The sequence below is a fragment of the Coenobita brevimanus genome, chromosome 47, assembly GCF_032717465.1.
Source record: "Coenobita brevimanus isolate Jiangsu-jjx chromosome 47, ASM3271746v2, whole genome shotgun sequence".
NCBI lineage: Eukaryota > Metazoa > Arthropoda > Malacostraca > Decapoda > Coenobitidae > Coenobita > Coenobita brevimanus.
Window position 1 is genome coordinate 1349779 of NC_137000.1, and position 118720 is coordinate 1468498.

The 118720-nt window shown below is 42.2% G+C and overlaps 1 protein-coding gene across 2 annotated transcripts; it reads left to right on the top strand.

The window, feature by feature from the left end:
* Positions 1-11841: 11841 nt before the first annotated feature.
* Positions 11842-111451, top strand: LOC145399037 (uncharacterized protein C05D11.1-like). 2 transcript variants are annotated; one of them, XM_080271767.1, is made up of 21 exons: positions 11842-11905; positions 56490-57031; positions 64414-64602; positions 67122-67262; positions 67824-67924; positions 69022-69231; positions 71190-71312; positions 75758-75912; positions 77999-78098; positions 80232-80501; positions 82938-83192; positions 88765-88956; positions 89702-89941; positions 91575-91755; positions 96089-96195; positions 98240-98376; positions 103057-103243; positions 103645-103788; positions 104730-104890; positions 106887-107039; positions 110610-111451. In XM_080271767.1, the coding sequence occupies exons 2-21, from the start codon at positions 56989-56991 to the stop codon at positions 110662-110664; spliced, it is 3144 nt and encodes a 1047-aa protein (XP_080127893.1). In that variant the 5' UTR covers positions 11842-11905; positions 56490-56988; the 3' UTR covers positions 110665-111451. The 2 variants fall into 2 exon arrangements, with proteins under 2 accessions (XP_080127893.1, XP_080127894.1); XM_080271768.1 differs by having other exon boundaries at positions 64417-64602.
* The last annotated feature ends 7269 nt before the right edge of the window (positions 111452-118720 follow it).

Here is a 118720-nt window from a genome sequence, read left to right on the forward strand (position 1 = left end):
GGTAGAAGCAAGAGCAAAATATAAGTGACGTCCTCGACCTAAAAGAGTTAAGGGAAAAAACAGCAACAGAATAGGGATCCTCAGTGTAATGTCATCCGATATGCAATTATATCAGTTACTCGAATTACGCACTTTTATGTTGTGGTTGAGGTACGTGGTGGCTAATATGTATTAAGGCGAAGTTACTGGTGCGTGGTGGTGGTGGTGGTTGTGGTGTGGTGTGGTGTGGTGGTGGTTCTGGTGTGGTGGTGGTTGTGGTGTGGCGTAGTGGTGGTTGTAGTGTGGTGTGGTAGTTGTGTTGTGGAGTGGTATGGTAGTTGTGTTGTGGAGTGGTATGGTAGTTGTTGTGGTGTGGCGTGGTAGTCGTTGTGGTGTGGTGTGGTGGTGGTGGTGGTCTGGTGAGATGTGGTTGTGCGGTGGTGGTTGTGGTGTGGTGTAGTGGGGCTTGTGGTATAGTGGTGTGTTTGTGGTGTGATACTTGGTAGAGTAGTAGTGTGTGGTAGTGATCATTATCGTGGTAAGAGCAGATGATCATTAGTGTACTGTGAAATTACGGTGGAGGTGGTGTGGTGATGGGGTAGCGTTGGTCAGAACTGAATACTAAAACTCTCCCGACCTCTAGACGGTTTATAGTGACAGCATTAGCATTCGTACATCTTATGATTCACTCTCAGCTCATTAAAATCGTCTGTTGCTAGCTGGAATAAAATACTAGAGAAGACGGTACAATGGCAGGGTTAACGAAGAGTCCTGTGGTCCTTCTCATCTTGGCTAAATCGCCAGGGGTAGTGGGAATAGAGTCATGGTAATGAGGGGGTTAGAATGCTTTATTGCGTCGGGATGTTAGGTAAGGAAGAAATACCCACGGAATACATATGAGCATTCTTAGCTTCGTATTCCCGGTGGCTTACGAGGATTTCTTAGAACCTCTCCCTTAGCGATTGATTTTGTTCATATTATTACTGCTTAATAAACTTGAGTGTTTTTTTAATCACTTTAATACAGCAGCACCCACGGAATATATTCTACACTCTTGGGTTCGAATTCTCGTTGACTTAGCACGTCTTCCTTAGCAAATGATTTTGCAAAGATTATTACAGTTTAATGCTCTTATATGTGATTTACTGAAGGTCACTTTAATAGAGAAACACCCATGGAATATGTATGAGCATCCTTGGGTTTGTACTCTCGTCGTTTTAGAAGGCTTTCTTAGTACCTCTTCCATAGCGACTAATTTCGTATATTACAGATTGATATTCTTCTCTGTGTTGCTTAGGTAATGTAAATATCGACATGTTTTGCATAATATATAACAGTAGACAGCATTAGCCAGGCGCACGCAGAAATGAACTGGTGAGGAAGAGGTACTTGGGAGTCTCCTAGGCCGACGAGAACACAGGTCTTGGAATACCAATCACCTCTCAATCAACAGCTAATCTTAGTACAGGTGTCTTGTTTTTTTTGTTTTTTTTAATAGCTGCATTAAAATCGAGTGAATCGTACCATACAGTATATAATTATAAAGTTCCAGTATTTAACCATTACTGTTTTATATATATTAACTTTACTATCCTATTGTAATCAAAATGTACTAAAATTGAAGGCACTTTACATATGAATATATATGAAAGTTCCAATAACCAGCCAAGCGTACATGAAAGCAGAAATATTCGGCCTCTTGTCACTGGTAATCGACACTGCCTCTTGTCGTGTCGAGGTTGAACTGTGGCGGTCTTGTCTCTTCACTCAGATGGCATACACTGTTTTGTTTTTTTGTGTGTGTATTTTTTTTTTTGCTACCTTCCGATGATTATTATGTAACTCTGGTCTATGACTGGAGGGGACTGATACAGGCAAGGCCCATAAAACCAATACAGCCTTCATTAATTTCTTTACTACAAGACGTCTGGCCTTGGTGTCCAGCCTTATTAGGGGTCCAAGGTGGTTGGTTGCCAGTATGAATATGAACGACGCCTTGAACACCATGTACAGTATGAGGTTCGCCCTTGGTCCTGGGCAAACGCTGCAAAAACCACGTTCACACCCCAGTAATTTGCAGCTAAGGGCTGAATTCTAGGTAGCTCTGATTTTGAAACATTTTCTCTTTGGCGGTTTCCTCTGAACATGACACCTAAATGTCCTCTTGTACTGTATGTTGTTGTTGCTGTTGTTGCTTAACCTCGGTCCCTCTCGTCGAATAGACCCGTCTACCGCAGGGAGGCAGTTGTCCCTAGGGAGCTGTCCCATAGGTCCTTTGCACAGTTGATGTTGTGTCTGTGTCTGAGGCCCATGTTATCGACGCTTAAGGAGACTCCCTATTACCTCTTCGTTACGGATTTAATTTTGGATTTTACCGACTCATATCCTTTTGTACGTTATGTGGAGTATGGCGATATTAGCAGGATTTATATAAAACATAAGGGGCCAGCAATGTTTAATAAACAATAAATCGCATAGGAAGAGGTGTTAGGGAGCTTCCTTAACCTATAAGAATACGATCCTTCAGGTGACTTGTGCTGTAATGTTTTATCGTATGTGTGTGTGTTATGTTGTGTTGACCAATTCTGCCAGCAGGGAACGTGTCATCTGTGAGTAAAGGGATTGTTGGGGGGAGGGAGTGGAGAAAGTAGTGTTTGGTATGACAGAAGTGGCTATGGAGGTGCTTCACCTGTCACATACCCATGTGCAGTGGTGTTGTCTGGCATTTGTACGTGTACTGCATGTGGTATGGATCCATTCCCTGAAAGTATTACACTGAACTGATCCAAGTGTTCGTTTGGTGCTTGTGAATGTTGGAGGCAAACTGGACAAATTTATCGTACTGGGATCCCAGGATTGGTCTGTGTCTACGGCAAGTGTGAGAAGGAAGGAAATAACTGTTGGAGAGTCATTCCCTTTTATGCAAAAAACAAATAAAATAAAGATTAGGGAGCAGCTGCCCCCACGTGGGAGACGACGTCCTGCCAGGTTGACTGAGATCCTCCTCGCAGAAGGCAGGGAAGGTAGTGAGGTTTGGTTCCATACTTGAAGTAGCAGTTGTTCCTCTTCGTGTAGGGGACTGCACGGCGCCATCCCGGGTAGGCTCCCCTCCAGCGCATGTACTGTACGTTCTTAATGCAAACTACTAGGATACAAAAGCGCTAAATAAAACATACATGAGAATGTTTGGGTGTAATATGATAGACAAATCCCTGAGGAAAAAGTGCTACGAAGCCCCCTATGCCGCTTAGAATACGGCCTATTCACTCATTCAGTTTACACAATTGTCTCCATTTTCCTACTTCACTAAGATGCACAACAGCTACAATGCAATGACGCCACTTGCATCCTCTTTGTTAACTATTTCAACATCTTGACGTCTTGCATGCTACTGTATAATCTTGTTATTCTTGTTTTCTTCTTGGTGGTGGTGGTGGTGGTGCCCAAGCCTCATCTGGACGTGAACCAAGTGGATTGCAGGCTCAAGCTTCCCTTATCCTGCAATCCACCATAATCCTTGAGGGAAAGAGGGGAGTTGAAAGACAATTGTATAAAAAGGCAGTGGAGCCACCTGGTCATAAGGCGTGAAAGCGTCCCTCTCTCACCATTATACCCGTATTCATGCTACCGCCATATAATTATGTGTCCCGCAGTGGAGGGGTTTGAAATAATCATAGTTGTTAACACATGGTTTTCAAGATATCCGCATACATATCGCAGGCCTGGGTGTGCAGTTTCCACGTTTTCTTTAAATGCACAGAAATAGGGTGCAAATCTTCTTTATTCCATTCTAGCTTCCTGCAAGCGATATTTCTCAGGATGAGGGTGCACCTCCCATCGTAAAGGGGTACCAGGCCATCTCCACCAACACACTGAACCCGGGGAAGCCATTTTAATCTTATTATTGCCATCTCATACGATTTTATTTACATTAGGATAGACTGTTCGAACGGTAGGGGGTTACATACAGCCTGAATAAATCTCTTCAGTACAAGGAACGTCTTCTAAGCTTAATACAATCGTTTGGTAGCAACGACAATACTGTAAATCAAAAAAAGGAAAAAGTTATCCGGATTTCAAGAGGTTAGTCCCATGAAGACTATGATATTCTCTGCTTTTTATTCTTCCTGTCTCCAGATGATTTTATTCAGCTTAGGAGATTTCTCACAGTGAAGGGGTTTGAAATCGTCTACATATACGGTATTCATTCACTGTGATGGCATCTTTTTTAATACTCAGTCTAGTTTCCTCCAGACGATTTTCTTCAGCTTAGGGGAGACGTCTGGTATTAAGGGAGCTCACGTGGCACTAATTGACCACAGTCACAGATACGATGCCGGGGCATTTCACTGGTGTGTGTGTGTGTGTGTGTGTGTGTATAAGAGCGTATAATTATACTGTGATTTCTACTTGTATTTATTTCTTACCACCTAACTGCAAGACGATTTTATTCTGCATATTACCTTCACTACGATAACACGATTTTACTCGGCTTAGGAGAAACTTTTGCACAGGAGAGGTTGAATCAAGCCTCTATCAACCCCTCTACAGCTATGGAGCCCTAGACAAATAAAATCGTCTGGAGGCAGCAAAAATATAAGAAAGAAAAAAATGAGAGAGAGAGAGAGAGAGAGAATTTCAAAGCCAAGAAAACCCCCTCGCTGTGCAGCTGTTAATTAAGGCCCTTGACGAACCCCGCCAGTTAGAAAAATTGGTCTCCCTAGGGCTGAATAAAATCGTCCGGAGAAAGGAAGAAAGAAGCAGCAGTAGGAGCGTCATGGATCTCGTCGTGAACCTTGAGAATGTGTCTGAGGCGTGGAGGGAAGCTTCAAAAAAATAATGCTGGAAATAATGGTGGTGTTGTGGAGGACGGTGATGGACAGACATGATGCGTGAATACCTTGCCACTGCCATATCAATACCATCATCACCACCACTACCATACCGTCACCGTTTCGCTACCATCATCACAACTGTATCACCCACACAACCATATTATCACCACACCACCACAACCATCACCACCATCATACCGCTACCGTATCATCACCACAACCGCAACCATCACCACCATCATACCTCTGCCTTATCACTACCATCACCACCATCAACACCCACACAACCATACCATCATCACACCACCACCATCATAACACACACACAACCATACCATCATCGCACCACCATCATAACACCCACACAACCATACCATCATCACACCACTATCATCATAACCCCCACACAACCATACCATCATCACACCACCACCATCATAACACCCACACAACCATACCATCATCACACCACCACCATCATAACACCCACACAACCATACCATCATCACACCACTATCATCATAACACCCACACAACCATACCATCATCACACCACCACCATCATAACACCCACACACAACCATACCATCATCACACCACCACCACCACAACCATACTGCCATAATTACTATACTACTACCACACCACAACCACACCACACCCTTACCTCCATCACAGTACAATAGCTAGCCCCTACTCTGACCGCGACAACCACAACATACAGAGGCAATTAAGTCATTTATATTTGTGTATTTATCACTCTGAGGAACCACATTTCCTTTATTTTTTCCTTAGTCTCGTCAGCGCTAGGATGCCATTTTTACTTTATTCCTGCCTATACCTGACGATTATATTTGGCCTAATAGAGTCCATTAGGAGTCATGGGTTTATCGAACGCTGTATCAAACCCCCTTGCATTCCGAAAACACTCCCGTGTGTGTAATAAAATCGTCCTGCATTAGTGAGAACACACGAAAAACGATGTTATGACAGCAATAAAGTGATTCGGCATATCCTCAGTACACATTTCCAGTGAACCGTCCTTAACTAGCAACTCATCCGTCAGATCTCTCTCTCTCTCTCTCTCTCTCTCTCTCTCTCTCTCTCTCTCTCTCTCTCTCTCTCTCTTCTATGATCTAATGGTCTGATACCGACAAACTTGCAGCAGTGACATACAAGGGGATTTCAAGGTGTAATAGGCAAATTTAACCAGGTCATGACTCCATCTTCTGCGTTTCATTCCAGCTAACACTTGACGATATGATTCTGCTTATAAAGTGAGTAAGAAAGCCTGAGAGAGTGTTAATACGAGCGCCATCACTGCCCACGGTAAGGACACGTCTTTAAGCTGATATCAGATTTTTTATTTATTTGTGTATTTGGTTGTTTATCTTTGCTGAGAGTGAATGATACGTGGATGAAAATAATGAAGACGAAATTATGTTGCGAAATACGCTACGCCAACGAGAAACACAGAGAAATACAACGAGAAATAGTGTTACTGTAAGACGGAAAACCAAGGAGACTGTACAGGCTATAGAACCGTATTGTGAAAGGCGTAGTAGGGGTACCTTAACACCTCTTCCTTGGCGATTTCTTTTTCATATTTACATCTTATCATTATCTCTTACTAATATCGTTTAATATCAACCTTGCTTGCACCAATAACATAACGGGATATTGAGGTGTGAAGTGCAAAATAAATCGCACAGGGAGAGGTGTTACGAAATCCACAAAGCCACTTAGAACACGACCCTAAATGGTGTGAGTGGGGATAGCGGAAGTAGTGAAAGCAGTGAGTGTGAAGGTAAATGAGGCAGTGTAGTGTAAAGCAGGACTAACTACCCTTCATCCTCATCTAACCACCAACACAACCCATCCATCCCCCTATTCTCTCTCTCTCTCACACACACACACACACACACACACACACACACACACACACACACACACACACACACACACACACACACACACACACCTACCATCATCCTCTATATAACCTCCAAAACAACCCATCCATCCATATACCATTGTCTCCCCTCCTAACCTCCATCCCTCCCTGCCACCTCTCTCCACCATTTCCCTCCCTACTCCATCTCCTGACAGCCACCCACCATGTAGGTGAGATGTGGTAGGTGGGGGCGCTCACCATCCACTCACTCGATGTAGTGCCACTTTGGGTGTCTACCCTCTCCTCTCTTCCTTCCTTCCTCTTCTGTCTTTCTTTTCTTCATTCTTTCCTCTTCCTTCTGCCTGCGGGTGACTTTACACTCCCTCTTCTGTCTTTCTTTCCTTCATTCTTTCCTCTTCCTTCTGCCTATGGGTGACTCTACACAGAGTGACAAGCCAAATGGTTTCGTGTACACCAGGAAACCATTTACTACGCTGGGTGGTAACCACATAAACAAATTATGGCGCTCCAATCGGATTGAGTCTGTGCAGGTTTACATCTAAGAGGTGGTTGGGGTTTATTGCTCACGTAATGCCACTCAGGGATGAGTGAGGGTGGTCACTTTCATCTTAAATGTGAGGACCAACTTTCCTTGCGCGGACTCCCACGCTCCTTATGAGGCAACAAAGGATTGGATGATGGATGGATGGACTCTCTTCCTTACTGATTTATTTTTCCATATGACACCTTATCATTCTCTTTTTTTCTAATACCGTTTGATACTAACTAAGTTTGCGTGATGAACTGTATTGTGAATGGCGTTGTAGGCATCGTCATACCTCCACCTTGGCAATCTATTATGCATATTCCATTATCTTCTTCCCAGGCTTGAACAAGCCAGCCGCTGTACTACAGTAGGGAGACTTCAATCAATGAGTATCGACTACAGGAGGGGCGTTTAAGTAGACATTCATATTTCTTTTCTTTTTCTTTTTTTAATCCGAGTTTTCCCCCAGACCACGACTCGCAACGTCGAATTCACAATCCCAGTTTCAGACTTAGGTACGACTTCGCCAGAAAGCCTCACGACCGGCCCGAGCACCGAACCCACGACTATTTTCCAGCGGGTCAAGTGTGCTTCTAATTACACCACCGTGAAAATCAAACCCGGGGCCATTTTGCTGCAGGCCGAGTGTCTTCGAATTACATCACCGCGAAAATCGAAACCAGGGAATATTTTGCTGTGGGTCAAGTGCTTCGCATATCACTACCGAAAAAAAAAAAATCAAACATGGGGATATTTTGCTGCGGACCGAGTGTGCTTCGAATTACACCACCGCCACTTTTACGAAGCCTACAATACACACATACCTCCACCCCTGTCTACAGTTCCCCAACCTCTAATCACCCCTGGCATCTTCTCCCCCCACCCCCCACTCGTGTGCTCCAAACGTAGACTCTCGCACACCCCTAACCATCAAGGTGAACCAGTGGTGCTCGGGCCAGCATGTCAAACTCTCAACCGGAAAATTCGAGTTCGATTCTCGGGACGGTCATCACCTTGGAAAGAGTTTGCTTAATCCCTGTCCCTGTTCACTCTCCAGTATGATTTGGGACACAGATGTAAAAGTGACTATTGCTGATTATATTTTAGGGAAATGTTGTAATTTAGCAGAAACCAATTGTCTGCTTTGATGACCCTTGTGCAGTCAATGGACACTAGATTTAACCCCTCCCCAACCCTTTTTTTTTTTTTCAATCTTCTCCTGCCACCTACCACCCATTTTCCTCTGCTGGTTAACATGCTTGGAGCTCAGAGTCTCCAAATGAAAATTTAAAATGAAGTGATTGATTTGGAACCTACTAATTTCTCTAACAAAAGCTTATATTTGTTAGTAAATGAGTGTTATATTAACTTCCAGCAGCTGGACGCACATGTCAGACGCCAGCCGCTACAACACGTACAGTACATAAATGAATAATACATACATACATACATATATACATACATACCTTACATACATATACCTCGTTAGGTGCACCATCAATTGAAAGGTTTATGAGTGACAGACAGTCGTTAGTTTCTAATTTAGGCTCACACTTAGAGCTGTATTCTCGTGGGCTAAGGAGGCTTCCTGTACCACCTTTTCCTGAGCGGCAGTAGATTTCTGCAGTCAGCACTTTGATACTCTTCATTTCCCATGACTCATTCAGACGAAAAACAAAATCGTTTGGCGTTAGCTGGAATAGAATACTAGAGTTGTATCAACCATGAGAGCTAATATTCTCTTTATTGTCATTCATGCGAAGTACATCATTAATATGAATAAATAATATAAAATAGCATGATGAGGAATATGAACCTCGGCAATACGATAATAACATTTATTTTTGTTACCATCAGACGATTCATTTGGCTGAAGGACATTTCTGACTGAAGAAAAAATGTTAACTTCTCACAACGATGGTGACTTTTCTAGTTTGTCTCTGTACAGGAGGTAGAAAGGGGCTCCATGAACCCATCACGTACAATGAATATTTCTTTTTCATGGTGCTACTCTTGGTACTATCAGATTATTTCATTCAGCTCACGAAGGGGTTAACAGACACTCCTTGTATGGCCCCACCTCCCTTTCTGATCATTAGGGACGTGAGAGTCTTGTTAAAGGTGTTGCGTAGAGTGTGCTGTTCTGACGTAAGAGTTACTCTGTTGGCACGGAACGATGATCATGGACATTATGAAACTTGGTAGCAGTTCTTCCTCGGCGATTTGTTTTGCATGTTACATCTTGGTAAGTTTTTTGGGTGCTCATTATATATATTTTTTTTTCCTGCGACATAATGCGACAGTATAACACTTTGTAGAATTTCTTCATTGACTAATTATTTTGCCATCTGCGTCTTATTTATTTCGTTATTTATTTATTTTTTGCGTAGTCGTTATAACTTTTTTCCCCGAAGTAGTTTGCATCAGTGACAAAAGTACACGAAGATTATAAAGGGAGGTGGTGATCAAGTGTGGCCAAGCGGCAGAAGTTTTGAATGCCGTTTGAAAGGACGGAGATCCATCCCAAGATTGGGCGGGAAACAGTCTGGGGATCTGAATAGCGTTACAACACTCCAGTAAGATCTTCCACAAGGCGTGTCAAAAGCGCACCGTGGAGCTAATACCACCATACCCGACACGCATCAGATGGCTTTAGCATGTATTCATTTATGGACTCGGTATTAGTACTCAAATGGTGGCATGATGAGAACTTCATGCTGTTTGCCCCACCGTTAAAATCAACCTAAGACATATGGGCATTATTTAATACCCTATATCTGTCCATCTATCTATTTATCTATTTATCTACCTACATATCTACCTATTTATCTTTTTATCTGTCTATCTGTCTACCAATCTACCTATCTATGTACCTATCTATCTATCTGTTTATTTATCTGTCTATCCATCTATCTTATTATCCAGTCTTTTTTTTTTTCCCCATCAGGAGCGCAGAGGCCCAGGGCAAGGCAATTCAGTCCAAACATTTAAATGCGAGGGTGACCAGCCTCGCCTGCCATGAGTGGCGTTATGATAGCAATAAACCCCAGGCACCACTCAGACGCCTTACGTAAATACCGCTTTGCAGACTGTAATGATTACTAGAAGCAAGCTCATTGTACAGAGGCTATGCTACCCTGGTCCAGGATATTATGTCAAAGAGCAAGTCACTAACGTAAGCCCATGGCGACATGACATGATCAGTAAAACCTCAGTTACCTTTAGGGAATTCATTTCGCTGCGTTTGGAACATGACCTTCATCCCGAACAACAGTAATAACAATGTGCTCGTATATGACACCGGCGCGTGCTATTTTATTGTTGCTCTTATCATGGTTGTTGTCATTATTGCTGTAGTTCTCTTTCTGGTTGGACAAAACTCTGAACTGAATCATTATCAAACCCATGCTGGACAACTTGCAACGGCCTTCACACGGTTTACTCGTATTACCCCTGCCATGGCCTACCACACGTCACCATCCCTGCCCTGCATGCCCAGTCCTCTCCAACCACTCCACACTTTTTCTACTGCCCCCTACCCCCTCACACGCATGGAGTCACGAAGAGAAATTTGCAACACCTCGCCACCAACGTCACTCATTATACAACCCCCGTCTTTACGGAGTTACTCATCTTAACCTATCGTACCACCCATCACCATCTCCACCCACCCACCCATTTTTGCTCCACTACCTTTAACTTTTTAGATTACCTGGCTCCCTGCAGTGCTTATCTTGACAGGGGGATTCAAAGGAAGGGCAAGGGAAGGCAGAGAAGATTGGAGCTGGTAAGGCAGGAGAAAGGGATGCGAGAGGGATGCAGGGGAACTCTGAGAGGTGGAGGGAGGTAAAGATAGGAATGTAGATAGGAGGTAGCGAGAGGAATACCGGGAAGGCAGAATGGGATTAAGGGACGGAGGAAGGCAGAGCTGAATAAGAAGGAGATGCATAGACAGATGAAGGAAGGTCCGGATGTGAGAAGGAGCCAGGGGAAGCAAAGTGAGTTAAAGATTTGGAGAAAAGGAGACACAAGGATGAAATATGGAGGAGAGGAAAGAGGGAGGGAGGCACGGAGGTGAAACCCTCGTATGGAGAGAGGGATGAGAGGAAGGCATGAGACTGAAATATGATGGGAGAGATGTGAAGGTGAACCAGAGTGAAAAAAAGCTATCGGGCGGTGCCATAGAGGGAAGGATGTGAGAGAGAGGCAGGGAAGGCACAATGGTCTGAAGAATGAAAGAGAGGCACGGAAGTGAGGAAAGGAGGGAGGAGTGACGATGGAGGGAGAAGTAGGTGGAAATAAGGAGTGAGGGAGGCAGTGGGAGGTATGGATGGAGAGATGAATGTGAGAGAAAGATATAGATTTAGAGAGATCTACGTAGAAATATAAAGAGAGGGAGGCAGAGAGAGGTATGAATGGAAAGAGTGAGAGATGCAATAGGGAGGCAGGGAGGTGAGATGTGAGAGGGAGGGAGGGAGAGAGAGGTGTGGGAGGGTGTGTGACGGAGGGCCAGAGTGTGTGAGGGCAGGACGGTGGTGTGGCAGTGTGGGTCCCGGCACTGGACTGACTGGTGAGGTGACGGGTGCCGCTCTCACTCTTCGCCTCAGTACACCATCCCAACCCCAACACATACACACGCACCGCAGGAAGGTCCGTCATTCTACACACCTTTATTTATATCCGTAAACTCACATATCCTTATTGCTGTGTTTTATGCTCTCCATTTTGGTTTTTTTTTATTACTAATATTGGCTCAAATACCCATGTAGTTCTCGCTTTATTACTTTCATGTTCAGTACTAATTTGCTCATATAAAATGTTCCCCCAACTTAAATACTCATGTTTCTCACTCAGTTGCCCTTGCAAACAGAACTTAATTAATTCAATATTTTCTCATAATTTATTCATGTCTTTCGTCTGTTTAACTTTATACTCCTGTATGCGTCCTAACTGTACGTCTTTACTCTCAGATACCCGTGTAACTCTTATTCCATGCTGCTGTATCCTGCATTACTCAGTGATGACTTTTCACTCAGATACCCACTTAGTTCTGTTATTATCCTCTCCTTATTGTGTCCTGACAATAAAATTCACTCAAGTACCAATTCAGCTCTAACTTCAGTCTCTCATACAGATACTCGTGTGACTCAAACTTTGTCCTCTCAGTACTAACTCTTAATTTTCACTCATACTGACTATCCTGTTTTCACGTCAACTTGGCCCAGATTTTCGTCCTTATGTAACTTATTCACGTAGCTGATTGGTAGAATAAGGCACGACTATGGCACTACATCGCTTTCAGAGCACTCTTCGTGACTGGCATCATATTCTGATATCAATTCCATTCTTACAACTCAACATTCAAGATGAAGAGCCGAAATTTTAGGCCAAGTTAAAGTGAACAGATACTAGTGAATCATTTATCTGTGCGGGTACATTGCTCTTCGAACTTTCAGAAAACTCTACTAACGGGTAGTTCTCATTCTGAGTTTACGACGAATCACAAAACATCGGCTTTTTCTTTATAAATAGTACTGTACTCTGATTTGATAACACTGGAATTTCAATGGGCATTTTTTTTCTATCGATTTATCTAGAACTTAACAGAAGAAAAGGCGATGTACAGTAAAGGCTTTCTGTAATTTTTATTCAGAAGACGCTGAGCCATGTGTGTGCAGAGATGATTTACTATTTAACTCTCTTGGCCCAAGGATGTATGTTTTGTTTTAAGTCTTGTTACCACCTGAAGATTACCTTTAGCTTTAGGAAGACTTTTCATTGTGGGGAAGTTTAATGGAGGTTGACTTTACACCCTACTCGGTCAAAAATTTCCCTACAGTTCAAGTAAAGTGTCTGCAGGTACCAAGAACACACAATGCGGGAGCTTCAGGGCCTTTATTTGTGGTGTGATGTGGGAGTGTAATTTTGTGCGGTGTGGTGTGGGAGGGTGGTATGGTGTGTTGTGTTGAATGGTGTGGTGTAGTGCGGTGTGGTGTGAGAGGGAGGTATGATGTGATGTGGTGTGTCTGGTGTGGTGTAGTGCAGTATGGTGTGGCTTCGTTAAAGTCGCTGATGGCTACAGGAGTGAATCAACCTTGAGTCCGGAAACCGTTAGTGAGAGGCAGACGGGCAGAGCTGCATCTAAAAATCCATCATGAGAGTGAATTGATTGATATGCAAGCGGCGCCCTCATATTTGTTCACAACTCACATCAGCCCACCACCACCATCATCAGACAGCATATACTCTATAATTATATACTTTGTCCTCCACCACCTCCAAGTATATATAGACATTAGTTTATATACTTTTTCCCATCACTACCCAATGTATACAGACGTTAGTTTATATACTTTGCCTACCACCACCACCACCACCACCACCACCACCACCACCACCACCTTCCAGCGCATGTAGACTTAATTTATATTTTTCCCCGCCACCACCATCACCACCTCTGCATCTCTTCCTTACGGTCTGCATCGTCACCTCTCTAGCCACACATGGAGTATTTATGATTCGACAACTTCTGGGCCCCCCTCTACCCTCCACTGCACACTGACACATTTATACTTGTGTTAACATTAATGTTTCCAATTCCAGGCATAGATTAGACAATTCGTTCCTTGAGATCTATCTGCAGCACACGTTCATATGTCACCGTTTGGGTACTAATGCCCATCGTCCTTACTGAACGCGTGCATGCTATGACTCATTAAGGATGTTTTTATGCCATGGTGGTAGTTCTTGTGAACGTACAGTAAAAACTACTAAGTGGAATGAAGATGCTAAAAATAATGTTCAGTCCTCTATTTTCTATGGAATGGATCTCAAAATTACGAAGGGTTACAATCAAGAAATCTTCCCACAATGGCTCAGGTTACGTTGGGAAGGGGTGTGTTAGGGAAGAGGTTGGCCGCATGTGAGGAAGTTGGTGTTACACGTTTGTTTATGTACGTCACGAGTCTGTAGTTTCTTCCCTCAGAGTAAGAAACGCCAAGTCGATTTACATCCTTGTGCTGTACCTACTTCACATTTAGATGCGAACAGATTTGGGCAATAGCGTCTCTGTTTTAAGATTCCCTGATCGTCCTGGGAATCGAACCCGGAACCTTTTGCTTGGGAGTAGAGTAAGCTTCTGGTTACACTACCACCACCCAAAGTACTTTGACGAAAAACAAATCCCTAAACTATCTTCAACCTCAGCCCGGGAGATAATTTCGTTCCGTGCACCATTTTTGCACTTTTTCTTATCCAGGAAGGTCTAGGATAAGTTTTTTTTTTTTTTAAGTATCAGGTTAGCTGAGTCAGTTAGGTTATTCTGTTACGTTAGGAGAGGTTATGTTAGGTTAAAGAAATATGAGAGATGGAAGAATGATCATCCTTGGAAAAAATCAAACTTAGCACTTGCATCAGGGGACAGTCTTGAGTCACTTATTGTCTGTCATGGTGCTTGAAGCTCTCTCACGTGACTTCAGAAATGAGCTCTCATGAGAGATGATGTATGCTGATGACTTGGTGTTGACTGTAGAAAATGAATGGGAGGCAGAAGAAATATTTAGGAAATGGAGAGACGGATGGGGCACAGGTATGAGAGCAAATGTGGATAAAACAAAAATTATGTCTAGGGCTGATGGCGGTGCTGTCAAAGCAGAGGAAGTAAGGCCATGTGCAGTTTGCCACAATTGTCTGAGAAGTAAATCGATCTTGTGCAGCGTTTGTGATAAGTGGGTGCATATAAGACGCAGTGGTATTTGAAGCAGACTGCGAAATAATGCTGATTTCTTGAGTGCGGTGTGTCGGAGAGAGCATAGAGAGACTGTTAGGCGTGGAATGGCTGATCTTGCTGGATAATCCCTTGAATGTGTGGAGGAGTTTTGTTATTTGGGGGACATGCTATGTGCTGGAAGTGGGTCTGGAGCTAGCTCTGTGGCTAAGGTAAGGAGAGGATGGAAAAAGTTCAGGGAACTGTTGCTTCTCCTAACATCGCGAGGGCTCTCCCTCAGTGTTAAAGGATGTTTGTATGCGGCAAATATTAGGAATGTAATGCTGTTTGGTAATGTGACCTCGGTAGTAAAAAAGGAGGTATTCGTAGGCTTAACCATACAGAAATGAAAGTGATTAGATAGATGTGAGGTGAGTCCTTGAATGCGAGGTCTGGAGGGGGGTGTTAAGACTGCGATTGAAGAAATGGGAGTAAGGATGGACTGGAATATATTGGTGTTGTGATGAGGAAGAGTAGATTGAGACAGTTTGGCCATGTTGAGGGGATGGTGGATGACAATTGGATGCGAGAGATGAGAAATGTGAAAGTCAGGGGTAGTGCTGCGAGAGGTAGACCCTTAAAGACTTGGGACGAGGTCAGAGAGTGTGACCTCAGGGATAAGGGACTGAATAGGGAGGCTGCCAGAGATCGAGCAGTGTGGAAAGTTGCCATAAGATGACCAAGGGCTACGCAGAGAAGCACCCGTAGCGCAAAAATGGTACACAGAACGGAAATCCACAGCCAGAGACCAGTTTCAAGTCCCTTAGGTCGCCGGTCCACTCTGCCATCGACACAGTCATTCCCATGTGTCTTGGTCTGGTTGCAAAAACATGTCTAAGCGCCTACAGGGAACTGATCGTAAAAAGAAAATAAAAAAAGGGGTATTGAATGGATATTGTTCTTATTAATGGAGATTCAGTTAACCCTCTGACTCCCGCAACCCTTCCCAAATGGGTATGCTGCTAAAACACGTCATCTGAATGTAGGGCCATTTTCTCTTCAGGTCAGGAGGGGTTAAGCAGTAAAGGAGTTGAGCAGTAAAGGAGTTGAGCAGTAAAGGAGTTGAGCAGTAAAGGAGTTGAGCAGTAAAGGAGTTGAGCAGTAAACGGGTTGAGCAGTAAACGGGTTGAGTAGTAAAGGGGTTAAGCAGTAAAGGGGTTAAGCAGTAAAGGGGTTGAACAGTAAAGGGATTAAGCAATAAAGTGGTTGAACAGTAAATGGGATAAGCGGTAAAGGAGTTGAACAATAAAGAAGTTAAGCAGTAAAATGGTTAAACAAAATGTAATCAAGTGAAAACATAAAACAAAAAAGTGGAAACATAAGCGTCCAGAAGTAGCAAGCACGAAATAAAAAGGACGTTCTAGTAGTGAAGAGGCTAAGCAGAAATAGATCGCCCGTTGGTATCAAGAGCAGAGTAAGAAGTTCAGATTCTAACTGACAGCGTGAAAACAAACCATGGGTAAACGATTCATACAGTTTATCTTGGCAGAGATTTTCGTCCTTTTTGCAGCCAGTTTCACGTAACTCAGTGTCAGAGGAAAACAATGCTGCGGCTTTATATCCTTGTCATAGGCTTCACCACCATCATATTTTAGCGTTAATCCCTTCTTCATCGGCAGAGATGTACAGGTGGCAGTTTTGTGCCTTGTGTGTGTGAACAGTTCAGAGTACAGATAGCAAAGGTCAAATAAAATACGTCATAGCAGCGAGGCGATTAACCCCTTCATGCTGATAGCGTTTTTTTCTTGCTGTCTCCAGACGATTTTACTCAGTTAAGGCAAACTTTTGAACTGTAGGAGTTTGACATTGCGTTCATTAACCCCTTTAGTACCAAAGGTCTTCCCTATAGCCTATTTGACTAACCTGTTCAGCTGAGATGCATGGACCGAGTAGAGTGTGTTTGAATCGCGGCTGCTGATTGGCCGCCGATGATTTAAATCTACACCGCTTGTTACTTTAACCCATATATATTTGTATTGTTAAACTGCCTTCAATACAAGCTGCCAGATTAAATATGGAATAATTTCCGAAGCTGAAGAGGTCAAAATTAGCTTTAATAGTTTATCAAAGAAAATTAAAGTTAATTATAAAGTTTCATAAAACGATGAGTGACGTTTGAAATAAATTATCCACCCGCGATGTACATCCACGTCCGCATGTTGCACTACATCCACGCACTGTGTACGTCTATGTCCGCATGTTGCGCTATAATATCCCCCCCACGGTGTACACCTACATCCGCATGTTGCACAACAATACATGCCTGCATTTACTTCAATGACATCATCGGCTGCATATGAGTAGCCGCGTATCAAACACACTCTACTTGCCGCATACAGCTCGGCTGCACAGGTCAGTCAAATAAACTATAATTGTATAAGTCGTCTGGATGTAGACAGAATAAAAGATATACAAGACGTCCTTTCAGAGAAGAAGTTGATCAGCATAAAGTCGTTCCGTGGAAGGAAGCATAGAAATAAACTGTTTTCGTACTGAAAGGGTGAGGCTATAGAGGAGGGAATCTTATTGTTGTTGTTGCTGTTCTTATATTCCTATTCCAGGTGCACTGCTGTCTGAAACTGCCTTTCTCCTGCCGTCCACCATCCTCGTTTCAGGGGATTGGGAGGGAGGTAAGGGACGGTTATATGACAGCTTTTGAATAACCGGGCAACGGAATCACTCGGTTATATCCGTACCACCACGGGAAGGGGTCCCTCTCCACCGCCAGGAATGATTCTGAGGCAGAGTCCGAGTACACACATATTACTACCATGTTATATAACCACAGCCAGCTGAAGTCCTGCGACCCTCTTGATAAACTCGACTAAGCTTCTGTTGTGCATAAGATTGTTTGTATATCTGTTTGTCATCACACACACGCACCATACACTTCAAAAAATGGTTAGGACTCTTTATTAACAAGACCACTGGTGCAATATTCACACAAGAAAAGTCTCAGGAAGGACAGTGAGTGTGTAGAATCCTTTCATGTGATCCGTTTTCTTATGGGGGTAGGGCTTAGTCAAGAGAGAAATATTACCGTAATCTTTGTTTTGCAGGACGGGCAAGGAAATGAGAGTCCAGAAGTCCAGAATCAGTTCCGTGTCTCTTGCTCCTTTTGCAGAAAGTGGTCTTACTTACGAAAGGGAATTCATAGTAAGATCGTGTGTGGATCCGAGCACATAGTCCTTCTTCTCGTAAACTTAAGAGGCATTCTATCACTTCCTCCTTTGCGGGTGATTATGACAAGTCGGTGGGGGCGCCCATCATCCACTCAGTGTAGTGGTACTCTATTTTAGGTAACTATACGTTGAGGGACAAGCCAAATGATTTCCTGAAACCAGAAAAACATTTAATATGCTGGGTGGTAACTTTATAACCATCAACACGTGTTCCTTACGTGTCAACAGGTGGGTTGGCAGAGGGTTAGTGCCCCTACCCAGAAAACAACTAACTAAAAATACAAACAAGAAGCCTCGGATCTGAAAATGCAAAGATGGCAGTGCACGCACACACACACACACACACACACACACACACACACACACACACACACACACACACACACAGAAAAAAACAAGGTCGAGGCTGTAGAAGGACAGGTGAACCCAACCCTACATTTTTTCTTTTCCCAAGGGCTTCTTTCCGTGTGTACCTATGCTGCACCATAATAACACGTACTGGAGAAAAAAAATATGGATGGGGACTCACTTCCTTTTACTGCTTCAACCTAGTTCCGATGGTTTTTAGCGCACTGCCATCCCTGCATCTTCAGTTTTATAAAATGTCTTTTTATACTTATTTCATTGATTTTTAAAAGCATCAGTGTAAGAAAGTTCCCAAGCAAGTTATTCAGCTTGAGAACCGGAGTAGTGAAGGGGTTAATGAAAGCTCTGACAAACCTGCTGCCATGAGAAAAACCCTCTTGAGCTAAGTAAAATCTTCTGGAGATGATAACAATGAAGAGCACTGAGAGAGAGCAACACTCGCTCTTTACGATCAGTCTATGGAAGAACTTTTTATCCTGCTTTGTGACCTTGATCTTTGGTTTGTTTTCTCAATTTTTAAATACTTCATCCTTGCATGGATAAAAGATGTTTATGTTGATCTTGCCCTGTGACCTTTGACCTATTCTTCTCAAAGTAGACTACTTTAATTTTTGGCTGACCTTAAATCTTTCCACCAAGTTAAATCCGAACTAAATCAAAACTTTTTTAATTAAAAGGGCAAACAATTTGTCCTTGTCTTGTGATCTTTAATTCTGAGAGACTGTTTTCAAAATTTAACCACTTTACGCTTTGCTCACCCTCTATCCATCTTGTTTTATTTAACTCGGAACAAAACTTGAAAAAGTTGACCTATTTCCGACCTGTAACCGCACATTCCACCTTTTTCGGGCAATATCTACCGTACTTTAGACCAGTGGAGAATAATACCCTCTCTGTGGGGAAAGAAAAAAAAAATCTTGTTTTGTCATTTTAGAGCCAGAAGGATCTAAGAAAGAAGCAGAAAGACGAATGTGGACCAAGGTTTATGGCGATTGTGTTTTAGCATGGTAAGGTTAGGTTTTAGTTACTTTAGATGTTTTAGGTAAAGAAAAGAATAAAGATTAAGGCTAGATGCTTACAAAGATTTTGATATCTTTGTGTCTGGATGTTACGAAGGATCTTTTTGGTAAGGTTTATGGGCGCGTCTTAGCCATCCCTACTTAGAGTGTCTATTGTCACTCTAATATTTCACCTTGGAATTATTTTGTATGCTGTCCGTCGTGTTGATATCGCCAGTCTACCTAAAAAAACATGCATCATCATCGTCATCATCATCATAATCATCATCATCATTATCATCATCATCATGACCTCTTTTCCAACCAAAGGATGGGGTGAGGTAGGATCTAGAAAAGAAGGAAGGATAAACCATGATAAGATAGACGACTATCAACAGTAAGCCCAGTGAAATAAGCCAGACCATAATACCATATTTCACTCATCATTCAAGCCCCCGGAATCCTGGCAGCAATTAACAGGTCAAGTTATCTACAGAAATATTAGTTGGAATTTTTCGCTAACATGCAAGATAATATTGAGGAATTACGTACAAAAAATATATACTTTTCTTACTCTAATTTGGCTTAAAACTGCCAGTTCTCCATCCTAAATTCCGAGTTGTAGCAGTTAACACTAAAAAAATAATGCTAGTCACAAAGAAGTGCTGCAGAACGTATGGAGAGCCGTACCATTGTCTTCTTACGTCATTCAAATGGGTGAGATTAGTTGCAACGTGACCAAAATCTGGGTCAGGTTAGAGTGAAAGAACTATAGCAAGGAGGAGCCATCAGAGAGCCCCAAGCTGACTTAATACGGACCTTGACCTCTTGTGTATCTGTCTCCCTATACTTCATAGACACTGATGGCACTGATTTGTGGCCGTATAACATCATCAGTGTCAGTTCCTGCAGATGCTCCGGACTGAGTGTCAACTATCTCGTGGTCGTGACAGCTGTAGCATTCTGTCCTAGCTAAAGTAGACGATTTTATTTAGCTGAGAGAGTGTCATACGAGAAGGAGCTTAATACTATAGTCGCGGCGTACGACTCTGAGTTTGTCATTATCGTACTCTGGCAACCTATCATTCAAAATGTGCGTCCGATAACGTATTATACACGAATCATTATTATGCATGAATATATTATACACGAATATTATTATGCACGAACACATTATACACCAATCACATGCGTCTCATATTATACAAGAAATAAGAAGCATTTTTGAATGGTAGGTTGCCAGGGCACGATAACAACAACCTCAGAGTCGAGCGCCGCGACTATAGTACTTTTAGTCTTCTTATTCTCTTCCAGCTAACGCTAGGCGATTTTATTCAGCTGATAGAGGGTTACAGGACCCAGAAAGTGTTAAGCCCCTCTCTACAATGACGTCTTGTTATATACGATTTATGAAATCTCCAGACTGATTCATTCGCCATTTGGGATATGTCTTGTAGCCTACTGAGGTGGTCAGATATACTGCACCTCTCACTAATCTCCTAACAGCATGTTCTAAGCTGAGTAACCTCAAGAATACCCTTTTTACTCTAACTTGTCCTAAAATTACGATCTCTCCACCATGAATGCCGAGTTGTAACAATAGATTAACACAAGAATATAATACTAGTCAGGAGGAAGTGCTATGGAAAAGGACGTAGAGTTGTACCCTAGTATTGTCATTTCTGCCACTGGACTCCCTGAAATAAGCTACAAAAATCTGGGCCACGTTAGTGAGCGCAGCATCGCATCAGTTAATTATAAAGTAAAAATGACGTGCTGAAGGGAGAAGTGAAGCAAGAGGAGGGACAGGACTTTTGTTGCTCATTGTACTTTTGTTTGAGCGAAAATTTTCATGTAGTTGAGGGTTAGCTATAGTCTTTATTAACTCCCCTTCACGAACAGGGTGCTTTCCTAAACTGAATATAAGAACAGGAATATTGCAGGAGGAAAAAAAAAGTGGTTGTACTGAATGGATAAGGGTGACGTAAGGGTGACGGGAGGTGGGTGGGCAAGGCGGCACCACTTGTGGCTATGTCCGGTTATCTCTGTACCCCTCACCCCCCCCTCTCCATCTAACACTCCTCACTCCCCCTACCCCTCTCTCTCCCTCTCCATTCTCTTTCCCTCACCTTCCCTCTCTCCTTCCCACCCACCCTTCCTCGTCCCTACAGTTATCTTTACTTTCTATGTAATCCTCCCCTCTCTCTCTCTCTCTCTCTCTCTCTCTCTCTCTCTCTCTCTCTCTCTCTCTCTCTCTCTCCAGTGCGTATAAATCGGGGGATCCGGTAGTGCACTGGTTAACACATAAGTATGGCTCACACCTGGTAGAGCCCGAGTTCCATTCTGATCAGGCTGGTGGACTCAGTTTGTTTCTACTTTCACCCTTTTCAGCCAGCAGTACAGTTAGGGACCTGGATGTAATACTGACTACAGCGGATCATATTCTACTTGAAGATTGGATCCTGTACCATTTTTTGTCTAACTTGGCGTAATATTGCCATCTCTCCATCTTGAATGCTGACTGGGAGAAAAGATAAACACTAGAATATGATGCTAGTCATGAGGAAGTGCTGTGGAAAGGATGTAGAGCCGTAGCACCGTCTTTTTCTGCCACTGAGCTACGTGAAGTCCAAGCTGCGAAAGAACAAAAATCTAGGCCAAACTAAGGTAAAAAGGTTATAGTCAAAAAATTTTGTCGTGCCTTATTAATTCTCGTGAAGTCGATAACTGAAAATTTAACCAGTCTTCATCATATAAATCAACGGCGATTCCGTTTGCCATAGTTACTCCATGAATCTTTTTTTTTTTTTTTTTTTTTTGCAAGAATACTGTTCCCAGATTCATACATATCCCCCAGCTGACGTTTTTACAGGATCTGATTATACAGGGTGGTCCATATATAACACCCCTCTTCCATTCCACCAGACCATTTCTCGTGTGTTGTGGGGATGGGTCAGTCAGCGTTATCAGTGTCTACCCTTCATCATTCATTAATTTCCTGCTTCCACTGCCACACCCACACCAGCAACAAAGCTGCTCCCGCAACACATTAGGTACCACCAGGCGAAGACGCAAGCCTTGCTCGCGAACTCAACATACAACCTCCACAACAGGATACATTATGGGTTGAAATGAGACTCAAGATAAACTAAGTTGACCCCATATGACCTTGACTTTGATCCCGTGACCTTGCCGACCTAATCAGTTCATCGTCCCTTCATCCTGAATCGCTGACGAAAGTTTGGTTGAAACCCATCAAGGAGTTCAGGAGATAACATGCACACAAGGATAAATTAAGTCGACCTCATATGATCTTGACCTTTGACCCCTTAACCTAGCTGACCTTATCAGTTCATCATCTCCTTATACTGCTTCACTGATGAAAGTTTGATGGAAATCCGCCAGTGGGTTCAGGAGATATCGCACACAGAAAAGCGTTTCGGGCTCTCGGACCCATCACGCATGCACGGACAGACCAGTCATTTAATGTCTCCTCCGCCATGGGTGGGCGGAGGTATAATTATTTAATGTAGAGTTATGGTAGGCATAATTATGGAAGCTTGCTTGGCCTTGCATCACATTCTTCCTTTCTCAAATCAGTGACGCAATAACTCAGTGGAAACTTGGAACAAAAGGCAAGGTGGAACCAAGCTATGAGTATGATGAGCGTTCCTCTCTATTTCCCTTGAGGACGTATTCTAGGTGGCATAGGAGGTTTCGCAGCACAACTTCCTTAGCGATTTATTTTGTATATTCCATCTTAACGTTATCTTGCTTATTATATATATCGTTTTTTTATCTTGCACATCTGAAGTCTCGTCCACACGGTGCCTAAAACAATGCCCGAAACAGTGTTAGGAACATGCCAGGAACATGCTAGATACATGCTTCCAAACATGCCACAAACACGTTCGTGAACTTACTGGACTGATTATCCCCAAACCTGTTCCCGGCAGGAAACGTCCTCAGCAGTGATGATAGCATGTCTCGAGACAAGTTTACGAGTTTGAACGTCCAAACGAGATACTTCGAGCATATGCAGACATGTCCGAAGCAGTGTTTCGAACATGCTTCAAAACTTGTTTCAGGCTTGTGTAGACGGAACCTTAGGATGCGGCCACACTTGCTCGAAACATGTGACCGACGAGAAGAAACGAAGCACCGAGTTAGAGCTGCTTCAGGGGCCGAGTGTGAACGTAGGATGGAGCCTGGAGCATTGTTTCCTCTCGTCAGTCACATGTCTGGGGCAAGTGTGGCCGTAGCCTAACATTCATGGGGGTATTGAGGTGTAATCTGAAGAATAAATAACTGAAAATTAGGTGTTACAGTTTCAACAAAGGCACTTAGCAAACGACCCCAAGGATCAAGTCACGGTACGGTAGTGGCTGTGTTTAATAGTCAAACATCCCTACATCAAAGAATATATAAATAAATATGTAAGTGAATAAATAGTCAAACAAATACATGAATGAACAAATGCGAATATAAATAAAAGAACTGTGTGTTGATATTTGCTTAACGAACAAAAGAGATTCGAAGGATAATCATTGCCAACAGGAACGATATACGTTATGTTTAGGGGGCGATGACGTGACCTGCATCATCTAAGTTTTCTAAATATTTGAGGAAAAATAGCCACTCTTAAAATGAATAAAATAACCTGGAAGTAGTCAAAATATAAAGTCAAAATTTATCATGTTACTGAAGACTTTTCAACCACCGTAGGACGAGAAGCCACTCCTGCAGAATTGCCAACGGGTTTCATAAGTATCAGTTTGTGTGTGTGTGTGTGTGTGTGTGTGTGTGTGTGTGTGTGTGTGTGTGCGCGCGCGCGCGCTTTAAATCCTGAAGAAGCTACTACAAACTGTTTTGACCCTCAGAGTACGGAAAGCCACCCATAATCCCTTTAGTATGAGTATGTCATCTTATTCTTACACTCTCCAAATGATCTGACTTTATTCAACGTTGGAGAGACTTTTCGAACTGGAGGTGATGGAGAGACCTATCGAACTGGAGGTGATGGAGAGACCTATCGAACTGGAGGTGATGGAGAGACCTATCGAACTGCAGGGGTTGGGGAGACTTCGACTGGAGGGATTGGAGGACTTTCGGAACTGGATGGGCTGGAGAGATTTTTTAAAGCTGGAGGGGTTGGAGAGAGTTTTCGAACTGGAGGGGTTGAAGAGACATTATTTAACTTTAGACAGGCTTCGAACTGGACGGGTTACATGCAGCCTCTATCAACCACTTCACTAGGTGGGGTGTTTCCCCGGTGTACACTTTCTCACGGTTTGAAGGGTTACTGGGCACAATTACCGAACCCTGGAGAACGGAAAGTTACTCCATAGCTGGGTAAAATAACCTGCAGGTAACCGAAAAATAATCACAAGGCTTTTTGTATCATGTAGGGGATACCAGAGATTAATGGAAAAATTAATGTCTATACACTGCAACAATTTCCTAAACCCTCATACTTGCAGAGGATCCAAGTTGGGCCGAAACAGATGTATCATAAATAAAGGAAAAACAAATGAGCGAAGCAAAGAGAAAAGGAAATCTAATGTATGAGTGGGTATTATTCTTCCACAGCTCCGTGAAATCAAAACACACTACCAGAGACTGTTTCCAACTCGAATAGGAAGCCACTCTTGAGATGAGTCAAAAAATATTCGAAGTAGAGCAGATATTTAACAGTCGAGAGTTCTCACATCCTGAACCCACTAACGGAGCCTGAGAATAAAAAGAGATAATTATACGTATGACACTGCCAGGACGGATGAGCGTTAGGAAAGAAGCTCCACATTCTCCCACACTCTGTCCTATGTTGACGAGCTCACTCAACTCCAGTATGGACCTTGTTTTCGTTGGTATGGGAGGTTTCGTAGCAACTGTTGTTTTGCTGTTTCTTTTATACATTACACCTTAATATCTTGAACGTTTTTATACTCTTTTCAATAGCGATAGAGATTATACGATTAACATAGAAGACATAAAGGCTTGATGAGCCAAGTAAATCGCAAAGGAAGAGGTGTTACGAAATCTCTGACCTCATTGAAAATACAGTAATATATGAAATAATCAAAAAAACTAAAATCTCTCACTTGATCCGACAGTACAACCACACAGTATATTTCAGTGTCTCTCTCTCGCTTAACACTTTTACGGGACAAGGTTTCTCTTAGCCAAATACAATTATCCAGCGTTCGATCATTGCGGTGAAAGCGTTATGGAGGTTTGCCTTGGCTCTGCCCCAGGATGATTAATTTAGTTTTGCGTTAGTACGATTACATGACTGAATTTCTCACGTGCGGTCATCGTTGTGAAGTGACGAAATAATATAGAGAGTGGTCCGTAAATAGGGTTATATTGCGGGGATGGCTGAGTCTGCTGGAGTGGGCGTGGGTGTGGCAGTGGGAGCAGGAAATGAATAAAAATGATGCAAGGTAGACACTGATAACACTGACTGAGGTGTCCCCATATCACACGGAAATGGCCCCGGAGAGGAAGAGGGCGTTATATATGGACCCCCCTGCATAGAATGGCACTATAATTAAGTTTCCAAAGCCGAAATTGCGCCTCAACGAAAGTGTGTGATGAGGGTAAACAAGAAAGCCGATGGGGTGACTGCTACTGTACCCATGCAGAACCTCCTTGGATAAACAGTGTTGGCATGAATCCTGTATGACGTATTGTACATGCAGGATTTCCGCCATTCCACACACACACACACACACACACACACACACACACACACACACACACACACACACACACACACACACACACACACACACACACACACACACACACACACACACACACACTTATGGAGAAAACATACCATTAACCCAGCACGGTACGGCAGGATAACGCAGAGGGCATACGGTACTGGGACCAAAAAAGGAAAGTGAGATATTAGGGCATGCTAGAAACATGTTCACTCCGAGGACGTCCCTGTTATCTTCCTCTTCCTAGTTCTTGGTGACATGATTAGTTCGGGGGAGACTTTACTGAAATGGAGCGATTAGATATAGTTCTTTTCAACACCCCCCCAACCACCACCAAAAATCTCCTACGAACTTAACAAAATCGTCTGTTGATTGCAAGAATAACATAGCAAATACGTCATTGAAGTGAAGTGGTTGGTCCCTTCAACGCAAAGAAATTTAAATTATTATATTCTTGCTGTTCTCATGTTATTTTATTCAGACCAGATCTTTAGAAATACAGGAGTTAGAGACAGCCCTCATGACGCGCTCCACCACCAGGGGTCTCTCTTAGGCTTGATAAAATCGTCCCGTGGCAGTAAGAAATAAATAGCAAGTACCGTATATCATCAGACTGAAAGAGTTGGAAATCCCTGACCTACTCGCACGGATATGAGAGTCGTCATGCTGGTGGAGTACAAATCAGTAAGAGACGTTTGTAGTTAGGGTGGTTCATATGATAGTCAAAGTATGGGATTTACTTTGTGTGTGTGTGTGTGTGTGTGTGTGTGTGTGTGTGTGTGTGAGAGAGAGAGAGAGAGGGGGGGGAGTCAGTTTATGTCGTCGGTATAAAATAAGAGGGTGCAAACACAGCATAACAGAGGCCATACTACCAGCACCCATATTACACCATTCACTCCAGTAACTGAATTTCATTTTGTTCTCGCTACCAGACGTTTGTAATCAGTACAGTGGGGGTTAATATAAGTTAGATATACCACTTATTAACACCTTCCATACAGAAGACCTTTCCTAAGTTGAATAAAATTGTCTGGAGGAGGAGGGAATAAGATAAAAACACGTCATCGGGTTGAGGGAGTTGAACATCCGCCATGTCTGGGTTTAAAGTTATACTCAGCACCGCAGCCTGGGAGACGAACGTGTTAACCCCTTCACACTTTGATGACGCACTTTCGTTTTTTTTCTTACCATAATCTGACGATTTTATTCACCTTAGGAAAGGTCTTTCGTACTGAAGAGGATAATAAAGGCTATATCTAACCTCTCCAGTTCGAAAATTCCCTTCAAGCTGAATTAAATCGTCTGTATATCGGTAGAATAATGTAAAAAAAACAAAAATAAAACGTCATATGGAAGGGATTAACGCTTAGCACCCAAAGGATCTAATATTAACCCCTTGCATGTGAGTGACGTCCTTTTTACTTCACTCGTGTTGCCATTAGGCAACAATATTCAATTTGGGAGTGGACTCTAGTACCGGAGGGGTTTAATAAGGCTATATCTAACTCCTGGAGATCGAAAAGTCTATCCTCAGCCGAATAAAATGATCAGGAGATGGCAAGAATAAAATGAAACAGCCGTCTATAAGTCAAATGGTCAATAGAGTACCCTGTAAACTGAGATATAAATCGGTTTATATCGTCTGTGACGTAAACCTGTTCCATCAGCTATATATCATTCGTTTTTAACTAGGTGGAGATTTTCGCCTTTCTGTAGCCCACTTCTATGACTCAGTGGCAGAACAAAACAGTACTACGTCTCAGCATCCTTTGAACAGAACATCGTGACTGACGCCATATTCTAGTGTTAAAATCTTGCTATAGCCCAACACTCAAGATGGGGATATAGCAGTGTAACATCTGACTAAAATGAACAGAAAATACAGGTTATGGAAAAGCCGAGGGAGTGTTGTGTGCGATGGGAAGAAGGGTCGTTGCTTAGCAGGTAGAGGAGGTCTAGTCGAAGCCACCCCCTCACAGAATGCAGCCACGGGAAACGGATAGACAGCTACAGATAGACAGACATTATAAAAGTAAGACGTGTGATAATAGAAGTATCACCCTTCTTATGTCCAGGCATCAACGAACTTTGGCCGATATTCTCTACGGCATTGTGTCCTGCCTTCCATATGTGTGACATCCCTATTCAAACAACACAGAGCATCTTTCCTTCGCATACTCTTCTGCTGTGTGTTTCTTACCACTGTCACACACAAAAATAGTTAAAGTAATGCCTTCCATTGCCAAAGCCGCCAAAGAAGTGTCGGCTATTGCTCATGGCGGTAAATCTACTCACATTACTCGTATCGTTTGCCACCTCTTCCTCGATTCCCATACCTCGCTATCGGCCACATTCATTCACCGTATTATTCCAAATTGCGCAAATAAAAGGAAGACACAAACAGATGAATATCCACAGACAGGGCATGCACACACAAACACCTACATACAGGAGATGCACACAGATGAAGTTCCACGCAGGAGATGCACACAAACTGAAGATTCACACACAGAAGATGCACACAAACACCCACATACAGGACATGCATTCAGATGAAGATCCACACACAGGAGATGCACAGAGATGAAGTTCCACACACATGAGATGCATTCAGATGAAGTTCCACATGCAGGAGATGCACAGGGAAACACCTACGTACAGGAAATCCACACAGAATATCCGTACACACATCAGATGCACACAGAAACATCTACATACAGAAGATGCACACATATGAAGATCCTAATACAGCAGACGCACACAGAGAGGGCACATGTAGAGGTGCACACAGACGAAAGCCTACGTACACAGATGGGATATGTAGAGAGGAGGATGCATACACAGAAGAAGGTACACACAGAGAGAACACACGTACACTAGGTACACATACAATGAAATTACACACACACACACACACACACACACAGTAAGAAAAAGATATGCTGAGATTAAGCCCCGTACCAGGAAGACACACATACACACACTAAATATGTAAATAGAGAGGTTTACATGAGTGTAGTGTACTGTGGCATGACGCACCCGAGGCCTTGAGAGAGAGAGAGAGAGAGAGAGAGAGAGAGAGAGAGAGAGAGAGAGAAAGAGAGAGAGTGTAAATATCTGAATGGGGATGTTTGTTTGTGTGTGTGTGTGTGTGTGTGTGTGTGTGTGTGTGTGTGTGTGTGTGTGTGTGTGTGTGTGTGTGTGTGTGTGTGTGTTGCTAGCTGTTTCATGGCTTCTCTTACTCTCCCCACCCTCTCTCCCACCCCACTTTACCCCCACCCCTATCATCACGGCTCTCTGCCTTCCTTTGATTACGTGTGGGGGTGAGTGCGTGTGGTGCGTGGAGGGTGTGAGATGGGGAGAAGGGGATGGGGGTGCGTAGGTGTGGGTGTGGGTGGGAGTGTTGGTATGGATATGTACGTGTGTGGGGGGTGATATGGGTGTGGGTGTGTAGGGGTTTAGATATGGATGTGTGTGTGTGTAATTCACCGGGTCGGTCAGGATCACTTGATGGTCGTGATGGTCAGCTTTTACCCTCCCGGAAGGGAGCTGAGAGCTCATATAGTCCGATCTAAGGGCAAGGTTGTGACCTTCACACACGCACACACCCGTCCTCTTGCTCAAGGGGGACAGTAACCACCCACTTCGTCAGTAAAACTTTTCGCAGCTTGAGCAAGGCGCGAACTCCCGTCCACCAGTTGGCAAGCGGGAACGTTACCACTGCACCAGCGAGCGGTGTGTGTGTGTGTGTGTGTGTGTGTGTGTGTGTGTGTGTGTGTGTGTGTGTGTGTGTGTGTGTGTGTGTGTGTGTGTGTGTGTGTGTGTGTGTGTGTGTGTGTGTGTTACTGTTTAGTGCGTGAATGAGAACCTGACTGGAGTGCTTTGGTGTGGGTGTGTGAGCACCTCCCCCCCCTCATATCCCTCTCACAGCCATTTACCCTCCTCTCTTCAGGTGGATGTGGGTTGTGGGTGTCGGTGTCGGTGGGTGTGGGTGTGGATGGGTTAGCGTGTGGGTGTGTGGGTGTGAATGTAGCCATGATGGATGAGTGTGGCCTTGAATGGCGGTATAGTTGTGGATATAAGTGTGGGTGGGTGTGGGTGTGACTGTAGATATGAGTGTGGGTGGGTGTGGGTGTGACCGTAGATGTGAGTGTGGGTGGGTGTGGGTGTGATTGTAGATATGAGTATGGATGGGTGTGGATGTGGATATAGATATGAGTGTGGGTGGGTGTGGGTGTGATTGTAGATATTGGTGGGTGTAGCCTAAAAGAGTATGGGTGTGAGTGTGGGTGTTCGTGTAAATATAGGTATGGCTGGGCGTGCGGATGGGTGTGGGTTGGGTGTGGGCGTGGGTGGGTGAGGATGAGTGTAGCTAAAGTAGGTGTGAGCGTGGGTGTGGGTGTAGGGTGGGTTGAATGTGGCAGTGCGTGTGGGTGAATGGTGTTGATGGGTTTGTGTGGGTGATATGTGGGTGTGGGTTTGTGCCTGGGTGCCGGTGCGGGTGCGTGGTTATGGGTGCGAGTGTGGGTGTAGGTGTGAATTGGTGCGGGTGGGTTCTAGTGAAGGTGTAGGTAGGCGTTGTTGTAGCTGTAGATGTGGATGAGTGAGCCTGTGGGTGTAGGTGTGGGTGGCTGTAAGTGGGTGTGTTTGAGTGGGTGTGGATGGCTGTAGCTGGTTGTGGGTGTGGCTGTGAGTATGACTATAAGTGTGGGTGGGCGCAGGTGTTGGAGTGAGTGTGGCTGTGGGTATGGGGTTGGTGTGAGTGTGGGTATATATGTGAGTGTGGGTGTGGATGTGGTTGGAAGTAGGTGTTTGTGTATATAATATGTGTGTGTATGTGCCGACCTGTGAGTTAGGATGGGAGAGTGTGGTGTTTGAAGTGAATGGTGGTGTGTATAATTGAATCGGCGTTAATGAATGTTTGTGTGTGTGTGTGTGTGTGTGTGTGTGTGTGTGTGTGTGTGTGTGTGTGTGTGTGTGTGTGTGTGTGTACCCCCAAATTCCTCCGCCCTTATCATCTGTTATTTACTCTCCTGTTATCAAGGAAGGGTGGGAGGGTGTGTGCTTTTGCTGTGTCTATGTGTGTGTGTGTGTGTGTGTGTGTGTGTGCGCGTGTGTGTGTGTAATGTATGAATGCATGTGCGATTGTATGAATGGGTGTGTGTTTTTCTTCTCTCACCTGCTTGAGTGGATAAGCATGTGTGTGTGTGTGTGTGTGTGTGTGTGTGTGAGGGTCGGGATGGGTGTAAGAATCATTTAACGCTTGGCTAAGTATGTGTAGCCTAATACTGAACATACCAGTAAGTACAGAGTGTGTATGTTTATATGAACCAGTATATATTTGTGTCCCATTCTTCAGTAAATGTGAATGTGGTCAAAGATGTATATTTTAGTCTGTTAATTCATTACTGCTTTCGTTCTGTGACTAAGGTACTACTTTTCTACTGAAGAAATAAACTACATTTCTCTCTCGTGAATTGAATTTGATGAATAGCGGTGGTTTTCTGGTGAGCTTAAGAGGCTTAGTAGCACCTTTTCCTTACTGATGTTTTTAGCGCACCACACCTAGACCATCTCAACGGTCGGGACAATTCTAGTATTCGATTCCAGCCAAAGCCAGACGATTTGCGTCAATCTCATCATGGATTTATTCAATTTGAGATATGGTTCGTACTCGAGCGGTTATATATGGCCTTCATTAACCCTTTCAATGTAGTGTTTTCCTAATTTCAATAAAATCATCTATAGGTAGCGAGAATATGCCAAGGTAATACGTCATCGTAAGAGAAGAGTTAACGTTCCATACGCAAAAACATACTAAATTTTAGTGAGGAGGAGATGCCACGCAGGCAGAGAGAAGGTTTGAATAAATGCCTGTCAGCTGCACGAGGTTCATTAAAGCAAACAATCAGTTTTTGCTAAGACCCCTCTTCCCTTTGAATAGGATCCACAACAACCCATGTAGTCCCTGGCTGTACTGCTGGGTGAAGAAGGACAAGGGGAAAACATACTGTGTCCAAGAATGTGACCCTCCTTAAAATCAAACTCGGTCTTTCCTAACTTGAATGCAGTCGTTTGGTACCATCAAGAATAAAGGGAAGGACATCACCCGTAGTGAAGGAGTTGTGGGAGGTGAGGATTGCGGCGTGCAGGGAAAGAGGTTGGAAGGGAAGAGGGGAGAGGGAAGGGGAAGGGGAAGGAGGGGTGGGAGGAGAGGAAGAGGGAGAGGGAGAAGGCAGTTTGATGGGGAAGGTAGAGAAATGGGGGAGGGGGGGGGAGAGGGAAGGAGAGTGGAGAAATGAGGAGTTGGGGAGAAGGGGATGAAACACAGGCAAAGGGAAGGAAGTGACTTGAGGGAAGGGAGAAGAAGGCATATATTTCACCCCTACCGACTGCACAGGGTCATCAGTGCAGACTGGCAGTTTATGCTGAGTCCCAACCATCCCCTAGAATATTGAACGCGACAGTAGATGTTACAGCTGGGTGGAGGTGCAAGGGAAGTGGGGATAGGTGCTGAGAGAGAGAGACAGAGACAGAGACAGAGACATACAGACAGACAGAGACAAGCAACAGATCGCTAACTATACACACACATATAACACCATACTTCCTGAACGTCACAGGTGCTTTAGAATATACTGTCGCAGAGAGAGAAAGAGAGAGAGAGAGAGAGATGCCTGTTGAGTGTAGACTGGCTTTGATATGCATGGAAGATTACTGAGAGAATCTTTGTAGACAGTTATTAAGCAGATTACAAGTTTGCCCAACCCATCATCATCATCAACATTCTAACCTTATAAAGATTCTTCCTTCCCTGGGTACTATAAACGAAAAAGAGATGATGATGTGTATTAAGCACCCTTCACTCTCTATAATCCCTTTGCAAAAAATCCATCAATCCTGTTAAACGTTTTACATTATTTCAGTTTTTCATTCTTGGTGTTTCATCTTAGAAAGAATGTAGTGTATTAAGCATCTTTCACTCTCTATTTTCCCTTTGCAATATTCCAGTAAATCTCTTAGCCATTGTACATTATAACAGTTTTGTTTTATACATCACATTCGTCTTATTTATCTCTGCTTTCAAAACCGCCACTCTGTCACGGCATGTCGAGATTTTATGTATGACGCTCCGTTCTGCTGTGCGTACCAAAGTCAAGGGCGTGTGTACTCGTCCGTTTAGTGACTGTCAACAAAGAAAAACACATTCTTCGATAAAAATTCTACACAACCCAATCCCTCTTCTATCTTTACTACACTATTTTTACTCTACCTTGACTCAGATTTTCGCCCTTTTACTCTTTATTTCGCTTCACTGACTGAATAAGGCAGCACTATGATTCTACATCCTTTCTGTAGCACTTTTTCGTGACTTGCACCATATTCTAGTGTAATTCTTTTGTTGCAACTCAGCACTGAAGATGGAGAGATGGCACTTTTAGGCTAAGTTAGAGTAAAAGGGGTATTGTTTGTCTTCCTTATAAGTTCACTGATATTCCTGTATATTACTTTCGCAATCTCCGTATATATTAAAAGGCTAAACATAGCAGGACGTAAACTGTACTATACAAAATTCATCACCAAGTAAAATGAGCTCCGAAGCCTCCTGTGTTACCTTAAATTAGGCTACATTTTCGTGAGGTTTGAGCTTCTTACATCCCTTCCTTATCGCTTGCCTTAAATATCACACTGGTATCCTTTTTTTATACTCCCTGTATCTTTTAATAGTGATATAGATTGCACAAACAAACAAATAGCATACAGAGGAGTGTTAAGATGCTATTTACAGAAATAAATCGGTAAGTAAAAAGTGCTAGAAAGCCTTCTGTGACAACAAGTACAAGGTCCCCCCAAAACAGCTCAATCAAGGGCAAGTATTTTGTGTATGGCACGTTATTATTCTCTTGTATTACATCTACGCTAATGATGTCGGTATCAAGATTAAAACTGTATAAGTAACATGTAAGAAAATATTAAAGAGTGAAATGCAAAATAAACAGCAAATGCAAAAGAGGTAGAACGACTCCCAAACCAAATATAAAAATATAAACAAATTGCTAATGAAAAGATGCTAGAAAACCTCCCAAACTAAATCAGAATATTAGTCTCAGTAGTATGTGTTGCGGAGACAGCTCATTCTGCTGGTGTGGGCATAGGTATGGCAGTGGGGGTATGAAATTAATAAATAGTGCAGGATAGACACTGATAAAGCTGATTAAGGAGTCCCCTTCACCACATGAGAAAGCACCCGGCAGAGAAGAGCGTTATTTATGAGCCACCCTGTATTAAGGTGTGAAATGCAAAGTAAATCGCGAATGAAAATGTGCTAGAAAACTTCCTGAAGCCGTGAGAACACGATGCAAAGTGTGTAGCAGCAGACACACCCCTACCCCAAGCCAGCGTATAAACGGTATGGAAATCCTCCTCAACCAACGAGAATACGGTTTTCAGAACACCTCATCCAAGGGTCCATTCCTACAAGTTAAGAGGGCTTTAGTGCATCTCTTCTTTACCAATTTATTTCTGTATAGGCCATATTAACATTCACTTGCATTTCATGTATGTAAAGTATGACAATATCAAAATTAAAATTGTATACGTAGCACATAAGAAAATATTAAGGTGTGAAGTAAAAAATAAATCGCCAGTGAGAAGGGGTTTGCAATCTCCGGAAGCTACGAGAACACGATCCAAGGTCTCTAACAGCAGACACATCCTCGGCCAGGCACCAGTGGGCCAGGAAATAATGACACCACACTTGAGAGCCTAGCTTTTCCATGCCAGTCATGACCGTCTTAATGACACAACAAAACTGTGTGTATGCTTGCTGCCTTTAGGAGAGGAACTAGCTCTCTCATTCTTTATTACTTATATTCCAGCAGACGGTATTTTTCAACTAAGTGAGATGTATGAGATGAGTGTGTTAAAACCGTCACCAATAACCCTCTCGTGATCCGGACAAATCCAGTAAAATACAGCTGTCACCAGATAGTACTGTTAACTTGTCAGCGAGTCATAGGAGTCAGAGCGTTTGTTACATACACTGTTGAAATACGTTCCGGCGTAAGATCATAAAATGTACTAGTCCTTTCACCTTTATTTATTTCACATAGCCTAGTTGTAGAAAAGGACGTTCTACATCTTTCCGACAGCACTTCCTCATGACTAACACCATAGTCAAGTGTTAATCCGTTGTTACAACTCTGCATTCAAGACAGAGAGATGGCAGTTTTAGACCAAGTTAGAATAGAAAGACCATAGCCTTTTAGGTCAGTGAAAAACTTTAAGGAACTATATCAGAATTAAGACCAATCTTGTTGGGTTCTTATTCGAGCAGGTGGGATGCGTTGATTCTACAGAAATTAGTACTTTACACGAGCGTCAGTGAAAACTTAACTGGACCTTTATATCTCAAGAATCTCTGGTGAGTTATGTCAATATTAAAGGGAATTTTGTTGGGTTCTTATTCAAGCAGGTGAAATGAGCTGGTTCTAATGAAATTAGTCCTTTATGTTAGTGAAAAACATTATTAGTGCTTAATGTCAGTAAAAAGGGAAATACTTGGGTGCGTTGTGTGAGAATTAAGAGGAATTATGTTGTGTCCCTACTCGGACAGGTGGACGGAGTTGATTCTACATTCATTAATCCTTTATACCTTGTGACAAACTTTACTACTCCTTTATATCAATAGGAAGAGAAAGCCTGGGTGAATATTGTCAGATTTAATGGGGATTTTTTTGTCCACTATTCATGTGAGTTGGTTCCACAGATTTTTTTACCTGTGAGAAACTTTACTAGTTCTTTACATCAGTGGTAAAAACCTGGATGAGTTGTGTCAGAATTAAGAAGAATTTTGGTGGGTCCTTATTCGGGCAGGTGGGCAGCGTTGGTTCAAGAGCTTCATAGGGCTCGAGGGCGCCTCCTAGCCTCCACCGCCACTTGACTTTTTCATGGGCCGGAATGTGGCGCAATAGTGGACCGTATTCTCATCAGCTCAGAAGGATTTCTGCCCCTTCTCATTCATCATCTTCCTTTTCCATATAATGCATTACTGTTCCCTTGTATTTTATTTATGGAAACTACGCCAGTGTTAAAAAGATACGGAGGATGTAAAAGCCAGCACTGAGATGCTGTATTCTAGGTAAGTCGCTAACAAGCTACTACTCGTATTCTCTTCTATTTTACTTATGGAATCTATGTCAGTATTAAAAAGATACTGAGGCTATAAAAGAGAATATTGAGGTGGCGTTAGGATGAAAGGTGTTATAAAACCTCCTAAGCTTAAGGGGGTACGATTTTCCGTACAGATCCTACCGGAGACTCGCCACAGAAATCTCCTGGTGTGACCAAGGATTCGCATCGCTACTGTTGCAACCACCAGTATGGACTGCTTCCGTTCCTCTTTTTTTATTTTTTCCTTACATCCTGGACCGTCATGCTTGATTTTTTTTTATGATCATAGCTTGTATCTTCTACTATTTTTACGTTAGTTTTATTTTGTGTTAGTGCCGAAATGTTCAGTCTAAGGGGAAAAAAAAAAAAGCGTTTGGTTCTATGGCCCTATCCATGTTTTAAGTAAATGGTCATAATTACATTCAGTATTACATTAGTTTGCACTGTGTCCTTACTCGAAATATTCAGTACTCACAGGCAACGAAAATATCCGCCCCTATGCCCTTAATTCATGGCTTTTAAGTGATCCTTTGATCTATTTCCTCCAACTCCAGGGTACTTTTTTTTTTTTCTCTCTCTCTCTCCTCTCGCTGTATGTAGACGATTTTAAACTGGCGGGTTCTACTTAACCCCCATTTCCCCTTCATTGCTTGGGGACTCTTCTGTTCTGCGTAAAACCGTACTGATATAAAACAAGAATATATTTAGAAAATGTATTTGTATTTGTTGAGTCAGGATTCAGTAATGCAGTAGTCTGAATTGTGTCGCTACCTGAAATGTTCCGTCTTTGACAAGGAAAACGTTCGTCTTTGAGATCATATTTATTTTTGTTGATAGAAAAAAAAAAACGTGACCTGGAACAAGTCATAGAGTGTGTCATCAAGAATTAGGGACTCGGAAGGTTGCCAAAGATCGGGTCATTAGGCGACCAAGGCCAACGCCTGCAAGCATTCTGGACCCGTTATGAACGATACGATAGGAACGATACGATATGGTAGTAATCGTTTGTTTGTTTGATCTTTCCCTTCAGCCTGAGGATTTTACGTTAATCCTCGTTATTTCCATATTATTGTATTCACTTTCTATGAACCTGTCGAAATGGGATGGTTCAAATTAGCCTAGACTCTCCCCTCTACTACCACCGCACACAGTGATGATGAATATCGTTGATTTGCTACTAGGAAGATTACAGTGAATCCCTTCAGCACAAGAACGTCCATTTCACTTCATCCTTACTATCTTCAGGCGATTTCATTCAGTCTATGGGAGATTTTCGAACGAGCGGGGTTAAATATTGCCTTATCAGCTCCTGCCATACTCCAGCTGAATGAAATCGCTGAATAAAATCTGTTGATAGTAGTGTAAACTAAAGCAACATCCTCAGACTGAAGGGTTAGAACACGGTTTTGAACTGACATGAAGGGTTGATGTTCAGTATTACATCAGTTTATAATGTGTCCTTTCCCAAAATATTCAGTCAGAAACAAAGAAATAATTCGTCTTTTTCATCCTATTCATTTCGTTGATGTTCACAATTTGCTTCTGTTAACCATCTTATAGTGGGGAAAACCAAATTAGTTTATTAAGCTGAGAGTGAGTCCTAGGACCTTGAGAAAGCTGATACCATCACTATTAAACATCTCGAGATGGGGACAGCTCTAGTGTTTTGTTCGTACTAGCTTCCGGCGATTTTATTCAGCTTTGAGTGAGTCCAGGGGGAGGGAAGACTGTTGATAATTCAGCAATACATCAGTTTAAAATGTGTCTTTGGCTAAAATATTCCATCAGAAACAAAGAAAACGTTGGACTTTACGGCCCTATCCATTTCTCGCCAAGTACCCGCAGGTGCAAACTCGACAGTTTTACGGCCAAACTTGATATATACACAGGTAATGACAATACAGGGAAATACTCGGATAGTTTTCCAGCTCAAAAAATACTCAGATAGTATTAGAATACATGAGTAGTGACAATCAAGGAAAAAACTCGGACTTGATTTTTCTCTACACAAGCCAATTTTTCCGTTTTTTCGTTTGTATTAACGCGCCTTTTCCTCGGTGATTATCATACCTATTATACTTCAGTATTGTAGTGTGTGTTTTATATATATATATATATATATATATATATATATATATATATATATATATATATATATATATATATATATTATATATATATATTTACTGCGTATGTATGGTATGTACGTATGTATGTATATACACACGCCGACTTTGTATCAGTAACATACTGGAAGATATTAAGGTGTGATCTGCAACGTATATCGCAGAAGAAATGATGTTGGGAAATCTCTAAAACCAGTGGGAAATGTACCCAATGACAACTGAAGGAAATAAAAGTTGTTATTTTACTATCACTATCTCAAGACGATTATTTCAGTAATACGGGAATGAAGCTGTGGCACACCTGATTCCTGATGTCTGCTACACTAGGAAAAGAAACATTGTTATTTTAATGCATAAAAAACTCGACAAAATCATCCAGAAAATTCTCCCTTAATTTCCAGCAACACATAAATCAGTCCTTCATTATCTCTCAATATCTTAAGCTTTTTTTCTCTTGGCGTCTATCTCGGAAAGACTACATTACTTCCCTTGTATAATCCGCTTCTCGGAGACAGGATGTGCTGAAGCGATTTTTTTCCACTCTGTACAGTCGCTGACTCTGCACAGAGACCTTATTCGCCACTGTGCGTAGGACATTATTCATGTGTGGATGAGGCTCACCACATACAGCTCCTCAGAACAGGATGGCATAAAAGGATATTCATTTCATCAACTCCCCTGTGACTCAATTTTTCTCTTCGCCGTAGCGCTGCATCCCTCTCCCTCTATTATCGCTATTCCAGTGGTCACTACTCTTGTAAACTGTCTGCTTGTATCCCTCTTCTTTTATGGTGGGTGTGCAGTACCTGTCTACCAATGCACTCTCACCCTGTTTCTGTTAAGCTCTCCAATGCAAGAGTCAACCGATACTTTTAATCACTCTCATAATGCACAGTTGGTCAGCTCCGGTACCGTCGTCCTAATTATGCTGAATTCAGCGCTACCTATGAATTTCAGTATTTTAAAAATAATATGTCCAAGTCCTAGCATCCTGAAATGTATGGATCTTTATTTTGGCTCTTTTGTTAAAGTTTTCCTAGAATGGCCTTTTTTTTTTGCTGGTTTCCTTTTTTTTTTCTTTCTTTCTTTTTTGCGTTAAGAAAATTAGCAGAAAGTAAACCTACCTAATTAGCTGTATGAATTTTCCCCATGATCCTTTAACAAATATGGTACAGCTTTGGTACATTACTCTGAGGAGATACTAAGATGAACTTATGATAGCTTTCTTATTGTTATTTAGATTTGTTTTCGCAGGAGAGACAAGGAAAAATAGTGCAGAATGTTTTCAAGTCTCGAGTTAATCCTACCAAGAAGGAAGTCTTACTTACGAATGGAAAGACTGATTTGGGCTGTAACTGTTTTTGCAGGATGGACACGGAAAGGAACATTCAGTGTCTTCCTGTGGCTCTAGTTCTTTCTGGAAAAAAAAAAAAAAAACTATATAATTACGACAGCAAATCAATCTTGAATATGTTCGAGTATCCCCTTCACCTCTGGTTACCATCTCATGATCTTATTTTACACCGAGAAACCCCGCACAGCCAAAGAGTTATTGTTACTAGAGGATATGCCGTCGCTTATTTTTTTTTTCTTGTTAGTAAGAACAGTATATAAAGTAGGGTTGTGACACTGTGATTGTGGTATCAAATAACTGGCTGATATAATCGGTATTTACAATAGGTTCGCCACGTTACTCTAAATTTGTTTTAGCTTAGAATATTCGTATTTTTCCTAGTATTTCGGCTGTTTTGTTTATTTGTATCCTCTGAGCAAAAATGTGTGATGAAATAAAGAAGAAAGACAAAGAACAAGTAAGTCATGAGGACGACGACTCAGAATTCGAGTCTCATATCCGCCGCGGAAGAACAGACTACTGTGTAGAATTTGGTCACCATGAATTACATCTTTTTTGCAGTCACATCGTAGCGACAAAGCGTGAACCGTAGAGCAAAAAAACAAGACATGTAACTAGAAATGAGAGGCCGCACTAGCAGGATGGGTATTGAGGAGGCATGGTGGCGTAGGTATTGTGTAGCCTCTTCAGTGCATTTGGAGATTTCGTAGTACTTATTTCTTAGCTGTTTATTTTGCATATTACACCCTAAGCGTTCGTCTTGTGCCTTATTTACAACAGCATAATATCGTCATAATTTAATGGGCATAATAAGCTGATAAGAAAAATGTGCTACAAAGTCTCCAATGCCACTCAGAACACCAAAGTCCTCTCTTGTTTTATTCTCTCCTCCCTTTGAATTTTTGTACAGGAAACCTGGCACAATGATGGAGTTAGAAACAACCATCTAGCTCTTCAGTACGATGTATCTTTATTCTTACATCCACATTCACCGCTTCAATCCCATGACGTATTTAATATTTTGTATATAATGTCTCCAGACTATACAGCTTTGCAGAAACTTTTCGAACTGGAGAGGTTATATAAAGGCTTTGTACACCCCTTTGCTGCAAGATATATCCCAGGATCTGAATAAAGTCATCTACTAGTAGCAAGAATAAATCAACAACACGGCGCTAGACTCAAACGGTTAATCCTTTCATTATCGTGGGCTTTATTATATTATTGCTTCTACCAGGGACTTTACTCAGATCTGGGGAGAGCTCTCTTAGTAAAGGTGCTAGAATTATCTACATTAACACTTACAGAACTATATATGGTTGTGAGAAACCAGGTATATCAGAGCAACTTTTATAACAGGACCTGAACTGACAATAATAGACCATGATTGCTTTAACTCATCTGAACCCAACTGTATTCCTTCTACTCTAACTTTGCCCAGATTGTTGTCCTTTTGCAGCTTATTTCACGTGGCTCAGTGGGGAAAAAAAAAAGTACGGTTCTTCATCCTTTCCATAGCATTTTTTCATGACAAGCATTGTATTCTAGTTCTGATTAATTTCTTACAACTCAGCATTCGCGATGGAGAGATGGCAGCTCTAGGCCAAGCCAGTATTAAAAGGGTATAATATATAGGAATCGCTGCAACAATACCTGGAGTGGCCTCAAAAAACTCTGAAATCATCCGTTCCTTAGTTCTTGCAGGGAAGTCATAAGCCACTCTCTCTCTCTCTCTCTCTCTCTCTCTCTCTCTCTCTCTCTCTCTCTCTCTCTCTCTCTCTCTCTCTCTCCTTCCTCTTCCCCTCCTTCCTTCCTTCCTTCTTCCAGCTTTCTTCCTTCAGCTTCTTTCCTTCATTTCACTCTCCCTTCTCTTTCTTCCTTCCTTCCATTCCTCCTTCATTCCTCTGTCTCTCTTCCTTCTTCCTTCTCTCTTCACTGGTGGGGGGGGGGAGGTTAAGGATCGCTAGTGTCACCGGCCAGCTCATTAGTCCCTCGTTATGTACATTCATGCTACATAGCCTAGAGAAAAAACACAACCTTCAACCTTTTCCCTTCGTTATCTCCTCTTCTTTCCTCCCACCTCTTGTTTTCTGTATCTCCTCTTCTTCCTTCGTCTTGTTTCCTTTATCTCCTCTTATCTCCTTCCCTACATCCTCGTCTCTTTTCTCCTTCCAATCTTTCTCCTCTTCCCTATGTTCCTCCCTTCTCGTCTCTCTCCCACAGTCTCTCCTCTCTTTTTCTTTAGCTTCCTCCTGTCCCCATTTCTCTCGTCTTTATGTTCTCTCTTCTTCCCTCTCATCTCCTCTCTTATTTCCTCCTTCCACCTTTTCTCTTCCCCCCCCCCTTCTTCACCTGTGATAGGAGGGGTAGAGGGGAGGGGGGAAGTAGGGATATGACACCTAGCTTTAATAGCACGTTCACAAACTTTCCTGAACTTAAGTTACGTATAAAACTGCTAATTTATACATCTGCCATCATTCATACACCTACCAAAACACATCACAACCAAACTATAAAGAATATTAAAGAATGCAGTAAGAAAAAAAAAATCACTACCAAACCAAAAAGCACATTAGTGAAAGAAAGGCTACCAAAACACTTCACAGCCATACCATAGAATATATTAGTGTGAAAAATGCCACCACAACATTTCACAACAACACCACAGTAAATACTAGCGTGAAAAATGCCACCACAACATTTCACAACAATGCCACAGTAAATACTAGCGTGAAAAATACCACCACAACACTTCACAACCAAACCATAGAAAATATTAGTGAAAAAAAGATACCTAAACACTTCACAAGAAAACCAAACTTAATATTAAGGTGTAAAAAGATATGGCGAAGAAAGATATCGGCACACCAAAATAAACTGCCGTGGATGTTTGATGGGGTAACAAGTACAAAAGCTCTAGGTACGGAAGCTTCAGGGCCCTGCGGTTAATGCCCTTGGTGTGGTGTGGTGTGGTGTGGTATGGTGCTGTGTGTGATGTGATGGGGCATGTGTGATGTAATGTGGTATGGTTTGGTGTGGTGTGGTGTGGTGTGATGTGGTATGGTGTGGTGTTATGTGATGTGGTATGTGATGTGATGTGGTATGGTGTGGTGTGGTGTGGTGTGATGTGGTGTGGTGTGATGTGGTGTGGTGTGATGTGGTGTGGTGTGATGTGGTGTGGTGTGGTGTGGTGTGATGTGGTGTGGTGTGGTGTGATGTGGTGTGGTGTGGTGTTATGTGATGTGGTATGTGTGATGTGATGTGGTGTGGTGTGATGTGATGTGGTGTGGTGTGGTGCTGTGTTGTGTGATGTGATGTGGTATGTGTGATGTGATGTAGTATGGTGTGGTGTGGTGTCGTGTGGTGTGGTATAGTGCTGTGTTGTGTGATGTGATGTAGTACAGTGTGGTGTGGTGTGGTGCGATGTGATGTAGTATGGTGTGGTGTGTTATGATATGATGTGGTGTGGTGTGGTGTGGTGCGGTATGGTGCTGTGTTGTGTGATGTGGTGTGATATGGTGTGGTGTTATGCAATGTAGTGCTGTGTGGTGTGGTGTGGTGCTGTGTTGTGTGGTACTGTGTGGTGTGGTACAGTGTGGTGTGGTGTGGTGTGGAGTGGCACGGTGCTGTGTCGTGTGAACTGGTGTGGTATAGTGTGGTGCTGTGTTGTGTGATATGGTGAAGTGTAATGTGTTGCGGTGTGGTGTGGTGTGGTGTGGTATGATATGATGTGGTATGGTGCTGTGTTGTGTGATGTGTGGTGTGGTGTGGTGTGGTGTGGTGTGGCGCGATATGGTCCTGTCGTGTGGTGTTATGTACTAAGGTATGGTTTTGCTAAAATCACTAAAGTCGACAAGACGGAAACTTGTCCCCACGCCAGGTAATCGTTAGTGAGAGACAGACGGACAAGGCCACTACTAAAGCTCAGCCGCATCTACAGAGTTGCTGGGATGTTTCATGAATGCTTAACCAGGCGTGTGGTGAGGGTAGGCTTGGCACTTTTCCTCTCGAGCTTAGGCTACATACATTCTCTCACACACTATTTCACACGCCCGTGATAATCAGTGTCCCTCACTCTCCCTGTCACTTCTGCACACACACACACACACACACACACACACTATTTCTCACAGTCTCCACTTATGCACTCTCTCACAATATCTCACACTCACATCTCATTCCTAATCACTCACTCCCTTACATCCACACACACTCACTCATTTTTCTTCAAACTCTCCCTCAAAATCCCATTCTCACTCTCACTCTTTCACAGTCTTCCCGATAAACACACTGTCTTTCACACTTTAACATGCCCTCCCTCACACTCTCTCACATGTTACGCTATTCCTTACATTCACACTTGCTCTCCCTCTTCACACTTCACATCCTCTCCGTTCACACATTTCTCACCGCCTCTCTCATTCCCCCCTTGCCATTTTCTTTCATCTGTGTTATGTCATCCTCAGTTTTCACCTCCGATTCTCTCTCTCTCTCTCTCTCTCTCTCTCTCTCTCTCTCTCTCTCTCTCTCTCTCTCTCTCTCTCTCGGTCTATCTATCTATCTATCTACCTCTCTCTCTCTCTCTCTCTCTCTTCCTTTCCCCGTCCTTCATTTTTCTCTTAGTCTTTCATCCGACGTCTGCTCTGACTCTCTCAAATTTCTTTCTTTCCTCTTCTTGCAAACCTCCTCCCTCTCACTCCCTCCACTTCCCCTCCTCTCAGTGCTCCTCCTCCCCATTGCCTTCTCCTTCTCAATCTGTTTCTCCTCCATCTCTCTCCAACGCCCCCACCACTTACCTCAGATTTATCTCCTTCTCTTCCTTCTTATCCTTTCCCTTCTCCCAACCCATCCCCTTCCCTTGTCCTCTCCCGTTTTCTCCCCATTTCCTTCACTTCTCTTCCCTTCTCTCCCTTCCATTCCATCTCATTCCTTTCTATTTCCTTCCTTCTTCCTTCCCCTCTTGCTCTAACTCGTCCCTTCTCCCCATCCCCTCCTTTCCCTTACCTTACCTTGTTTTGTCGCTTCTTCCCTTCCCTTCCCTTCCCTTAAACACCTCCGTTGTTTTTCCCTATAACTCCCTCACACCTTCCCTACATCCACTTGACACCTTCCCTCCATTCCTTTACACCTTCCCTCCATTCCCTTTATACCTTCCCTCCATTCCTTTACACCTTTCCTCCATCCCTTTACACCTTCCCTCCATCCCTTTACACCTTCCCTCAATCCCCTTTACACCTTCCCTCCATCCCTTTACACCTTCCCTCAATCCCCTTTACACCTTCCCTCCATCCCTTTACACCTTCCCTCTACGCCCTTTACACCTTCCTCCAACACCTCCACACCTTCCTTCTATCCCTTTCACATCCTTCCTCCAACCCCTCCACATCCTCCCTCCAACCCCTCCACATCCTCCCTCCAACCCCTCCACACCTTCCCTCCAATCCTTTCACACCTTCCCTCCAACCCTTTCACACCTTCCCTCCAACCCTTTCACACCTTCCCTCCAACCCTTTCACACCTTCCCTCCAACACCTCCACAAATTCCCTCCAACACCTCTACACCCTCCCCCCAACCCCTCCACATATTCTCTCCAACTCCTCCACACATTCCCTCCACCCCCTGCATACATTCCCTCCAACCCCTCCACACCTTCCTTCCAACCTCTTCATATCTTCCCTCCAACCACTCCACACCCTCCCTCCAACCCTTCCGCACATTCCCTCCAACCCCTCCACACCTTCCCTCTAACCCCTCCACACATTCCCACCAACACCTCCACACCATCCCTCCAACCCCTTCACACCTTCCCTCCAATTCCTTCACACCTTCTTTCCAATTCCTCCACACCTTCCCTCCAACACCTCTACAAATCCTGCAACACCCCCACACTCTCCTTCAAACACCACATCTTCTCCCCAACCCCTCCACATCTTTCCACTCCAACCCCTTCATACCTTCCCTCCATCTCTCCACACCTCTCCAACCCCTGCATGCCTTTCCTCCAACACCTCCACATTTCCCTCCAACACCTCCACACCTTCCTTCCAACCCCTCCACACCTTATTCTCCAACCCCTCCACACCTTTTCTCCGACTCCTTCACACTTTCCCTCCAATATCGTATTTCCCTCCGACCATCCACATCTTTCCTCAATGTTTATCCTTCATTTTCCTCCAGCTTCTGCACACCTCCCTCCTCCTACCTTTAACTCTCTGCGGATTTTCTGTGAAAGGGACGGTAGGATGAAAATGACACATTAAAATAAAAATAATGACGATGATGATAAACCGTATATATAAAAAGATTTTTTTTTCTGCCTGTCTGTCTGTCTGTCTGACTGTCTTCTATGAAAATCGAGGGGGTTGCATACAGAACTCTCTTAACAGCTCAGGTGTAACTTTTACGGCGACTTTAGATGTGTACATTACAGATGCTAAAGTAGCGTTCCTGATGGTCAAGATTTGAAATACAATAATTAGAAAAAAGCAAGTCAACATGGTGGAAACATGGTAGTCAGTTACCGAAGAATATTTCGCTTCAGCAACCTTATCATCACTAAATAATAACCCACAGTAGCATATTTTGCTACAGCAGATCAGATGGGAGGACGGACAGGTAGGGTGGTTAGGGCGGGTAAGGTGGGTGGGCGGGGTTGGTAGGTAGGTGAGTGGGTAGTGGGAAAATAGATCCTTGGTAGGAACAGGTCCATGGGTAAAATATCCCTGGAGAAATGGGCCAAAAGAGGAACATAGGCTTCGTGAGTAAAGTGGGATGTCGTGATCTTCCTCCACAGAGGGTGTGGCCATCCAGGTTCCCAGGCAATGGCGGTATGTGCGATCACAGGGTTTTACCTGGGCAACACCGGGTACGCTTAATAATAATGCTCATTATTATTATTATTATTATTATTATTATTATTAAAAACTCATCATTTTATGAAGTTCTATGGAGTTCTTATTAATACTGTAGATATTATTTCTCTTCTTTTTTTTGAAGGGGGGTGAAGATATGAAAGGCTGGCATTCCAAGACCGTTCAATATAGAGACTTGAAATTTTCAGGAGTGAGGGATCTTCGTTGCAGGCTTTTTTTTTTTTGGGGGGGGGAGGGGAGAATTTTTTTTCAGAGCACTTGCGCAGCACCAGCGCCCTCTGTTATTTTTCAATTTTTGCTCTCCTGCGCAACAAAAACTACTGAATCAATTGCTCTGCAGAGGTTACAGTACGTAGTCGTCAGCATATACCAGTGCACCTGTGTACTGATACTGAGATCCAACAAATACTTTTTGAGATATTGAGGAAAATCAAAATGGCCGCTTGATGTCTTGAATGTGCTAAATCAAAGAGTATTTGGTCCATTTTGACCAAACTCGGTGGAAATGTAGTGGGTCATAAGTGAGCATAATTTGCTTAGTATGAATGACCTTGACCTTGATCTCAAAGTCACCTGTCAAAATCCGTAAAACATTGAGTTCCCTTAATATTAGGTTTACAATGATCACAAAAGTATTTTCATCTGGAATGAGGAGTTCTTTGAATATTGCTTCAGAAATTTAAGAATTCTAGTTATTATTATTATTATTATCATCATCATAATACTTATCGTTGTTATTATTATTATTATTATCATTATCATTATGCTTATCATTAGTAGTAGTAGTAGTAGTAGTATCATTATTATCATTATTATTATTATTATTATTATTATTATTATTATTATTATTATTATTATACAGGGTCTTCTTCTTTCACCCCATGTCATTGCAGCGTACATTTAACATATACAGGCCGAGGGTCCCCGCAAAAGTATGCCAAACCTCAGATGGGTTTTCCTGGGCTTGTTATAGGTAATAATTGGCTATATCAAGTTGGATCAAATTCTCAACTGTTACGGAGCTTATGTTACGGATGACCTTATGGGTGAATTATGACTGAGACCGTTGGTAATTATAAATCCATACAGATGAGGACTAGTTCATGTTGATACAGCATTTATTACTGAAAATTACACTAACAATGCCCTCGTGATGTTTAGTAGGATTTTCCTGGGCCACTCTGTATAATCATATTCCCCGAAGATCGCAACAGAAATTCAGTGCGACATAGTTTATATCAATGGGTAATAATATAGCCAGGTTCGTCCTTTCATTTTAGGTGTCTGTGCTCAATAATGCTCTCTTTAAACCGCTTAAGGACAGGTGAGCAAAATATATAACAATTCTGCCTACAGTTATAATTCCTACAGGAGGCGGACTTTTCTTATAATGACACAGCAGGGAGTAACATGAACAGTTCGAGTCATACCTTCGTAGTACTATATAGATAAACAGATAGATAGATAGATAAACAAATACTGATTTAGATAGATATACAGATAGATATAGAAATTGATATAAACATTCTTGAAGGCGTCCGTCAATTATCCACAAAGAATTTTTTTATTTTTTGGCAGTCAGATCAAAAGTCAGGAGCTTACTCACTCAGCAGAAAATTTCACATCCAGCGAGTGACACCTCTGCTATACTGTCCCCTCTGTCTCCCCACCCTCTTCTAAACCCCTAGCCTTCCCTCCACCCCTACCTCCCTCCAGCATCACTTTATTCCTCCACTCCCTCTTCCCACTTACCTCCAACCCCTAGCCCTCACTTTCCTCCTATCCCTCCATTCCTCCACTTCTTCCCCTTCCTCCACTTCCTCAACGTCGCCTTCCTCCCCTTTACTCCTCCATCATCCACCCTTCTCTCTCCAGTCCCATTCTTCCTCCAACCTCTACCCTTCCCTTTCATCCAGTCTTCCCACCCCTTCCCTCCACCCCTACCCTTCCCTTTTCTCCAGTCTCCCCACCCCTTCCCTCCACCCTTACCCTTCTCTTTTCTCCAGTCACCCCACCCCTTCCCTCCACCCCTACCCTTCCCTTTTCTCCAGTCTTCCCACCCCTTCCGTCCACCCCTACCCTTCTCTTTTCTCCAGTCTTCCCACCCCTTTCCTCCACCCATACTCTCCTCTTTTCTCCAGTCTCCCCACCCCTTCCCTCCACCCATACCCTTCCCTTTTCCCCAGTCTTCCCACCCCTTCGCTCCACCCATACCCTTCTCTTTTCTCCAGTCTCTCCACCCCTTCCCTCCACCCCTACCCTTCACTTCTCCCCAGTCTTCCCACCCCTTCCCTCCACCTCTACCCTTCCCTTTTCTCCAGTCTTCCCACCCCTTCCCTCCACCCCTACCCTCCTCTTTTCTCCAGTCTCCCCACCCTTTCCTCCACCCCTACCCTCCTCTTTTCTCCAGTCTTCCCACCCCTTCCCTCCACCCCTACCCTTCCCTTTTCTCCAGTCTCCCCACACCTTCCCTCCACCCCTATCCTTCCCTTTTCTCCAGTCTCCTCACTCCTTCCCTCCACCCCTACCCTCCTCTTTTCTCCATTCTTCCCATCCCTTCCCTCCACCCCTATCCTTCCCTTTTCTCCAGTCTCTCCACCCCTTCACCTCTTCCCTCCACTTGCTCTGTCCAGCCTCGAGGTCCTGTTCAAGTACCACTCGAGTGGTACTTAGAGGGATAAGTTTAGATTCCGGCCGACTGAGAGAGAGAGAGAGAGAGAGAGAGAGAGAGAAAGAGAGAGAAGGGGGAGATGAGGGAAGGAAAAAAATGAAGGTTGAAAAAAAGAATAGAAAGGGATAGGAGAATGGGACAACGGCAGGAGACTAAAGTAATAACGGAAGATAAGGTGAAAGGGAGAATGAAAAGGGAAAATAGGGGAGCAAAACGGAAAGGGAGAGAGAAAAGGGAAATGGGAGGGAGAACGAGACAGGAAAACTGAGAGAAAGAGAAAATGAAAAAGGGAAGAAGAGAGAAAGGGAAATAGGGAGAAAGAGAAAGGAAAAGGGATAAAAAAATGGAGAGAACAAATGAAATGTAGGGAAGTGGACACAGAAAAGAAAGAGAAGAAAAGAAGGAAGATAACGAGATAGTTTCGAGGAAAAAACAGAGAGAGAGAGAGAGAGAGGAGGGAGGTAATGTAGTGAGGGGAAGAAGAGACAAGATGAGGATGAGGATGAGGAGGAAGAAAGGGAGGGAAGGAGGAAGGAGAGGGGAACAAGAAGAAGAGTGGGGAAGGAGGAAGATGAGAAAGACGAGAAGGAGGAAGGACGAAGAAGCGTGAAATACGAGTAAACCCTTTCACAAGAAGGACGACTTTTTAATTCTGGCTACAGATTGTTAGACTCATCTCGAGAGCTCGAAGCATTAGGGTCTCTTGTAATGCCATTACTACAAGGACGAATTCTTTTTTCAAAATTCTGGAAACCATCAGATGCTTCCATTCCTCTTGGTCCTGGTGTTATTACTTGAGGAAGGAGGGTGAAAGAACGAGCTAATCAGAAAAAAATACTCAAAGATTAGTACAAAATATGACAAATGAAATATTGTGAAGCCGAATCGAACGCATAAAACTGCAACTGTCGATGGAAATACACGAGTCTTTATCCAGTTTAGCGAAAGGCAAACCGATATAAAGGCCACTACTTCTTGCAGCGGACGTTGTTTTATTCAAGCATACAATAACCTCGTGTCACAAACTTGCCAAATGTTTAAAATTTCAAGTATCGATGAAAATGGTGGCTGCACTGCGCAGTTTAGCAGCAAGCAAACAATAACTCTAAATATCGATGGAAATACGTGATTTTCCTCATAATTTAGGGGAAGAAAAGCCGATACAAAAGGCACTTCTTCTCCTGGCGGACGTTGCTTCACCCAGGCACACCACAGTCTCAAGTGTCACAGACTTCACCAGCGGGACTGTGACGTCACAGTGGGCAGCCATGACGAGACGCTTTGTTTACTTCGATATCAGCCACCTGACTGGAGCCACGAGGAGGAAGGATATGAATTTAAAAAAAAAAAAAAAAAGCAGAACTTCAAAAAGAACAACCCTACTGTTACGAGGATCTCACAGCAGAACAACTCCACAAATAACCTCTCTGAGAAAGAAGAGGAAGAGAAAGAAAGGAAGAAGAATTCCTCAGGAAGAAATGAGGTATCAAGCTTAAGGAGAGCCATACAGTTATGAATATCCAGGAAAATACAATTCCACAATAAAGAACAACCCTACAAGAGAGAAGATCCAAGAGCCTTAAGAGAAGCAGAAAGAACCTCACCTTTATACAGAACCTTACAAGAAAGAGGAACCCTGCCATGAGAAGTAACTGTGCTAACAAAAAAAAAAAAAAAAGAATCCCCTTAAACCTTTCACCATGACAGTCTCCCTGAAGTTACATTAAAATCAATTTCTGGTAAGAATGATATTTTGAAAGTGTTATAACAGACTACCTAGCCCAGTCACTGTGATAAGTCCCCCCTAAACTATGTCAAATAATCTGATTATAAGGGCACGTCCGCACTGCATGCTTGCTGGCGCGACGGTTGCGACTGGGAGTTTCGCATCACTGTGACCCAAACAAGTGATTGCATTGGACGAGGGCGGGTGTGAACGAGAACTTCGATGAATTATGGCGATACAAAACTCCCACCCGCACCAGCACGCATTTTGTGTGGACGGTACCCCACAGTAACATCACGTGCAAATATCAAAAATCAAATCGTTTCGCTGCATCAGGAATAAAAAAGTCCGGTGTTATCAAGAATGGCTCCCTGTCTGTGTCCATCCGTCATCCAGTCCTTTATTGCCCCATCAGAAGCGTAAGAGTCCGGGGCTAGGCTGCTTAGTCAAGACAAGGCGAACCTTAAGTGACCAGTTGTTCTTCCTTCAGTAGTACTATGAGAGCAATAAACCCCAGCCATTTCCTCAGATGTAAACCCACTGGAACACATTAGGCTGAAGCGCCTTAGCCGATTAGACCACCAGGCGTCCATCTTCTTATACATTTACCACCCAACGTCGTAAATGGTTCCTGGGCTTTAGGACACCGTTTGGCTTGTCTGTCGGTGTAGCATCAACTGAAGGTAGTACTACATCAAGCGAGTGGATAGTGAACGTCCCCACTACCATCGTAGTGAAAATAATAAGAAGGCAGAAGTACCTCCCTGCGATATCGAAGACCTTCCATCTTTTCACAGTGTTTGTCTGTTATCCTCTTTATGCACGGCTAAATCGAAGCATAACATTGATCACTAAGTACTTGATATTATGTCAAAGCTATTTTCACACAGTATTTATCTGTTTTAACTGCGATTAATGCTGACACAACGAGAGTTATCAGTGTCGATATTTGCAACTTCCATGAAGTCTAAAACTCGCCAGTGATCAATTACACTGAATATATGCACTTACCCAACGCACTTTTCCTCGCTTCCTCCTCGCCATAATTATCCTCTCATAGGAACAAGAGACAATGGATGAGTGGAAGAGCATGCACTCTCCTTGTCTCAAGTCGCGTTCTCGTTGGCTTTGGAGGCTTCTAATGTTGTTTTTACCTTGGACAAGATTTTCGCCCTTTTACAACCTGTTTGATGTAGCTCAGTGTCAGAATAACACATTATTGTGGCTCTACGCTCTTTCTACAGCACTTCATCGAGACTAGTATCATAATCCATTGCCAGTCTAGTCTTACAAAGGAACCTTCAAGATGGAGAGACTGCAATTTTAGGCCAGGTTAATGTAGAGAGAATGGTTCTTCTTCCTGTGCTATTTATTCAACAGTTGCTGTAGCACCTTAATGCCCTTTTGTACATAACTTACACATGTCGACATTAAAAGGATATTAACAGCATACGTGAAACTATCAGTAAATACTGCAGTAAGTAAATCAGGTCTCTAATGAATAAGTGCTACGAAATCTTCCAGTCCAAGACGAATAGGCCTACAACTTGTTCCTCCTTCAAAAATGAATCTTGTTTAGGCAGAATAAGACAGTACTACAGATCTATATCATTTCACATGCACTTCGTGACTAGCTTCATATTGTAATGTTAATATATTGTCACAGCTTAGCATTCATGATGGAGAGACGGCAAGTTTACGGAGGAAAAAATGTGTCACTGGCTAGGAAGATTTCGTCACATTCCATCTTCAGCAGTTTAACTACCATATTACACGTTAATATAGATTTCTGCGTTACTGATGCAAGCTGCCAGTATTCACAAAATAAATCACGGAGGAGGAAATGCTACGAACTTACCAACAGCGACGAGATACGCAGTTAACCCCTTGAATCCGGTGACGTATTCGTGGGTTTATTCATACTCGTATTACCTCGAGACGATTTTATTCAGCTTAGAGGAGACTTTTCCATCTGAAGGGGAATAGATACGGCTTCCATTCTCTTTAACAAAACGGGTCTTTTCCAAGCTGAATAAAAAATCATCAGAGAGAAGCGAAGACACGCTGAAAAGGTTACAAACAATTCTTGGTAAGGCTAGGGAAATCATAGCAAGTCTGTCTGTGTTCTTATGGTCCCCTTCCCCCTCCTGCCTCCTCACCCTTCTTGCGTCGCTGGGCAGGGTAGATTTCGTAAGACCCATTATCGAGCGATTTATCTGCCATGATATACCTTGATGGTGCATTACTAATGCAATGTGTCGAACTTAAATAAATAAAAGATGATTCGGGTGTAGTGAGTAAAATCTTGGTTGCGACAGGGAAATCACCGTATAAATGAAAGTTGTTGTTATTCACCGGTAGTAGTAGTAGTAGTAGTAGTAAGCGCAGTATTGGTATGATGATGATGATGATGATGATGATGATTATTATTATTATTATTATTATTATTATTATTGACCCTACTTTCCTGGTCCTCCTCTTGCCTCCGCACTTCTCATGCGTCATTGGGATACGGGATTTTGCAAACCCCGATCTCCAAGGGGGGAAAAAATGAAAACATTGATACGTTTTGTACGTTGTTAAATTGCCACTATTGAAAAAAGATACAGTTCACATAAAAGAGAGCATTAAGGCACGGTAAACAAAGTTGCTCAGAGAGACATGCTAAGAAATTCCCAGCAAACACTCGAACAGGGCTTGTCGCTTCTTAAAAACGAACATTGGTCAAGATAGGGAAGTTAATGTGTGTTTGTGGTCCTGCGTCCTGTCTCCCTCTTTCCTCACCCTTCGTGCGTCACTGTCACTGCTCCTTTGCCACGCGTCACTAGAGGTTAAGTAAATAAACAGGTAAAGTGAGACAGGGAGATGCGTTGGTGAGGAAATATTTTATGAGCCTCTCCACATGTTTTCTTTTCCTCGAGATCTTTCACACTTCTCCACCACAAAGTTCAATTCACTAAGGCATTAGTGCAATATGCTGAGTAATATAAGAGAAAGGGTTAGTACAAAAAAAAATAATGCATAAACAAGGATTTTATTTATTATGGGAAAACTGAGCAGTTACCCAAACATAAATTTTACTGTACCCGAATTGTATGTTTTGTAAAAATTGTAAGCTTTTATTGTGTGTATGCGTGCGTGTGTGCGTGTGCTTTATTGATCAGGAAACGACCGATCCGAACACTCAGAGAATATACAGTAGTCAGTGACTGACAAACAGAAAGGTTGGTGAAGTGGCGGAGGCTAGCGAGAGAGAGAGAGAGAGAGAAGAGACTCTCTGACGCCACGCCAACAACAGGAATTGAACCTGCGTTATCTCACGTACCCCAAATGTTATTCAGTATTAGTCCTTCCCCCTCCAGTCCCCCGCCCCAGAGGCAATAACTTACCCTTCTTGAGTGAGAACACCTTGCCCGGCTCCTCTCCCCCTCCCCTCCCTCCCAGCGCCTCATTCAGCTGGCCTCTTTACCCTCAGTAACCCAACACTTTCACCCGTTATTTTATGTATTAGGTAACAACGAGGGAAGGAAGCTGATTATTGAGTTTGCACAAGTTTACAGGAGGAGGAGGAGGCTGGAGGAAACTGCCTGGGGCGAGCTTAAACTTTCGACTCGCGGGACCACAGCAACACGGTTCAACTTTACTCGTAACCTCTGCAGCCCACGGACGTCATACAGATATCTGGCGTTACCTAAAATAGAAGAAAAAAGTTTGTAATTGCAATAACTAGCAATCATACACTCATTCTTACACGCACACATATACTCACATTAACGCCACTATCCCAGGTATACAGTGTTGCATGTATGTGTGTGTGTGTGTGTGTGTGTGTGTGTGTGTGTGTGTGTGTGTGTGAGAGATCATGCATGCATGGAAGTGTACACGTGTTGCATGTATGTGACCATGTATGTGTGGGAGATGTACATGTGTGTATGTGACCATATATGTGTGAGAAGTGTATATGTGTAGTATGTATGTGAACCAGTATGTGTGTGAAGTGTACATATGTTGTAGCCTGTGTATGTGACCATGTATGTGACCATGTATTTGTTGGATGTAGGTGTTAAGTGGACTTATGTTATATGTGTACAGCACATGTATAGGTAGGAACCCTAAAGTAACCCATTTGTGATTCCTTGCGACTGACTACCGAGCCAAGGTATATTCTCGGAAAGCACCAATGGAGAGCTTGCCTTCAAATAAGGTGGCGCTGAGCATATCGTTATGTGGACAAAACAGTTCGATGTAGAGTGATGCTGCCTCAAGTCTGAAGGTTCAGGGAGCGAATCCAATCAGGGTACTGTAAAAGCTTCTCCCTTAAGACAGACTTCAGACTTATGACGCATTTCGAGATGTGTGATTTTGTTTTTGTTTTTTTCTTTCTTGTCGGATATAACTACCGTACTTGTTATTTAATTGGCAATTTCTCCATGGGAAGAGTACAGTTTGTTTACTGAGTAGCCGAGGCACGAAACTTCAGTCACACAGGATAGCCTACCGTAAATTTGAAAGTTGATTCCTTAAAACATGTAGGCTATTTCACATCAAAGTTGGCATATTTTCTCATCCTGTTTATTTCAACCGATATAACTGAAAGTTTTAGAGTTTATAGCACACACATTGCTCAGCATGAAAAAAAAAAAAAATGCCTCGGTGATTGGTCAACAAATAGTCATGATAATGATGGGAATTTACAAAATTTTAAAGGCTGATTACTCAGAATAAAATATTTTTCACCAATGTATTATAATTCCGCCGTTTTTCATGACAACGCTTACTTTAAGCAGCTTTTTGATCACTAAGCATAGACAAGCCTATTTTCATTAAATCATGATGTATATAATTCCAAATTGAGAAATTACATATATATATATATATATATATATATATATATATATATATATATATATATATATATATATATATTTATATATATATAAACATAATTTGAGAGATGAATAGTTCTTCATTTTATAAAATTAAAGTCTGAAGATCATATTACGTGGAAAATTCATAAAATGCTAGTTATGTAATAAAAGTTACAAAATGAATATTTTGCAGTAAAAATACATAAGACCAAATCTGAAAGAAATCGGACCATGACATTCGGGGTCTTAGTCAGTATGTGATCATGAAATACACTGTACCATGCACTAAATTACTTGTATTAGTATGTACTGTATGTATGCATGTATTTGTAGATTACCGTTTATCAGGAGAAAGCCCATCCTCGGACTTACCCTAAGAGTATTTTTTTCTCCACTTATTACAGAGAAGTTGCGAGCCCCACCCGCAAGTCTCTTCATGCCCTGTGGTTCAGCCTGGCCAGACCCGTACCTCACAGTAACGTCAGTGCCCCTCCGTCACGTCATCACGCCCGAATCACTTCAGTATTCCAGTAACGTAGACACCTCAGACTGAAGTTGGTGCCAGTGTGACGTTCCCCTGCCAGTGACGTCAGTGACCTCGTGACGTCACTGCACAAGTTACATCAGTGTTTCGTGGCGTCATCAATTCACGTCACGTCATTGCAAGTGACGTCACCACATCAACTTAGTCAGTGCCCATCCATGACGTTAGTACAACAGTGGTAGTGTCCCTCAGTGATGTAACTATACCAGTGACGTCAGTGCCCCTTTGGCAATACTACACCAGTTACGTCAGTGCCTCGTTACGTCATCACAATAGAGCGACATCAGTGCCCCTTCGTGACTTTACACTGCAGTGCCTCCGACGTCATCACACCGCAGTGACGACACCTCTTCGTCATCATGATCCTGCAAGCGATCCTACGTGTGGCCTTGGCAGTCGCCGGTAAGGAGCATATAATATTCAGTTTCTTTCCAATCGCCATACATATTTAAGATTTGTTTTTGCAGGAGGAACAAGAGACATGGGAAGAATCTACACTTGCCTCGTGAACTTGACCTTTGACCTGTTGTTCTCAAAATCAAATCTCCATCCTTGACTGACTCTCATTCTTCCTCCAAGGTTGATTTTATTTGAAATGAAACAGTTTCAGACATAATCTAGTGCAGTATTTCACCTTGCTTTCTGACCTTGACTTTGACTGAGTGTTCTCAGAATCGAATCCCTTCATCCATACTTTACTCTCAACCCTTTCACCAAGTTCGGTTTAAATAAAAACAATATTTAAGTCGACTTTCTCAAGTGACCTTGACTTTTAACTAATATATATATATATATATATATATATATATATATATATATATATATATATATATATATGTGTGTGTGTGTGTGTGTGTATGTGTGTATTGAGAGAGAGAGAGAGAGAGAGAGAGAGAGAGAGAGAGAGAGCCAGCCTCAGCCTCATGGCTGACACAACCTTTCCACCAAGTTTGATCAAAATCAGATCAAAAGTGAATTAGTTACTTTATTTACACACAGGCACATGGATCGAACTTTGACGTTGTGCTGTGACCGAGACCTTCCCACTTGCCTTACCTTCAACTCTTCCACCAAGTTTGGTCGAAATTGGATCAAAACTGTTTAAGCTGACCTTGTGTTGTGATCTTGGTCTTTGAACTACTTTCCTCGTCATCTCGTCAAGTCTGGTCCAAATCGGATTAAAACTGAGTGATTTTTTTCACACGCTGGCAGACAAAATGACGAGAGCGTGCGTCAGGCGAAACATTACGTCCGTTGTACAGTCGTGCGTGCGGATGTAATAACAGAATAACCCCGTGGAGGCAAAAAAAAAAATGGCAGCTGAAGAGTGCAGAAATTTCAGAATCGTTCATTATCTATTGGCCAAAATAAAATCACGGGTGGATTGACCTTGTAGACTAGAAAATTAACAGTAAAATTGGCGAGGAGACAGGAAAGGGGGAAGATAAGTGCACACGTCAGAAGTCCTCCATTATTTAGTGGTTAATCACAAGAGAGAGAGAGAGAGAAAGAAAGAGAGAGAGAGAGATAGACAGACAGACAGACAGACAGACAGAGACTGACAGACAGAAACAGACAGACAGAGACAAACAGACAGACGGAGACAGACAGACAGACAGACAGACAGACAGAAACTTTGGATTTTAAGTGCGCTGTTCAAATTAGTAAATCAAAATTATCCCCTTGTGAAACTATAGTCAGGCGAGGCATTGAGATAAGAGAAGAAAATAATAAACTAATAATACTAATAATAACAAGTCATGATGCCAAGACACAGCAACCCCATCTCTGGCAGTCATTTTAGTGCTGACGTTTAAACACAACAGGATATCTAGTCAAAGATGTCACATCAAATCTGGAGCAAATCGAGTGAAAATTGACGATTTTATGCCCATTTGAAATTTTAGGCCCGACCCACCTGACACTGACTCCCATACCGTTAACTGGGGGGAGACCCCCCTGATGTAATGAGGCATGTTTTAGGATGCAGATTTGAAAGATGCACCTTTAGGTTTGGTTTCATGTCGGTATGACGAATTTGAAAGGAGTTATGGCGAATAATCTATTTTTACCCGTCCCCAGTTTTCAGATTTCTGGGGGGACCTACAGCCTGGGCCTTGGCCCATTTTGACCCAAAATTTAGTCAGGTGATCAGAAGGTCATAGCCCATCATCCCTGTAAATTTAGTCAAAATCGTACCAGTAGTTTTCGTGTAAAGTTGTTAACAGACAGACAGATAGACTGACAAACAAACAAACAAACAGATAAACCGAGTGAAAACAATACCCATCCCCGAGCCCCTCCGGAGCGGGGACGGGTAGTAGTAGTAGTAGTAGTAGTAGTAATAATTATAATAATAATAATAATAATAATAATAATGAGAAGCTCCCAAGGGGTGAATCACACCAGTCGCGAGCCGATATATATCTAGTGCGGCTCGGAATATGACCTTGACCTTGACCTACTATCACCAATTTCAGATCGTATGAGATTTTCATCCCTACTTCACTCATGTAAAATTTTCTGATGAAATCTTTAGCGGTTGCGAAGTTATTGGGGGTAACAGACACACAGACCTTGACCTACTTTTACCAATTTCGAACTCGTGATCGATTTTTTTTTCCCCCTACTACACACCTGTAAAGTTTTGTGACGATATATTGAGCGGTAGCAAAGTTATCACGCTAACACACACACACACACACACACACACACACACACACACACACACACACTACAGGAGAGAAGGAAAAGAGGTGACATGATAATGCTATATAAGTGCATATCAGGAAAGGAGAAAATAGACATAAATGATTACTTAACATATGGAGAAGCATCAGCAAGAGGACACTGCAAAAAACTGCATAAGAAGAGAGGTGATAAAGACGTAAGGAAATTCAGTTTCCCAAACAGAGCAATTGATCAATGGAATGCACTACCGAATGAAATAGTGTGTGCCAAAACAATTCACAAATTTAAGGATATGTACGATAAATATGGTCTAAGACACGGGACAATACGAGCTTGACTCATTCCTGTAAAGATACAATTAGGTAAGAACACACACATAAATTGAAAACAATAACCAGCTTCGCTATCGCGGCTGGTAATATTAATAACTAGCCCCCAAAAAATAATGTATAAAAGACTCGGGATTACTCTTACGCTACCCAGATAAGAGAAGTAAAGTGGGATATATCAGTGCGAAGGTGAGAAGAGAGGATCTGGGTGCACAGGTCAGCAGCCGTTCATTATTTAGTGGTTAAAGAGAAACCAGTGAGTGCTTGGGACACATCTGATGAACACACCCGCACCTCTGTCTGCCTCTGCCCTTACTCATACCGCCTAGGCTAACTCGGTATTTTATTCACATTACACTGATTTACTCACTCACTCATTCACTTGGTTCATTCATACTTACACAACATTACTCATTTCTTTACTCACAGTGCACTCTGATTTACTCATTTACCCATTCACTTATTTCACTCATACTTATACAGCCTTATTCATTCTGTTACACTCCACACTGCTGTACTCACTCACTCATTCACTTACTCAATTCACGCATACTTACACATCCATATTCATTTCTTTACTGACACTGCACGCTGATTTGCTCATTTACTCGTTCACTAAATTTACTCATACATACACACGCTTCCTCACTCCTTTACTCACATTACACACTGATGTACTCACTTATTCATTCACTTAGTTCATTCATATTTATACAGCCTGATTCATACCATTATTCACATTGCACACTGATTTATTCACTAACTCATTCACGTACTTAAAACACTCTCTCACACACACACGCATTCCCTGATTCACATTACACACTGATTTACTCATTTACACACTGACTCATTCACTTAATTCACTCATACTTGCCCAGCTTACTTATTCCTTTACCCACGATTCTCAGCGATTTACCTCTCGAAGACCATAACTTTGCTCTTCCCTACATTCACCTTTAGATTCCGTTTCTTACACACTTTCCCAAACTCATCCACCAAGCCTTGCAGCTCCCCTTCGTCTTCACTTAACAACACAGTATCAGCTGCAGACAACAGTACAGGGAGTTTCCAAGCACTGCCCTCTCTCATTAAGGCCACTCCAACATCCACTGTCCTACCTTGTATCTCTTTTATAACCCCATCCATGGACAGATTGAACAACCATGGAGACATCACACGCCCCTGTTTCAACCCAACCTTCAAAGAGACAAATTCACTCAGTTCACCATCCACACGCACTGCAGCCTTAGCACCATCATACACACTTATTCACAGCATTCAACTTCCCATCTACTCCATATACTTTCAGTACTTTCCATAATCCATGTCTCTCCACTCTGTCATATGCTTTCTCCAAATCCATGAAGGCAGCATACAACTTCTTTCCCTTCTCTAGAAATTTTTCCACTAAGGATCTAAGGATGAATATCTGATCTATACAACCTCTTCCCTTCCTAAAGCCTCCCTGTTCTTCTCCACCTAATCCCTCTGTTATTTCCCTAACTCTGTCAGAAAGTATCCTACCATACACTTTTCCTATTACACTAAAAAGTCAAATGCCCCTATGATTACCACACACTTCTTTTTCCCCTTTTCCTTTGTACAAGGGAATAATTATACCTGACTTCCAATCCTCCGGGACTCAACCTTCCTCCCAGGCCAATCTGTACATCTTCCACATCCACTCTACTACTATCTCTGCCCCATACTTCAGCATTTCACCACACACTCCATCAATTCCTAGGGCTTTCCCCAATTTGACTTCCTTCTTTGCGTCCACAACTTCTATCGTACTGATTTCTTCCTGTCTTCTTACCTCCCTCCTTCTCCCAGCCATTCCCCAGCCACTTATACTCGTAGTACTTTCAAACTCTATGTTCAACAATTCTTTAAAGTGTTAGAAATCGTTGTAGAGCAGTTTGGAAATTAAAGATTTATGCCAGACTCGATCGAAAACCTTTGTGATATCAAGTGCAATGGGAAAGCTGTCGCCAATATCCCGAATTTATATATATAGTGTAGTATATATATATATATATATATATATATATATATATATATATATATATATGCTAGGAAGAAGGAACAAAAGGCCAGGAGCCCGGAAGCTGTTCCTTCCAAGAAAAAAACAAAATACAAGAGAGAGCCACATTCAAGATCCAGTCATTTCGAGATGAATGGACACACTGCGTTTGAAAGACTGGAGATCATAGCTAGCAGGAAATACAGACTGAGGGAGACAGTTCCAGAGTTGACCTTTTGCATGAATCAAGGACTGGGAATAACGGTTAACTCTTGCATTAGAGAGTTGGACAGAAAAGGGATGAGAGTTTGTTGCTAGACGGGTGCTACGTGCCTATCGTAGAGGTTAAGGGATGCAAGCAGACAGTTCAGAGGAGCAGCTACCATTGAAGTGGCGATAGAAAAGAGATAACGATGCAACAGTGCGGCGAAGAGACTGAGGTTGAAGGGAGCCAGTAAGAGGAGGAGAGTTAATAAGACGAAAAGCCTTTGACTCCACCTTATTGAGAAGACGGCTGAAGAGTCACACTATCGTGACAATGAAATAGGATACAAAAACCCACACTGGCAGACGAAAAAAGATGTATTCCAAACAGTTTCGGCGACAGCTGTCGCCCTCTTCAGTGGATCTACAGACCAAGAGTGGTACATACAAATGCCGAGAAGCTGCTTATATGCCCACTGAAGAGGGCGACAGCTGTCGCCGAAACTGTTTGGAATACATCTTTTTTCGTCTGCCAGTGTGGGTTTTTGTATCTTATTGAGAAGAGCTGAATATGGGGAGCCTTCCCACACATGACAGCTGTACTCTACACAGGGGCAAATAAAACTCGTGTATAAAGTCAACAACTGTGCAGGGGTAAAGGAACGGAGTCAGCTTAGCACATCTAGTTTCTTGGAAGCAGATTTTATAAGAGATGTAATATGATCTTTCCAAGATAAGTCACGAGTGAATGAAACCCCAAGAATGTTCAAGGATGATGCAGGATGGAGCTGGATATTATTAAACAGTGGGTACTCCTGTGGAAGATTTTGTTGGGTTGACAGGTGTAAGAACCGAGTCTTTGATGCATTAAAAACAAGATTATTTTTACCCCAGTCAGAGATACAAGCTAAGTCAGGCATTAGGTGTGTCATAGCCTCATCCCTTGTTTGTTGAAGTAACTGCTGAGATGGACGTTGCGGGAACCGAATGGAAAGGTGAAGGGTGGAGTCATCAGGATACGAGTGGATAGGGTTAGATGTACGGCTTAGCAGGTCGTTGATGAATAAAAGGAAGAGAGTTGGTGATAGGACAGGGCCCTGGGGAACACCACTGTTGATAGATGTAGAAGAACGATGGCCGTCTACAACAGCGGCTATGGAACGACCAGAAAGGAAGCTAGAGATGAAAGCACAGATAGAAGGATAGAAACCGTAAGAGGGCAGTTTGGAAACTAAAGATTTATGCCAGACTCGATCGAAAGCCTTTGAGATGTCAAGTGAAATGGCAAAGTTTTCGCCAAAGTCCCGAGAGGAGGATGAGCAGACTTCTGCACACATCCCACACCCACCCACTTCATACTAAATGCCTCAACTACTTCTCCCACTCTAACCCTCAAACTTCCCACATTCCATGATGCCACTCGGACCCCCTTGGATCATTTAGTTTCCTCAGGCTTTCCGTCTAGTCATTATTTGGTATGAATAAATAATGGAGAGGGACAAAGCACAGGCCCCACCCACCCGCACAGTCCCAGGCATGGTTGTTCACCAGCCGTGACCCGTGACAGGTGGCTGTGGCATTGGCCTCGGGGCACCCTGACACCCACCCGCACAGTCCCAGGCATGGTTGTCCACCAGCCGTGACCCATGACAGGTCGCTGTGGCAGTGGCCTCGGGGCACCCTGACAGGGCAGCTACAGGGACACCTTTCAAGCGCGCCGTAGCACTGTAACTGCCCCGCCATTATACACCCACTGATAGGGCAGCCTCCTGGGGTGCCACTTCCAGGTTCGGGCCCCTCTCAGTCGAGCGGAAGCGGCAGCCTGGGAGCTGCAATGTCCCACCTCTGGCACAGGTTGAACCCCATCCCATCCCGGCACCAAACTCTGTGTTGGAGGAGCCCTCGTCACGCCTCCGCTAGGTAGCGGGGGCAAAGTTTTCTGGCCGCATACCCTTGCTGGCGTCAACCTCTGTGACGTAATGGGATACGGTACATTGTGTGACAAGTAATGCGCATGTATAGTAATGCATAAGATAGAGAGTGTCTGGGAGAGTATGCTGGTCTACTCTCCATGTTAGTGTCACACTGAAAAGGTCAGCAAAGGGAGACGATCCATTAGCTATAACGGGAGTACGGAACTTTCCCTATATCCAGCATTCCCAGTCCCCTTGGGATTATCACCCCAATCAGTTGGTGCTACAGCCTACTCCCTGCAACGTGTAACCTAGCATTTTATCCTAACCTAACCAAACAATTTAATCTAACAACCAAGATTCGAGTAGGTTATAGCAAATCCACCATTGCAAACTGCGGTGAGGCATAAGGAAATTGAAAAGGAAAAAAAATCAAAACCATGAAAATAGCTCGAAAAATACAGAAAACAAACTGGAATAATAGCAATTTCATTGGTAAGTTCATTCTGCTGCTTAAGTAAAACGCACATTTACCCTAAATATTGTATAATTGTTGATTATGGATAGTCAGAAAAAAATAATAATGTCACCCACTAAAACGTTTTCTTTTATTTTCGACAGCAGTGATGGCGGCGCCCAAGCAACAGCAGGGAGGGTCTACCACGTCACTCGCAGATAACTATGAATTTATATGTGAATTACGAGCCAGTGGATCTGTGCCGGTTGTGAAGTACAGAAGCAAGAGAACGGGACTTCACCTCATTTTGGCAAGGGTAGAAGGACCTCTTGTCAATGGATATTTCACCCTAGGTAAGATTCGGCACAGTCTAACTAGACGAATTTGCAATGTAATGGTGATACTAATGTAAATATGGTGATGCTGTGAAGGTAGCACCTCAGCAACATCACATCACATAGTTATGATACACATATGGCACTCTTGTTAACGTTAGTTCGTCAGGTTCATTCACCAGTGTTTGTTTCATGGGTTTTCGAGTAGTTCTGGGGGCCTGCTTGGTTTAGGGCTCAGCAAAGGCCTTCTCCGTTGGTTATTGCAATTTAAGCCAAGGAAAATAGATGGCACCGAGGCTCGGTAATAAATCGTAGCTGGCAGCTCATCTTTGACCATACCCCTTTGTGCCTGCAAGTGTTCAGCTGCATTGATTTTGTGATAAGCATAACCATTATAATGAAAAAATGTAAACATAATGGTACGCTTTATTTGAAGCAGTAGAAGCACCTTACCAGATTAGGTTTTCAGATAAGGGATGGGTAAGCAACACTAAGAATCAGAGTTGCTGCTGTCACATGTAGAGGCATGGCCAATTCAGTAAAAGGCAGTTTGGCTTCATTTCTGGTAGATCAGCAGCACTACAGCTGACTACAGAGCTGGATTCCTGGACTGATATGATTGATAATGGCACTTGGTGGATGTGATATACCATCCTGTGACTTCATGAAGATATTCGACAGGGTACGGAACAAACAGCTGTTAGAAAAAATATCAAGTTATAGAATTGAAGGACATCATCTCAAATGGACAAGGGGGTTCCTTTCAAGGAGAAGGCAATGGGTAATGGTGAATGGTGGTGCTTCAGATTGGAAAGAAGTTACAGTGAGGTTGGATGAGGAAGAATTGGAAAATGTGAGTGTGTTTAAGAACTTGGGTAGTGTGATGAGTAAGGATGGAAGTTGGGAGGATGAAGTGCTTGAAAGGGTACAGCAAGGAAGAAAGGTTGCTGGTTCCTTGAAAGCAGTGATAAGAAATAGGGAAGTGAAAAAGTTATTACATGACAGTATTGTGATATCAGCTCTGATGTATGGAAATGAAGCTTGGACCTTGTTGGAGGGGCAGAAGTCAAGAGTGAGAGCAGTGGAAATGAGTTGTTTGAGAGAAGCCTGTGGAGTCACATGCGAGAGACAGACTGTCACAAATTAGGATGTGGAGGAGCGTTGTGGTGTGGAAGTGATAGGAAACGTTAGGAGGAACACGCTGAGATGGTTTGGCCATGTGGAGAGTGAGAGACTGACGAGGAGAGTGTATGTGAGTGAGGTGGAGGGGGGGAGAGGGAGGCTAATGATGAGATGGAGGGATGGAGTGGAGAGGTATATGAGGGAGGCGGGTGTGAGCTGGGAGCATGGCAGTGAAATGGCGTTGGACAGGGCGACATGGAGGTGATTTGTTTGTGGCCACCCCATATGGGATTAAGGCATCAGGCAATAGATAGATAGTGTGGATAGTGAGTGCCCCCACCTACCACTGACTGGTAGCAGTTATGATAAATCCCATAGGTTCTATGTATTCGTTATTGTGCAGTTCCATTATCACACACCATTTTTTATACCAATTTTGCATAAAAACCAAAGGATCAGCATATGATACAGGTATGTTAAGTAATGCTGGAACATTATCAGTATTAAGCAGCAAGGCTTAGTCCATGTACAGAAGTTTTTTTTACTATACATTACGTTACTGACATTTTGTTGTTGTTTAACCCCAGTATATCTGTTTGAATATACTTGTCAATCACAGGTAGGCAGCTGCTTCTGTGGGGTCATCATACAGGTACAGTACCATGTATGGAACTGGCGTGGTGATGCCCCCTTGTGGTAGACAGTCCCTCACCAGGTCCAGTCAGGGTCTTTCCATGGCAAGGTGCAGGGAAATAGGAGATTCGGATCCTGGGTGGACACTGCAGCTGTTCCACTTGAAGTGCATATACCACCATGCGTAGGTTCCTCATCAGTGCCTGTTTTTTTCTGTTTATATATAAACAGTGGTGTAGGACAGTGCCTACTATCCATCCATCATCCAATCCTACATTGCCCCATGAGGAGTAGGAGCCTGGGTCTAGGCAAGTTGGTCCTGACATTTAAGATGAAAGTGACTAGCCTCACTCATTCCTGAGTGGCATTACGTGAGCAATAAACCCCAGCCACCCCTTGGATATAAACTTGCACTGGCTCAATCTAATTGGAGCGCCATAATTACCCACTAAACCACCAGGCACCAAAATTTGGTTATACGGTTACCACCCAGTGTGGTAAATGGTTCCTGGTGTACAGGAAACCATTTGGCTTGGCATTCAGTGTCAAGTCAGCCACGGGCAGAAGGAAGAGGAAAGAAAGACAGAAGAGGAAGTGTAAAGTCACCCGTAGGCAGAAGGACGAGGAAGGAATGAAGGAAAGAAAGACAGAAGAGGAAAGAAGGATGGAGGAGTGGAAAGGGCAGACACCCAAGAGCAGCACTGCATCGAGTTAGTGGATGATGAGCACCCCCACCTACCACAATAGTGGCTACAAAAATAAAATATAGTAAAAAATTCCAGCTACTGAAGCCCATGATGATGATGGCCTGCCACACACCTTGGAGCACCTTATCTTCTTGGGTAGTGAAGATTACCCCTACAAAGGTGTCCTGGACTTGCTGGCCAACCGATGCCTTGCCTCCGGCACCAATGCTTGGACAGGTATGGTATTGTCCTTTGTGTTCAGATTGTCCTCCTGCTACTTAGCAATACCACATTTTACAGTACTGCTGTAGCTCTCTTTTCCATTCCAAAGCTCTTATGAATATCTTACAATGTAGGCTAGATTCATTTGCCTTAAGTGGCAGCTAGCATAGAAGGAAAACTGAATTTAAACCCAAGACCCTAGGTAAGCATTGGTGATAATAAGGGCTTACTGCAATTTAAAAAAAAAAAAAAAAAAAAAAATCATGCTACTTGTTTTACATGTCATTGGTACAGGTGCTACATGGCACCCGGTATCAAAGTAAATTGCCATCAGCAGGTTAACAAGAGACCTACATATAAATGGATGGCCAAGGCATTCATAAACGCAAGTGTAACATAACATAGGCCATTCATTCTGTGGCTACATCAGAATAGGACCTCTTTAAGAAGAAAAAAAAAAAAAGATTATCATTAGCTAAGTATTTAGAAAACCTAGCGACTGTACAGTTTACTGCAAATTGAATGTATTTCATTAATTAATATATTTTTATTTTTATTTTTTTTTTTTACTTGCAGACACAGACCATACAGCTTATACCATTCAGACAGCTGGCAGTGAAGGCTTTCTTAATTTATTGCCTATTTATCTGGACCATCTGCTCTACCCTACACTTACTGTGAGTTGTGAATGACAGTATCCCCCTTCCACACATGCCACTGTTGTAACCCACAATTTGTGCTGTTAAGTGCCCATTTAGCATGGTGAAAAGTTGTAGCCTATTGTGTTTTCTTGACATGAGATTCCTGTCTTTGATAATGCATACTGTATACTAAAGTGAAAAGTACATCTTATGAATTTGCATCATGTGTAGTTATCTTGTTTTACTTTACCTCCTTTTAGTTTGTATAGGCTCCAAAACACCATTTTACCCTTCTTCTTCTTGTTCTTTCTTCTTCTTCTTCTTCTTGTTCTTTCTTCTTTTTCTTCTTCTTGTTCTTTCTTCTTCTTCTTCTTCTTGTTCTTTCTTCTTCTTCTCCTCCTCCTCCTCCTCCTTCTTCTTCTTTGTTTGTTTGTTTCTTGTTATAATAGACTAACTGGGGGGAAAGGTGGGAAGTATGGTATACAGTGGAGTTTCATAAATCATGCGTTTCTAAACAGTGAATTCAGATATGCGGCAACATCATGGCAGCAGTTTGCATTATCAGTAATTCACAAAAATTATATGTAAATCACGATAGCACCCTTGAAAATGAAGGTTTTCCGATGTGTTTTTGAGCATCTATTATGCTATGTTTGCCCAAATGGTGGTTTCTTAATAGGTAAAGCTGTATAAAAATGGAATTTTCCTCTCTTTCAGGTAGGCTAATTTTGAACCATATAACGATCCGGGACGAGTTGCCAGATGATGCCAGTTTGATTAACACTGGCAGTGTTACTTATTTTGCCTGCGGTTTTTAACTTTCATGGAGTTTTGGTTGAATGTAAAGATTGTTGTTGTTCTTGATATTCATAATTGTGGTAAAACTTGGCATACTGGTACTAAATTAGCACTTGCCAAATTTAACATACTGGTAAATTTATACTCGATCAGTATATAAGGTTACTCTTAAGTGAGAGTACATCGGTCTAGTGTTGGTACATACTGTTATCCAGATTACAGTACTAGCAAAAAGTATAATTTAAAAAGGCTTATGATTGAGGAAATGGTGCATTTATTCAGTAGCTTCTTTTATACTTCTATCAGTAGTTATGATGAAACTTCTCTCTCAATAGGATTCAGGGTTCACAACGGAAGTGTACCATATCACTGGTGAAGGTGACGATGCTGGGGTGGTATACTCTGAGATGCAGGCCCGTGAAAACTCCGACAGTGACCGCTGCTACCGTGCTATGCTGAGGGCCATGTACCCTGAACCCAGTGGCTACCGCTCAGAGACTGGTGGTATTATGAAGAACCTTCGTGAAAGCACTTCCAATGAAAAGGTAACTCATGATCCCTTCAGATGGAGGATCTAATTTTTATCATTCTTGCTGCTGCATGATGATTTTATTCAGTGAGGGGTTTAGTGAAGGCTGTACCTAACTCATTCAGTTACAAAAGTAATCTCATGCGTTAATAAAATCGTCTTGAGTTAACAAAACATACGGTAATATAGATTATGTCCATGATCTTGGGTTAAAATGATTTTGTTTTAGTTTTATGCCAGTTGATGAAAAGAGGCTGTGATTGTAGAAAATGATGACCAGAGCAAGTCCAAAAACTGTCATGGAACTTAGTATTCTAAAGATAAGTATATGCGAGGGAGGAAGGGAGGGCAGGAGAGAGTGTGTGTGCATTAAGCCAGAAGGGGAAGAGACATGAAAGGACCAGAAGGTAATGCATCTATCTATCTATCCCGTAAGAGGTGGCCACAAACAAATCGCCTTCATGTCATCCTATCCCCTGCCATGTCACTGCCCTGCTCCCAGCTCACACCCTCCTCCCTCATATACCTCTCCACTCCATCTCTCCATCTCATCCTTGGCCTCCCTCTCCCCCCCCTCCACCTCACTCACATACACTCTTCACGTCAGTCTCTCGCTCTCCATTCTCTCCACGTGACATGAAGTCAGCGAATGTACAGTGAGGTTGGATGAGGAGGAATTGGAGTGAGTGTGTTTAAGTACTTGGGTAGTGTGATGAGTAAGGATGGAAGTTTAGAGAGTGAAGTGCTTGAAAGGGTACAGCAAGGAAGAAAGGTTGCTGGTTCTTTGAAAGCAGTGATAAGAAACAGGGAAGTGAGCATTGAAGTGAAAAAACAGTATTGTGACAAGAGCTCTTACATATGGAAGTGAAGCTTGGACCTTGTTGGAGGGACATCGTCAAGAGTGAGGGCAGTGAAAATGAGTTATTTGAGAGGAACATGTGGAGTCATATGGAGGGGCAGACTGACAAATGAAGAAGTGAAGGAGCATTGTGGTGTGGATGTGGGTGTGATAGGAAGCACTAGAAGAAACACTATGAGGTTAAGATAATGCACGAATATAGTAAAGCATGAAAGGAGCAGATGATGCATGGATGATTATGGTACAGTAAATGAATGTATGAAAAATCAAGGACAGAAGTTGAAGAAGCAGAATACAGTAATTGATTAAGGGTAGAAATGGTTTAGTGAATTATGTTTGGTTATTTATGTTGATAGAGGTTGTTGTTAAAGCCTGTGGAATGCATATAGGGATTACTTAGTTAGGAGTGCCAAAGCTTTGTGTGGTGTGGCAAGAGTAACAACAAAGAAGAAAAGTACAGCATGGTGGGATGAAGAGGTTAAGAGAGCATTGGAGGAAACAGGAAGAAGTGGCAAGAATGGTTACTGGACAGGGGTTCAGTTGAAATAACTGAATATATTGAGAGCAAGAAGCACACAGAGTGACTAGTGAAGTGGAAAAAGGAGGAGGGAAATGATGATCTAGGAAGAAAAATGAATACAAATTACTCAGAAAGTAGGAAGTTATTCTTGAAAGAGGTGTGGAAATGTAGAAGTGACAGGGGAAAGAAATGTGAAAGTGTGAAGGATGTAAGTGGTAGATTATTAACACATGGGGAGGCGGTGGCTGAATCAGTAGAGAGGCGGCTTGCGGTCCTAATGGACCCAGGATCGAATCCCGGCTGGGGCAGGGAACAGTTTAAGGATTTGAATTTCCTAAAAAAACAGACTTTTCTGATCTACCAAATGACTCAAGCCCACTCAGAGATGGCTTGGACTTGCATCGGCTCAGCCTGTGAGAGGCTCAAGCCTTGTTTCTCTATATCAGGTTTTGGCAGGTGTATCTGAAGTTTGACTTAAGACCATCTCAAGCCCCAGATCTGGCTCTTCTGTTTGTGCATTAGAGTTACTAGCATAGGATTTCATTCAAGTAAGGGAACCCCTACATCCAAAGGATTGATCCTATATATCCCACAGATACACAGGTACCATGCTGAATTCTACCGTCCTGAGAACCTCCATATTATTATAACTGGTCAAGTGGAGCTGGAGAACGTGTTTGCTGCTTTAGAGCCTGTGGAAAGGAAAATATTATTAAAAGTAAGTATTGTGTAAAAGATTTGCCATCCCATTTTATTTATTTTTACTTACGTATTTATTTATTTTTTAGTGATGATGATGACAATGAAAGATATTTGACTGGTAAAAATTTTGATAGTATAGCTCATTGCATCTGGTACTTTTATCATCTTGAATGAAATTGCAATGTTGCATTTTTTTACTTTATTCTTAAGCCTTGGCATTAATAGATGCAATGGTCTCAAACTGCCAGAGGCACTGATGCAGATAGCACTTCCAAAATGCATGATAGATCCCTGGGAAATTGTACTACATGACATCAGACATGCTTCCCCTGGTGTCTGGCCAGACACTTTTTATACCACTACTTGTGAAAATGGCAGGAAGTTTTTCTCGAATGAAAAAAAACTCCTGTTGATCCATTAGAATACAGTTTATGTTTTGATAGACTTGTCATCATGTTTCTCCTTCGTAATGTAAGCACCATATGTGATGCTGCAAGCACTAAAAGGAATATTTTTGGCATTAAAAAGGGCAAATACTAGAAAGGGCTTTGCACAGTGGCAGTATTGTAACCAGTGAGGTTAATCCAAGTTCTACTGTTGTGCAAACCTCAACCATTTGTTTTGCCATATGCTGTTGGGAAAAGTTACTGTATTAGCAACTATTCCTACACTTATCCATAAGAAGTAGGGTAGCTGATTCCTACCTTCATATGGTGAGCACCGTTAGATGTGTATGAGCATGCAACAGACTTTATATGTAAAATAGGGAGCAGATGCTTCTTTGAAGGAAACTTTGTGCAGCCTAAGTAACTTGCCTTGCTCTGGCTCCTGCTCAAGAAACCTGGTTTTGGTGTTGAGAGCATGTTAAACTATTCCTGTACCCAACATCTTGTCAAAGATTATTTAGTGAGGTGTGCTAGATCAACTCATACCATTACTGAAAAGAAACTGAGCTGTTTCTTTTGTTTAGTTGGCATATAGGGTATGCTACTCACTGAAACAGCATTAACGAAGCTTCATGATGACTTGGTTCTGAACACCTTCAGTGGGATGTCGTCTGTTTTGGTTCTGTTGAATCTGTCTGCAGCATTTGACATAGTACTGTAGACTACTGCTAAATAACCTGCATTTTTATTTTGTCAGTGATGCTCTTTCACTCATTAAGTTGTATATTTCTTGCAAATCTCAGAGAGTAGGTTTAGACAACACTTACTTGTGCTGTTTCCCTTCAGTTTCGAGTTCCTTAAGGATCCATTTTAGGTCCAGTTCTATTCACAGGTTATACAAGTAGTTTATCGTCTCAACTTGATGCTCATGATATGTCTTATTGTTTTCCTGTCAGTAACACTCAACTTGATGTTACAGTGACAAATATTAATGGTATCAAGAATCATCTGGGATTCCTGATGACTGATATAAAAATCTGAATGGCAAAGCGGAGACTGAAACAGCATTATGATAAAACAGAAATCTTCATTATTTGAGGAAGCATAAGGGGTGGTAATGCAGATAATGCCTTGACTTTGACGACTTGTGAGTCACATCGGCCAGCTAGTTGTGTCCAAAACTAGGGTATATATTTTAATTCAAAACAAAATATTAAAAAACAATAAAGTTGTTAGAGTTGTAATCTGTACATCAGAAACCTGTGCAGTACTCTGTGAGACAGATACTGAATAGATGTCTCTTAACACTGGTCCATGCTGTGGCCTTGTCTTGTATCGATTATTGTAATTTGTTGTGGACTGGCCTCCCAAATAGTCTGTTAAGGAAAGTTAAGTCTTTGTTTAATAGAGACACTATTAATTATATATATATATATATATATATATATATATATATATATATACAGTGCTCGTCAAAATTATCGAGCGCCTACCACCGGGCGCGCAGTACTTATAGCCAAAAAAGAATCACCCATTTTTGGAGGTAAAAATTTGTTGTAAGTACCCTGAATACTGCTAAATATTTTCCATACTCACCTCTAAATCCTCATTCTCTGGTTGCGTTTCATTTATTTCATGCTTTCTGTCCTTCATTTGTGTGAATGGGGCCTTAAATAGGTGCTTATGCATGCCCGATAGGGAGTTATGTAAGTGGTTTTCTGAGTTGGGCTGGGTCAGGATCCATAAGTACCAGTCCAGGAGGCAGGGGGCCAGTATCTGGACACTCATTTCCCAGATATGCCATTGGCTGTATTACATCGGATATTGGGAAGATTGCTGTATATATATATATATATATATATATATATATATATATATGTATATATATATTATGCATAGATACACCCACCACAAATTGACTTACGACTTACACACAAAATTGCAATGGGAGAGTTGTCTGTCTATGCTTTGTGTTTCCACCTCTACCAAGTGAATTTTTTGGGCAAGAAGTAACTGGCAACTCCTCTGGTGTTGGCGGGAAGTGGTGAAACACTCGGCACGTTGATGCTTGCCTAGAAGCGAGAGTGGGAGCACATGATCCCGTCACTCCGAGCTTGCACTTCCCTCTTTTTTCATGTGCATTATTATTTGCCCTGTTATTTTCCTAGAGTCGAGTTTTCATGCCTGGAAAGTACTGCTCAGGGGATGACAGGGTCCCTATCATTGCATGGAGGCAGGATAATGTCCCTATCAACACAATTTGTGAACGTACTGGGCGCACAAAGTTGACCGTCACGAAGATTCTTGCTCCATTGCACGGCCTGCCACCTGATGTCATACCAGAGCACAAGCTTGGCAGTGGAAAGAAGAGGACGACTTCCAGACGTACAGATATGCTTCTGAAGAGGGAAGTAATCAAGAATCCTTGACTGACAGCGCAGAATTGAAGAGAATGCATCCCCGTCTGTTACAAGATGTCTCAGTTCAAACTATCCAGCACTGCTTGCAGAAGGAGCTGGGTTTGCCAAGCCCCACTGCAGCCAAGAAACCGCTTCTTACTGACTGCATGAAGAAGCAGCGCATTCAGTTTGCCAAGAAGTATGCACACTGGACATCGGATAAGTGGAGAAAAGTTATGTTTTCCGATGAAAGCACATTTCAGGTGTTCGAGGTACATTCTGCCAGGGTTCGTGGCGATTTATCAACTAAACATCATTCGACGCTGGCAGCCACAGAGGGGTTAAATAAATTATTTAATGCAAAATTCTTTTCCCTCACAATATACTGGTCAGTGTTGAATATGAATAATTAGTAAATTGTTCCTGTATTAGTTTTTTCCTCCTAAATATCCCGTGCCAAATTATAGGTGAGCATTATATGCTGATGCACATGGAAGTAAAAAAAGCACTGCATGATAGTATAATATTATGATCTATCTATATATCTATAGCCCGACGCCCTAATCCTGCAAAGGGTGGCCGCAGACAAAACGCCTCCAAGTCGCTCTGTCACCCACCATTTGACTACCCTCTCCCCAACTCACCCCCCCCCTCTCCCTCATATACCTCTCAACTCCATCCCTCCACCTTGGAAGCAAAGCTTGAACCTTGTTTGAAGGACTCAAGTCAAGAGTGAGAACAGTGGAAATTAGCTATTTGAGAGGAGTATGTGGAGTTACAGAGAGAGACAGGCTGGCAAATGAGGAAGTGAAGGAACTTTGTGGTGTGGATGTGATAAAAAACATTAGGAGAAATAGATTGAAATGATATGGCCATGTGAAGATGATGAAGAGTGAGAGACTAATGAGGAGAGAGTGTGAGTGGGGTGGAGGGGGGGGACAGGGAAAGGGATACCAAGGATTAGATGGAGGGATGGAATGGAGAGGTATATGAGAGAGGGGGGGTCTAAGCTGGGAGGAGGGCAGCGATCTGGCAAGGGACAAGATGACATTGAGGCAATTTGTGTGTGGCCACCCTTTACAGAATTAAGGCATCTGGCTATAGATAGACAGATAGATAGATAGCATTACACGGCTAGAAAGATGGTATACATCTCAGGTTTCCTTTTCTCCCAACAGTTTCCAGCAACTCTTGGGGAGTTCGTTGCTGGTTTTGGTTCTTGGTTTAGCTTCTAGTCCATAAAAAACATCAGCTGTATCATGGCCACCTTCACTATGGGGATTTCTTTAAGATGAAGCATGGTGACATTTGACTGATTTATTGATAATTTTTAAGATAAGAGCCCAATGAAAGTAAAGGAGATGATGAATGCTGTATTTAGCCTCTCAGGTTTGCAGTCTCTTTCTTAAGTAGAATAAAATATTCTTGGGCTATCAGGAGTACAGTACTAAGAGTAATTATGTCATGACATTCAAAGAGTTGACCTTTTCAATATGAAGTTTCTTTGGCTTTTTGTTAGTGTGTGCAGTATTTTCAAGGAGAATGCAGTTTGTACATGAGGCCCTGGCTGAATGCACTACCCCCCTCCTTGCATCCCATCCCAAAGATTTGACAGCATTTTACTTTCTGATGTATTTAACTTTCTTTTTGTTCAGAGTATGCACTATATATTTCAGGGAGAGCGTGGTCCTTTCACAAGGCCTTGGCAGAGTCCAGTGCCGCCCCTAGAAGCCTCTGTGGATGAGCTTGTACAGTATCCCAGTGACACCGAAGACACTGGCCTCGTCCTGATGTCATGGCGGGGACCCTCGGCTGTCACAGCAATAAAACAGTAAGCTTATCACTACTTGTTAACCCCTTCACTCTGATATTTTAATTTTATATTTTATTGTAGCAGCTTTCAGAGGCAGGTACTCAACTCAAGGGAAATCTTTCAGACAGGAGGGGTTAGATATAGCCCCAGTGAATGCCATTGGTACTTGAGTTGAATAAAATCATGTGGTTGTAACATGGGTACAGTGAAAGATAAGCCACTGAATCATATCATCTAGGGATAGCAAGACTAAAGTGAGAAATTCATCACAGAATTGAAGGGGTTAAGGGAGGTCTGTCTATCTATCTATATCTATCAATTGCCAAACACCATAATCCCATACAGGGTGGCCACAAACAAATCACCTCCATGTCACCCTGTCCCTTGCCATTTCACTGTCCTGCTCCCAGCTCACACCCCTCTTTCTCAAGACGGTCGACTTTGCACATCCAGTACGTTCACAAATCATGTTGATAGGGACGTTATCCTGCCTCCGTGCAATGATAGGGACCCTCTCATCCCTTGAGCAGTACTTTCCAGGCATGACAACTGGACTTTAGGAAAATAACAGGGCAAACAGTAATGCATACAAAAAAAAGAGGGAGGTGCAAGCTCGGAGCGATGGAACATATACTCCCACTCTCGCTTCTGGGCAAGCACTGACATGCTGAGTGTTTCACCACCTCCTGCCAACACCAGAGGAGTTGCCAGTTACTTCTTGCCCAAAAAATTCACTTGGAAGAGATGGAAACAGAAAGCGAAGACAGACAACTCTCCCATAGCAATTCTGTGTGTGTAGGTCCTAAGTTAATTTGCAGTGGATGTATTTCTCCATTTTACTTGGACCTTGATTCTGACCACCTGTGGTGGTGGTCAGAAAGTCCACTCCCCCAACCTCTATATGCTCTTGCATCCATTACACACCTTCGCATCCTTTCATCCACACACCTATAATAAATCATTGCCTTCCTTTCATTCAGTTCATCATCAACCCTTCTCATCACTCGCGATGTATACCTGTGGATCATTTTGTGCCTGAAGAGGTTATTGGCTGTCACCAACTCCCTCCTGGCACAAATGTCCACTAAAGCACGGCCATTCTCATCTGTCTCAGCAGGCACACCCCACTCACCAACTACTCCATCCATCTTCACATTCCCTACTGTACCATTCATATCACCAATGAAAAATACTCTCTCATTCTTTTCAAACTTTCCCATGCACACTTCCACATTTGTCCAGAACTCTTCTCTCAGTCTGCTTGCATTATCTTGCACTGATGCATACACACACACAATTGCCCACATTTGTAGTTCAAGCTTCAGTCAAACCCACACAATCCTTGAGCCAACTGATCCATACTCTTATATATTCCCTATCCATCTGTTACTCACAACAATACACACTCCTTCTTTTGCCCTCTCATTCTCACCTACTCCCACACATATACCCCATCCATACTCCCAGTCTCTTACACTCTCATCTCTCCATTTAGTTTCATTTAATCCACATACATCCACTTTCGCACCCTTAAGCACCTGGACAATCTCTCTCTCTTTCACCTCATCATTTGCACTCCTTACATTCCACATCGCCATCCGTATCATGTTCTTTGTTCAGTCCTTAGTCGTCATCTTTTGGTCAGTCCTGTTCTGAGGCTTCTTGTTCGTATTTTTAGTTAATTGTTTTCCGGGGAGGGGCACTAACCCTCTGCCAACCCACTTCTTGTCACATAGGGAACACATGTCAGTTGGTTATAATGTTATCACCCAGCACTGTAAATGCCTTCTTGGTGTACAGGAAATCATTTGGCTTGCCACTCAGTGTAGAGCTATCCTAAAACAGAGTGCCACTGCATTAAGTGGGTGGATGATGGGCACCCCCATTTATTCCTAAGCAGAATAAAATGTCCACAGTTGACAGACATTGCAAAAAATATGTCCTCTGGTGGCTGAAGTGGTTAAATGAAAACATAGATGGAAAGTTCTATAATTATAACTTAATATCCATGCTGTGTTGTTGCATAACGAGGTACAATATTTGTTTTTTCTTATGGAAGAAAAGGTCAGAATGAAGGTAATAACGATGATTTCTATATTGGCAGGTTGATGAGCATGGGTGTGTTGATGGAGTACCTTACTCATTCATCAGTGTCCCCTCTGCCCAGTGTCTTTGTGGAAGTAGTTGACCCTCTGGCTAGCAGTGTAAGAGCTTTTTGATTTGGTGATCAGTGAATTGATTCCTTCACCACTGGGATTTATCTTCCTAAATAAAATAACTAGTACAGTATGGTATTGAAAGAGTTAATGGGGTCATTTTATATCCTGCTTATTACCATTTGGGTGTCTTAACCCCTGCCAGGCCGATTCTTTATAAGGCAGTTTACCTCCCCTGAGTCATTGTTTTATAACCAGTTTAAATTGTAACTCACTTGAATCTTGCAGCATGGTTCATGTTGACCTTCATTTGCCTCACAAGTGGCATTTATGGATCTGATAAAAGCATACGACAAAGTAGACAGGGAAGGTTTTGCACATGTATGGTGTAGATGGTAAGCTGCTAGGCGCAGTGAGGAGTATTATGTTGGTAGTGAGGTTAATGGGCATCTATTCAGGGGAAGGCGGTGGCTCGATTGGTGGAGAGGTGGCGTGCAGTCCTATCGGACCCAGGTTCAAATCCCCGTTGGAGCAGGGAACAGTTTATGGATTTGATTTTCATAAAAGCAGACTTTACCGATCTACCAGAAGACCCGCCGACATGTCGTAAAAATACCCCCGCTAATACCATTACACCAGTCCTGTATGAGACAGCCTTAGCATGTATTCAATATGGATGGTGGGTGTTAGCACTGAAGTGGTGACATATAGAGGTGTATGGTATGTAGGAGGACTATGGGCCTTGGGAACAGGCTGTGAAGCCTATGCCCAGAGTCGGACAAAAAGAAAAAAAAAAAAAAACTAAGTGAATGGTTCACGATCAGTGTGGGCGTGTGACAGGGTTGTGTGATGTCCCCATGGTTGTTCAATATGTATATGGATGGGGGTATGAGAGACGTAAAAACACAATTAATGGAGAGAGGGATGACATTGGTAATGAATGATGATGGCTGGAATATCTCAAATTTGTTGTATGCTGATGATGCAGTGCTACTTGCAAATACCGGACAAGAGTTTGGTAGACTAGTGCAGAGTTTTGCTGATGTCTGTGAGCATTGTGCCGTGAGAGTAAATGTAGAAATGAGTAAAGTGATGGTAATCGAGAGAGAAGGTGACTCCCAGTGTGATGTTGCAGTGAATGGAGAGAGACTGGAATTAATGAGAGAGTTCAAATGTCTGATTACAGTGATAAAAAAGAGAGGAAAATGTGCAAAAGAAGTGGAAAGTAGAATTACATAAGGGAGAGAGGTAGCTGGTGCTATGAAGGCCCTGATAAGAAACAGAGGCTTGAGTGTTGCAACTACACAAGACTTACATGAAGGGGTCTTATTGCCAACTATAACATATAGATGTGAGGCTATGGTGTGGCATGAAAATGAAAGGTCAAGAGTGAGAGCAGTGGAGGTGGGCCTGCTGAGGAATGTATGTGGAGTACAGAGAGTGGATAGGATACAAAATAATGTGATTCATGAAAGATACGGAGTGAGAAAGTCTGTGGACACCAGAATCGAAGAGAGTGTGCTGAGATGGTATGGTCATGAGGAGAGACTGGGTAACAATAGAGCTTTGAAAAAGGTATATCTGAGGGAGTTTGGAGGGAGGAGGTGAGGTAGGCCATGAAGGTTGAGGGATATGGTGAATGAGTGTGTGAGGAACAGAGGTATGGAAGTTGGTGAGGCTAGGGGACTGATGAGATCGAGCTGGCTGGATGAATGTTTTGTGAAGAAGTGCATGATGAGGGATTTGGCACCCATTTTTAACACGACAGCTTTTGGATTGACTCTGTCGGATATGTTTATGTGAAGCTACAGAATGTGAGTGAAAGTTTTTGGCATATCAGATAGAGCCAGGATTCCAGGGGCTTGAATGTTGAGTGAGTGGATGCATGGCCCATTTGAGTGGGCAAACTTGGGCTGTCTGAACATTGTTACTCCTCATCCTGCCCTAGGTTGGGAAAGGAGGTCCAGTTGATGACGACGATAACTGTTGAGTACTATTTCCTTTCTTTTAATTTTTTAGTAGGGAATTCTAAACTGTATATAGTCAGGAGAGACCCTTATTACAGATAGAGGTGATAAGAATTGTAATACAGTGAAGCATTGATATTGATATTGTACTTTACATATACTGTACTTGCAGTGATATTCCATAGAAGAATAAATTAGTTTAAATTTCCAACAGGTTTATCATAGTTGCTATGAGAACTCAGTCTCAGCTTGCTACTTCGAATTCAGTGGAGTTCCAAGACAAAAGGTAGATGAAATCAAACCTTTGCTCATGAAGACCCTTGGAAAGATAGCTAATGGTGAGGAGAAGGTGGATATGCAAGTGATGAAAGATATCCTATCAAACCTCATCCTGAGACAAGACAGCCGCCTTGAGACTTCACCCCATGACACCATTGCAGACCACATTATTGGTGATGTTCTGTATGGGGAATCTTGTGATGATGTAAGTTATGAGGAACCGTTTCCACCATACACACACTCTTAACACTCTGTCAAGCTTTGTAATGCTTTCACCACCATAACTACTATTCTCAGTCTTTAAGGTACACCCATGTAGCAGCTCTTGGCTAGCCTAATTAAGATCCCTAAGTCATTTTCACTCACTTGCCTGCCAGATGTTGTTGGCTTGGAGGGCTGATTTAACTAGTAACCAAGGAGACTCATTCTTTCCTCATTACTAAGGCTTAATTCCTTAACCTGTACCGAGCTGGGAGAAAAATAAAAACTGATATCCCTCCATGCCTGCAGTCCCCCCCCCCCCCTCCGACCAAGTGGGCAGAATACATCAGTATAAGATCACTGGAATGAGTTCATGTAGTATACCTCACTCAGTAATCTTGGACAAGAATGGCAAGTTGGAGACAGGAAAAAAGTTTAGCATGCTGTCAACATCATTACCAGACTTCTTAAGTAAGGGCTAGAGCAGGGCACGTTTCTCGGACTGCACAGATGCCGTCTAAGAAACATCTGTTTGCTACTACGGATAAGTCTACCGTATGTTTTGCTTTCATCTGGTAACTGACATATTGACTGGATCAAGTCCCTCCTCCCCCCCCAAGGAAGAAGGAAGATTGTTCCCTCCAAGGAAAAGCAAAATCAAGACAACAGAGGCAAATTCAAGATCCATTCATTTCGATTTGCCTGGACACGTTGCATATGAAAGACTGGAGGTCATAGGCAATAGGAAATATAGACAGAAGGAGATAGTTCCAGAGTTGACCTGTTGCATACATGAAGAACTCAGAGTAATGGTTAATTCTTGCATTAGAAAGTTGGACAGAAAAAGGATGAGAGTTTGTTCCTAGACAGATGCTATGTGCACGCTGTAGTGGTGGAGGGATGCAGGCAGACAGTTCAGAGGATCAGTGACCATTGAAGTACACCTAGCTATAGAAAAGAGATAAACATGCAGTAGTGTGGCAAAGATAGAGGTGGAAGGGAGCCAGTAAGAGGAGGAGTGTTAACGAGATGAAAAGCTTTTGACTCCACCTTGTTGAAAAGAGCTGTATGTGGGGAGCCTCCTGACACATGAGAGCTGTACACAGGGGCTAATAAAACCCATGTATAAAGTCAACAGCTGTGCAGGGGTAAAGAAGGCACAGGGTTAGCTTATCACACCTAATCCCTTGGAAGCAGGTTTTACGGTATAACAAGAGTTCTAATGTAACATTTAACTTTGTTTTCATTTAGTGGATGAAATTATTAAAGCAAATGGCATCTTATGCACCGTAATTAGAATTCAATTGAAAAATCCTGACTGAAAGAAGTATTGTCTGATTTGTTTCATATTTGAGTTACGGTATCTGAGTTGTGACGAATGAAACAAAATCAGAAGCCAGTTGGGCATCAGGTACAGAAGCTGGTTTATCATTGACATTCTTCTGACCAGTCATATTACTCATAACTGCAGCCAGCTCCCCCCTCCCTACCACATACCATAAGTCAGCTTTATCTTGATGATACTTTTCAGTTTCGGTTTTTACAGTATGGATGACAGTCCTTGCCAACACCTAATGCATACGATTCTGTTTGGTCTGATTTCACAATGTTCGTTTATGGTGGCAAAGATTTTTTTTTTTTTTTAAATGCTGACAGTGACTTTATTATTCTTAGAAATATATTGGTATGTATTTTTTCAAGTTAGTCTTGCAAAGTACTGTTTACCTCTACACTATGTACTATTTAAATAGTTTTAATGTTAAAGATCAGGTATACATTTCTATGATATGGTAACAGTGTCACAACCCAAAGCCAAATTTGAGCCATGTGAAGATTATTCATTGTATTTGAAGTACAGTATTTACAGTAAGACCTCACTATAACAGACTAATTGGGGCCCAAGCCTGTCCGAAAAACGCAAAATTCCGATAAAAGCGACATCCGGGCTTCCCCCTGCTAATCTGGACTTTTTCCGATATGTCAGACGTTAGTCCGGATCGTATGAACATTTTAAAACTGTTTTGACTACCAGTGCAGTACTGTACTGCATTATAACTTCACTACATTAATCAAATGGTATAATATATATAATAATACTGTACTGTACAATGATAAACATCTTTTATTTACCTTATTGTGGTGAGCATACCTGAAGTGTTCAGGCAGTCCGGACTGCTTCTGGCTTAATCGGACTTTTCCCGATATATAGGAATTTAGTCCGGTAGCTCCTCGAGTCCAATAAAAGCGAAATCCGGTTTATTGAAGTCCGTTATATCGAGGTTTTACTGTATTTTATTTTAATTATTTATTTATTTTTTTTTTTTTTTCAGTGTTAAACTTTCTGTTCATTTGCTCATAAGTCCTTCCCAGGAATGCTCTGTTATTTTCATACTGTACCATACTGATATGTAATATGCACTGATCCTGATTCCTCTGACAGCTTGATATGCGATTAAACAAGAAGAGTTGGTATGAGCACCTACTACGGGAGCCATGCCAGTACTGGGTGGATCTGCTGTGTCTCTACCTCACTGATGCCCCATCTGTTACTGTCAGAGGCATCCCATCCATTGCAGAGTCTACTCGCTTGGAGGAGGAGGAGAAGGCCCGAGTGGAGGCCAGGAAGGCAGAATTGGGAGAGGAGGGACTAAAGATGTGGAAAGAGAAAGTCGAGAAAGCTAAAGAAACTAATGAGGTCAGTATAAAGGGAAATTTTGGTTTAATGTATTATCATGGTTGATTGTAAGCAGGATTTTTTTTTTTTTTCCCCAGATATAAACTTACATTTAAAATTTCAGATCAGGCTCCTTGCTTTTTTTTTTTTTTTTTTTTTTTTTTTTGGGAAGATCAAGATGGGAAAGGCCCCAGGAATTGATGGAGTGTATGGTGAAATGCCGAAGTATGGGGGTGAGAGTGTTGTGGAGTGGATATGAAAGTTGTGTAGATTGGCTTGGGAAAAGGGAAGGGTTCCAGAGGACTGGAAATTAGGTATAATTATTCCTATATACAAAGGAAAAGGGGAGAGAGAAGTATGTGGTACCCATAGGGGTATTTGCCGTCTTAGTAAGATTGGAAAAATATATGGTAGAATACTTATTGATAAGGTTAGGCATACAATAGAGAAGCTAGTTGAAGAAGAACAAGGAGGATTTAGGAAGGGAAAAGGGTGTGTGGATCAGGTATTTGTTCTAAGATGTTTAGTGAAGTATCTAGAGAAGGGAAAGAAAGTGTATACTGCCTTCATGGACTTGGAGAAAACATATGACAGGGTAGATAGGCAAGGTATGTGGAAGGAATTAAGACTATATGGAGTGGAGGGGAAATTGCTGAGTGCTGTGAAGAGTATGTGCGAGGGAGGGAGGGCTACAGTGCGAGTGGGTGGTGAGCTGAGTGAGTTCTTTTATCTAAATGTGGGACTGAAACAGGGATGTATGATGTCTCCATGGCTGTTTGATATATACATGGATGAGATTGCAAAGAAGGTGCAAGGTAGGGCAGTGGATGTGGGGGTGGCTCTAGTGAATGAGGGTGAGGTGTGGAAGGTTCTGGTGTTGCTGGTTGCTGATGATACAGTATTGTTGAGTGAAGATGAATGGGAGTTGCAGGTTTGGTGAATGAATTTGGGACAGTGTGTAAGAAGTGATATCTGAAAGTTAATGTAAACAAGAGTAAAGTTATGGTGTTTTTGAGGAATGAAGTCACAGAATGCACAGTGAGGTTGGATGGTGAGGATATGGAGAATGTGAGTGCATTCAAGTATCTGGGTAATGTGATGAGTAAGGATGGCAGTTTTGGGGACAAAGTGCTTGAAAGGGTACGGCAGGGAAGGAAGGTTGTTGGTTCGCTGACAGCGGTGATGAGAAAAAGGTGAGTATGGAAGTTAACAAGTCACTGCATGATAGTATTATAATTCCTACCCTGACATATGGAAGTGAGGCGTGGACTTCGCCAGAGGGGAACAAGTCAAGAGTGTGAGCAGTGGAAATGAGTTACCTGAGAGGAGCACGTGGAATGACATGGAGGGACAGGTTGGCGAATGAAGAAGTGAAAGAATGTTGTGGGGTGGATGTGATTGAGAAAATTAGGAGAAATACACTGGTAGTTTGGACATGTTGAGAGAATGGAGATTGAAAGACTGACTAAGAGTGTGTATGTAGGTGAAGTGGAGGGAGGGAGAGGGATGGGGAGACCGAGGATAAGGAGGAGGGATGGAGTTGAAAGGTATATGAGGGAGGGGGGAGTGAGTTGGGGGGAGGGCAGTAAATGGTCGGTAACAGAGTGAAGGAGGCGTTTTGTCTCTGGCCACCCTTCGCGGGATTAGGGCGTCGGGCTATAGGTACATAACCACTCAGACTGACTCATGTTATCTAAACAGTATACAGTAATCCTGTAATTCAAGCAAACATTTTTCACGCGATTTCGGTTATCCACGAATTTTCGTACAGTAATTAAAACATAAAATTATAGTATTCAAATAAATAATTTTAACATATGAGAGAAATAAAATATAAAAATGCCTACCCGCTGCCAGTGCGCATACATGTGTGTGTGTCTGTGTGTGTGTGTGTGTGGGCGGTTGGTCTACCACGCACCACACAGTCAGATAGAATCTGATGGTCAAACCGTGCGTGACTGGCGAATCGTTATTTGTGGCTTATTTTTCTACCTTCCAGTGATTGCTTGCCTTGTTTGTCAACATGGGGCCTAGGCGTGGTGCTAGTGATGCATGTGGTAACACACCAAAGCGGACTCATAAAGTGATGTCGCTGATAGAGAAAGTTAAAGTGTTGGACAAACCTAGGGAAGGAATGTTGGCGACAATTCGCCGTCAGGACGATTCTTCGTCATTTATTTACATACCAGTTTATTTAGCAAGTACAGTACACTAGTTTTTTACTTACATGAGCTATTCAGTCCCCCAGAAAATTAGTTATTAAAGTATTAATTAATCAATAATAAGTATTTTTATAGAGTGACGGGGAATCGTCCAGGATGCGAATTGTCCTGACGGGGAATCGTCCATGTTTTGACGGTGAATTGACTTTACAGGGAATTGTCTCAGAACCCTATGTTTGGGGTGAATGAGTCAACTGTTCGTACAATAAAGAAGGCAAAACGTAGCATACGGGAGGCAGTGAGGGCTAATGCACCAGACTGTGCTAAAGTGTCTCCACCTATGCCTGTGCTTGTCATTTTTCAGTAAGTGTTAAATTTCTTACAATTTTGTTGTTTTTCATACTTTATGCTAGTTTATATGATGTATGTAGTGCATAATCAGTATTATTCAGATGTAATACACTTAATACACATGCGTAATTACGTGCACACATAGGCAGAATGTATACGTGAATTTACCACATGCGAAGGGTCTGGGAACATAACCCTTGTGTGAATTAAGGGATTACTGTATAGTGTATTGCTGTATCACAGATTTTTTTAAACATTTCCTTCGCATACCTTTTTCTTATCCAAAGTAGCCTGAGCGGGAGCACCGCTACATTTCGTATCGAGTAGCAAAACCAGTAACGTCACTACTTGTTTGAGCTAGTAACAGGAATGGGAGTGCCGCTACTTTGTATTAGTAGTGTTCCCAGCATTACTGTACTCCTGTGGAAGATTTTGTAGGGTTGGTAGGTGTAAGAATTGAGTTTTTGATGCATTAAATACAACAAGATTATTTTTACCCCGGTTAGAGATATGAGCCAAGTCAGACATTAGGTGTGCCATAGCCTCATCCCTTGTTTGTTGAAATAACTGCTGAGATGGACGTTAAGAGAACTAAATGGAAAGGTGAAGGGTGGAATCATCAGCGTATGAATGGATAGGGTTAGACATACAACTTAGAAGGTCATTGATGAATAAAAGGAAGAGTTGGTGATAGGACAGAGCCCTGAGGAACATCACTATTGATAGATCTAGGAGAAGAATGATGGCCGTCTACAACAGCAGTTATGGAATGACCAGAAAGGAAGGTAGAGATGAAGGCACAGATAAAAGGATGGAAACCATAAGAGGGCAGTTTGGATATTAAAGATTTATGCCAGACTTGATCGAAAGCCTTTGAGATGTCAAGTGCAGTGGCAAAGCTTTTGCCAAAATCCTGAAAGGAGGAGGACCAGGAGTCTGAAAGGTAGGTGAGAAGATCACCAGTGGAGCGTCCCTGATGGAACCCATACTGACGATCAGAAAGAAGGTTATGATAGGAAAGATGCTTTAAAATTTTTCTGTTAAGAATAGACTCAAAAACTTTTGAGACACAGGATGTTAAAGCAATTAGGTGATAGTTAGAAGGTTGAGAATGGTCACCCTTCTTTGGGACTGGCTGAATGAGAGCAAACTTCCAGCAAGAAGGAAAGGTACAAGTTGAAAGACAAAGGCGAAAGTGATTACCCAGGCAGGATGTAATCACAGAAGCACAGTTCTTGAGGGCAGCAGGAGGGACCCCATGAGGCCCATATGCCTTGTTAGTATTGATGCCAGTGATGACAGAAAGTACATCAGCTGAAGAAATTTTAATGTCAGACATGAGGAAGTCTGAGGGGGGGAAGTGATGGAGGAACAGCACCAGTATCGTCTATGGTGGAATTGGAGGAGAAAGTCTGAGTGAAGGGATCTGCTTTATCAGTAGAAGAAATAGTTACAGAGCCATCAGAGTAGAACCCCAAAAGGGATTGAGGCGTCTGGCAATAGATAGATAGATTTTTGAAGTATCTTTAAGAACATATAATTTGTTAATGTTTTGCCTGTGCGGTGAAGCCAAGAATTTTAAATCTGTGAGTCATGAGTGAATGGATATGTAACTGTTGATAAGTATGCTTATACACTCTCCTACACATCATCTGGATCTTGCCTACTTGATTTACCAGTGGAAAATAATACTACAGCCTTCATCATCATCATCATCCTGATCCATTTCTCCATTACAGTCACAGCTCACTATAAGATCAGGTTATGTCAAGTGAAAACCCATCGTATAGCAATTTCTCATATACTGAGGCTGATATAACATGGGTTCAGTGGGAATAGGGGGGAGGCCTATTACCATATATTTATTAAAAAAAGAAAAGAGAAAAAAAAAAAGAGGCTTGCCTTCGATGCCCATCATTACCACCATGCTTTCCACGAGGGGTAACATACTTTTCGGACATAGTTTCCAAGTCACAAGTTCAGTAATTCACACACAGAAAGTTTTCACTTCACTTTAAAATTACTTGCTGCACTAATTGTTATACACTGGTGCTGTTCTTTGGCATTAACAGTGGTGTCTCAATGGCATCTGATGCTCAAAATGGAATGAAAGACAGACAATCATAGTGAATGTAAACAATGGGATCAATCACCTAACTAAGAAGCACCATTATCAGCTGACTGGGAGGCTGTGTATGCACAGTATACATAGTTTCCAAGTCATAAGTGTCAGTCGTTCATGCACACAAAAATTATCACTTCACTTAATATCACACATTGCACTGTTTGTTATGCACTAGCACTGTCGTTTGGCATTAGCAGTGGTGTTTTACTGGCCTTTCATTCATGTAAAAAATGGAACAAAAGGCAGGCAATCACAGCGAATGTAAACACTGGGTGGCAATCTTGGCTCAGTCAGCTGACTGGGAGTCTGTGTATGCACGGTGGACAAGATTTACAAGCCACAAGTTTCAGTATTCACAGGCAAAATAGTTATCACTTCACTTACTATTGCACACTGCACTATTTGTTACAGATATACACTGTTATTTGGTGATAGTGGTGGTGTTTTGATGGCCTTTCATGCACAAAATGGAACAAAAGTCATGCTATCAGCAAGTGTAAACACTTAGCAGTTACCTTGGCTCAGTCACCAGACTGGGAGGCAACATTACTTTCTGAATGGGAGGCTGTGTACATATCATAGACATGATTCCAAGTCATAAGTTTCAGTATTTCACACAAAAAAAGTTATCACTTCACGTAAGGTTGCACATTGCACTATTTGTTATGCACTTTCACTATGTATTTGGCTATAGCAGTGATGTTTCAGTGGCCATTCATGCACAAAAATGGAGCAAAATGGCATACGATCACAGAGAATGTAAATGCTGGGTGGCCATCTTGGCACTGACAGCTGGGAGGCATCGTTTTAGCAACTTTGCTGTCGTTTCGCCATCGTTATTCCGAAAATGGGTCTAGCTTTTTGTTCATCGTTATCACGATCTATCACACAGCAAACATGTTTAGCGAGATTGGACTGTATACTGTATAGCTCAAAAGTATTTCTTTTCTTGCAGTTGCCACCCCCAAGTGATATGCTGGAGTCTGTGCCAGTTCCCAGTGTGGAGAGCATTAATTTCCATCCTGTGGCAGCCTACAGCAATCACAAGGAAACTAGTCCCTCACAGCCACTACCCGCTAGTCTTTCTCAGATCAGCCAGCTTCCCTTCAAGTTCCAGCTGGATGATGTTCACTCAAACTTTGTTGAGGTAACATTCTAGAGTTTGCAGTTGTGGATGCTTGTGTAGTCAGTCTTCACTTAAAGTCACTGACCTTTGTTATTGAAAGGAGTTTTTGAAGGCTTCTGATTATCATACTGCTCCAGTTATAATGAATTGTCTGTTAAATTAAACCATTTCAGTCTGATGGTGTCTTTAATGCTATTCTTGCTGCAACCAGATGATTTTATTCAGCTTAGGGAGGACCTGACCAAGGGATTAATGAAGGCCATATCTAACCTCTAGTTCAAAAAGCCTCCTGTAAGCATAGTAAAGTTACACAGGGTGGCCTGATTACCATGAAAAAGACATTGGATTCAGATGGTTAATAAAATTTTAGACTATGAAGAAACTGTGCTATCAGATTGAAGAGGTTAAATTTACTGTACATACTATCCTAGCTATAGGCCCTTATACCTCAGAGGGGGGGTAATATGGAACTGGCAGTTAAAATTTTTTCCCTATTGATGAAGGCATCAGTTGATAAACTTTTTGTATGATTATTGGTATTAGGTGTGCAAGAATTTATTGTCTGCCTCATCGACCCTCATATACTGTATCACACCAATCCTTCCATCATCCAATCCATTCATAACCCAGCAGGAGTAGAGGGATCCAGGACTAGATTACTCAAGACAGTTCAGGTGAGAGTGAATGGGCATCAGTTTAAGCCATCTTTACTGTAGATGATTCTTGATAGGCATTACTCTGAGCCACGTTTTCTTCTTTACTGCAGATGATTGCCGTGCTAGATACTTCATACGTGCCAGCAGCCCAGCGGCCATACCTCACACTGCTGCTGGATCTCATTTTTGAGTCCCCTATATTGCGCGGAGACATTCTCATCCCATATGAAGATGTTGTGCGAGAACTTTCTGCTGACACACTCTCGCAGGATGCCAGTGTGGGCTTGGCCCTCAATAGCCGCCGATTTTCTTGTGGATCCTACTGTACCAATGCTGCGGTAGTCATAAAGGTAAGAAATATCTAAATAAGACTGAAAAAAAATGTTGTGGGAGAGGTAAATGCTTAGACAGTAGGAGAGATACAGGAGGGTAAAGTAGAGCTAAACATTTTTGGGACAAACTTTAAACCTGACTCAGTTCACGATAAAGCTTCTTTAGCTGAATGAAGAAACTTGTGGCAGAACAGAAATACATTTTTGTCCCCAATGCCTTTTCTCTGTAGGAGTGATATATTGTACAGTCGACCCTCTGTCTTCGTGGGGGTTAGGGGCCTGAGACCCCCGCGAAGATCAAAAATCCATGTAAAATTGGTGCCCCCCTAAAACACCCCTAGCCCCCCATTTCCTTCTTTAATGAAAGAAAACCCCTGTGTACATGTCAATAAACACTTTATTTATAATTAAAGTATGAAAAAAATAGTTTATTTGCATAGGTGGATGGCCGCTCGCACCGCTCGTCACAGCTACACCCTCACCCTCCACCACCGTTACCAGGATTTTCCCTCCCGTAAATTGTCCAGCAATTCTACCTTCTGCAGCAGGGTCAGTACCTTCTTCTCACGCTTTGGGGTGCCTTCAGTAGATGTCTTGGCTGCTCTCTTAGGGCCCATGGTAGATAAAATGATGGTGTCACGGAGAGATCAGCGAGTACAAGCACACACAAGCGTGGTCACAGTGAGAATGGGTTTCGGGACAATTCGCCGTCAAGTCAATTCGCAGTCACAACAATAACAAGACAATTCGCTGTCAGGACTTTTCGCCATCAGGACGATTCCCCGTCATTTATTTACATACTATAATAGTCTTTTAAATATACGAGTTTTAAAAGTGGTGGTGGTTTATTGTTTTTATAATAAATGTAGTGACATCCGTTGAGGCTTACCCATATCTTTCCCCATGGTTTGCCTCCATTATGGCCGATCAGAAGAGCACGTTGGATATTGTCATTTGAGATGAATATATACTTGTACCTCTTCAGAGTCGTTTTAAAATATACCCAGGATGTTGTAGTACCAATGAAAATTAATGAAGACAGCTACGGGTGACGCTAGAATATAATTCAGAGTCAACTACAGCGAAGTAGAAACACGTTAATTATTGGCTAAAAGTGCAATGCAACTTATAAATGATATCCAAAGCCTATGCTATTGAATGAACATAGACTTTGATAGATCCCCTTGAAAATTAGTTATTAAAGTATTAATTATTCAAAAATAAGTATATTTATAGAATGACGGGGAATCGTCCAGGTTGCGAATTGCCCTGACGGGGAATCATCCATGTTTTGACGGCGAATTATCTCGGAACCTGAGAATGAGAGAGCCTGCCGCGAGAGATTCAAAACAATGCGGGGGTGGCGTGGGTGGAGCTGCGGGCGGTATGCAGCGTGTGGCGCGCGATTTGAATGTTTCCATTTTTCTCTGGACTTCAAAAAAGGTGATTTGGTTTCCCTGGTGACTAACCGCGAACAATCAGAACCGCAAACAGAGGAACCGCGAGGACAGAGGGTCGACTGTATTTCTCAAAAGTTATTGTGGTAAAAGACACTACCTGATAAGTATAGATAAAGGCATTCAAGAATTTACTGTATAGTTGATAAATTAAAAATGGCAAAAATCAACATTCATTGATCTGACTTTTGCAGGTTGAGATGGGAAAATATGAGCGTGGTGTGCATTGGCTGCGAGAGGTGCTGTTCCAGAGTCAGTTTACTGCTTCTCGAGTCCAAGTCAAGGCAAATAAACTCATCAACTCCATTGGCAAGAATAAACGCAGTGGACCCAAACTAGTGGAACTCATGTTCCATGATGTTGTCTTTAAAAATGGTGAGGCAAACCTAATCTAGGTACAGTATCCTTAATGTCTTCTCATTGTAACTGTTATAAGCGTGAGTTTTTTTTTTAAAGGTGTAAGTATATCTGGTGAAAGTGGGCAGTTCTTTGCACACTCAGATGCAGGTCTTGAAAGGCAACTTATTTTATGGTTAGGGGACACCACTTTCTGTCAGTTAAGTGATTGCCCCCTCCGTCCCTCCCTCGCTTCCTCCCCTGCATCATGCATGGGTATAGGTGTGGAAGGCTTTTGGAGTGAAGGATGAGGGTGGAAAAAAATAAATATCCATACAAACGTGCTGCTGGTGTGATGGTACGTGGTATGGAGCTGAAGGCTGCTGCTGAGAAGTTCACCAGGCTTCACGACGCCCTAGACTTCAAGGCATCCGAGGGTTGGCTTGTTGCGTTTAAGTTACGGCATGGCCTTACAAACCTTAAAGCTCATGGCGAAGCTTTGGACGCTAACAAGGATGGAGTTGACGAGTTTCGGCACAAGGTGAAGGGCTTGATCGACAGGGAGGGCCTCACTCTTGGTCAAGTCTACAATGCTGACGAAACTGGTTTATTCTATCGCTCTTTGCCAATGAACACTCTAGCCGAGGAGACGGAGAAGTGTGTACCTGGCCGCAAGCTCTCCAAGCAACGGATATCTGCTTTGTGTTGTGCCAATGCTAACGGCATGCACCGGCTTAAGCCTGTTATTGTTGGCCACACAAAGCAGCCTCAGTGTCTTCGTGGGGTGATGGATGTCCTTCCTGTCGTCTGGTACCATTCTTTGAAGGCATGGTTCACTGCCCAGATCTTCAAAGACTGGTTCCACCGCCATTTCGTCAAGGAGGTCATACATTACCAGACGGAGAAACTGGGAATCCCACGCGACCAGGTAAAGGCCCTCCTTCTCCTCAACAATGCACCTGCCCACCCGTGCGACAAGGACTTGGTGGCTGAGGATATCCGCATTAGGTGCATGTTTCTGGCACCTAATATGACTGCTCTCATCCAACCAATGGACCAAGGAGTGATCGTGGCAACGAAGCGCCTATACCGCCGGAAGTTCCTGGACGAGGTGATGGTTGTTCTCGAGGACGAGGACGAGCGCAGGGAGGGACGGGACACGCGAGGCCAGCGGACTTTGGAAAACCTTCGCCGCTACAACATCAAGTCTGCCATTTACAACTGGGCCAGTGCATGGAAGGAAATCCCTGTCAAGGCTCTAGAAAATGGTTGGTCTCGTCTGCTTCTCGGAACGGATGCGGTGTACGATTTCCTAGGTTTTGACATGGATGACTTCCATGCACGTCTACATACGCATGGTGACGATGTTGATGTGGACGACGTGCGTGAGTGGTTGGATGACGACAAGGGCAATCCTGGGTATCAGACCCTGTCTGATATCGAGATCGCATCTTCAGTTGCAGGTGTCAGTACCCAGCTTGAAGATTCCGACGAGGACGGCAACGATGATGCGGACTCCTCTCAGCATGACACAACTCTAGCCATCCCCAAACTGAGCGCATTCCGGGAACACCTAGAGTTCGTTCTGGACTACCTGGAACAACCGGACAGCGACAAGGAGATGGGGCCCTTGGGACTTGTGGAGGAAGTGCGTGCTTTCAGGCAGTGCGTCATAAATCGTCAGAATCGTCGTTCCTTGCGTCAATCAACGATTGAGAGCTTTTTCAGGCCCATGACCCCCGCTGTGCCCAGCCCTGGCTCCACTCCGTTGCCTCCCCAAGACAGGCCCTCATGCTCCGAGCCACAGCCCAGCACATCAGCCACGGTGGAGTCACCGCTCGACGTGAGTTTGTGTCTGTCTTCAGAGTCGTCTGGAGTGGGTACACCATCACCACGACCCAGTGACGCACCCCTAGGTCACCTCCCTGTGCTACTCTCAGACTCTGACAGTGATTAGACGCCAAGAGCTCTCCACTAGACCACACGGGAATTTACAGTGTTGTGCAATGAAAAAAACTGTGCATTGTGTTAAGGATTTACAGTTGTGAGTGAAAAGACAAACAATTTTTGGACTAAATTTAACGTAAATTAACTTGTGTGTTTTTGGTTTAGAAAATGGTTATAAGAGTGGAAAGACTTAAAGTGCAGAGTGCAACACTTATTAAGTTACAATGGAGCATAAGTTTGACAAGAGTGTGCACTGTGAAGAGAATGGACTTCTGAGTGCGAATGACTAAGTTCAGTGCAAGACTTCATGAACAGTGTACTGCAAGTGCTTCAGGAAATCCTTCTTACTGTCAGAGTCTGAGAGGAGGCAGTTATTCATTGAGATGGCCATAGACTTGCTGTAAGTAGGCAGAATGTTTCAAACTGTACTCTACTGTATTTTCCATGCTATACTTACCTCAGACACCTCATTTCACTTTTTTGTGTCCCTTATTGGTGTGAATATGCTGTGTCTTAGGTGCTATGCATGTGCAGTAGGGAGGTGTTTTTCTGAGTTAGGCTAGGTTAGGGTCCATAACTACCAGTCCAGGAGCCAGGGACTTGTAAGTACCCAGAATGTTTAATATTGTATGAACCTACCTCAAAAACCTCATTTTATGCTTCTTTTGCATTTATTTCAGTCTTTTATGTCCCATATTGGTGTGATTTGGGTCTTAAATAGGTGCAATGCATGTCCAGAGGGAGTTGTATAGGTGTTTTTCTGAGTTTGGGTCCATAAGTACAAGTCCAGAAGCTAGGGCCAAATATCCGGGCAGGACCACTATCCGGACCTGCCTATGGCTCTATTACGTCGGATATTGGAGGGATTACTGTATATGGATGGAGTTATAAAAGAGATACAAGGTAGGGCAGTTGATGTGAGAGTGGCTCTGGTGAGAGAGGGCATTGTTTGGAAACTCCCTGTACTGTTTTTTGCAGATGATACTGTGTTATTAAGTGAAGATGAAGGGGAGCTGCAAGGCATGGTGAATGAGTTTGGGAGAGTGTCTAAGAAACGAAATCTAAAGGTGAATGTAGGGAAGAGTAAAGTTATGGTCTTCGAGAAAAGTGAAGTCAGTGAATGTACAGTGAGGTTAGATGAGGAGGAAATGGAAAATGTAAGTGCGTTCAAGTACTTGGGTAGTGTGAGTAAGGATGGAAGTTTTGAGGGTGAAGTGCTTTAAATGGTACAACAAGGAAGAAAATGTAAGTGTGTTCAAGTACTTGGGTAGTGTGATGAGTAAGGATGGAATTTAGAGGGTGAAGTGCTTGAATGGGTACAACGAGAAAGAAAGGTTACTGGTTCCTTGAAAGAAGTGATAAGAAACAGGGAAGTGAGCATGGAAGTGAAAATGTTACTACATGACAGTATTATGATACCAACTTTAACATATGGAAGTGAAGCTTGGACCTTGTTGAAGGGGCAGAAGTCTAGAGTGAGAGCAGTGGAAATGAGTTATTTGAGAGGAGCATGTGGAATCACATGGAAAGACAGACTGACAAATGAGGAAGTGAAGGAGCATTGTGGTGTGGATGTGGATGTGTAACCCCCAGCTGATGATGCATTGTCAGCAGATTCCTGCCCTGATTGGATGTATTCTATTATTTGGACAACACTTTTGCTTATACTTGCTCTACTGTGCTAGAACATCATTTAGTTTAACCTAATACAGAGCTTGATTTGTATAAAGATACTGTTTGGGTGTGGCCAGTTGTGGCGAAGGGTGGCCAATGCAGAGCGAAGTGATATGCATGCTGCTCTCTGATGCCACAACTCTGTGTGTGTGTGTGTGAGAGAGAGAAAATGGTTCTTGCTTGTCAGGTTGAGCTAGAATCTCAGTGGCTTATGTGTGATTGAATGTGTAGGTTATTTCAGTGGGATTACTGTGTGATAGTCTTCCTACTTTCATGCAGTCTCTCTGTTTGCTTCTGGATCCTACATTACCCAGTCTTTAGGGCTTCACCAGAGTACTCCATTCTTTTAGTCAATGCATAGATTATTTAATTATGATTTGTTTGGATATTTTTTACTTTATTGTATAAAATTCATCCATCCATCATCTACTCCGGTGTGTTGACCCATGGGGAGCATAGGAGCCCGGGACTAGGCAAGTTTGTCCTGACATTTAAAATGAGATTGGAAAAAATATTTTGTTAATTCGTATAACTTTTCAAACATTGGATAATGAACATACCAAAATTTAAGTGGAATATTGTGGTGGATAACTTGTTTGTTGTATTTGTTTTAGGTACCCATTATTTAGCTGACTAATTCAGTGCAGTCTTGTAAGACTTTAATAATTTTGGAAAGGCTGGGATACAGGGATATTTCTGTAGTATAAAGTTATTGAAAGTCATAAGTTGATCTCATGCATATTTTCTTCAGATACCAACCAGAACCAGCAAAATATGCTGCGGCAAGAGAAGTTCCTGACTGACCTACTCAAAAGGTTGGATACAGAAGAGGGCAAAGTTCTGCAGGAGATTGAAGAAGTAAGCAATTAAATTTCATTTTTTCAGCCACAGGAAGAGAGAAATAAGAAAACCCTAGGTATCTAGGACAGCTTCCTCCTCTTTGCCCCTTACTTGTGTGCCATGCAACTCAAGTGCTAATCTGTGGGGTCACAGTATTTCTGCATGTATATAGTAATGAGGAGAGGTTCTTTGAAAAGAGGCATCCCCTCACCAGCCTTTCTTTGAGATAGTCATTCCTTTGACCACCAGGTTAAAACAGGGTATAACCCCTGTCTTTTGTATCTACTACTTTTTTTTTTTTTTTCCAGTTCCTTAGCCAGTTAAAAATCAACCCATAGTGCATGGTGGCAGTTGGAAGTTGGTGAACAAGCCAGCTATCTTATGTGTCACCACCACTTTCATTTGGAGAGAAATTTCATGTGGAGAGAGAGGAAGGAAATAACATCCAGTGACCTCTTGTCCAGTATCACAATTTGATAAGACAACACTACTGTTTTGGACAAATTTTTAAACTTATAGAGAAAATTATTCAGGTCAGATAAGACTCTAATTTAAGACACAAAAATCCAAAGAATGTGCAAACAGTGAGAGGCAAACATAAAATTGCAATATTGTGTGATGAGTAGTGGCAGATAGTAAAAAAAAAAAAAAAAACACACACACACACACACACACACACACACACACACACACACACACACACACACACACACACACACACACACACACACACACACTGGTACCACAGCCTCATTCTGTCACAGTAAACTTTATACCACAACGTACAGGTTGTTTGGAATCCGTATTTGTACAATAAGCACTGAAAATAAGGCTAAAATCAATGAAGCGTACGGCCGACATCATATTCTTCCCTTCCACACAATTTAGGTTATCAAGTAAAAGTCTCTGTGACTCAGACTTTGCCCTGTAAACCACTTTTCTAGTCCTGTGCTTGGCAGCCAAGTATTCCTCTTTGTTACCACCCTTCTTCCATTCCCGGAAAAGCATTCTTTTCTCTTTAACTGCAGTTTCTACACCCTCATCCCACCACCAAGTCATTTATGTCTTGGTGGGCCTCTTGTCAAATCCACATACTGAATCAGTAACTCTCAAGAGGTTGGTCGTCAGAACTACTGTTCATGAACACTTCTGTCCACTTCTTCATGTTCATCCACCACTCTCCTCATCTCCCTATTGAAGGCATCCCTTACTTCTTGGTTTTTCAACTTCCATATTTTCTTCCTAAGTGCATAGGTCCTCTTTTTCATTACCCACTCCTTTAGCACCATGTCATATAACAATAATTTGTGTTGCTGCACACACTCCTCACTCCCTATAACTGTACCTGGTACCATCCCTCACAAACTTTTTGTCAGCCTTCCTGACCAGGAAATAGTCTATCTGGCTGCTGTTTCCCCCAGACTCGTACGTAATCAACCTACAGTACTCTCTCATTTCCTAAAATGTGTTTTACACACAATCATGTTTATTGTCTCCGCAGACTCGAGTATCCTTTCCCCTTTCTCATTTCTTGTACTGTATGTACATCTCCCATGTACTCCTTCATATCCTCGAGCTGCTTCACCTACATGGCCATTTAAATCCCCCCCCTAATACTACAATTTCATCATCTGTCCCATACCACTTCCTCTATGTATTAAGTCATCTGAGAATCTGTCTTTCTCTGCCACATCCAGGCCTGCCTGCAGAGCATACGCTGATGCAGTTGCAAACACAACACGTTATATTTTTATCATTTTAATTTATTTTGAATGGCAAAGTCGTGATGTAAATACAAATACCATATGACTGTAGCTTGAATCACTGCCTAACTCTTATAATGGAAATCAGAATAGTTGGAAAAAGAGCCCTTGTTACTTGAGGGCTTACTCTAAATGCTCCAGTCGTATGGCATTATCATATTCTGAAGTTCATTTATTACAGTACCACATTCTTGTGTTTCCTGTCTGTTTGATAACAAAAGATAATGTGATTACTAGTATTTACTTTTAGTTACCATAAAATTGCAGTGTGTTACTGTGCTTTTTCTTTCTCTTCCAAGGTAAGAAGAACTATTGTCCAAAAGGATCACATCACAATTCACATGGCCACCAGTATAGAGAAATTAGCAGCACAACAAAGCCCATTAGCACCTTGGATAAACTTCATAGCAGACAAGGAAACGCCATATGACAGAACGTGAGTCTTCCCGTAAAAGTACACCATTTATTGTAGAGACATATTGTTGATAATTCTCCTATGCTTGCACCTCTTCTTTTCTGATTTTCTTGGATTCTACCTAACCCCATCCTTAGATGGAACAAAATGATGATGATGAATATCCTAAATGGTTTTTACTTTCTACTCCTTTAGGTTGTAAGCACCATATAGGAAGAAGAAAACTCCTTGACCACTGTCACATATAACTGTAGTGTAAGTGAGGCATTTCATGTCAACACTGCCAGAGATGAGAAGAAGAGTGTTTTATTTTCTTCACTTTAACATACTTTTAACTATTCTTGCTACATCCAGATGGTGGTACGTGGTGGTGACCATCATCCACTCAGTGTAGTGCTATCAACTTTTTCCTTACCTTTTTCATTCTTTTTCTGTGTCTCATCTCCTCTCTCCTAATTCTCTCTCTCTACATCCTGCCCCTTTGTATTACTACTCTTTTCACATCAAGTGGCTCCACACTGAGTGACAAGTCTAATGGTTTCTTGTAACCCAGGAAACCATTCACAATGCTGGGTGGTAACCATATACCAGATAATAGGGTAATTAGGAGCCTACGTTAAAGATAAATAAATTAAATAAATAAAAATAAAAAAATGAATAAATAAAAATACAGTAAACAACCTCCTTATCCTCTCCTGCAATGTCCTGTTCCTGTGTTTCCTCATCTTCTTCAGTTATTTCATCGGCAGTAACTGGAGGAGGCTGTATCATTTCCCGAATATCCTGGCCAGTAATATCAGCAAAGCCAGCTCTGGGAATTTGCCTTGCCTCCTCTGCTGCTGCCTCAACCTCTGCCTCAACTGTCTGTGGGTTACCAGGTACCGCCACGCGACGGTTCCCAGGCAGACTCTCCAAAATGTTACGCCAGGCATGGTGAATAGTGGCAGGAGTAACATTGTTCCAGCAGTCTACCATCAAGTCAATATCCTGTTTCACACTGTAATTTTTCCAATGACGAATCACTTTTTGTTCTGACTCATTATCCCCTTGAATCATGGCCTCATCTTCATCCTCACTATCAAGCAACTGCTGGATAAGGGCAGTGTCTTGTGTTGCCTGCCGCATCTGCCTAAAATGCCTTGCAGAATAAGAAGCCTTCACAGCTGATATGACCTCCTGGTCGAGGGGCTGGATCAAGGCAGTTGTGTTTGGTGGCTGAAACTCGACCCTTACATTAGGATGCGCGTCCCTTAGAAGTGGTGAATGTCCAGGGGCATTGTCGAGAAGCAGGAGAATGTTGAACCTTACGTTGTTTTCCTTGCAATAATTTTCCACTTGGGGAATGAACAAATCTTTTAACCAGTCATTGGAAAGCTTGGCAGACATATACCCCTTCTTTGATGTCATCCAGTGCACATTTAATTTGTCCATGTTGTATCCTTTGTAGGCCCTGGGTCTTTTTGCACGATGCACAACTGTAGGTTTCAGGAGACATGTTCCTGATGCATTCATAGCGAGCAGAAGGGTGAATCGCTCATTTATGGCTTTCCTACCACGAACTTTTTCTGACTTGGCAGTGATGAATGTTCGGTGAGGCATTGTTTTCCAGTAAAAATTTGTTTCATCCATATTAAAAATCTGATCGGGAGTGTACATACCTTCCTGGATAATTTTCCTCAGCGATTCTGGGTAATCACATGCAGCACTCGTGTCCCCACTTGTTGCTTCTCCCGATATTTTCACTTTCACTTTATGCCGTGACATAAACTTGTCTACCCATCCTTTTGATGCTAGAAACACTGGTAGTTGTTCAACACACATCTTACGAGCCAGAGACATATATTTCCTTGGTAGTCTCCGTAATTTCACGTGTTTCAACTGCTAGGTTCCGCATCGCCTGCCTCTCCAGATATCGGTGTAGCAGTTGTTCAGTCTTGAGGAGCAATTGATTTCCACTTCGCATAGCCTGAGCAGCTGCTTCTGATGGGGCAAGTTTCATATGGGCCTTGTTATGGTCATGCTGTCAGTAAATACCACGCACTGTCGATTCATTTATCCCGAATTTCTTTCCCGCACTGACTTTTGTTTCTCCCTTGTCTATTTACTTCACTATCTCGAGTTTCAAGTTCTTTCATCTTTTAATTTCCCATTTAGGTGCTGCCGCATTACGTTGTGCAATGGTAGGAGGACGAGGTCGAGGTGTGTCTGCCATTGTGCTAGCACTTAAAATGGCTTTTGTCCACACCTGTGACCCACTGGTCGCGCTTGTTAAGTCCCAGGGGATCGTTCCCCGGTTCGTGGCCAATCACAGTGCCGTGACGTCACAACCGACGAGCGCGGGAACCCGCCGCTCTGGGTGATGACACTTTGCGCGGGCTTTTTGAAACTTTTTCAATTTTTTCTTTTCCATTTTTTCATGATAGCATGCATTTTGACCGCAATAGATGTGTTTTGGCAGCTTTTTAGGTGCTCATGATAGCATTAAATAGTGATAGCAAGACCCGTTATAGCAGAGGGTTGACTGTAATAGGAAAAGTGTATGGTAGGATACTTATTGACAGAGTTAGAGAAAGAACAGAGGAATTAGTTGGAGAAGAATAGGGAGGCTTTAGGAAGGGAAGAGGTTGTGTAGATCAGATATTCATTCGTAGATCTTTAGTAGAAAAGTTTCTAGAGAAGGGAAAGAAGTTGTATGTGGCTTTCATGGATTTGGAGAAAGCATATGACGGGGTGGATAGACAAGGATTGTGGAAAGTATTAAGAATATATGGAGTGGAGGTACGTCTGTTTGCTCTTGCTAACTTCAGGGACTTTTCACCCCCATGCAAAGGGCCTGGTGACCTTTACCCCTTACTAAACCTTGTGTGGAAAGAGGTAAAGGGCTGACAATTGATAAAAGAGTGACGACGATCTTTTTGTTGAGTAAAACAGTGCAAGTGGAATTGTAAATAATGTGTAAACAGCAAGTGAAAGTAATGAATGTAAATATACATGAACAGTGGAAAATAGTTTTATAAGTTACTTCAAGTGACAGTGCATAACACAGTGTAAATAAAATAGAAATGTAAATAACGTAAATAAAATAGAGAACGTAAATAGAAATGTAAATGAGTAGTATTATAAGAATACGAGTATATACCCTAGGAGTACTGAAAGTGAGTTTCACTCTAGCATGTCTGAATACTATGAGTTATGAGAGTGAAGGTGAAAGTGACATTCACTCTCAATGCTAGTATACAGGACGAGAAAGTGAATACTACGTATTTTACTGAAAGAAATTAAATCCCTACAGTGACAATAAACTAATACTACTGAAGGAAACTTATGGGTAAAGACTGTAGATATATATAAGTGTTATACAGTAATAGAAATATAAAGTGTGAGGGGTTTTATGAATAATAAATGACAGAATACCAACAGCGAACTAGCGCAAGTGGGAAGGTCATACGCGCTCGTAATTTTCATTGCTTTCACAGTGGTTTTTATTTGGAGTATGGATCCCAAACTACTTGGTAATCATAGAGTAGTGTTTATAGTGTTAATATCTGGCTGTGGTAATCATATTACGGGTTGTCGGGAAGTGTAAAGTGGAGACTTCGTTACCCAACTTCAGAGGTCTCCACAAGTCCTACGGTAACCGACGAAGGCTCAACAAACATCCCAGGAGAAAGCTGAAGGTATGTGCCATATGCATATGTAATTTTAATATTCTAGGACTAATAACTGATTTTTGGCAAATATTTTTTGAGAGTTTGTCGGAGCCCGAATAACCCCGCTGGAGACGCAAAACATTGGGAAACATGCCCGCGGTGTAAGGGTTAATAGAAAACATCAGCTTTGTCCATTAAAAAACTAATACTCCCCCCCACCCCTTGAATCAGTTAAAAATTGATCCTTTAAATAGGTGGAGGCGCTAGTGGTAGGTGGGGACACTCGCCATCAACTCACTCGATGTAGTACTGCTTTCGGTGTCTGCCCTTTCCTTTCTTCCTCTTCTGTATTTCTTTCCTTCATTCTTTCCTCTTCCTTCTGCCTATGGGTGACTTTACACTCCCTCTTCTGTCTTTCTTTCCTTCATTCTTTCCACTTCCTTCTGCCCGTGGGTGGCTCCACATTGAGTGACAAGCCAAATGGTTTCCTGTACACCAGAAAACTATTTACTACACTGGGTGGTAATCATATAACCAAATTATGGCGCCTGGTGGTTTAGTGGGTAATTATTGTGCTCCAGTCGGATTGAGCTGCTGAAGGTTTATATCGAAGGGGTGGTTCGGGTTTATTTGCACACGTAATGCCACTCAGGGATGAGTGAACCTGGTCACTCTCATCTTAAATTTCAGGACCAACTGCCTAGCCCGAGGCTCTATGCTCCTCATGGGGCAACAAAGGATTGGATGAATGGATGGATGAATATATAATATCAGATATCTTGGAAAAATCAGTAACTGGGAAGGTAAATTCCTTAAGCATCTCGGTTAACTGGGATTGTACTGTAGTATGAAGTTTCATTGTGTATGACTTTTTTTTTTTTTTTAAGTGAAATATTCAGATTAGCAGTTGATAACAATGGAACTTAAATGGGCAGTCAGTATCTAAGTTAATGTTATTGTATAGTAAAAGAAAAATTAAAGCCACTAAGACAGTAATGAGGATTTTTTGTATGCATTGACTGATATACTAATAAATTGTTGTCATTTTCAGCCTCAATATAATTGCTGATAGCGAATTACTATCCCAAGAAGATTTTGGTAATACAACTGGATTTCTAACGGGTGTAGGATCGGTGGAATCTGCGTATTTACTGCAGGCAACACAATGCGTCACTGAACATCGAGACTGGGATGTTCCTGCAATACTCACAGCCATCCAGTATCTTACACAACTAGAGGTGGGTTTCTGGTTTGAAGATTCAGGCTGAACTATATTATATTCTCTTTTCTGTTGGCTTCCGTCAGCTTGTTATAGTGGTTTAGGGGGCTTCCTTTGTTTCATTTAAGAGTGTCCTCTTATGTTGGAAGGGTAAAATTAGTTTATTGTATATGAATGCATTGCCTGTAATGTAGTGGGGTATATAAAAGCTCGCGTTGCTTAGAGGCAAAGCGGGGATCCTCTCTTTGGCTCAGCGGTAACGTGCGCGCTTATGAAGCGTCAGGGCCTGAGTTCAAATCCCAGCCAGACCAATGATTAATTTGTTAAGTTACCCCGCCTAGTGATAAGTTTTCACTCAACCAATTGCATCGTTAAACTGGGGTATATTTATATACATGCATGTGTGTCTATGTGTTGCAGGGACCCATGTGGAGAGAGATACGTGGACAAGGCCTGGCATACTCCTACAGCATAACGCTCAACCCCACACAAGGCTTGCTAATTCTCAAACTAGCAAGGGCAGCTCAGTTAACTGGAGCTTATCGAGAAGCACTGAATATTTTGGTAAGTCTTGCCCCATATCTCCCTCCCTTTCTAGTTTCTCTTACACCTGCATGTAGTACTGTGTTCTTTCCTTATGAACTTGATATTAATTTATAGTTGCTCAACAACACTTCACAAATCTCTAGTACAGATGTGTTGTCGGGCATACATTTTGAGACCATTGACCATGCTAGTGTATAGGTCCTGCCATCTGATTATTGCAGCTCTTCATAGGTTACTCCTGTTGTAAGTGAAGTTTTACCAGCATATTACATGTTCACATTATTGAAAATGAGTATGCAAAGTGGTAGGAAGGCCCCTAATTTTCCAGTCAGTTGAAAACACCCTTGAGGGTAGGAAATGTTTAGGAATCCATCTGTTGTACAAAACCCAAGTATCATAATAACCAAGAAAATTATAGTTTTATTCTTTTATTTTCTCTTTCCATCATCTGTCTATCTGTCAATCTATTGCCAGACGCCACAGTCCCGTAAGGGGTGGCCATTTGACTTTGAGTTATTTGTTTTACAGGGAGGGGCACTAACCCTCCACCAACCCACTTGTTGACACGTAGGGAGCACATATGGTTTGGTTATATGGTTACCACCCAGCATTGTAAATGGTTTCTTGGCTTACAGGAAACCATTTGGCTTGTCACTCAATGTAAAGCCACCTGTAAATGAAAGAAAAGCAATAAGAAGTGACAGGAAAGATGGGAGAAATAAGAAGAGCGGAGGGCAGGCACAGAAAACGAATGATAAAGGCAGTAGGCAGCACTACGTCAAGTGAGTGGATGATGGTCGCCACCACCTACCCCATCATGTGTTTCGATAATGATGTCAGAATTTGGGGGTTTGCCTTCCCCCTCTGCAGTCTCAAGTTAACATTATGATCTTAGGATAGCTGTACAGTATATTTGCCGTAATATTATGGCTATATTTATGTGCTACTCCCTGGAGCAGAACTCACACATCAATGGAACAACTGCGTGGGAGCATACACTGTTGGAATCCGCCCGCAGTTCCCTCATCTTTGAGATCATTGAGCGAGAAGCAGTGATAGCTGATGTGGTGCAGCAGTCGCTTCTCTCATACTTCCGTAGAGTTCCTCTGTCTTATAACAAGTAAGTCAGTGCTGACATGTTATTAAGTTTTGTTTTGGGCTAATACTATTGCAATCCATGAGGTAACATATAATGTTAGGGCAAGTTATGTGCATATAATTTTTTATGTACACATACCGGTTTTTTGTTATTTGCCATAACTGCAGCATTTATTGCTAATGAAGATATACCTTTTATTTTTAATGGAGAAGTTTTATCGTCAAGATAAATGATATTTTATAATTCACAAAATCATACTGTACTTTACAAAATAGTTATCTCTTTTGATTTGGTTTGGTAAGTCATCAGTTTTTATGATCGCCAGTTTTCTTCTTGTTGAGCCACATAGGAGCAACACTTAAAGTATACACACACCAAGTCAGCCATCTAGGGCAGTTTATGCAGGTGACATGTGTAGACCAAGACAAAATGGATCAGGGGTCAGGAGACATTGATGCTCAGTTCAGATCATGTCTCATCTCACCTCATTACTTTGCATAGTATGCTCATGGAGTACTTGGAATAATCATTAGTTGGTAATTATTCATCCTTCCCCATACCACTCTACTCCACTCCATTCCACTCCAACATGAACACCACACTGTCCCACTCCACCCCACCCTGTCCCACCCCACCCCATTCCCTAATGTCACTTCACCCTTTCCTAGTACCACACCACACTACACCTAAGCCAACTGACCCTCACACCACACCACTCCACCTCACTTCACCCCACTCCCATACTACATCACATTACACTGTACCACACACCATGCCACACCATACTCCACTTCACTCCACTCAAGCATGAACACCACACTGACCCATACCACCCCCTAACATCACTTCACTCCTTCCCAACACCATACCACACCTAACCTGACCCTCATACCACACCACTCCGCATCACCTTACCCTACTCCCATACTACAATACATCACATTACACTATACCACCCTACCCCACCCTATCACATCACACTGTTGCCTGACCCCAAACCATCCTCATACCACTTCACCATATCCACATCATACTATATTACATCACAACACACCACCTGACCTCACTCCACCCTACCACACCACGTTACACTACACCACCCAACCCCCACATAAGACTACACCACATTACGAAATAATGTGATTTGTGAAAGATGTGGATTGAAGAAGTTTGGGGACACCAGAATTGAAGAGAGTGTACTGAGATGGTATGGTCATGTGGAGAGAATGGACATTAGTAGTGTGGTGAAAATGGTATATCTGAGCAAATTTGAAGGAGGAAGGAGGTGAGGTAGGCCAAGGATAAGGTGGATGAGTGTGTGAGGAAAAGAGGCATGGAAGTCGATGACGCTAAGGGACTGACAAGATCGAGCTGGCTGGATGAATGTTGTGAGAAGAGCTGCATGATTAAGGATTAGGCACCCCTTTTTAATATGACAACATTCAGACTGACTCTTATCATATATGTTATGTGAAGCTAAGGAATGTAGTGAAAAGTTTTGGCATATCAGATAGAGCCAGGATTCCGTGGGCCTGAATGATAAGTGAATGGAACCGTGGCCCGTTGGAGTGGGCAAACTTGGGCTGTCTGGACACTGCTACTCCTCACCCTGCCCTAGGGTGGGAAAGGAGGTCCAGATGATGATGATGATTTCTTTACTCTCCTTTCCCACTACCACTTAATTTACCTTTAATGATTTTCAGTACAACTGTTCTTTAAGTAGGCTGCAAAACAGTGTCATGGTAACTACATTCTTTCACATAGAATCTGGCTAAACGATTCACAAAATCTTGCATGAATGGCATATTAACCCTCTCGTGCACCATAAGTTTCCAATAAGTTTCCGAGCCAGGCACAAAACCAAAACCCCACTTAGGCTGCCTCCGCTCACACGGAAAGGAAAAGAATTCTAAGGTCAAATTTACCCTTGATAAATCTTTATATTGTTATAAATTGTAGCCCATCACAATTGATGTTTACACTAATATATATATACTTAAAAACCTATTTGTTTCAGGGACCTGATTGACCGTGTAGCTAAGGTAACCTTAGAGGATGTGAAGAGAGTTGCCCTCAAGTACTTCACACCACTCATTGACCCAGCCACTTCCAAAATGGTTATTGTTTGTCATCCATCTAGTGTTCAAGAAACTGTACAGGAAATAGAGAAGTAAGTTATTTTTTTATTGTTACTCGTGGCATAAGTGTGGTAGGGAAGCTATGTGGAAGAATTATCATAGAGAAAGGAAGAGAGATATCAGAAGTCCTAGTCAGTGATGAACAGGGTGGCTTTAGGAGGGGCAGAGGATGTGTGTATCAAATATTTCCCATGAGACACCTCAGAGAGATAGCACAGAAGGCTTGTGAGAAGGACCATAGGGTGTTTATGGCATTCATGGATCTGAAAAAAACATACGACAAAGTGGACAGAGAAGGATTGTGGAAAGTTTTCCGCATGTACGGTGTAGATAGTAAGCTGCTAGGTGCCATCAAGAGTTTTTATGATGGTAGTGAAGCATGTGTAAGGGTTAACGGGCATCTAAGTGAATGGTTCACAATCAGTGTGGGCATGTGACAAGGTTGTGTGATGCCCCCATGGTTGTTCAATATATATATGGATGGGGTGATGAAAAAGTAAAAATATGAGTAATGAAGAGAGGGATGGCATTGGTAATGAATGGTGATGGATGGAATATCTCAAACTTGTTGTATGCTGATGATGCCGTACTGCTTGTAAATACTGGATAGGAACTAGGTAGGCTAGTGCAGAGTTTTGTTGATGTCTGTGAGCGTCGTGCCTTGAGAGTAAATGTAAAAAAGAGTAAAGTGAAGGTTATTGAGAGACAATGTGACTCCCAATGCTATGTTACAGTGAATGGAGAGAGACTGGAATCGTTGAGAGAGTTCAAATACTTGGATACAGTGATAGAAAAGAGAGGAAAATGTGCAAAAGAAGTGGAAAGTAGAGTGACAGAAGGAGGAAAGGTAGCTGGTGCAATGAAGGCCTTGATAAGAAACAGAGGCTTGAGTGTTGCAGCTGCACAAAGCTTAAGGTGGCGTCATACTAGACCAAAAGCAGCCAACATGCGAACCAGTTTTGTGAGGCAAAATAGCTAGCAGAGCCGAGTGTCTGTCACACTCGTGTGTTTTCGCTAGCCGAAACGGCTAACAGTGTCGTCTGCCTTGGCACCTCGTGGTCATTTGTAAACAAACCACCATGGAGTACTGTACCCACTCCCTTTTCCTCAGTTTCTGTAACCTCCTAACGTACTTTAGCAACTCCAGAGCCACAAAACGGTCTGCTAGAGTTTTCCTAGCCACAGGATCCATATCGAAATGTGATTTCTACTTGTTGTTTGGAGACATAACAGACAGCCTCTGCTGGCTGGTCCCCGAGTGTCTGAATGTTTATTTCATATTACAAGAAAAAATAAACGAATGAAAACCACAAGAATTAAATTGTATTTACTTAACAGTTTTAGTTAAAGTTTCCTTCTATGAATAACAGAATACAGTATTTTCTCACCAATTGCAAAATTAATATAGGCTCATTTGAGTTCTAATCCCATCAACAAGCTGTGAGTGAGGATTGTTATCCATTTCGCCTCGCAAGCAAAATCTCACTCACTGTGAGTCAGTTTGGCTAGCGGGTCGCAAAACTGACTCGCATGTTAGCCACTTTTGTCCCAGTGTGACGCTGCCTTTACGTGAAGGAGTGTTAGTGCCAGCTTTAACATATGGATATGAGACTATGGCATGGCATGAAAATGAAAAATCCAGAGTAAGAGCAGTGGAGTTGGGACTGCTGAGGAATCTATGCGGAGTACAGAGGATGGATAGGATATGAAATAATGTGATTTGTGAAAGATGTGGAGTGAGAAAGTCGGTGGATACCAGAATTGAAGAGAGTGTACTGAGCTGGTATGGTCATGTGGAGAGGATGGATAACAAGAGAGTGGTGAAAAAAGTATATCTGAGCAAATTTGGAGGGAGGAGGCGAGGTAGGCCAACGAGAAGGTGGAGAGAGATGGTGGATGAGTGTGTGAGAAAGAGAGGTTTGGAACTTGGTGAGGCTTGGGAACTGACAGATCAAGCTGGCTGGATGAATGTTGTGAGGAGAAGTGCATGATCAGGGATTTGGCACCCCATTTTAACGTGGGAGTGCCTGGATTGACTTTATCAGATACATTTATGTGAAGCTACAAAACTTGGTGAATGTTTTTGGCATATATGATAGAGCCAGGATTCCAGGGGCTTGAATGATGACTGAATGGAAGTGTGGCCCATTGGATAGGGCAAATTTGGGCTGTCTGGACATTGCTACTCCTCACCCTGCCCTAGGGTGGGAAAGGAGGTCTGGATGATGATGATGATTATTATTATTATTTACTTATCAGAAGTAAGATAAGCTTCACCCACCAATCTTGCTGTCACAAGTTGTGCTTACTTCTGCTTTAGTTATTGGGTATATTTTACTCAGTATTGGTTGCAAGTCCCAATAAACTTCCTTCTTATGTAATGCTTTTACTGAATAACCATTGTCATTTATGCCCATTGTTGTAATAGTGTACTTAAGCTGAAAAAGGATCACAGGTGTTTGTGTAAGAGATGGAGTGAAAATGCACATTATAATTGTGCAGGCCTTCTTTCACTAGGTAGTCAGCAGACTACCACATGATAATTTAATGCAGCTTTGGAAAGTTCTTGTGTCCTGTTGGGGTTAGAAGATTCAACCATCCATCATCCAGTCTGGTTATCCCCCATTAGGAACATAGGGGCCCAGGGCTAGGCAACTCATTCTGGACACTTGAGGCGAGAGTGACCAGTCACTTGCTCCTTAGTAGTAGCATGGGGACAGGGTAGCTCAGTGGTAAAGTGTCAGACTCAGGACCGGGGGGTCATGAATTCAAGCCATGCCTGGTAGCTGCCATGCCAGGAGGGGTAGCACCCTCCTGTCACCTAGCAGGGCTATATGATCTAATAGGTCTAGTTCAGGGGAACATTTCTCCTCCCCTTTCCTTAGCAGCATTACAGGAACAGACCCACCCCCCACCCCCCAATTATCTGTCACATCAGGTTGGAGTGCCTTTGCTCACTAATCTGACAAAAGATTTAAAAATTCTTTGATGGCAACAAGGCTAATGCTTTACATTGGTACTGAGCACAAAGGTCCACTCTTGATTTCTTTCCATGTCTCGGAGAACTATCCCATAAAAGAGAGTACCCAGATGAGATAGTATCCCAAAATCATGGAGACAAACAGAGACTGGATTTGATTAAGGTGGTGAAAAGAGTGCATATGGGAATTTTTTGGTGGAGGGAAGGTTGGAAGGCCAGAAAGATGGCTTGATATGGCAAGATGAATGTGTGAGAAAGCAAGCTGAGCAAAATCAGGAGGCAGAAACATCAAGGAAAGATAGAAATGGGTGGAAGAATGTGTGTAGAGATACACGTTATTTATTATTTATTTACTTTACAAGCTGCTGATAGAATAGTCTTGCCTCTCAGTTAGTAATCATGAAGCACAGTAATAAAGTGTGTGGATGGTTTGTAAGGTAGAGCAAAGAATTTTGTAGATTTACCCCAGTTCTTTGAACACTGTTCTGATTTATTCTTTTGTACTTTTATATTTAGATCCTGCCCACACCATTATTATTAGTAAATAAGAGCGGGGTGATGGTCTAGATTCTGGCTACATCACTGTATGAAAAATTATAATTTTATATTTTCTCTGTTTCAGGTTTGGGCACAAACTGGCAGTCATTGATTCACTTGAAGAGAGCAGATTTGCCTGAGTATACAGTGTATCTGCGAATTTTCATAAACTACAGGTATATATGAATACTGTATATATATATATATATATATATATATATATATAGAGGTTGATGCGTAATTCCTGCATGATAGGGAAAGTATTGAAAATAAACTCAGCATTTAAATGCTGGGTTTATTTTTCAGTAAAAGAATAGTTTGTCTACCTTCAGCTAGTGGTCTTGCGCAGGTGGGATGTGTATTGAACAGGATTGAAAAAAATCTATTGTTAGCTCCTATTTTTCACTAGATGCAGGATTGTGTGCACTTTGTATATGAAGATATTTTAATTACTCTGCAAGGAAAACTGTCATGAAAATATGAAAAAATAATTATATGTCCATTGGCTTTTTTTTTTTAAATGTTAATTCTTCAGCTTTAGTTGGACAGGTATTGTAAAGTCATGCAATGAATGATTGAGATTTATAGTACAGTACCATGACTAAATAATAAATATATAAATGATAAGAATATTATCTATTGGATTCCATAATCTCCACGAGTTGGTGAATATACACACACAGTAAATAAATAAATTATAAAGGATTGGTGGAATGTACAGTGATGTTAGCAAATATAATGCTCATGTTTGAGAAAATCCTGTGCTTCACTTTGTCAAATTTGTTAATATTAAACTTTTAACCCCTTAACAGGGAGGATACTGCACTGCATTGGAATTATGTGTTTGTGCATCAGCACATCTTTTTCAGCTTATGTAAGATTCATACGAACATTTTTCGTTTGTACAAAATGAATATTATTAAAACCCTTAGTCCACTTGGCCACTTCCCCAATTTGCATGGTAATACAAGTATATACCTACAACATTAACAAGGTCTGCTGATGTGTGAGGAGACAGTTATCACAACACTCTCTCTCTCTCTCTCTCTCTCTCTCACACACATACACACACACACAGAAAGAGAGAGAGGGGTTAGGGGACACAGACCCTCGTGAGTGTGGAACTTCCACGAATTTTTGGTGAGCGCTCCTATAAATGCCTTTACAGCTGCAAATCACCCCATGTGAGCAAGTGTGCACATACTATACACAAGAAAACATATCTAGGACCTGAAAGCAGCATAAAATATCATAAATAGCTGATGTGCCCACACGTGAGTGTGGGCAAGTCATCAGCTACATATATACCCAAACTTCTTGCAATCATGCCCATTTAAATTCAGTCTTGACTCCACAGAGGGGAAATTCGCGAAAGTTCATTCCGCAAATGTGGAGGGCCTAGTGTATATATACAGTACGGTATATATATATATGTATGTATGTGTATATATATATATATATATATATATATATATATATATATATATATATATATATTTATGTATATATATATATATATGTATTTCTATATATTTCTGTATGTTTATATACATATATATATATATATATATATATATATATATATATATAGATATAAATATATCCATCATCCAATCCTACATTGTCCCATGAGAAGCGTAGGAGCCCGGGGTTAGGCAGTTGGTCTCGACATTTAAGTTGAGAGTGACCAGCCTCACTCATCCCTGAGTGGCATTACATGAGCAATCAACCCCAACCACCCCTTGGATATATATATCTATATATATATATATATATATATATATATATATATATATATATATATATAAATATATGTATATACACACACACAGTGAGACCTCACTATAATGGACTAATTGGGGCCCAAGCCACTCCTAAAAATACGAAATTCAGATAAAAGCGACATTCAGACTTCCCCCTGCTAACTCGGGCTTTTTCCTATATATCAGACATTAGTCCAGATAGCATGAATGGTTTTTAAACTGTTTTGACTATCATTGCAGTACTGAACTGTTATAACTTCACTACATTAATCAAATATATAATATATATAATAATACTGTACTGTACTGTATATATATATATATATATATATATATATATATATATATATATCATCATCATCATCATCATCATCATCATCCGGACCTCCTTTCCCACCCTAGGGCAGGGTGAGGAGTAGCAGTGTCCAGACAGCCCAAATTTGCCCAGTCCAATGGGCCACACTTCCATTCACTAATCATTCAAGCCCCTGGAATCCTGGCTCAATTGTATCTGATACGCCAAAAACATTCACCACGTTCCGTAGCTTCACATAAATGTATCCGATAGAATCAGTCCGGACGCTGCCGCATAAAAAGGGTGCCAAATCCCTGATCATGCACTTCTCCTTACAACATTCATCCAGCCAGCTCAATCTCTTGTCATTTCCCTAACCTCACCGACTTCCAAACCTCACTTCATCACACACTCGTCAATCATATCACTCCACCTTCTCCTTGGTCTACCTCACCTTCTCCCTCCTTCAGATTCACTGAGATATACTGCTTTCACCACTCTTGTGTTATCCATTCTCTCCACATGACCATACCTTCTTAGTACATTCTCTTCGATTCTGGTGTCCACAGACTTCCTCACTCCTTCACGAATCACATTATTTCATATCCTATCCACTCTCTTTATTCTACATACATTCCTCAGCAGTCCCATCTCCACTGCCCTCACTCTTGACTTTTCATTTTCATGCCACACCATAGTCTCACATCCATATGTTAAAGTTGGCACTAGCACCCCTTCATGTAAGCCTCGTGCAGCTGCAGCACTCAAGGCTCGTTTCTTATCAAGGCCTTCATTGCACCAGCTACTTTCCTTCCCTGTGTCACTCTACTTTCCACTTCATTTGCACATTTCCTCTCTTTTCTATCACGGTACCCAGGTATTTGAACTCTCACCAATTCCAGTCTCTCTCCATTCACTGTAACATCGCACTGGAAGTCACCTTTTCTCTCAGTAACCATAACTTTACTCTTTCCTACATTTACTCTCAAGGCATGACACTCACAGACATCAGCAAAACTCTGGACTAGTCTACCAAGTTCTTGTCCAGTATTTGCAAGCAGTACTGCATCATCAGCATACAACAAATTTGAGATATTCCATCCATCACCATTCATTACCAACACCATTCCCTTCTCCATTACTCATGTTTTTACTTCTCTCGTCACCCCATCCATATGTACAGTATATTGAATAACCATGGAGACCACACAACCTTGTCGCACACCCACACCAATCGTGAACCATTCACTTAGGTGCCCATTAACTCTTACATATGCTTCACTACCATCATAAGAACTCTTGACGGCACCCAGCAGCTTTCCACAATCATTCTCTGTCCTCTTTGTCGTATGCTTTTTCTAGATCCATAAATACCATAAACAGCTTACAATCCTTCTCACAAGCCTTTTCCGATATCTGTCTCAGTGCAAATATTTGATCCACACATCCTCCGTCACTCATAAAATCCACCCTGTTCATCACTGACTAAGACCTCTGATCTCTCTCTTACTTTGTCTATAATTATTCTTCCATATACCTTCCCTACTACACTCAATAAACTTATACCACAATAATTCATGCACTCACTTTGCTCACCTTTATTTTTGTACAGGGGTACAATCACAGCCTTTTCCCACTCTGCTGGCACAGTTTCACTCATCCATGTCTTCTTACATATCTCCAACAAGCACTTCATTCCGCTTTCTCCACTACACTTAATCATCTCTGCATACACCTCATCAACCCCAGCTGCATTCCCATTTTTCAGCTGCTTCACAGCGCTCTTCACCTATGCGAGTGTCATGTCTCCTGGCACTGCATTCCTTCTCTGCACACCCCCAAAACCAGTCATGTTTACAACAGCTCTGCTGTCTCTATTCCCATTCTTCAGGCTTTCAAAATATCCTTTCCATCTAGTCGTTACTTCATCCCCATGGGTTAGTAATCTACCACTACATCCTGTACACCATCACATTTCTTTCCACTTTCACTTCTACATTTCTGCACCTATTTCCAGAATAACTTCCTATTTTCAGAGTAGTCTGCTTTCATTTTTCTTCCTAGATCATCATTTACCTCTTTTTCCTCTTCACAAGTCTTGTCGTGCTTCTTGCTGTCACTATATTCATTTCTTATTTTGGCTGAACCCCTGTCCTGTAACCACTTTAGCCATTTCTTCCTCTTTTCCTCCGCTGCTCTCTTAACCTCATCATCCCACCATGCTATACCTTTCTTCTTTGTTGTTATTCTTGCCACACCATACACTACTTTAGCATTTTTACAAGGAAATCCCTATATGCCTTCCACAGGCTGTCCAGATCCATTTCATTCCAATTCACTGATTCTAACTCCTCCCCTACTTTGGTCCTGAATTCGTCTGCCATTTCTTCTGTCCTCAGCTTCTTAACTTTGTCTTTCTTCCCGACTGCTCCTCTCTCTCCTGGTCCACCTCACTCCTCTCAGCTTGATCTTGCACACCACAACCACATGATCTGTGGGACCTCCACATCATCCTCTCACGGCCCTCATATCAGCAGCCATTCCCAGCATAGACCTCTTTCCGAGCACGTAATCAATTAGGCTTCTTTCAGCACAATCCCCATTCCCTCTAAACCATGTATATTTATGTGCATCTTTGTGTTTGAAATATGAGTTACAAATGCACAACCTTCTTTCCTGACACATATCCTTCAGTCGCTTCCCTTTATCATTTTCTCCTGGCACTCCATTACAATCCATTAAGTTATCCTCCAGACGAGTGCATACTCTTCCTTTCACATTGCCCATTACGATCACATAATAGCTCTTGGGCATTTCTTCCGCTGGTTCATCCACCTCATCCCAAAACCTGTCTTTCTCTCACTTCTGTCCTCACCTGGTTCATTCGCAACAGTCACTGCCACTTTCACGTTCTCAAACTTGAACTTGGCATGCATACACCTCGAGCTGACACATTTGTAATCTCTCGTTCCACTCTACCACACCTCATTCATCAACAAAACAACTCTTTCCTTGCATTCCTCGCCCATTCATGCCTGATCTTTCACATTTCACACCCACTCCACTTCACACCCTTTCATTATTGTTTCATACAATGCCATCATGGCATCTCTCACACTTTTGAACACATTCACCACCACCTTCTTGCTCTCCTCATTCACACCTCTCACATTCCACATGGCCTTATGAATCTGCCCATTTGGTTGGGGCCATGGGCAGGTATTGGGCCCTCCGAGGCTCTCTGAAATAACTGCCATAATTAAGTGATTTTGGATAGGGGAATCTGGGGGACACAACCCGGCCAGAAATCCCAGTTATGTGGTTACCACCCAGTGTAGTAAATGGTTTCCTGAGTACAGGAAACTACTTGGTTTGTCACCAATGTCGAGACCATAACGCATCCCTACAACAAGTGAGTGGATGATGGGCTCCGCGATCCATAAACTGTATATAGATAAATGGAAGCTGTTGAACCATATATAACTATCAGCATCATAGTATATTAAATGGAACAGTCAGTCACTGAGGGCTAAAACTTGGTTATTGGTATGGGCAGGATGTAACAAGTACAGCCAATTTATCATCAGGTTATTGTTGGAACCATATCTGGATGAAATAAGAACTGTATTATCAAATGCAGTTTGGCATTAGTGTGGCCAGTGTATTCAGCATTAATCTTCAGTAATAGACTACAGTAGCCTAACCATGGGCCCCTTCTACTTGAAAGAGTCTCAATGCAACCAAGAAGAAGTAAAGGGCAGGGTCTCTCTCTCTCTCTCTCTCTCTTTTTTTTTTTTTTTTTTTTTTTTTTTTTTTTTTTTTTTAAATCTGATTGAGGCAAGCTTTTTTATGTACAATTCTTAGTTTTTTTTTTTTTTTTTTTTTTTTTTTTTTTTTTTTTAATATACTCTGGTATATATACAGTGATCCCTTGGTTGTGCCACACTTGGTTATTGCAGTTTTCATTATCACTACTAAATTAAAATCTGCACTTCAGCTATTATCACATTTTTTGCCTAAAAAACATTATCGTGCACCTGAGCTAGTTTCTTATAGCTTTGAGGGATTCAAAGATGAGGCCGTACTGGAGTTAATCCCAGGTGGTGCAGACCACTAACTCTCCACTCCCTAACCTCATAATCCCTCATATCAGACCTATCTGAGGTTTCTATATGGTACATGTTTCTCCCATACTGTGCCCATTTCACCATTTTCTGTTAACCTAACCAAGCCTATGTGTGTTTCTGATACCATAAGTATGTATGTATTCAGTTCATCCATGTTGTAAAAGGGAAAATTTGGGTTTACAAGTGGAGTGCCTGGTACCAGTTAGGATTAATCCCATAGGTTCCATGCTTTCATTATCATAGTTTCATTATCACGCTCAAGGCATGGTACTAATTATGCATGATAACCAAGGGATCGCTGTATACATTTGCAGTTCATTTCATTTAACCCTCTTCAAATTGTAGGGGCCTGCAGCAAGGCTACCATAGTCTAGTGGATCAAAACCAGTCTGCTTCCCTTGATGGCTCTAGCCATATGCATGATTGGAAGACCTCCATTTACCTCTTGGCTGTGAAACCTATGCAAGGCTATATCTCCAAGTGAGTTACCCTGAATGCATGAGCAAGGTAAGGCAAAAACATGAAAAACTGTTGTAGTACAGTTTGACTTTGTCTCTACAGCCACACCACTGGAGAAAATAATGACAGAGTTTAAGATGAGTTAGAAAAATAATGACAAAGTTTAAGATGAGTTACTTCTTTACATAGGTTGATTTTCTCAGAACATGTTTTGCAGTTATATTAACTTCTTTGCAGTTTTCATACCATTTAAAATTTTACATCTGTTTAGCATTCATACATTCTGTATACCTGTATTGTACTAAACAGGATTTGAAATCAAGGGCCCAACTTCTTTGCCTGTATATCTTTGAAAAGGAGACACTGTGTGGTCATATTAATGATTGTGCCTATTTATTTACTAAATAAACATTTTTATAAGCAGTAGTTATTCATATCCTTTCAGTATTTAGTATGGAAACCCTCATTAAAAATCTTGAAAATAACATCAGACAATACTCTTACATTAATGAGAAAATTAATGGTGTGTGCTGGTGACTGTCTTATACCAAAACATTTCACAACATGGTTTAAACAGCCATGCTTTCTTATGTAAACACTATTCTGTCTAGCAACACTGCCAAGGTAGTACTGGTGCATTTTTATTGGCATTTGAGGGCCAAAATCATCTTGACTTCTGCCTGACCTGAAGCTGCACTCAAGAGACGGTTTCAGTAAAATTATTAATTAGTATACTGTACAATTCTTTGTTGCCTGAAGCCACAAGACATCAAATACTTGTACATTACTCAGTGAGGCACAGGTGATTTTTTTTCTTTACTTTTATATGTCACCCCCCCCCCCTGCGGCTGGGGGACACAATCTGGCTGCACTATGGGGTGGTAATACCACTCTGCGGCCAGGTTGTGTTAGGAAGAATTCTGCCCCCGTATTCCCAACATGCCTTAAAAGGTGACTAAAAGGGGCGGGGTGAGGGGACTAGGGACCCCCCCTCTTTTTTTTTTTAGTTTCTACAGTGAAACAGGGCATAGAAAAGGATGGGAGACTGAGTTATCCCCATACCCTGAAGATTGGGTCTATGAATGTGCGTGGATGTAGTACAACTGAGGCTAAAAGGGAGGAGATTGGAGAATGTGAGCAGAAAGTTGGTTGTGTTAGCTTTGAGTGAAACAAACATGAAAGAGAAAGGTGAGTCTAAGTTTGGGAGTGTGAATGGAAGGATGTCAGGTGTTGATAAAGAAAGGGCAAGAGAAGGTGTGGCCTTGTTAATGAGCCCAGAATTACAGCAGTGTGTGACTGAATGGAAGGAGGTCTCATCGAGACTGATGTAAATGCGAAATTTGGACGTGAGTTGTGTATATTTGCAAGTGCATATGGGCCTGGTAGTGAAAGGGATGCAGAAGTGAGGGAGTCTTTCTGGAACATATGGATATGGATATGGATATGAGAGTATGGCATGGCATGAAAATGAAAAATCCAGAGTAAGAGCAGTGGAGTTGGGACTGCTGAGGAATCTATGTGGAGTACAGAGGGTGGATAGGATGTGAAATAA

What these genes read in the sequence shown, in the direction of transcription:
- LOC145399037 (XM_080271767.1), top strand. Translation starts at nt 56,989, where the DNA reads ATGATCCTGCAAGCGATCCTACGTGTGGCCTTGGCAGTCGCCG. An exon ending in CGGCACCAATGCTTGGACAG is followed by an intron (nt 67,263 to 67,823) that starts GTATGGTATTGT and finishes TTTTACTTGCAG; the next exon opens with ACACAGACCATACAGCTTAT. An exon ending in ATGCTGCGGTAGTCATAAAG is followed by an intron (nt 89,942 to 91,574) that starts GTAAGAAATATC and finishes TGACTTTTGCAG; the next exon opens with GTTGAGATGGGAAAATATGA.